The 140,547-nt window shown below is 50.1% G+C and overlaps 3 protein-coding genes across 12 annotated transcripts in view; all 3 read left to right on the top strand.

Moving 5' to 3' along the window:
• The first annotated feature begins 16,561 nt into the window (after window positions 1-16,561).
• On the top strand, window positions 16,562-49,684 carry IFNLR1 (interferon lambda receptor 1). Of its 5 annotated transcripts, XM_005544437.4 has the most exons (7): window positions 16,562-16,652; window positions 22,867-22,990; window positions 34,197-34,381; window positions 42,175-42,317; window positions 44,221-44,380; window positions 44,672-44,802; window positions 45,967-49,684. In XM_005544437.4, exons 1-7 carry the CDS (start codon window positions 16,595-16,597, stop codon window positions 46,741-46,743), a joined length of 1,578 nt encoding a protein of 525 aa, XP_005544494.2. In that variant the 5' UTR covers window positions 16,562-16,594; the 3' UTR covers window positions 46,744-49,684. The 5 variants fall into 5 exon arrangements, with proteins under 5 accessions (XP_005544494.2, XP_005544497.1, XP_073872958.1 ...); XM_005544440.5 differs by lacking the exon at window positions 44,672-44,802; XM_074016857.1 differs by lacking the exon at window positions 34,197-34,381.
• A 10,477-nt stretch (window positions 49,685-60,161) lies between these two features.
• On the top strand, window positions 60,162-81,121 carry IL22RA1 (interleukin 22 receptor subunit alpha 1). 5 transcript variants are annotated; one of them, XM_065527711.2, is made up of 8 exons: window positions 60,162-60,243; window positions 64,669-64,801; window positions 66,050-66,228; window positions 67,029-67,205; window positions 68,973-69,154; window positions 72,697-72,835; window positions 77,510-77,631; window positions 79,170-81,121. In XM_065527711.2, exons 1-8 carry the CDS (start codon window positions 60,201-60,203, stop codon window positions 80,100-80,102), a joined length of 1,908 nt encoding a protein of 635 aa, XP_065383783.1. In that variant the 5' UTR covers window positions 60,162-60,200; the 3' UTR covers window positions 80,103-81,121. The 5 variants fall into 5 exon arrangements, with proteins under 5 accessions (XP_065383783.1, XP_065383784.1, XP_005544498.1 ...); XM_065527712.2 differs by having other exon boundaries at window positions 68,973-69,148; XM_005544441.5 differs by lacking the exon at window positions 67,029-67,205.
• Window positions 81,122-89,030: 7,909 nt separating this feature from the next.
• The window catches only part of MYOM3 (myomesin 3), a 59,201-nt gene continuing 7,684 nt past the window's right edge, over window positions 89,031-140,547 (top strand). Inside the window, exons 1-32 of one of the 2 annotated variants that reach the window (XM_045378082.3) lie at window positions 89,031-89,134; window positions 92,597-92,775; window positions 93,168-93,248; window positions 94,010-94,169; window positions 95,162-95,319; window positions 101,704-101,799; window positions 103,490-103,578; window positions 106,017-106,061; window positions 106,515-106,652; window positions 108,384-108,545; window positions 109,168-109,309; window positions 110,801-111,000; window positions 111,672-111,725; window positions 112,181-112,308; window positions 114,977-115,160; window positions 117,431-117,602; window positions 120,923-121,044; window positions 121,448-121,635; window positions 122,174-122,300; window positions 123,432-123,610; window positions 127,574-127,688; window positions 128,378-128,534; window positions 129,583-129,692; window positions 131,843-131,887; window positions 132,624-132,760; window positions 135,466-135,610; window positions 135,776-135,835; window positions 136,531-136,598; window positions 137,591-137,701; window positions 139,432-139,519; window positions 140,062-140,100; window positions 140,357-140,465. In XM_045378082.3, the coding sequence (XP_045234017.2) occupies window positions 92,615-92,775; window positions 93,168-93,248; window positions 94,010-94,169; window positions 95,162-95,319; window positions 101,704-101,799; window positions 103,490-103,578; window positions 106,017-106,061; window positions 106,515-106,652; window positions 108,384-108,545; window positions 109,168-109,309; window positions 110,801-111,000; window positions 111,672-111,725; window positions 112,181-112,308; window positions 114,977-115,160; window positions 117,431-117,602; window positions 120,923-121,044; window positions 121,448-121,635; window positions 122,174-122,300; window positions 123,432-123,610; window positions 127,574-127,688; window positions 128,378-128,534; window positions 129,583-129,692; window positions 131,843-131,887; window positions 132,624-132,760; window positions 135,466-135,610; window positions 135,776-135,835; window positions 136,531-136,598; window positions 137,591-137,701; window positions 139,432-139,519; window positions 140,062-140,100; window positions 140,357-140,465 (3,770 nt within the window). In that variant the 5' untranslated portion in view covers window positions 89,031-89,134; window positions 92,597-92,614. The remainder of the gene's footprint in view (window positions 89,135-92,596; window positions 92,776-93,167; window positions 93,249-94,009; window positions 94,170-95,161; window positions 95,320-101,703; window positions 101,800-103,489; window positions 103,579-106,016; window positions 106,062-106,514; window positions 106,653-108,383; window positions 108,546-109,167; window positions 109,310-110,800; window positions 111,001-111,671; window positions 111,726-112,180; window positions 112,309-114,976; window positions 115,161-117,430; window positions 117,603-120,922; window positions 121,045-121,447; window positions 121,636-122,173; window positions 122,301-123,431; window positions 123,611-127,573; window positions 127,689-128,377; window positions 128,535-129,582; window positions 129,693-131,842; window positions 131,888-132,623; window positions 132,761-135,465; window positions 135,611-135,775; window positions 135,836-136,530; window positions 136,599-137,590; window positions 137,702-139,431; window positions 139,520-140,061; window positions 140,101-140,356; window positions 140,466-140,547) is intronic. The other variant, XM_045378084.3, reaches the window with a different exon arrangement.

The raw sequence follows: 140,547 nt of genomic DNA on the forward strand, positions 1-140,547 counted from the left end.
TTCTAATTACTCTACAGCTAATGTGTATTGCTTTTATGTAAAGGAAAAAGAGAGGCATTTTTATCACCATAAATAAGATCGACTATCCACCTCAGCTGACTCATGCGATGTCCCCAGGCCAACACGTGGGCTGAACCCAGGCCGCCTTCCATGGAAAACCACCAGGTGTGCCACTGTGGTTTGGGGCACCGGCGCACCGAGCAGCGGCCTGCTTTGCATTTTCTTTTTCTTGTTTGTTCACAGCGACAGCTGATGACCCACTGGTGGCATTCTGTATAACAAACACATGCCAAAGATTGCAGATTTCGTATGCAGGAGGGAGGGAGGGAGGCAGAGGCACACTGGATTTTATCAAGCGATAAGTCTTGGCATCTTCCTTATATAAAACTCAGGCTGGGAGTGGACAGTGATAAGGGTTGGGGACAGATATTCTGTAGGCTGTGGGTGCCACACCAAGAGGAAGAATGAAGGGAGGGGTACATGGAAGGAGAAGGTGGCTGAGGCAGGAGGGCACGGGGAAGAAAGGGAGGTGGTTCAGAGGCTGCTCCCCCACCTGATGGGTCCTTTCCAGGGCCTTCCCAGGAGTTCACCTGATGCTGAGCTGCTGGGGGGTGTGTGCAGCAGGGGTGTGTGGGAGGTGGGATGTATGCCCTGGGGCTGGTGGGGGAATCAGGAAAGAGATTCTGTTTGGCCAAGAAAGGGATATTGAGGCTGTAGAGGGCTGGGGAATCATGTTCAACGGTGAGCATGGGGAAAGATGGATCCAAGATGGACCCTTTAAAAAAGACACGTGCTTTTAGGGAGCCTGTGGTTTCATGGGTCTCCACGAGCATCCAGAAATCTGTCCTCTGACAGCACCCTGGCTGCCCATCCCCTATCGCAGGGTAGGTAGAACTGTCTATCTCCTACGATCCACAGCAGCCATCCCCCAGCCGAGTCCCATCTCAGCCTCCTGAGGCTCAGTCCCCGTCTTCCACTCTCGAGGCCCAGCCCCCATCTCAGCCTCCCAAGGCCCAGCACAGTCTCAGCCTCCAGAAGCTCAGCACAGTCTCCCTTCATCTCGGTCAAGCCCTGACAGGGCCGAGAGACAGAAGATGCCCAGTGAGCACCCAGTAAACACCTGAGTCTGAAGATGAGTGCGATCTGAGTGGTGAGTGACTCACCTGTGCCTGAGGCTCAGGAGACCCACCTCCCAGGTTCCCCTTTAGCTCGATGTGATCTGAGCTTGGGAGCATCGTGGAACAGGTCCCTGCCTTTTGTTCCATCTGCACAGCAGAGTTAGTCCTGCTCGGCTCCCTGCTTTTTGTTCCATCTGCACAGCAGGGTTAGTCCTGCTCGGCTCCATCTCTGAAGAGGAAGAGTCGGAAAAAGGGATTTTACAGAGTTGAAGGGGAAGAGAGAGGACGCAGGACACCGATTCCAAGCAGGCACGTCCTGCATGTGCCACGTGCCTGCTGGCTTTGGGGCACTTGGCGGCCACTGAGGGACTGGACAAGAAGGAAAGGTTGGCCAGGGCCTGGGTTGCCAGATTCAGCGGCTTGGCTGGAGCCTATAAGCAGGAGAAGGCCAGGAACAGGATCTGAGAAGAGAGGACCAGACCCAGGAAGAAAGCTGAGACACTGCTGTCTGGGAGGAGCCAAGAGCTTGGTTTACTGTACCAGGAGGAAAAGCCGAGGCCTCTGCCAGGGCAATCATCAGAGGACACTGCTCCAGGGAAAACTGCCTCCCACTTCCTGGACCTCTGTGGGCAATAGAGAAGTACATGTCAGCAGTGCCTCCTGCTGGACAGTCCCAACATTACACTATTTGTCCAATGTCAGAAACAGAACGTAAGACGGATGTATCTGGAATGTTCAAGCTGGAGTAACACCATGCAACAAGAACTATTACTGCTGCTGCTGCCGCTTTTACTGATGAAGAGGTGACTGTGTCCCAGGCACTATGCTAAATAATTTTATTGGATGATCTCATTCAATGTTCACAATAGCCCTATGAGATAGGAACTACTATTAATTCAATTTTTCAGATGAAGAAACTGAGAAACAGTTTTTTTCTGAGGTTTCAAGTTAGCTGGTAGCTAGATTAGCTATCCAGCCCGGGTGTCTCTAGCACAAAAGCGCATGGTTTTAACCGCATTCCTGGGTCTCTCGCCCAGTGCAGGATGATGGAGAGTTTTCATTTTTGTATCATCTCCACCTGGTTGGTAGAGGCTGCCTAGAGCTCTGGGTTGAGAGGATTCCTGAGTGCTGTGATGAATTCGTGGCGTCTGCCGGCGGCACTGGAAGGATGTGGCTGCATGTGTGTGTTATGTTTTCATCTCCGATCTAGTCCAATCTATTGTATACTGTGATCCTTATAGGACCCTGAGAAAAGGAATCAAGGCTAAATCTTTTTTTTGAGACAGGGTCTTGCCCTGTTGCCCAGGGTGGAGTGCAGTGGTATGATCACAGCTCACTGCAGCCTCAACCTCCCAGGCCCAAGTGATTCTCCTACCTCAGCTTCCCAAGTAGCTGGGAACACAGATGTGTGCCACCACACCTCACTAACATTTTTTAAAATTGTTTGTAGAGATGGGGTCTCCCTATGTTGCCCAGGCTGGTCTCAAACTCCTGGGTGATCCTCCCACTTCGGTCTCCTAAAGTGTTAGGATTACAGACGTGAGCCACTGAGCCCAGCCTAAGGCTCAGTTTTCTGACCTCTGTCTTTGCTCAATCACTTGGTGACTTAAAAGGCATCTCAAATGTATCATGTCCAAATATGGAATTCTTGATATGCACCTCCAAACCATCCCTCCACCATCTTCCCCACTAGGTAAAAGGCATCTCTAGTCTTTGTTGGCTCAAGACAAAAAGCCTTAGTATCACCCTTGATCCCCTTTTTCTCTCACCCCCGACATCAAATCTTTCAATACATCTCACTGGTTCTCCCCTTGAAATATATCCAGAATCCAGCCACGACTCACCACCTTCACAGCTGCCATCACCATTGTCTTCCCTGGACTAACGTAGTAACCAGTCTTGTTCCATGTGCCCTTACCCCCGTATTAGTCCGTTTTCATGCTGCTAATAAAGACCAGAGACTAGGTAATTTACAAAGAAAAAGAAGTTTAGTGGACTCACAGTTCTGCGTGGCTGGGGAGGCCTCACAATCATGGCAGAAGGCAAAAGGCATCAGATCTTATAAGACTTATTCACCACCATGAGAACAGTATGGGGGAAACTGCTCCCATGATTCAACTATCTCCCACCAGGTCCCTCCTACAACACGTGGAAATTATGGGAGCTTCAATTCAAGATGAGATTTGGGTGGCCACACAGCCAAACACATCACCCCCTACACCCTAGTCTCAACTCAGCAGACATCCTTAGGACTTCTCAAGACACTTTGCTTTTTCAAAGCACTTTCAAAGCATAAGTTACACACACAAGCGCACGTGCATGCACACACACACACACACACACACACACACACACAGAGTAAAGCGAGGCAGGAAATTGTCACTCCCATTTGACACATGAGAAAAACTGAGGCTTGGAATGGTGATGGAAAGACATCAAAGACACAACGGGGAAGCTGCCCCAGCTCTTACTGTGACGCCATACACTGCCATTTCCCTTCTGGACATGACCCTCTGTCTCCCACAGCCTCCTATGGGTACCTCCGAGAGTCTCCCAAGAGGCTGCAGGACGTCAGGTAAGGAGAATGTCAAGGAAGCCAGGAGAGTTGGGCTTCTCTCTGCCTTGGAGGACCCCAGGCTAAGGAAAAAAAACCGTTCTCTCTTAAGAGGTCTAATGCGCGGTCTCACGGTCTGGACCACTTTCCTTTGGTATGTGGTGCCCCCTGGTGCTCACTCTTAGGAAATGCAGCTGGTTATCTAAGCTGTAGGGGAGAGGGGGTGCCTTTCGTGGTGGAGGTGGTGCCTGGGGGCTCTTCTGACCACCCTCTCAGAGGAGCTCCCTCCCAGCACAGCTGTTTCATCCCTTAGAGACCAGAGTGTGCGTCCAGGTTGATGAGGGCCACAGTGCTCGTTTAAAAATTCACCTATCTACGTCTTCTCGTGGGAACCCAAATTGGTACAGCCTTTTTGAAAACAATCATTTAAAATAATAATAATAATAAAATAAAATAGCTGGGCATGGTGGCTTATGCCTGCAATCCCAGCATTTTGGAAGGCTGAGGTGGGTGGATCGCTTGAGCTCAGGAGTTCGAGATCAGCCTGGGAAACATGGTGAAACCCTATCTCTACAAAAAATACAAAAAATTGGCCAGTGGCAGTGCACACCTGTGGTCCCAGCTACTCAGGAGGCTGAGGTGGGAGGGCTTCTTGAGCCTGGGAGGTCGAGACTGCAGTAAGCTAAGACTGCGTCACTGTACTGCAGCCCAGATGACAGAGTGAGATCATATCTTTTTAAAAAAATCAACTTGGGAGGCCAAGGTGGGAGGATCGCTTGACACCTGGAGTTTAAGACTAGTCTGGACAACATTGCAAGACCCCATCTCTTGAAAAATTAAAATACTTAGCCGGGCGTGGAGGTGCACGCCTGCAGTCCCAGCTACTTGGGAGGCTGAGGCAGAAGGATCACCTGAGCTCAATTCAAGGCTTCAGGCAGCCGTGATGGTGCTGCTGCACTCAGCCTGGGTGACAGAGCAAGACCCTATCTCTAAAACAAATTTTTTTAGTTAAAACTTTAAAAAATATTTTAAATGACATACTCATGATATAATGTGAACTACTAAACATATACATAAAATACTATCTATGTACTGAACTCACAAATGGTAGCAATGAGTTTTTCTGTGGAGTGAGATTATATTTTATTTTTATTCATTATAATTTTCTATACTTTCCCAATTTTCGGCATTGAGCACATTTCACTTTTCTAAAGTATAGTTTTGTGAAGGAAAAATGAATAATAAATCCCTTTCCATCTGGTTTCCTGTCCCTGTCATCTGCTGTATGCTGCTCAGAACATCTCTGGAGCGCTATTCGTTAAGTGAGCAACAGGAGAGTTAAAGATCTGCCCACCAGTGGGAACACGTGTGCATTGCAGTGGGGGAGCTTCTGAACGCTTTGCTTTACTCAGGGATTTCAGAGTTCCAGCAGGGGGAGGAGGAAGAAGAACAGACTCTTAGAGGAGGAAGAAACTTTGACCTCAAAAATAAAGAAAAAGAGGACCACAAGGAAGCTCATGACCAAGATTCTTAGGCAGATGGAGACAGGGCTGGGTCTAGCGTTGGTCACACAGCAGATGGAGACAAGGCTGGGTCTACAGGAGGAAGAAACTTTGACCTCAAAAATAAAGAAACAGAGGACCAAAAGGAAGCTCATGACAAAGATTCATAGGCAGATGGAGACAGGGTTGGGTCTAGTGTTGGTCACACAGCAGATGGAGACAAGGTTGGGTCTACAGTTGATCACACAGCGGATAGTCAGGTTGCCTGACCCCAATTCCTGAGTTCTTCCCCTACACCAGTAACCTGGAACTTCTAGAAAAAGCCCATGAATACACAAATGAACACAACAGTGAGGAACCTCTCTTGGCAAAACATTATAAGTTGGCTGAGATCTAAGATTGACAAGAATGTTAGGAAAAGGATATTCTCATATATCCTACTGGTGGGAAGTTGGTTCAGCCACCATGGAGAGCAACTTGCAGTATCTGTTAAATTTTAAAATGCACACACCAAGCCAGGAGCAGTGGCTCAGGCCTGTAATCCCAGCACTTTGGGAGGCCGAGGCGGGTGGATCACCTGAGGTCAAGAGTTTGAGACCAGCCTGGCCAACATGGTGAAACCCCATCTCTACTAAAAATATAAAAATTAGCTGGGTGTGGTAGCGCACATGCCTGTAGTTCTAGCTACTCGGGAGGCTGAGGCAGGAGAATCACTTGAACCTAGGAAGCGGAGGTTGCAGTGAGCCGAAATTGCACCACTGTACTCCATCCTGGGTGATAGAGCAAGACTCTGTCTCAAATAAATAAATAAATAAATAAAATTAATTAATAAAACAAAATGCACACACCCTATGGCCCAGCAGACTCACATTTCCTTATTATCCATCTCGGAAAAACAAATGCTCAAGTGCACATGGGGCCAATTACAAAGGTAATCATTGGGGTGTTTTATGGCGAAAAGCTGAAAATAGTCTAAACATCCACACATCCATTGAGAAACAGTTTATAAAATAAGGCACATATGAACCGTGGAAGGTACCTTGAGCAGTGAAGCAAGCGGTATCCACGTACTCTTGTGGGAAGGTCTCCAGGAAGTTCTGTTGAATAAAATACTGGAAGCAGGCAGCAGAATAACCGAGTATGACACAATTCATATAAAAACCACCCACAGGGCCGGGGCGAGGTGGCTCACACCTGTAATCCCAGCACTTTGGGAGGCCAAGGCAGGTGGATCACGAGGTGAGGAGTTTGAGACAAGCCTGGCCAAGATGGTGAAACCCTGTCTCTACTAAAAATGCAAAAATTAGCTGGGTGTGATGGTGGGCACCTGTAATCCCAGCTACTCAAGAGGCCGAGGCAGGAGAATCGCTTGAACCTGGGAGGCGGAGGTTGCAGTGAGCTGAGATCATGCCGCTGCACTCCAGCCTGGGTGACAGGGTGAGACTCAGTATCAAACAAACAAACAAAACAAAAAAACACACACACACACAGGGATGCACAGTATCATGTATTTTCTATGGGCCCATAGAAAAATATTTGAAAATATTGCTCCCAAATTGATAATAATAATGGTTACTTTTGAGAGGGAGGGGAGAAAGGATAGGGGAATGATGAGTCAGTGTTATTTTAATGTGTTGAAAGGAAAATGTATTCATCTATTGCCTGTGTAATTCAAAATGTATTATTAGAAAGAGAGATAAGAAGAAAAATAAACTTTTTTTTTTTTTTGAGACTGGGTCTCACACTCTAGCCCAGGCTAGAGAGCAGTGATGCAATCCTAGCTCACTGCAGCCTCGACCTCCCTGGCTCAACAGATCCTCCCACCTCAGCCTCTCAAGTAGCTGGGACAACAGCTGCATGCCACCACGCCTGGCTAATTTTTAATTTTTTTGTAGAGACAGGGGGTCTCACCTTGTTGCCCAGGCTGGCTTCAAATTCACGGGCTTAAGCAATCCTTCTGCCTTGGCTTCCCAAAGTACTAGGATTACAGGCATGAGCCAGAAATAATTTTCCAAAGGGAGGAGAACCACAGGAGGATATAGCGCAAGTAGTAAGCCCACAACGTCCAGCGGGTAGGACCAGAGGCCCCACCGCGGTGTAGAAGAGCCCCATTTGTGAGCTAGGGCTGGGCTCTGAGCCATCGAGCTGCCGGGCAGCAGGTTCGCGCACGCGTTCCCAGAAAAGTCTGGGCGCGCACCGTGTCTGCCGCTGCAAGTCCTGCAGCCTGGGAACAGCTGTCAAGCGCCAGCGGCCTTCCCAGGCCTGGAAGCGGCAGATAAAGGTGGCGCTGGAAAGAGCCTGGCTGTTCTTACAGGAAAGGGAGAGGGGGTTCTTGAATAAGAATGGCCCTCCCCGGAGCTTGCAGTGAGCTGAGATCCGGCCACTGCACTCCAGCCTGGGCGACAGAGCGAGACTCCGTCTCAAAAAAAAAAAAAAAAAAAAAGAATGGCCCTCCCCTCCTCTCCCACTCCTGCACCTTTGCTCCCTCGGATCCTTTGAGCAGGGCCACACTTGGAGTCCTCCATGCCAGGGCCTGGAGGGAATGTCCAACCCCCACCATGCCTCACTGCCTGCTGAGACAGAAAAGGCTGGTCCAAGATCGGGGCTGAGCCAAGATCTGAAATCACAGGCTCTTTCCCAGGCTGCCACATGGCCTTGGGTTCAAATCCCAGTTCTGCCACCCTCAAACTGTGCGCCCCTAGAAACCACCCCCCAACTGAGATATAATTCACATACTATAAAATCCACCTTTAAAAATGCACAGTTTTTAATATATTCAAAACGCCATGCAACCATTTCTACTCTCTCATCTGAGAATGTTTTCATCACCTGGAAAATAAACCCTACCCACTAGCAGCCATTCCCCATTTTCTCCCCTTCCCCAGCCCCAGGCAGCCACTGATATACAACTGACCATTGAACATGGCTCTGAACTGTGAGGGTCCATTTATATATGAATTTTCTTCTGCTTCCTCCACCCCTGAGACAGCAAGACTAAACCCTCCTCCTCCGCCACCTACTCATTAAGAAGAAAATGAGGATGAAGACTTTGATGATGAGCCACTTCCACTCAATGAATAGTAAATGTATTTTCTCTTTCTTATGGTTTCCTTAATAACATTTTCATTTCTCTAGTTTACTAGAGTACAGTATATAATATATATAGTAGTACAGTATATATATATATGACATACAAAATATATGTCGTTCATGTAATCAATAAGGCTTCCGATCAACAGTAGGCTATTAGTAGTTAAGTTTTGAGGGAGTCAAAGCTTACACTCAAATTTTCAAACTGTTCTTTTCACTTCTTTACCTATTTGAATTTCCTTCGACAATTGTTGGAATTAAGTTTACTGCAGAGCAAAATGTTGGCTGCCTGCTCTCTGTCTCTCTCTCTCTCTCTCTCTGTATCTCTCTCTCTCTCTTTCACACGCACACACCCCCTCCATTTAAAATGGGTCTAAGCCCAAATTGACCGGGCGCAGTGGCTCACGCCTGTAATCTCAGCACTTAGGGATGCTGAGGTGGGTGGATCACCTGAGGTCAGGAGTTCAAGACCAGCCTGGCCAAAAGGGTGAAACCCCGTCTCTACTAAAAATACAAAAAAATTAGCCAGGCATGGTGGCGCACAGCTATAATCCCAGCTACTTGGGAGGCTGAGACATGAGAATTGCTTGAACCCAGGAGGTGGATGTTGCAATCAGCTGAGATTGCGCCACCGCACTCCAGGCTGGGCAACAGAGCAAGACTCTGTCTCAATAAATAAATAAATAAATAAATAAATAAATAAATAAATAATAAAAATAGGGGTCTAAGCCCAAACTAAATAGAAAGGTAAAATATATCCACCACCCCACATCATGGTATGTTAGAGCTAGAATCAAATACTACAGTGTTTCTGACTAGCTGCACCATCATCACCCTCATCACCTGGAAACCGGTTAAAATGCAAATCCTTAAGCTGTACCTCAGAAAAAAAAATGGAACCAAGGACTCTGGAGATGAACCCCAGCAACCTGTGTCTTAACAAGCCCTCCAGCTGTGGCTCACGCCTGCAATCGCACCACTTTGGGAGGCCCAAACATGTGGATCACTTGAACCCAGGAGTTCAAGACCAGCCTGGGCAACACAGCAAAACCGAGTCTCTACAAAAAATAAACAAAATTAGCTGGGTGTGGTTGTATGTGCCTGTAGTCCCAGCTCTTCAGGAGGCTGAGGCAGGAGGATCGTTTGAGCCCCGGAGATTGAGGCTGCCATGAGCCATGATCACGCCACCGCACTCCAGCCAGAGGATTCTAATGCACATAAAAGTTCCCAAATTACAGATGAGAAAACTGAGGCCCAGAGAAAGGATGTAACTTTCTCAAGACCACAAAGTGATAAAGAAAGGAAGCTTTGGAATTGTGTGGTCCTGGATGTGAGTTCCAGCTTCCCCATTTCCACCTGTGTGACCTCAGGCATGACCCTTAACCTCCCTTTACTTTAGTATCCTTACCTGTGAAATGGGAACAGTGTATACCTCCCTCCAAGCAAGGCCACTTCGCCGCATTAAAGCCAGTGTGAGGGCTGGAACTGAGGTCTCCTGGTTCCCAGGCTGGTGCTCTGACACCAGGAAACTGGCTGTCATCTGTGCACCATCTACAAGAAGAATCTTGAGACTTAACATCTGAAAGGCTGGCATGGGGAGAAGGGATTTGTTTTCTTCTGTGAGACCCCAAAAGGAAGAATTAGATGACTGGGGTAAATTACAAGGAGGCAGGTCAAAGTAAGGACGATGTTCCTAACTAGAACTGTTCAAAAATTGTCAGCCCCAAAAGATAGGGGAATCTCGTCCCCCACCCGATGAGTCCAAGCAGCAGCATCCAGCTGGTCTCTCCAGGATGCTGAAGAGTGTAGACTTTCAGGGTAGGAAGTTGGTGTGGATGATCTCTAAGGACTCCTCCTCTGCAACCCGGCAGTGGGTGTATGCTCTTTGTCTCTGCAGCATCCATTCCTTTGGAGAACCAATCTTCCTCCATTCCCTGTAGTTGCAGGAGCTGTCAATCAGAGTACTCCCTTTCCCCTCTCCCCCAGGGTGGGCATTCTACCCAGAGAGGCCAATGACAGTAGCCCATTCTTCTGACCACACCAGTTGGCTCAGGGAATGTCATGTGACCCAAGCCAGGCCAATCGGAATCTGTTTCCGCTAGTGCCATCCCAGAGCCACATCCGTCCTTGAACTTCTCAATCTGGGGACCTTGCAGAATTCCTTTTGCCCTTATGTCAGTTTGGAGTTTGTGTTCTTGCAGTTGGTAAAGTCTTAAATTCCACTCCCACGTACAAATGGGTCTCCTTGTTCTTGTACTGGACTCTGCCTCCTTCCAGCATTAAATCAAAACAACAGCAAGAAGAATAATAGTCAAAACAACAATGGTTTAAAATCTTTAGAAATCAAAGATTTCTTCAAAATCTTTGGATTGAAATCTTGCAAAAAATGCCAAAAGAGATTTCAGTCCTGAGAGTCAAAAATTTGGAAATCCATTTTCTCCACCTCTCTTTTTATACATCTCATATTCACGCTCACATTCAGCTCTTAGAGCAGCTGGTCCCTGCACTTGCTCCTTTTCTCTCCACGTGTCCCCCAAAACTGTCTGTTAAAACCCAGCCCCAGGCCGGGCGCGGTGGCTCAAGCCTGTAATCCCAGCACTTTGGGAGGCCGAGGCGGGTGGATCACGAGGTCAGGAGATCGAGACTATCCTGGCTAACATGGTGAAACCCCGTCTCTACTAAAAATACAGAAAACTAGCCGGGCGTGGTGGCGGGCACCTGTAGCCTCAGCTACTTGGGAGGCTGAGGCGGGAGAATGGCGTGAACCCGGGAGGCGGAGCTTGCAGTGAGCCGAGATCACGCCACTGCACTCCAGCCTGGGAGACACAGCGAGACTCCGTCTCAAAAAAAATAAATAAATAAATAAAAATAAATAAATAAAAAAAAAATAAAACCCAGCCCCAGTTGGCTCTTACATTTTGCCTCCTCTCCTGCCTTTTCCCATGTCCATTAACCCAATCCTATGGAATACTTTGCCAGCCCGCGCATAATTATCTTAGTAGACAGGAGAGGGAGAAGCTGTGAACTCTCTCTCTCTCTCTCTCACACCCACACACACACACGGTAATGTGGTTTTGTTTAGCCTGTTGCATATTATTATTATTATTTTATTTTATTTTATTATTTTTGAGACAGAGTTTTGCTGTCATTGCCCAGGCTGGAGGCCAGTGGCACAATCTCGGCTCACTGCAACCTCCACTTCCCAGGTTCAAGCGATTCTCCTGCCTCAGCCTCCCAAGTAGCTGGGATTACAGGCACGTGCCACCACGCCCGGCTAATTTTTGTATTTTTAGTAAAGATAGAGTTTCACCACATTGGCCAGTCTGGTCTCAAACTTTTGACCTTAGGAGATCCACCCACCTCGGCCTCCCAAATTGTTGGAATGACAGGCGTGAGCCACTACGCCCTGCCACATTATTTTTTAAACATTATTCTTGGAGACAACAGAAGACTGTAAAATCCCAGCTATGGAGGGGAGTATGACAGCAGAGTCATACTTTCAAAAGAGACACTGAGGTCTTCTAACTATGAGTCATATGCCAAGTTCAAGTCAGTAAACACTTAGTGAGTGGCTAAGGTGTGGCAGATAAGAACCAGGAGTGGGACTGAGTTGTGTAGGGCATATGAAATTGTGTTTGACTGAGCCCCGTTCAGCAAAGGTTTGCTTACTCACATTTCATTGAGCATCTACTATGTGCCAGGCCCTGAGCGAGTCATTAGAGATGTATCCAAGAAGTAAGATATTCAGCGCACAAAAATGATGATATTGTGATTAATTTGTATCAGAGACTGCTATGGTTTGAATGTGGCCTTCAAAATTCATGTGCTGGAAACTCAATCCCCAGTGCAACAGTGTTGGGAAGTAGGGCCTGGTGGGAAGTGTTTAGGTCATGAGGGCTCTGCCATCGTGAATGGATTAATGCGTCCACAAGAAGGGCTTGTGAGAATGGGTTCTCTCTCTCTCTCTCTTTCTCCTCTTCTGCCATGTGAGGACATGGTGTTCCTCCCCTTCAGGCGATGAAACATTCAGGGTGCTGTCATGGAAGCAGAGAGACTGGGTCGTAACCTGAAGGCATCCTGAGCTTGAACTTCCCAGCCTCCAGAGCTGTGAGAAATAAATTTCTGTTCTTTGTAAATAACTCACTCTGCAGTATTTTGTTACAGCAGCACAAAATAGAATAAGTCAGAGACATACATGGAGATTGGGTACAAATCAAAGACAGTGGTTAAGAAAGGCTCCCTGAGGAAGTGGCACGTGAGCTGAGACTGGAAGCGAGAATAGGGGCCTGCTGGAAGACTAGCGGCAGATAAGCCTGGGAAGGAAATTCCTGCCACGGGGACCAGTGTTTGAAAAGGCCAGGGGGCAAGAGAAAGAAGGGAACTGGAAGTCTCTGTGGCGGAACACAGAGAACTGGTGGGGAACTTCAAAAGGTGGATGGAGGCTGCATTGTGAAAACATTTAACAGCTGCGTAAGAGATTTTGAGCCTCAAGCCGAGGACCAGAGACTTTTAACATGAGCCCCACAGGCCCTTAGGGGTTGTGATATGGTTTGTTCTAAACATAGAAAAGCTCAGTTGTGGTGCGACAGATGTTGGGTCCTCCAACAGTGAAGGAAATCGGCTTCTTCCACCCAGTGGTGTGCTGGAGTTGGCTCGTACAGGCTCAGGAGCCAGTTGTGCACATTTCTTCCTTTGTGTTTTTTTGTTTTTGTTTTTGTGTTTGTGTTTGTTTTGAGATAGAGTCTCTCTCTGTCGCCCAGACTGGAGCACAGTGGCACGATCTCGACTCACTACAAGCTCTACCTCCTGGGCTCACACCATTCTCCTGCCTCAGCCTCCCGAGTAGCTGGGACTACGGGCGCCCGCCACCACGCCCGGCTAATTTTTTTGTATTTTTAGTAGAAACGGGGTTTCACCATGTTAGCTAGGTTGGTCTCGATCTCCCGACCTCGTGATCTGCCCGCCTCAGCCTCCTAAAGTGCTGGGATTACAGGCGTGAGCCACCGCGCCTGGCCACATTTCTTCTTATCTCCGTGTTCAGTGACCTCACATTTGCTAGCTGCAAGTCAGCCACAGTGGGGATATTCACACCACGAAGGTTGGCAAACACAAGAAAGCAGGACTTTTACCCCATCCCCTAAACCCCCAACCAGTTGTGAAACATTTATCAGCACCACTGCTTCGTACCTAATATTCCAACTCAAAGAGGAAGCTGGCTCTCCAGCGCGCCCGCTGTTTCACTCAGGAGCGTTGAGAGGTTAGCGCCATGACCTTTGCAAATCAGGAAGTGATTAAGACTGGGGAGGTTTGCTCTTGTTTGCCCTTAAGAAAGCAAGAGCCTGGGTAGCAGAAGTTTTAAAACCACAAGCTTTGAGGACAGACAGACTGAGTTCCAGATCGCAGCCCTGTCACTATAATTAGCTGTGTGACCTAAGCAAGGAATATAACCTCTCCCAGTTTCATCTGTTAAAAGGGGATATTAATAATAATATCCACATAGGGTTGTTGTGAAGATTAAATACTATATGTAAACTGCAGTGCCACTATATAACAAAGACTCAATAAAGATTCATGCAACCGGATGTTTGGGATAAAGAGATATCAATAGAGATATACTCATTTTATTCCAGAATGGATGAATTGTCAGTATTCAGAGATACCTGAAAGAAATTGAAGCAATATATTGAGGACCTAAGTAGAGGCAAGGTCATGGCAACTGGCTGAGATTTTCTGATCAGCATCTATAGATGACATATTTTTTTAAGGTTTTGAAAGATCCAACTTGGCCAAGCGCGTAGTCACAAAATGTCTCTTGAAGGATCAAGGCATCTGAACACACAATTTCCTAACTCGAAACTATGGGCGGTGGGGGAGGTGGGGGAAGAGGAACGAGAGAACAAACATGTGACAAACAAATTGTCAAAAAAGAGCAGGTGCCAGTTTCAGACGCATGGCACAGGAGCCCATGGGTGGAGCAGCTGGCAAATGAAGATATTTCTGCCTCCGCTGCTGAACCGCTCCAAGTGCAGTGGGATTCTGGGTCTGAAAGAGTTGCAGTCGCTGGGTGGAGATGAAAGTCAACATTTCAGGGCCGGGTGCGGTGGTTCATGCCTATAATCCCAGCACTTTGGAAGGCCGAGGTGGGCAGATCACTTGAGGCCAGGAGTTCGAGATTAGCCTGGCCAACATGGCGAAATCCCGTCTCTACTAAAAATACAAAAATTGGCTGGGCGTGGTGGCTCACACGCATGAGAATCACTTGAACCAATAGGTAGAGGTTGCAGTGAGCCATGATCACGCTACTGCGCTCCAGCCTGGGTGACAGAGTCTCTGTCAAAAAGAAAAAAAAAAAAGCAAGAAAGTAAGAAAGTAAAAAAAAAAAAGCAGGAGAGAGAGAGAAAGAGAAGGAAGGAAAGAAGGGAGGGAGGGAGGGAGGGAGGGAAGGAGGGACGGAAGAATGAAGGAGAAAAGAAAGTCAACAGTCAACATTTCAGAGACCCCAAGATACCGACACTGACCGTGCCTGCTGCTCTTCCATCCTCCTCCACCCTGCACCTTTGAGGTGGGATCGCGTCTTCTGTAAGCAGGGCTTTGTTAAGAGGTCCTAATTAAGGCCAGGCCCAGTGGCTCATGCCTGTAATCCCAGCACTTTGGTAGGCCGAGGCCAGCAAATCACCTGAAGTCAGGAGTTCAAAACCAGCCTGCCCAACATGGTGAAGCCCCGTCTCTACAAAAATACAAAAATTAGCTGGGCATGATGGCAGGTGCCTGTAATCCCAGCTACTTGGGAGGCTGAAGTGGGAAAATAGCTTGAACCTGGGAGGCAGGGTTGCAGTGAGCGGAGATCACACCATTGCATTCCAGCCTGGGTGACAGAGCTTCCATCTCAAAAAAAAAAAAAAAAAAAGTGGTCCTGATTAAGCAGAAGCCTTAGATTCTAGTCCCAGAAGCATCCTGATATTTCCAAAAGAAATTTTCCCCGTGGTCAAACTCAGAGAAACTTTTGGATCCACCAAGCTCTGTGAAAATCATTTTCTCTTCCAAAAATGATGGGATCAAAGCTGATCCCAGTTTCAAATAATTATCAAAAAATTGGAAACGAAATATGATCAGAAAAGAAGAAAGTTGAAAAAATCCTCATCACCCAAAGACAACAACCATTAATATTTTGGTGGTTACTATTCCAAATCCGTTTCTACGCATACAGATAGACAGACACACGCACACACATAGTTGTTTTGTTTTGTTTTGTTTTTTTGAGACTGAGTTTCACTCTGTGGCCCAGGCTGGAGTGCAGTGGGGCGATCTAGGCTCACTGCAACCTCAGCCTCCTGGGTTCAAGCGATTCTCCTGCCTCAGCCTCCCTGATAGCTGGGATTACAGGCATGCGCCACCACGCCCGGCTGATTTTTTGTATTTTTAGTAGAGATGAGGTTTCACCATGTTGGCCAGGCTGCTCTCAAACTCCTGATCTCAGGCGATCCACCCGCTTCAACCTCCCAAAGTGCTGGGATTACAGGCGTGAGTCACCGCGCCCGGCTACACACACACTTTTGTAATGGGCATATATTTTAGCACTCGCTTTTCTTTTTCTCAGTGTGTTGCAAACACCTCGGTGTCGATACACACCATTCGGCAACGTCCTCCTAAAGGGCCGCAGAATATTGCGCGTCGTGGCGTGTGCCTTACGGGGAAGCTACTAGCTACTGTCCAGTTGAACACCACAGGCTTCGGGGTCAGAAGACAGCTTTCCCCAGAACAAGCACCTGAAGCTCTGGGGCCTGCCGCTCTCCGGGAGAGAAGTACGTGGAGGACGGCAGCACGCACCCCCAGGGATCCCAGGGGGCATTCAAGGTAATCGCGTGTGTAACGCTAAACGCGCTCGGAAACGTGCTCGGATCCCACCAATGGCATCTGAGGCCGCTGTAGCCAAACCGGCCTTGAACTCTCCCTAGTCCTGCCCAAATGGCATATCCTGGAGCACTGGATTGACCGTGGGTTATTGATCATCAGCCGGTTTCCTCCCCTCCCCTGCCCTTCCCACGTGCACGGATTTACTGATATTTTTTCCCCGGAAATTGAGTAAAACAAAACTAAGCGCAGATGAAGCGGAGGTACGGGCGGGTTTCGAGCGCGGGGGCCGGCGCGCTCCCTCCCCACGGCGGGGCTGTCCCCGGGGACCCGCCCAGTGAATCCCGGGCGGCAGGGACGGGCCCGCGGCTCTGCGGGCCATTGGCTGCCGACTGCGTCACCTGCCCGCGGTGGGGTAGAAGGAGGAAGGCGGGAGGCGGGGACCTGGGCCCGGGCGGGGACGCCGCGGCGGGGAGGCCATGGCGGGGCCCGAGCGCTGGGGCCCCCTGCTCCTGTGCCTACTGCAGGCCGCTCCAGGTAAGGGCGCGGGGCCGCGGGAGGGCGGGGGAAGAGGGCTCCCCGGGCCGGGCCGCGCCCACCCTCGGACCCGGAGCTCCTGGGACAGGCAAGGGGTCCGCAGCCACCCGAGCCAGGTGAGAATCTGCCCTGCCTACGCGCCCCCAGTTAGCTTCTTCCCAGGACGGAACAGAACCGGGTCTTTGAAATTCCTCTCCCGCAGGAAACTAATCCAGTTTCCTAATGCTTCCAGCTTCAGGAGAACAGGAAAAAAGACAGCGACAGTTTTATACTGCATCTTCTTTTTTAATAAAGTGCTTTTTAATGTTTCCTAAAGAAAGCACTGATCCCTGTGTGAAAACCACACTCGACCCTAAAGTGTAGGCAGTAGGGAAGGTGGGACCGATTGATGTCCCTTCCCATTCCTGCCAGGCCTCCGGTGGGACAGAGCTCTGGTTTCGCCTGTGCCCTGCTTCCTAACAAGACACCTTTTTTCCCCCACCTCTACTGTTAAGTAAGGTGTCGGTACAAAATTCCTTGCCGTAGGACCCAACCACCAAACCTCACCGCCCACCACTCCAACCAAAGCAGGGAGGAGAAGGTCCAGAAATTGCCCCCAGATATTTTCCTAGTCTTGGACTCACAGTTTGAAGAGCTGGTAAGGTCCCTGGGCGTAATCCAATCATCATAAAAGTCAATATTTATTGAGCAACTTCTTTGTGCCAGGCGCCACATTATTCTAGAAGCCTCACAGTCCAGCCATCCTAGGAGGTAGATATTATTGTCACTTTTCCGATGGGGAAACTGAGGCTCTGAGCAATTCAGGGAATTGCTTAAGAAGGACGGCAGAGGTGAGGCACACAGAAGACAGAAGATGGGCTGAAGCAAGCCTGGCTAGGTCTGGCCTCTGGGGTAGGCACCTGGGATAGGCTGTCCATCCACTTGGTCACCAGGCCAGCCAGGGATGCCCCAGGCCACAGTGCCCACAGCAGCGTTCTCTGTGGCTGATGAGGAGCAGTGTACCTGTGTGTGGAGGGAGGGTGGGGTCTTCTGTTCCCCTTTCACTGTCAAGCCCAGACCTTCTTGTACTTTCATCTGATGAATATTTAATATACACAACACTGACTGTGGTGCGATGATTTAGGAGTAAGTACAGCCAGATGTACGTTCAAATACTGGCTCCTGTGTAGCCTCAGGCAAGTTAGTTAGCATCTGTCTCTAAGTCTAGTGCCCTTTCCATGGAAGCAGAATGAATGACACCACCCCATAGGGTGGTCTGTCCCAAGGATCACTGAGGTTTTGCGTGTAAAGAGCCAAACTAGTGCCTGGCATCCTTTGAAGGCTTCACAGAGGAAAGTTACTCTAGCTGCTGTTTTTCTCCTGTGACCTAGCTCGAATATGGGGACTGTCCTGCCGATAGGATACCTGGCAAACAGCCTGGTCTCCTGTTGGTCACCTGTTAGGAAGTCCAGAAGCTGGGAGTAGTAATAGCACTAGCCTCGTAGTGATACAGTCCCAGCTAGAGGACACAGGATAAGGTAGAAGCAGGCACCCACTTTTGGGTCTAAAAGGTCATGGGTAGGCATCCCAGGCTGGGGAGAGCCATCCGTAGAACTGGGTCCTCCCTCCCTGATGCCGTTCTACAACCTGTATGGATTTCCATCATGGCCCATGGGACATTTCAGGGCCCTGAATTCTCCATGGGACCATGAACTCCTATAGGGCAGGAATGAAGCTGTGTTCTTTGAAATCCCTGGCATACCGTGGTCAACAGATCTTGTTTGACTAGTAGTCAACAAATGGAATAGTTGGAATCATAAAGCTGAATAGACCCCATGAGAACCTGGAGGACAAAGTACGGTCAAGAGCTCGGACTTTGGAGTTGACTAGGCCTGAATCTGATTCTACAACTTAATAGCTGAGAGGGCCTTGGTTTTCCCACCTGTAATGATTATAATTATTATAATGAATACCTGCCTCCTGGGGATGTGGTGAGGATTAAAAGAGAAAGTGCAGGTAAACTGTTTAGCACAGAACCTGGCTCATAGAACACAGCACACATTAGCTGCTATTATTATTATTATTTTATTTATTTATATATTTTGAGATAGAGTCTCACTTTGTCACCCAGGCTGGAGTGCAGTGGCGCAATCTCGGCTCCCAGCAACCTCTACCTCTCGGGTTCAAGCAGTTCTCATGTCTCAGCCTCCCAAGTAGCTGAGATGACAGGCATGCACCACCATGCTCAACTAATTTTTGTATTTTTAGAAGAGACGTGGTTTCACCATGTTGGCCGGGCTGGTCTCAAACTCCTGACCTCAGGTGGTCTGCCTACTTCTGCCTCCCAAAGTGCTGGGATTACAGGCGTGAGTCACCATGCCCAGCCTTAGCTGCTATTATTATCATCATCATTATCATCATCATCATCATCTCCTTGTAGATATGTCAAGGAAGATTCCCTGGAGGAAGGGACATTTGAATCAAATATTTCAAAGACTAGATGGTGAATACCAGGCAAAGACAACTGGGTTTAAAAACATCCAGAAGAATGCAGTGGTTTGGCAACATAGAGAAGAAAGATTACCTGGTGAGCCTGTAGGGTAGCTGTTGGGGAGAGAGCAGCAAGATGGCCTGGCCAGGCCAAGCCACGTCAGGCAGGGCCTCACACACCTCAATAAGGAGTGTGGACTTTATTCTGAGGCCAAGGAAAGGGCATGAAACTGGGGAGTGGTGTAATCAGATGCGTATTTCAGAAGATGAGGATTAACAGAGAAGGAAAATGTGCCATGGAGGGGAATAGAAGTCAGTTAAAGGTGGTCAGGGAAAGTGTCCTCGAGACAGTGACATCAAAGGAGTGTGAAAACAGCAAAGGAGTGAGCCAGGTGGATATCCAGGGGTAGAACTGTTAAGGCAGAGAGAACAGCATGAGGGAACAGCATGTGCAAAGGCCTGGAGTTGGGAGTGTGGCTGGGGTGCTCCAGGAAAGGCAAAAAGTCCTGTGTGGATGGAGATATGGGAGCAAGGGAGGGGTGGTGGGTCAGATTGGGTAGGGCCTTGGTGGTGATTGTAAAGACTTTGGAGTTTAGACCAGGCGCAGTGGCTCAGGTCTGTAATCCTAGCACTTTGGGAGGCCAAGGTGGGCGGATCACCTGAGGTCAGGAGTTCGAGACGAGCCTGGCCAACGTGGTGAAATCCAGTCTCTACTAAAAATACAAAAATTAGCCAGGTGTGGTGGCACATGCCTATAATCCCAGCTACTCTGGAGGCTGAGGCAGGAGAATCACTTGAACCCGGGAGGTGGAGGTTGCAGTGAGCTGAGATTGTGCCACTGCACTCCAGCCTGGGTGGCAGAGTGAGACTCTGTCTTGAAATAAAACAAAAATAATAAAGACTTTGGAGTTTACCTGGAGTGAGATGGAAGCCTTTAGAGGGCTGAAGCAGAAGAGGAACATGATCTGATGTTCATTTTTAATCCTTCCTGCTATGTAGAGAATGGACTGAAGGCAAGATGTTTTATATATTTGTCTGTTTTTTAGAGGCAGAGTTTTGCTCTGTTGGCCAGACTGAAGCGCAGTGGCGCAATCACGGCAGCCTTGAACTCCTGGGCTCAGGCAAAACTCCCACCTCAGCCTCCTGACTCTCACCATTGTACCCTGCTAATTTTTTTAAAAAATTTATTTTGTAGAGATGGGGTCTCACTATGTTGGCCAGGCAAGTCTTAAATTCCTGGTCTCAAATGATTCTCCTGCCTCTATCTCCCAAAGTGCTGGGATTACAGGTATCAGCCACCATGCCCGACCTGTTTGTTTTTTAAAAAAGGGGAAAAAGCCTTTTAATAGTATGAGATGTTTTCTGGTGTTTCTACCATAAAGCTCTTTTGTAAATCAAAATGAGAACGTAATTATAGATAGGGCAGTGATCTTAGACTACGGTGCAGACTTTTCATCTTACATTTGGGCTCATGAATTTTAGTATAACTGATTATGACAGTGTTTCTTACACAGTTATGATCTAGAGCAGAACTGAAAACAAAATAACACATACCCTACGTCAATATGTTCTTCTAGTAATATCTGGGCTTGGATGAACCTGCAGAAGTAGGTAAAGCTGTCAGATATTTTCTTAAACCAACAGAAAAAAATGTATATGACAGATGTTGTATTTATTTATTTATTTAAGCCAGAGTCTCGCTCTGTCATCAGGCTGGAGTGTAGTGGTGCGATCCCTGCTCACTGCAACCTCCACCTGCCAGGTTCAAGCGATTCTCCTGCCTCAGCCTCCTGAGTAGCTGGGATTACAGGCATGCACCAACACGCCTGGCTAATTTTTGTATTTTTAGTAAAGACAGGGTTTCACCATGTTGGTCAGGCTGGTCTCGAACTCCTGACCTCGGGGTCTGCCCACCTCAGCCTCCCAAAGTGCTGGGATTACAGGCGTGAGCCACCACGCCCGGCCTGTATTTATTTTTTTTACTACTATGGAGTCCAATGTGAAATTCTCATAACTAGGCAAATACATTGTTAACATGTAAGCACATCTAGGTATAAATATGCACATAGTCCATTAATTACATCAGGGGAATTAAAAACATACTTTTAAGTTAAAATGAATTTTCAGGGAAAAAAACTGTATTCACAAATCTGAAATGTGAGTACAAAAATGAAATTGTGAAATAAATAATACAGGTGTCATCTAAACTTCCATAGTAACATGCCTGCAAATGTGGATTTAGTGATCTTCTACCCTGGGACAAGGGCTTTTGAGAGCCTCCAGCTAAATTAGGGTTCCAGTAGCAGACTGGCTGGCAAGCCTGCCCTAATGAACAATGCTGGCGAGCTGGGCGTGGGTACTCACAGTGTGCCCTTCATGGAATACTTTTTTTTTTTTTTTTTTTTTTTTTTGAGACGGAGTCTTGCTCTGTTGCCCAGGCTGGAGTGCAGTGGCATGGCATGATCTCAGCTCACTGCAACCTCGGCCTCCTGGGTTCAAGCAATTCTTGTGCCTCCGCCTCCCAAGCAACTGAGATTACAGCCCTGTGCCATCACGTTCTGCTAATTTTTGCATTTTTAGTAGAGATGAGGTTTCACCACATTGGCCAAGACTGGTCTTGAACTCCTGACCTCAGGTGTTCTGCCTGCCTCGACCTCCCAAAGTGCTGGGATTACAGGTGTGAGCCGCTGCGCCAGGCCCATGAAATAGTTCTTACCTGGCGGACAGCCTAATGGCCTAGCTGTCTAACCCATGGCTGGGGGTCCTTCACACTTGTTTATACTGGCAGACGTCCCTGTGACTCTTGTCTGATCCATGTCCAAGTTTATGCCTGTCTGACCATTGCTCTGGCACTGGGAGCCAGCCTGTGTTCCCGGCAACCCAGGGAAAACCAGGCCTGGGCTGGGCCCGGGTTCCTGAGACAGAAGGTGCAAATTCAGTACACCACCTCAATGGGAAACAAGTTCAAAGGCTTATTACTTACAGATCCTGAGCAGGGAGGGCGCAATGAGTAGGGGGGGTCATCCTCCATGCTGGGCTACATGAAGCAGTAATGAAGAGTCAGGCAGAAAGAAAGTGAGAGCTTGTGGCAATGGGAAGTATATTATATAAGGGACTAGAGTGTGGGTCAGGTTAAGTTTGAGGGCAAATATTTGAATGGTCCCTTTAAAGGAATGGGTGGGAAATGGGGAGCCCAGTTTGCCGGGAGGGAGAGATGCCTCTAAGTTCTTATCTCTGGCCACTGGCTTGGGCCATCTGAACGTGGCATCTACTTCTAATGCCCAGGCAGCAACCTTTGCTGTGTCATCTGCCTTACACAAGGTTGGAAGCAGGGAGACCGGTCAGGAAGCCTTTGGTGCAATCCATGTTATTTACTCAGCAGATATTTATTGTGCACCTACTATGTGCTGGGGCCATGGCAGGCAGGCTCTGGAGATGTGGCTGAGAACAGGACAGAGCCCCTGGTCCCTGATAGCCTCAAGGCTGCTCCCTCCTGGAGGCCATTAGGTTCCTGTTCCGTGGTATTCTGCTGGAACCCACGGGTCCCAGAGCGTACAGGAGCCTCCCCTCCTGGTGCAGGGTCTTCTCTCATGGCCCAAGGGCTGCAGTACAGCCAGTCAGTGGCTCCTGGTTCCTCAAACTCAGTGAGCATCTGCCTGCCCTTTGTGCTGCCCCTCAGCTTGGGATGGCCTGAGTCAAGACCAGCCAGGAGCTACAGGCTTCATGACCCCTTTCTTTCCCCCAGGGAGGCCCCGTCTGGCCCCTCCTCAGAATGTGACGCTGCTCTCCCGGAACTTCAGCGTGTACCTGACGTGGCTCCCAGGGCTTGGCAACCCCCAGGATGTGACCTATTTTGTGGCCTATCAGAGGTAGAGAGGACTCTCTCGGCTGGTGGATGGGAAGACTGAGGGGGCGGGTGGGGGCTGGAGGGGCTTCCCTGGGACAGCTGCACCCAGTGTAGGCAGCATTGGCTAGCTCTCTGGGCCCCACGGGAGATGGCATGTGGCCGGCATTTGGAGAGAGGCTTTTGATAAAGGTCTGGTGGTGGGGAAGATGTTGAACGAAGAGCAGCATACACGTGACCAGTCTGCCGGGGCGGGGGTAAGTCTTGGAGGAAAGTTGGTGTAGGGCATGGATGGAGCTGTGGGGGCCAGAGGATGAAATTCTCAAGTGGCTGGATGAGGTGCTTGGAGCTGTCCCAGCTGATCAGTGAGGCAACTAGATACACGGCAGAGGAGCTGTTACCTGGGCAATTAGGCATCCCTGAATGATCACACTTTTTTTCTCTCTTTTTTTTTTTTTTGAGACAGAGTCTTGCTCTGTCACCCAGGCTGTAGTGCAGTGGCTTGATCTCGGCTCACTGCAACCTCCGCCTCCTGGGTTCAAGTGATTCTCCTGCCTCAGCCTCCAGAGTAGCTGGGATTACAGACATGCGCCACCACACCTGGCTAATTTTTGTAATTTTAGTAGAGACGAGGTTTCACCATGTTGGCCAGGCTCGTCTCGAACTCCTGAGCTCAGGCGATCCACCTGCCTCAGCCTCCCGAAGTGCTGGGATTACAGGTGTGAGCCACCGCGCCTGGCTGAATGGTCACACTTTTCCCGATGGGATCATTCTCAATTTGGAAGCCCAGGTGGCCACGGCGAATCCAGAGAAATCTGACAATGGAAGCAGATCCACCATCTTCGAACATAGATGGGAATCGTTCGAAGTTCTTTAGCAGGACAGCGAGATGATAGAAGCAGAAGCTCGGGAGGACTCTCCTGGAGTTGGTGAGGAGGGGAAAGCAGGAAGGGGAGGAGAACACCGTGTCCTCAGGACCCATCCTGTGCCAGGCCAAGGGCTAAGGGCCCTAGGTGAATATTTCACTTCCTTCTCCCAATGTGACCAGGCAGGCTCTGTGTTTTCCTCATTCTAGAGGTGAGAGGATTGAGCTCAGAGGGTGCTGTGTCTTGTCTGAGGAAGGACGTCATGGAGCCAGAAGGGGAACTCAGGTCTGACTCCAACACTTGTGCCCTTCCTGTTTCATCACGTTGTCCCTCCATGTGTGGAATCCACATGTGAGTGATGGGGGCCTGGCTTGGGCAGGGACAGACTGCAAGAGAGCTTTCAAAAGCTAGAGCACTATCAGGTGGCAGAAAACAGCTGATATTTACTGTGTGGCTGGCACTGTGTCACACATGTAATGAATTTAATCTCACAACAGCTCTGTGAGGACAAGTTCAGTACGTCGCTTTACAGAGGAGGAGACTGAAGCGCCAAGGGTGTATTTTGCTCAAAGTCACACAGCTGGGTGTAGTATGGCTGGAATAAATTTATTAAGGAGTTGAAAGTCTATCCTCTAGGACCAAGCATGGTGGCTTACGCTTGTAATCCCAGCACTTTGGGAGGCCAAGGTGGGTGGGCAGATTGCTTGAGTCTAAGAGTTCGAGACCAGCCTGGGTAATATGGCGAAACCCTGTCTCTACAGAAAAAATGTAAAAAATTAGTGAGGTGTAGTGGTGTGTGCCTGTGTTCCCAGCTACTTGGGAGACTGAGGTGGGAAGGATCACTTGAGCCCAGGAGATGGAGGTTGCAGTGAGCTGAGATCACACCACTGCACTCCAACCTGGGCAACAGAGCACGATCCTAAAAAGAAAGAAAATCTATCCTCTGGACTTCTATGATATTTTTCATCTCTTTCATACTTTTTAAACAACTGTGAGGGTTGTAAAATAGTGATATTCTAATTATATAATTTTTTTCATTTGTTAGTTGGAATTATTTTATAAAGAGATGTATTCTCTCATCTGGTATTTGATATCAATCATACTATTCAAATAGGCAAGAGAAGATAAATGCTTGGTTTTTTTCCTTTATCAATTTTCAAGATAATGAATTGGTTCCTTATCATCTCCCAAAGGTGATCGCTAGTTTATTATTATTGTTATGAACTCAAGCATTTAAATATATTTGGTGGTTTCGGTCTATTGCGACGTACTGTGGTCACTGAAGCTTGAAGTGCCCCATCTTTGCCCAGTGGGAGTCTCATCAAGCTTGCTCCTCATCAAGCAAGTCCTTTTAACTTGACCCTAGCGGTCAAGTTAAATCTTTCCAGATTTAACAAATATCTTCCCAGGTGTCTGTTATGACAAGATGTTCCAGGTCCCTCTGGTACAACTCCTGACCTAAAACCTGCAGTCGGCCATTTCTCCATTTAGTAAGAAATGGTTATGAAGACTGTAATCTGCATGCTAGCTATGCTGATCACCACTTAGCTATTGCCGTTGGTCTTTTCAGCGAACAGGGTGATGTGTGCATACCACATAGACACAAACATAGACATACTTTTTTTTTTTTTTTTTTGAGATAGAGCTTCACTGTCGCCTAGGCTAGAGTGCAATGGCATGATCTCGGCTCACTGCAACCTCCGCCTCCTGGGTTTAAGAGATTATCCTGCCTCAGCCTACTAAGTAGTTGGGATTACAGGCGCCCAGCACCACGCTCGGCTAATTTTTGTATTTTTAGTAGAGACGGGGTTTAACCATGTTGGCCAGGCTCATCTCGAACTCCTGACCTCAAGTGATCTGCCCTCCTCGGCCTCCCAAAATGCTGGGATTACAGGCATGAGCCATCGCACCCGGCCTACATGTACATAATTTTTAAGATAAAATGCCTAATGAGTTTATAATGGTGTTTCCCATCTGAATTTAGTTCCTTAGGATTTTTTCCTGACTTCTATGTTACATCTGTATTTTCTTTCTTTCACATTGAGAATCCTGTTTCTCAAGGACAGGGGAGATGATAGGACTAGAATGACCTATAATTACTCATTTTCTTTATCCCAAAACATATATACTTGCCTCTTAATAGTTTCTTGCTCTTTTTGCCCAAAGGGTTTGTGATGGTTAATATTACGTGTCAACTCAATTGGATTGAAGGATGCCTAGATGGCTGTTAAAGTTTTGTTTCTGGGTGTGTCTGTGAGGGTGTTGCCGGAGGAGACTGACATTTGAGTCAGTGGACTGGGAATGGAAGACCCACCCTCGCTCAGTGTGGGCACAACCCAACTGGCTGCCAGGCTGGCTGGAAAGCAGGTGGAAGGTGGTGGGATAGCTTCGCTTGCTGGGTCTTTCAATTTCCTTCCTTCTCCCATGTGGGGTGCTTCCTTCTGCTCCTCCTGCCCTTGACCATCACACTCCAGGTTCTTTGGCCTTTAGACTCTTGGACGTAAGTTAGTGGTTTGCTGGGGGTTCTTGGGCGTTTGGTCACAGACTGAAGGCTGCACTGTCGGCTTTCCTGGTTTTGAGGGTTTCAGATTCGGACTGAGTCACTATGGCTTCTTTCTTTCCCACCTTGCTGATGGCCTATCGTGGGACTTCGCCTTGTGATCGGGTGAGCCAATTCTCCTTAATAAACTCCCTTTCATATACACATATAACCTATTAGTTCTGTTCCTCTGGAGAACCCTGACTAATAAAGGGTTGTTGCTTCTTCTTTAAAATCTAGTAATTTTATTTGACTGTGTGTTGGTATTGCTTATTCATTCCGAGTTGATATTTTTAGGTACTCAATATTCTCGCTTAATACATAGTTCCAAGTCATTTTTATTTTAGGAAAATTTTCTTAAATTATAGTTTTAGTATTTGTTCTATTCTCTTCTTTTATTTTCGTCTTTAGGGACTCATATCATTTGTATGTTAAATCTTGTTTTTCTGTGTTCAGTATTTGTCTTTTGGGCACAGTGACTCACACCTGTAACTCCAAGACTTCGTGAGGCATAGGTAGGAGGATCGCTTGAGCCCAGGAGTTGGAGACCAGCCTGGGCAACATGGTGAGACCCCGTCTCAAATTAAAGAAAAAGGAGAGAATATTTGTCTTTTTCTTTCACATGCCTTTTATCTGTCTATCTATCTACTATTCTGCTCTCTAAATGAAATAGGTTTCACTCTTGATTTTTTAAAAAAGTGTGTGCTTTCATGTGTGAGATTATTCAACATCTCATTTGTAACCTTCCTCTTGGTTACGTTTATTTTTTCCTGAAACTCTAGTCTGCCTTTAGCTGACATGTTTGTAACTAAGAATACACATTTCTTATTATAGCCTGCCTTGCTGAATTAATTCCAATTTTCTTTTAAAACCAACATTATTGAGTTAAAATGTATATAGAATAAAATGTTCCCATTTTAGAGTATACAATTTGATGAGTTTTGACAAAAGTATGCACCCACATACCCAACCACCACAATCAAGATGTAAGACATCTCTATCACCCCAGAAAGTTCCCTCATCCACTTTGCATTCAGGCCTCCTCTAGATCTAGGTAACCTGCTTTCTGCTTTCTGCCACTGTGGATTAAACATGTTCCAGAATTTCATATAAATGGATGCGTATAGTATGTACCCTTTTGTGTCTGGCTCCTTTCCCTCAGCATAATGTTTCTGAAATTCACCCATATTGCTACATGTATTCGTAGTTAATTCCTTTTTATTGCTGAGTAGTAATGCTATTGTATGACTACGTATGACATTTGTTAATCCATTTTCCCGTCAGTGGATATTTGGATTGCTTCCAGTTCTGGGCAGGTATTCATTTGCTAGGGCTGCTATATGCTTGCCCTCTAGAATCCCAAAATATGTGTCCTTCTCATATGCAAAATACATTCACCCAATTCCAACAGCCCCAAAACTGTTTTTTATTTTTGTTTTTTTTGTTTGTTTGTTTGTTTTTGAGACAGAGTTTTGCTCTTGTTGCCCAAGCTGGAGTGCAATGGTGTGATCTCGGCTCACTGCAACCTCCGCCTCCCTGGTTCAAGAGATTCTCCTCCCTTAGCTTCCTGAGTAGCTGGGATTACAGGCGTGCACCACCACACCCGGCTAATTTTTTATATTTTTAGTAGAAATGGGGTTTCACCGTGTTAGCCAGGCTGGTCTCGAACTCCTGACCTCAGGTGATCCACCTGCCTTGGCCTCCCAAAGTGCTGGTATTACAGGCGTGAGCCAACGAAGCTGGCTAGCCCCAAGACTCTTGACCCATTTCAGCATCTACTCGAAGTCCAAAGTCTCATCTAAATCAGATATGGGTGTGACTGGAGGTGTTACTCATCCTGAGGCCAAATTTCTCTCCACCTATGGACCTGTGAAACCAGACAAGTTATGTGCTTTGAAAGTAAAGTGATGGGACAGGCATGGGGTAGACTTCCCCATTCCAAAAGAGAAAAATAGGAAAGAAGGAAAGAGTGACAGGTCCCAAGCAAGTCTAAAACCTTGCAGGGCAAATTCCATTAGATTTTAAGTTTCAAGAACAGCCCTCTTTGGCTCAGTGCTCTGCCCTCTGAGCCCACTGGGGTGGCAGCCCCATCCCGTTTGCCCTGGGTGGTAACCCTACCCTCGAGTCACTGGCTAGCAGCAGCCTAGCCTGCTGAAACTACGGAGGGGACAGTGTTGCCTCCAGGTCTTTGGTGGTAGTGACAACCCTGCTGATCTCTGAATCATCTTCCAGGTAATTTTTCCCTATTCTTGAAGGATATTGTGTGTTCACAGCCAAATAGCTCCAGTTCTTGTCCCTTCCTGTAGAATCCTAGAAGTCCAACAGCCTTCCTTCATTCTGTCCCATCTCCGTCCCCTTTAGTGAAAGCTGGCAGTGCCTCTGCTGGTATAATCCCACCAGGATTTCTAATTTCTGCTTAAATGGCTGATTAAGTCTATGAGTTGCACCTCTGATCTCTGTCAAAAGGTTGTTCTAGCCACAACCTTAGTGTCCTCCCCAGAACATGCTTTCTCTCTCTCTTTTTTTTTTTTTTTGCAATGTGGATAGGCTGAAAATTTTCCAAAGCTTCAAGTTCTAGTTCCTTTTTGCTTACCAATTCCTTTCATATATCTCTTCTCTCACATTTTACTATAAGCAGTAAGAATAAACCAGGTTGTACCTTCAGCATTTTGTTTAGAAACCTCTTCAGCTAAGCATCCAAGTTTATGTCTTTTAAATTCTCTTTTTGCTGTTTATTTTATATTATAATTTTTGAGATGGCTAGCCAATGATCTTTTAACTTCTAATTTCCGCAAAACACTAGAAGACAATTCAAGCAGTTCTTTTCCACTTTATAACAAGGATCACCTTTCCTCCAGTTTCCAATAACACATTCCTCTTTTCCACCTGAGACCTCACCAGAATCACCTTTAATGTCTATATTCCTACCGATAGTCTTTTTAAGGCAATATAGGCTTTCTCTAACACGCACTTCAAACTTCTTCTAGATTCTACCCATTATGCAATTCCAAAGCCACTTCCACATTTTTAGGTATTTGTTACATCAACACCTCATTTCTGGTGCCCATATCTGCATTGGTTTGCTAGGGTTGCCATAACAAAGTACTGCGGTCTGGGTAAACAACAGATTTTTATATTCTCAAAATTCTGGAGTTTGGAAGTCCAAGGTCAAGGCATTGTTAGGTTTAGTTTCTCCTGAAGCCTCTCTCCTTGGCTAGCAGATGGCTGCCTTTTTGCTGTGTCCTCACATGGCTTTTTCTCTGTGTGTGTTCACTCTGGTGTCTCTTCCTCTTCCTATAAGGACACCAGTCCTACTGGATTAGGGACCCAGCCTTACTACTTCATTTAACCATAATTACCTCTTTAAAGATCTTATCTCAAAATACAGTACCATTGGAGATGAGGGCTTCAACATATGAATTTTGGGGGAATTCAATTCGTCCATAATAGGGCTATCATGAATTAAGCTGCTGTGAACATTCATGTACAAGTCTGTGTGTGGATATGTTTTCATTTCTTTTAGATAAAGATCTAGGAGGATCAACCTGGGCAACAAAGTGAGACCTCATCTTTACAAAAAATTTTCAAAATTAGCCAGGCATGGTGGTGTACACGTGTAGCCCTGGCATCTCAGGAGGCTGAGGTGGGTGGATCCTTTGAGCCCAGGAGTTTTAGGCTGCAGTGAGCTATGATTGTGCCACTGCACCCCAGCCTGGTGACAGAGTGAGACTCTGTCTCTAAAGAAAGAGAGAGAGAGGAGGAAAGAAGAAAGAGAGGGAGGGAGGGAGAAGGAAAATGGATCTAGGAGTAGGATTTAGGAGATTAGGTAATGAATGTGTACTATTACAGGGATCTGTCGAGCTGTTTCCAAAGTGACTGTACCATCGTTCATTGCCACCAACAATACATGAGAGTTCTAGTTACTCCATGTGCTTGTTAACACTTAGTATTATCAGTCTTTTTCATTTTACCCATTCTAGTGAGTATGTAGTAGTACTTTATTATGGCTTTAATTTATAACTCCCTAATGATGAATGATGTTGAACATCTTTTCATGTGCTTATTGGCCATTTATATATGTTTTGTGAAGTGACTATTCAAATATTTTGTCCACTTTTTATTAGGTCACTTGTTTTCTTATTATTGAGTTATCTATTAATATAAATCCTTTATCGGTATATGTATTGTGATTTTTTTCCCCCAGTGACTGGCCTTTTCATTTTCTTTAGGCTTTTTTGGTGGTTTTTTTTTTTTCTTTTTGGAAGAGAAAAATATTTCAATTTGATAAAATCCAGTTTATCAGGTGATATAGACAGAATTATACCCTACCCCACAAATTCATATGTTGAAGCCCTAACCTCTAAGTGACTATTTGGAGATGAGTCTTTAAGGAGGTAATTAAAGTAAAATGAGATCATAAGGGTGGGCCCTAATCTAATAGGACTGGTGTCTTTATAAGAAGAGGAAGACACCAGGAGTGCACATACACAGAAGAACGGCCATGTGAGAACAGAGCAAGGAGATGGCCATGTGAGAACAGAGCCAGAAGACAGCCATCTGCAAGCCAAGGAGAGGGGCCTCAGTGGAAACCAAACCTGCTGATGCCTTGATCTTGGACTTCCAGCCTCCAGATTTCTGTTGCTGAAGGCACCCTGCCTCTGGTGTTTTACCATGGCAGCCCTCGCAGGCTAATATATTAGATTTTTTTCCTTCAACAGTTAACGCTTTTGGTGGCCTAAGGAATATTCACCTGACCCAGGGTAAAGAAGATTTTTCTTCTATGCTTTCTTCTGGAAGTTTTATAATTTCAGCTTTTATATATGTTTTTAACTTTCCTTCTTCTTGCCTTCTGTTTCTTTTAAGACATCATCTATTGTGTTAATTTGTACTTGTATTCTTTCTGATTTATTCTTCACTTCTGAAATGAGTGTTGCTTTTGTGAAACATATATAATTCTTTTCTGTGTCTGAGTTTTCCTAATTAGGTTTTACATTGTTCTTTCATGTCCTGTATCACTTTTTACTGTCTTTTAGCCCATTTTGAAGTGTCAGGGTTCCAGTTTTGATCTGTTCATGGATATGTTTTTGTGACATGTTTCTTCTGGCTTCTTATCATTTATTGCTTAGCTTATTAATTTCTATTCTTTCTTATTTTCTATTATAAGTATTTAAAACTATAGGTTTTCCTCTAAGTATTACTTAGCTGTATTATATGTTTTTATTTGTATTATTTGGTGATCATTCACTTTCAGCTATTTATTAATTTCCATTATAATTCTTTCTTTCTTCTATGAGTTGTTTTAAAAAATATTTTTAAGGCCAAGTGTGGTGACTCACATCTGTAATCCCAGCACTTAGGGAGGGTGAGGTGGGAGGATTGCTTGAGGTCAGAAGTTTGAGACTAGCCTCACTTCGTTTGAGACAACAAAGTGAGACCCCATCTCTACAGAACATTTTTAAATATTAGCTGGGCCAGGCGTGGTGACTCATCCCAGCACCGGTAATACCAGCACTTTGGGAGGCCGAGGCAGATGGATCACCTGAGGTCAGGAGTTCAAGACCTGCCTAGGCAACATGGTAAAACCCCATCTCTACTAAAACACAAAAATTAGCCAGGTGTGGTGATAGCTGCCTATAATCCCAGCTACTTGGGAGACTGAGGCAGGAGAATTCCTTGAACCCAGGAGGAGGAGTTTGCAGTGAGCCGAGATTGCACCACTGCACTCCAGCCTGGGTGACATAGTGAGACTCTGTCTCAAAAAAGAAAAGAAAAGAAAATTAGCCGGGTGTAATGGCATGTACCTGTGGTCCCATTGACTCAGAGGCTGAGGCAGGAGGATCACCTGAGCCCAGGAGTAGAGGCTGCAGTGAGCTATGTTTGTGCCACTGCACTCCAGCCTGTGTAACAGAGGAAGACCCTGTCTCAAAATATATATATTTTTTTAAATTTCCAAACTTCCCTTAGTTCTCTTTTTGTTATTAACTTTTAACTGTATTCTTTGCAGTCAGAGGAAATGCTTTATGAGATACCTATCCTTTAAAATTTCTTAAGAATTGCTTTGTGTTAATATTTTGTTAATAGTTCACATGTGGTTCAACCAATTTGTTTGTTAGTTCTGTATATGTTCATTAGATGAACTCGATAACTGTGTTGTTCTTTATTTATTTATGTATTTATTTTTCTTTGTCTATTCATCAGTTACTGGGTGAGAGGTATTAAAATTTCTTGTTGTAAGTGTGGCTGTTCACTTTCTACCTGTCGTTTGTCTATGTGTGCTTTATAGAGGGTGAAGCTGTTTAGTAGGCACACATAAGCTAGAATTTTTCTGTCTTCCTGGTGAATGGAATCGTTTATCATTATCTAATGATTCTTTTCATCTTTAGCATTGCTTTGGACTTCGAAGTCTGTATTCTCTCTGCTGTTAACACAACTACACTGGTTCCTTTGGTGTGAATATTTGCATAGTATAACATTTTCCATGAAGAAACAAAACAGAGGAATTGGTTCTTTCTCAAAATCTGTTCTTCATGCCAGCCCCCATCTCAGCCTTCTCCATTCACCCTCGGTCACTCTCCAAACCCAGGAGCAGTCCTTGATTCTCCTTTTCCTCACAGTCTACATCCAATCCATTAGCAAGTTCTATTAGTTCTATTATCACCTCCAAAATAGATCCTGAATCCAGCCCTTTGTCACTGTCTCAACTGTCATCCTGTCTCACACTCCTGCTGTGGCCTCCTTGCTGGTTGACCAGAGTGATCTTGTAAAAACATGTTAGGCCAGGCACGGTGGTTCATGCCTGTAATCCTAACACTTTGGGAGGCCAAGGCGGGTGGGTCACCTGAGGTCAGGAGTTGGAGACCAGCCTAGTCAACATGGCGAAACCCTGTCTCTACTAAAAATACAAAATTAGCCAGGTGTGGTGACGCTGGCCTGTAATCCCAGCTACTCGGGAGGTTGAGGCAGGAGAATCACTTGAACCCAGGAGATGGAAGTTGCAGTCAGCCAAGATCATGCCACTGCACGCAAGCCTGGGCAGCAAAGCAAGACTGCATCTCAAAAACTAAAAGATAAAATAAAATAAAAATAAAATGTTAGGCTCCCTGGGTGTCTGGCTTAGTCCATTTGTACTGCTTTAACAAAATACCTTAGAATGGGGTAATTCTAATAATTACTATTAATAAATAATAGCAATTTACTTCTCACAGTTCTAGAGGCTGGGAAGTTCAGGATCAAGGTGGCACCTGACTCCGTTCTGGTCAGGGCTGCTCTCTGCTTCCAAGACGGTGCCTTCTCACTGCATCTTCACATGGTGGAAGGGCAAACGCTGTGTCCTCACGTGACAAAAGAGATAGAAGGGCCAGGCAGCTCTCTGAAGCCTCCAGGTTGGAGTCATGAACTTGCATGTTCCCCTCTGACATCCACAGAGTACCCATCATGGTCTTTGGCATGCAGTAGGTGGCCCATAAACACCTGAATGAACAAACATATAGTAATGGCCGCTAGTACTGGGAATAGCAGCCACCGCAACAGCCCTGTGAGGGAGGCATTACAGATGAGGAAACTGAGGCTTAGGAGCAGGGACCTGCCCATGGTCCCAAAGCTAGGGAGAGACAGGGCTGGGATTCCCACTCCCATCCATCTGGCTCCAGAACCTGAGCTCTTGACCAGGCTGTTCTTATCCTGTCTCAGCCGGTGGTTGCCTGTCTGGACGGATGGACCTAAAGTCAGTCCAGCCAAACGGAGGAACGCGTAATCACCTGTTCTCTAAGTTCCCTGACCCTGAGAGGCTGAATCCATGGCCCAAGCTCTCCTGTCTCCTCCCCCAGCTCTCCCACCCCCAGACGGTGGCGCAAAGTGGAAGAGTGTGCAGGAACCAAGGAGCTGCTGTGTTCTATGATGTGCCTAAAGAAACAGGACCTGTACAACAAGTTCAAGGGGCGCGTGCAGACGGTTTCTCCCAGCTCCAAGTCCCCCTGGGTGGAGTCCGAATATGTAGATTACCTTTTTGAAGGTAGGTCTCTGGGTAAGGGACTGAGTGGGAGACTCTCCATCCCATCCAGGAGCTGTGCTCAGTGGTACTGTTCTGACCATCTGTCTCCCACTTCCCCAAAGCAGAGGGCAGCTCCCTGGGGCCAGCCCCTTTGAGATGGGGCATGGGACCAGCAACCGCCCGGGGCCATGTCTGGTAGCCTGTCAGGGAGTTAGGGGAGCTCCAGCGTGCACCCTCTGTTAACAATGTTCATTATCTTCAGTTGAGCACCATTTCGGTCATGGACTACACAAGGCACTTTATATGCTTATTCCTATTTTTTATGTTCAACCTCTCTCCTTAAAAACAATGTTTAAAACAAATTCTGGGCCGGGCGTGGTGGTCCATGCCTGTAATCCCAGCACTTTGGGAGGCTGAGGCAGGTGGATCACCTGAGGTCAGGAGTTTGAGACCACCCTGGCCAACATGGCAAAACCCCATCTCTACTAAATATATAAAAATTAGCCGGACTTGGTGGTGGGTGCCTGTAATCCCAGCTACTCTGGAGGCTGGGGCAGGAGAATTGCTTGAACCCAGGAGGCGGAAGTTGCAGTGAGTCAAGATCACGCCACTGCACTCCAGCTTGGGCGACGGAGCATCTCAAAAGAAAAAAATAAACAAACAAACAAAAAAAAAAATTCTGTTTGCAAAAGTATTTTTTATACACTGCAGAAAGTGGGGGGTTGGGGGGCGGTAAAGATGATGGGAAAAAAAGGTCTCATGCTTACAGGCAGAAATCACCAATTGACATTGGGTGAGGAGAGCACCCTTTTTTTTCAGTCTATTTTTAATCTTCACAGCAAACTTGTGAGGTTCATTTCCATCAACCCAAGACTCACAGACGCTAAGAAACTTGACACCGCTAGTAACCGGTGGACATAGATATGAACTGGAGCTTTCTGACCTTGGGCAGGGCCGGGTAACAAGCGGAGGATAAATGCCCTGACAGTGTCCTCAGAGAGCTGAGAGCTGTAACTTGCTGCCCAGGCTTCTTACAATGTTCAAGGACAAAATAAGGCTTCAAGAGAGAAGAGGGACGGACTGACTACAGGGCAGCAGGAAAATATGGTAGAGAAGGAAGAAGAGATGATTCATGTGGAAAGAAGCTGACTCGGTGGATGGATAAAAGGAGGGAAGGATAGATGGATAAGAAGAAAGGGAGGATGGAGAGGATGGAGGAGGAAGCGATGGAAAAATGGGAAGGAAGGAGGTTGGATGGAAGGATGGATGCCTATTAGGAAGAAAATATGGGTGGATGGAGAGATGGAGGATAGGAAGTATGTTAGTCAAGGTTCTCCAGAGAAACCGAACCAATAGGATATATATAGATGCAATAAGAGGAGGCCAGCCATGGTGGCTCACACCTGTAATCAGAGCACTTTGGGAGGCTGAGGCGGATGGATCCTTTGAGGTCAGGAGTTCAAGACCAGCCTGGCCAACATGGTGAAACCCCGTCTCTACTAAAAATACAAAAATTACCCAGGTGTGGTGGCACACACCTGTAGTCCCAGCTACTCAGGAGGCTGAGGCAGGAGAATCACTTGAACCTGGGAGGCAGAGGTTGCAGTGAGCTGAGATCATGCCACTGTACTCCAGCCTGGGTGACAGAGCGAGACTCCGTCTCAAAAAAAAAAAAAAAAAAAAAAAATTTATAATAAGAGGAGATTTATTATGGGAATTGGCTCATGCAATTACAGACACAAAAACATCCCCCAATATGCGGTCATGTGCTGGACAACCAAGAAAGCTTGTGGTGTGATTCCATCTGAGTCTGAAGACCCAAGACCAGGGGAGCACTGGTGTAACCCCTAGTCCAAGGCCACAGGCCTGACAATCAGAGGGGCCACTGGTATAAGTCCCAGAGTCCAAAAGCCTGAGGACAGGAAGCTCCGATGTCCAAGGACAGGAGAAGCTGATGTGCTAGCTCAGGAAGAGAGCGCGTGAATGTGCCATTCCTCCTCTGTTTTTTGTTCTCTTTGGGCCATCAGGGGATTGGATGATGCCCGCCCACACTGGTGAGGAGAGATCTTCACCAAATCTACTGATTAAAATGCTAATCTCTTCTGGAAAAATCCTCACAGATGGGCCCAGAAATAATGTTTTACTATCTACCTGGATATCCCTTAGTGCAGTTAAATTGACACATAAAATTAACCATCACAGGCCAAGCACTGTGGCTCACACCTGTAATCCCATCACTTTGGGAGGCCAAGGTGGGAAGATCCCTTGAGGATGAGGTAGGCAGATCCCTTGAGCCCAGGAGCTCAAGACCAGCCTAGGTAACATAGGGAGACCTCATCTCTACAAAATAAATAAATAAACATTTAAATTCGCTGGGTATGGTGGTGTGCACCTGTGGTCCCAGATATTTGGGAGGCCAAGGTGGGAGGATGACTTGAGCCCAGGAGGTCAGGGCTGCAGTGAGCCATGATTGTTCCATTGCACTTCAGTCTGGGTGACAGAGCAACACCATGTCTTAAAGAAAGAAAAAATTTAACCATCACAGAAGGCAGAAGAAAAGGCAGATGGGTGGATGAGATGGGTGGGTAGATAGTATAGAAGAAAAGCGGGACATCCAAGCAGGGAAGGAAGGGCTGGGGCGAAGGAGAAGTGAGGAAGGAAGGAAGGAGAGACAAGAAGGAAGGATGTGTAGAAAGGTAGAAAAGAAAAGATGAATGGATGGATGAGAATGGATGAGTAGGTTAGAAGGCTGACTGGTGAGATAAAAGGTGGGAAGTATAAATGAATAATAAGAAAAGAGGCATAGGAAGGAAAAAATATTGGTTAGAAAGGATGATTGAGAAGAAAGGAAGGGTGGTTGGGAAGGATGGATGGATGGATGGATGGATGGATGGATGGATGGATGAGAAGGAAAGGAAGGATAACAAGGCAGATGGGAAGGCTGTCTGGCTAGAAGAATGATAGACAAACCACAGTAATCACTGGAAGGGTAGGAATAAGACATTAGAAGAATAAAGGGAAAGACGCAAAGACATTTAAAATGTTTTCATTAGTTTTCATGTCCTCCCTGAATTTCTCCTGATTCTACAGCCCCACATCCCAAGCCAGGGTGACCCTTCCTGCCTTTACACTGCCTCCACAGTTTTCCTGCTCTTATCTGTGGCCCTGATCACTTTCTTTTGGTAGTTTGCATATTTCATTTACCCCAAGCTTTCAGCTCCTGGAGGTCAGGATACAAGGAGGCCTCGTCTCCCCATTCCCCTCAGCTCCCTTCCCAAAGCTTGATACCTAGTCAGTATCCAATGGATGTTTCCTAAACATGTAAGTAATGGCATCATGAAGAAGCCACGTGTTTACCTTGACCACAAACACAGGGCAAAGGTGACTAGTGTGGTCAGAGATCCCTGCTGGCTGGTTATCAGGGAAGGCTACATGGAAGAAATGGCATTTTAGTTAGAACTTGAAAGGTGGTGTATTTAGTTTTCTCTGGCTGACATATTCCTTGTCACATTGCCCTCTCCATCTTCAAGCCATTGGGCAAGGCTAGAGGGCCCTCAACAGACTGTCAGTAGGAATGTGGAAGTTAAAGAATCAGAGTGCAGAAAGAAACAAGCTGCATTTTAGAGAAAAGCTAAATCCCCTCCAAGAATACCTCAATCATCATGAACAGCCTGTTAGTAGACACACTGACACTCAAGGCACTGCTTCACAAGGTAAGGAATGCGTTATTGAAAACTCGAGAGGGAAGAGCCTTGTTCCATACTGGCAGAAAGCTTAGCAGAATTGTGTCCTGCAGTCTTGTGGGAAGCAGATCTTGTAAATGATGAATTTGAATGCTTATCGGAGGAGGTTTCCAAATAAAATGTGGAAGGCACGTCCTGGTTTCTTCCTGCCACTTATAGTAACATGCAAGAGGAAAGAGAGAAAATGAAGGAAGAACTTAAACAGAAAGGAACCAGGACTTGATGATTTGGGAAGTTCTCAACCTATGCAAAAAACAATAAAATTAAGAGATTGTGGCTGGGCGCAGTGGCTCATGCCTATAATCAGTCCGAGGTGAGCAGATCACCTGAGGTCAGGAGTTTGAGACCAGCCTAGCCAATGTGGGGAAACCCCATCTCTACTAAAAATACAAAAATTAGCTGGGTGTGGTGGTGGGCACCTGTAATCCCAGCTACTCAGGAGGCTGAGGTGGGAGGATCACTTGAACCCAAGAGGTGGAGGTTGCAGTGAGCCAAGATCAGGCCACTGTACTCCAGCCTGGGTGACAGAGCAAGACTCCATCTCAAAAAAAAGAAAAAAAAGAAAAGAAAAAAGAAAGAGATTGCTCTGAAAAGTGTGACATAGAGAAACAGACAAGTACATTATTGTACCAAACTTCAGGAAGATAAAAGATCAAAGTACTGAGTCACTCAAAAGGCTTTTTGAGGAGATTAAGATTATAACTCACAGTCCCCTTCAATCAAACCAGGGGACTTCTAGGAAGCTGAAGAGCATTGTCCCTCAGCCATCTCAGCTGGAGCCAAAAGTAGAGAAGGGCTTATCTGAAAAAAAGATTTATGCACCTGGCTTTTATCTAATAATGCAGTGGATTCCCCCGTGACATCCATAGGACATCCATAAAGTTCCTGAGAACTTTACATCCACAGAAACACTGTTATCTTGGGCTAAATGGAACACAGAGCATATGAAATCAAAGAAGGCTGTTGGACTCTCCAGTTTCTACTGGTGAGATGCAGACTGGTAAAACTACTTAGCTGCAAACACCTGCTACCTTTAGTGAAAAGGAAGGATGACTCAGATGGTGAAACCAGAAGCTCAAAGGGCAGTGCTAAGAGCGAAAGAGAATTCTTCCCAAGCCTTGAAACCTAGTGGAGTTTTCTTGGCTGGATTTTCAAACTGTGTTGGACCATGACCCCATTGTCCCTTCCATTTCCCCATACTTAACCAGATTGTCTGCAACTGTTATCCTGTGCCTGTCCCACGTTTTATGTTGGGAACAGGTAACTTTAGTCTTTCTGGCCCACAGATGAAGAGAAACTGTGTCCCGGGAGTTGTACTGACTGGACTATGCCCAGAGTCTATTTGACTCTGATTTAGATACTGTTGATTTGGGAATTTGAGTTGATGCTGTAATGAGATGAGACATTGGGGGACATTGGGATGGAGTGAATGGATTTTGCATTTGAAAGAGATGTGGGCCAGGTATAGTGGCTCATGCCTGTAATCCCAGCACTTTGGGAGGCTGAGGCGGGCAGATCAGCTGAGGTTGGGAGTTCAAAACCAGCCTGACCAACATGGAGAAACCCCATCGCTACTAAAAATACAAAATTATCTGGGCGTGGTGTCACATGCCTATAATCCCAGCTACTCGGGAGGCTGAGGCAGGAGAATTGCTTGAACCCGGGAGGTGGAAGTTGCGGTGAGCTGAGTTCACGCCATTGCACTCCAGTCTGGGCAACAAGAGTGAAACTCCATCTCAAAAAACAAAAAGAAAAGAAAAGAAAGAAAGAGATGTGGGTTTTAGGTGGGGGACAGAGGGAAGACCATGGTAGGTAGAATGATCCTCTAAAGGTGCTCTGCCCTAATCCCCAGAAGCTGAGAATATGTTAGATGTCAGTATTGCACGGCAGTAAGAATCTTTTTTTTTTTTTTTTTTTTTTGAGACAGAATCTTGCTCTGTCGCCCAGACTGGAGTGCAGCGGTGCCATCTCAGCTCACTGCAAGCTCCGCCTCCCGGGTTCACGCCATTCTCCTGCCTCAGCCTCCCGAGTAGCTGGGACTACAGGTGCCCGCCACCACACCCGGCTAATTGTTTTGTATTTTTAGTAGAGATGGGCTTTCACCATGTTAGCCAGGATGGTCTCGATCTCCTGACCTTGTGATCTATCCACCTCAGCCTCCCAAAGTGCTGGGATTACAGGCGTGAGCCACCACGCCCGGCCAGCTGTAGGAATCTTAATTAAGGTTATAGACTGCTATGGTTTGAATGTCCCCTCTAAAACTTCTGTTGACATTTAATCATCATTGTGATTGCATTAAGAAGTGGCCCTGTTAAAAGGTGATTTAGTCCTTAATAACTCTGCCCCCATGAATAGATTAATGTCAGTCTTTCGGGAGTGTGTTTATCAAGAATGGATTGTTAAAAAGTGAGTTCTGGCCAGGGGCAGTGGCTTATGCCACTCAGCACTTTGGGGGGCCAAGGCTGGTGGGTCACTTGAAGTCAGTTGTTTGAGACCAGCCTGGCCAACATGGTGAAACTCTGTCTCTACTAAAAAATACAAAAACGTATCCAGGGCCGGGCGCGGTGGCTCAAGCCTGTAATCCCAGCACTTTGGGAGGCCGAGACGGGCAGATCACGAGGTCAGGAGATCGAGACCATCCTGGTGAACACGGTGAAACCCCGTCTCTACTAAAAAAATACAAAAAACTAGCCGGGCGAGGTGGCGGGTGCCTGTAGTCCCAGCTACTCGGGAGGCTGAGGCAGGAGAATGGCGTAAACCCGGGAGGCGGAGCTTGCAGTGAGCTGAGATCCGGCCACTGCGCTCCAGCCTGGGCAACAGAGCGAGACTCCGTCTCAAAAAAAAAAAAAAACGTATCCGGGAGTGGTGGCAGGCGCCTGTAATCCCAGCTGCTGCTCAGGAGGCTGAGGCAGGAGGATTGCATGAATCCAGGAGGCAGAGGTTGCAGTGAGCTGAGATCACCCCATTGTACTCCAGTAGTCTGGATGACAGAGCAAGACTCTGTCTCAAAAAAAAAAAAAAAGAAGAAGAAGAAGAAGAAGAAGAAAAGAAAAAAAAAGAAAAGTGAGTTCTGCCCTCTCTTGCTGGCTCACTCTCACCCTCTCTTGCCTTTCCACCTTCCACCATGGGATAACACAGCACAAAGGCCCTTGCCAGATGCCAGTGCCATGCTCTTTGACTTCCAAGTCTCCAGAAACACGAGCCAAATACATTTCTGTTCATTATAAATTACCCAGCCTGTGATATTCTGAAATAACAACACAGAATGGACTGAGACATAGATCTTCAAATAGGGAGGTTATCCTGGATAATCCAGATGGGCCCAATCTAATCCCATGAGCCTTTAAAACTTTCTCCAGCTGGAGGCAGAAGAGAAGCGGCAGAAGGGGAAGTCAGAGAGATCTGAAGCATAAACAGGATTCCACGGTGCCGTTTCTGGTTTGACGATGAAGTGGTAACGTGATGAAAAATGTGGGTGCCTTCCAGAGCGAGAGGCTCCCACTAACAACCGGCCAGGAAACAGGGACCACAGCCCTACAGCCACAAAGAACTAAGTTTTGCTGACAACCCAAGGGGCCTTGGAAGTGTCTTCACCCCAATGGTTCCAGATGTGAGACCCAGAGCAGAGGAACCAGCTGAGCCCACCTGGACTTCTGACCTAGATAACTGTGAGATAATAAGTTTGTATCATTTTTAAGCCAATATGTGTGTGGTAATTTGTTATGGCAGCGATAGGAAATGAATCCAGATGGGCAGGATCTGCCAGGCCAGTGACATGTGGAGGGCACCCAGGCGGACGGGATGGCATGAGAGAAGGCAGGTCAGCAGTGAGCTTGCCTGGGTCACCTCTCATCTCTAATCCTGTTTTCCCCTCTATGAAATGAGAATAGTGGTATCTCCCTCCCAGGGTCACTGCAAGGCTGAAATAACAGATTACGAGGTTCTGGGTGTGCAAGAAGTGTTTGAAACATGCTAGTTGCTTTTCCATTTCCAAGACAGCTCTCTGGTCTTGTGGGATGGAGGCAGTGCGGCCCCTCGGGATTACTGACAGGTCCTGCTCTGTTTCTGCAGTGGAGCCGGCCCCACCTGTCCTGGTGCTCACCCAGACGGAGGAGATCCTAAGTGCCAATGCCACATACCAGCTGCCCCCCTGCATGCCTCCACTGGATCTGAAGTATGAGGTGGCATTCTGGAAGGAGGGGGCCGGAAACAAGGTAGGAAACTCCTTTCCTGCCCCCAGGCTAGGCCCACTCCTCCACCCCTTCTTACTCAGGTTCTTCTCACCCTCCCAGCCTGCTCCTGCACACCTCCTCCAGGAAGCCTTCCCTGAACACCCCTGGCTTCTGGCAGTCAGCCCTAATAAAATCTGGTCAAAGTATGATGACCTACAAGAGGCCTGCTTGCCAAGTCAACAGATTCAGTACAGAAAAACTGAAAAATACAGATAAGCTCTAAGAAGCAAACCAAAAGTACCCGGAGATGACCACACATCACTCTGGTGTATATCCAATTTCAGATTTGTTTTCTGTGTATGCATGTGTGTACAGCTGCATTTATTTATGGCAAGGGCTGGCAAACTTTCCTGAAGAAAGCCAGATAGTGGATATGTTTGGCTTCGTGGGCCTTATGTTCGCTTAGGACTCCTCAACACTGCAGTTGCAGCACAAAAGGAGCTACAGCCTGTATGTAAATGAATGGGCATCGCTAGGTTCCAGTAAGACTGTTTACAGGCTAGGTGTGGTGGCTTAGGCCTGTAATCTCAGTACTTTGGGAGGCCCAGGTGGGAGGATTACCTTAGCCTAGGAGTTCAAGACCAGCCTGGGGAACATGGTGAAACACTGTCTCTACAAAAAAAAAAAAAAAAAAAAGCTGGGTATGGTGACGCATGCTTGTGGTCCCAGCTACTCGGGATGCTGAGGCAGGAGGATCGCTTGAGCTAAGGAAGCGAGGCTACAGTGAGCCGTAATCGCGCCACTACACTTCAGTCTGGGCAACAGAGTGAGACCTTGTCTCAAAAAAACAAAAAAATAAAACTTTTTACATAAACAAGTGGCCAGCCAGACTTGGTCCCTGGACCCCTGTTCTTGATTGCTCTTGCTTCCACTAAAGCAACATTTACACTCCCGATCTTTTGCATACTCCGGGTTCCAGGGATTATAGATCTGAATCCAGTGTGGTTTCTGCCTTGAAGAACCTCACAAATATTCCAGACCAGCACTGCCCAATAGAAAGAAATATAATGCAAGCCACATGTGCAGTTTTAAGAGTTCCATGTTAGGTAAAAAGAGACAGGTACATTGAATTTTAATAACAGATTTTACTTCATCCAATTGAATGGTATCATTTCAGTGAGCAATTCTGATAAAAGTGATTGAGATCTTTTACATTCTTTTTCTCTACTTCTTTAAAATCTGATGTGTGTTTTGTACTTGGAACACCTGTCAGTGTGGACCAGATGCATTTCACATACTCAGTAGTCACACGTGGCCTGTGCCTTCCATACCAGACAGACATCTGCAGAGGTTTCCTCCACTGCTGATAGACTGGGAGACCCCAAGATGGAAAGCCTGAAGAATCTGCTCCTCAAAGTAGGGACCTTAATGGGGGTGCACACCAGGGCGCCCCAAAGTGGCAGGCTGCTTTTGAACCGTGGCTATCCCTACCCAGAGACTCAGATGAAAAGAACTCAGGCAGTGTTGGGAAGTGCTTCCTCAATGCTTACACTTTAATGCAGGAAAAGAATAGAAGGTTCAGGCAAGGAGGGAGGATCACTTGAGGCTGGGAGTTCGAGACCAGCCTGGGCAACAGCAAGACTTTGTCTGTACAAAAAATAATTTTAAAAAATTACCCAGGTATGGTGGTTGTGAATCTGCAGTCCCTAGCTACTTGGAGAGCTGAGGTAGGAGGATTGCTTGAGCCCAGGAGTTTGAGGCCACAGTGAGCTGTGATCACACCACTGCAGTTTGGCCCGGGTGACAGAGCCAGACCCTATCCCCTACAGGAAAAAAAAAAAAAAAAAAAACACACCCTACCATGTCTGCCAACCCCACTCTGTCCTGGTTGTGTGAAACCAGTCCCCACAGCAGCTCTGCCACTCTCTGCTTCTTTTCCAAACAGACCCTATTTCCAGTCACTCCCCATGGCCAGCCAGTCCGGATCACCCTCCAGCCAGCTGCCAGCGAACGCCACTGCCTCAGTGCCAGAACTATCTACACCTTCAGTGTCCCGAAATACAGCGAGTTCTCTAAGCCCACGTGCTTCTTGCTGGAGGTTCCAGGTGGGTACCAAGTGGTGCAGAAGGGGGAACTTTCCCTCTGGGCCTTGGGAGCTTTGTGACACAGTGGTTAAGAGCATGGACCTAGAGACAGACTCGCCGGGATTAAAACCACACTCATTGTGTGTCTTTGGGCAGCTTACATAATGCCCCAAACCTTGGTTTGCACAGTCTGCAGGATAGGTTTATTCTTGTGAGGATTAAATAGGGTAATGTATGTGAAGCACTCAGCACAGGTGCAGTTGTAGACAAGAGCCATTGTTGTTTCTCTCATTGTTATTTTTCCTTCCTTAGAAGCCAGCTGGGCTTTCCTGGTGCTGCCATCACTTCTGATACTGCTGTTAGTAACTGCTGCAGGGGGTGTGATCTGGAAGAGCCTCATGGGGAACCCCTGGTTTCAGCGGGCAAAGATGCCACGGGCCCTGGTATAGCAAATCTGGGGGTGTGCGGCAGGTGGGGAGGGGTTGAGAGTAAGGGAGTGGGGCTGGAGCTACGAGTTGTTCAGATAGAATATCAAGATGGTCCAGACTCCTGGACCAAAACATCTATCTTTGTGTCTGAATTTCCACCATTAGTAATGCATTCACTTAGTCCTGAATAAAATGGCAAATAGGCCGGGGAGGGAGGAGTGCCTTAAGTTCCTGTGAGATAAATAACTTCACCTCTGCTAAGGATGTGTCAGCTGCTGGGAGCAGAGCCCCTGGCCTTGGACCTCAGGAGAGATACCCAGAAGGGGAGGAGGAGAGGAGCCACCAAAGGGGATATCTTAAAAGAGTCCCAATTTTTAGTTCACACTTTAACCCAGGATGAGCTGTGCCCTGGCTGACCTTGGAGTTTCTTCCCTGGTCTGCTGGGTCTCTCCCTTAGAATCTAGGGGACAGCTTGGGCAGGGGAAGCCCAGGAGGTGATATGGGTTGGCCCCATTCAGATGAGGGCTGGCAGGGGCAGCTTGGGCATAGGCAAGGCTCTGATGGGCATGGGGGCTTTGAGGATGGGTTCTGAGTGTCCCTGCATCATGGCAGGGTGGCAAAGGGAGCATTTCCAAATTTCCTGGCTCCAGGATCTGTAGGAGAATCCCACTAACTGTCAGAGTGACAACCTCGGGTAGACATGTCTGTGCGCTGCCCCGTGCCCTCAGCCTTCCTGTTAAGAGCACACCAGCTGGACTTGCAACTCCCAGTGCCTGCACCCAGTGGGCTTTCTCTGGCCTCTGGAGCCCACACTGCCCCTGCATGTGGCAGCCTGCAAGTGTCAGAGCCACCAGCAATTCCATTCCTCAACCATGACTGTGGGTAAAGAGCCCAGGAGCATCCCCCTCCTGGGATCGCTCCGAGGTGCGTGTGCCCCAGTGGCTCCCTGAGTTCCCAGCAGGATTAAGTGCCAGTAGCCTTAGTGGTCAGTTGCTTGATAACACCCCACTTCCTGGCTGCTCCCCTAGTCCCATCTGGTGTGTCCTGGGATCACCTCCCAAAGAAACTGCTTACACTTGAAGCCTTGTCTCAGGTCTGTTTCTAGGGGAATTCAGATGAAGATAATTGTGCTTCGGGAAAGCCTAAATTTTCTGCTCTTCTCTCCCCTACCCAAATCAGGACTTTTCTGGACACACATACCCTGTGGCAACCTTTCAGCCCAGCAGACCAGAGTCCCTGAACGACTTACTCCTCTGTCCCCAAAAGGAACTGACCAGAGGGGTCAGGCCGACGCCTAGAGTCAGGGCCCCAGCCACTCAACAGGCAGGATGGAAGAAGGACCTTGCAGAGGACGAGGACGAGGAGGAGGAGGAGGAGGAGGACACAGAAGATGGCGTCAGCTTCCAGCCCTACATTGAGCCACCTTCTTTCCTGGGGCAAGAGCACCAGGTTCCAGGGCACTCGGAGGTTGGTGGGGTGGACTCAGGGAGGCCCAGGGCTCCTCTGCTCCCGGGCGAAGGCTCCTCTGCTTGGGATTCTTCAGACAGAAGCTGGGCCAGCACTGTGGACTCCTCCTGGGACAGGGCTGGATCCTCTGGCTATTTGGCTGAGAAGGGGCCAGGCCAAGGGCCGGGTGGGGACGGGCACCAAGAACCTCTCCCACCACCTGAATTCTCCACGGACTCGGGTTTCCTGGAAGAGCTCCCAAAAGATGACCTCTCCTCCTGGGCCACCTGGGGCACCTTACCACCAGAGTCAAATCTGGTCCCTGGGGGGCCCCCAGTTTCTCTTCGGACACTGACCTTCTGCTGGGAAAGCAGCCCTGAGGAGGAAGAGGAGGAAGAGGAGGCGAGGGAATCAGAAACTGAGGACAGCGATGCGGGCAGCTGGGGGGCTGAAAGCACCCAGAGGACCGAGGAGAGGGGCCGGACACGGGGGTATTACATGGCCAGGTGAGCTGTCCCATGGCTTCCCACCGAATCTGATGCTGCTGCCTTTGCGAGGACTACTGGGCTTCCCAAGAAACTCGAAAGCCTCCGTACCTTTCCTAGGTGGCGAAGGGGCATTGCACTTCCGGGAACCCCGCCTAGCAGCTGTTTGCCCGTTGGGCTGAGCAATAAGATGCCGCTCCCTCCTGTGACCCACCCGCTTTAGGCTGAGCTACAAGAGGAGTGGACACAGGGTGGCTGAGGTCGTAGGTTTGTGGGGTGTCATCACCCCCATTGTCCCTGGGGTGACAGGCCAGGGGGAAACATTATCCCTGGACAACATAAAACAGGTGAGCTCAGGTCACTGCGGACATCAAGGGTGGACACCACCAAGGGGCCCTCTGGAACTTGAGACCACTGGAGGCACACCTGCTATACCTCATGCCTTTCCCAGCAGCCACTGAGCTCCCCCATCCCAGGGCTCAGCCTCCTGATTCACGGGTCCTCTAGGTGAGGCCCAGATAAAACTCCAGTTGGCTGAGGGTTTTGGATGGGAAGGGAAGGGTGGCTGTCCTCAAATCCTGGTCTTTGGAGTCATGGCACTGTATAGTTTTAGTGTCAGACAGACCGGGGTTCAAATCCCACCTCTGCTGGTCACTGGTTTCGTGATCTTCTCTGCCTCACTTCCTCATCTGCAGCTTCGCCTGGGTGTGGTGAGGGTTCTAGGGGATCTCAGACGTGTGCAGCATGGAGCCCGCTGTGTTCTTGGTGCTCTCTACATGGTGGCTGGTAGAATTCTCCATCTATCCAGGCTCCAGGAGACCCCTGGGCATCTCCCACCTGTGGCCCCTAAACCCAGAGTGACTGAGAGCACTTACCATTCAGCTTGTCTCATCCCCAGTCTACCTCCTTCCTTCTACCCTCACTGCCTCCCAGTCAGGTGAGTGAGCTCTCAGAAACCAGAGTCCCACCCAAGGGGACCCTGGTCTCTCCGCCTTCACCCAGCAATGGGAACCCTGCTTCCCAGGGGAGGAACCAAGTGCTCCATCTTCTAGGGACCCAGTTTGTTGGAGTAGGACAGTAACGTGACAGGAATCGGACTTCTGGGCCCGTGATCCCTGTTTGGACAGCACGTTAGGCCCTTGGTTGACTACTGTGTTCCAGAGAAGTCCCATTCTCCCTTCTGGTTATAAGAAACCAGTGCCTTCTAGATTCAGGTGACCATCCTTACCTGGGGCTGCTCATGTATCCTCAGCTAACCTACACCCAGCAGAATATAGATGAGCACAGCTGAGTTTTCACCCGGAGGACCAAAGTGTTTTGTGGTGGAGGATCTGAACAACCTTGGCTCTGTGGCCATTCAACCTGCCAGGACTAACGTTTCTGGATTTGTGAAGAAGGGATCTTCAAAGCCATTGAACCCAGAGAGCTGTGTTGTTTTAAAGCCACCACAAGGGTACAGCATTAAATGACAGAACTGGAAAAGCTTCTTAGGGCATCTCATCCAGGGCTTCTCAAACCATGTCCCCCAAAGGCCTTGGATCGCATTGCAGGGAGTGCCATGGGGCTATGGGAGCCTCCCATTTTCACCAGAGCAGCCTCACTGTGTCCTGATTTACATACTGTGGCTTTCCACGTAAGGTTTTGTTTAGAGAGCTTCCACTACTCAAGAAAAAGTTAGCAAACCACTCCTTTTGTTGCAAAGGAGCTGATGTCCAGGGTGGTAAAGGCACTTGCCCCAGGTCACCCAGCAGTGCTGCTCTGAAGACTTATTGTGCACATCCCCAAGGGTTAGAGCTTCGATCTCTGCACAGCCGGGCCAACCTCTGACCCCTTGTCCATGTCAGTAAAAGATGAAGGTCACAGCCAGGATTTCTAAGGGTCAGGAGGCCTTCACCACTGCTGGGGCACACACACACACACATGTATACACACACACATACAACACACACCTGTGTCTCCCCAGGGATTTTCCCTGCAGTGAGGCTTGTCCACAAGATTGAGCTCAGAAGAGGAAGAACAAACAAACCACAGAGCTGGGGAGGGCTGTGGCTCGGGGCCAGCTCCCAGGGAAATTCCCAGACCTGGACCAATGTTCTCTCTGGAACCAGCCGAGCTGCTTCGTGGAGGTAATTTCAAAAAAGTAAAAGCTATCATCAGCATCATCTTAGGCTTGTATGAAATAACCACTCCGTTTCTATTCTTAAACCTTACTATTTTTGTTTTGTTTTTTTGAGTCGGAGTTTTGTTCTTGTTGCCTCGGCTGGAGTGCAGTGGTGCGATCTCGGCTCACTGCATCCTCCGCCTCCCGGGTTCAAGTGATTCTCCTGCCTCAGCCTCCCAAGTAGCTGGGATTACAGGTGCCCACCACCACACCTGGCTAATTTTTTTGTATTTTTAGTAGAGACGGGGTTTCATCATGCTGGCCAGGCTGGTCTCAAACTCCTGACCTCAGGTGAACCGCCTGCTTTGGCCTCCCAAAGTGCTGGGATTACAGGCATGAGCCACCGCGCCCAGCCAAACCTTACTATTTTTTTTTAAGAATTTTTCCAGAGTTTAATTTCTGACATAGCTTGAGTTTTCTAGTAACTCTAAACTCCATCTCCTTTATCGTCATTAAGTCATTGACAAAAAGCCAGGAGAAGCTTAGGAAAGTGCATGATAATCAGTATGATAATTTGCCTTGTGTGGTCAGCACTTAACTGTTTACAAAGCCCTTTCACATGCACAGCGGGTGGGAACTGTGTGGTGTGGGCTGGGCCTGCACTGGAAGCACATCCCGTGAAAAGTGTTCGTGCCTTAGGTGAAGCAACATGTATCATTTTAGAGTACTAACAGTATATGTTGTTCTTACATATTGGTATTTATTTCTATTTTTGCTATGTTTATGTCATATTTAAATGATATCCAACTGCTTGTTGGTATACCCTAAACTGTTTAAATAAAGAGCTCTATTTTTAAGGAAAAAACGTACAATTGAATGGAAAAGTGTATGCTCTTATCCTTTTGTGAGACAGGATCTCACTCTGTCGCGTATGCATGCACCACCAGGCCTGATTGATTTTTTTGTTTTTGTAGAGATGGAATCTCCCTGTGTTGCCCAGGCTGGTCTCAAACTCCTGGGCTCAAGCAATCCTTCCCTCCTTGGCCTCCCAAAGTGTTGGTTGGGATTACTGGTGTGAGTGACTGTGCCTGGCCTATTCTCTTACTTTTCAAAGGCTCCTCACCTCTCCTCTGGGAAACCTAGCTGTTAAGACTACAAGGGCCGGCCAAGCAGGGTGGCTCATACCTGTAATGCCAGCACTTTGGGAGGCCGAGGCAGGCGGATCACAAGGTCAGGAGATCATGACTGTCCTGGTTAACACGGTGAAACCCCATCTCTACTAAAAATGCAAACAATTAGCCGAGCCTGGTGGTCGGCGCCTGTAGTCCCAGCTACTCAGGAGGCTGAGGCAGGAGAATGGCTTGAACCCGGGAGGCGGAGCTTGCAGTGAGCCAAGATCACACCACTGCACTCCAGCCTGGGTGACAGAGCGAGACTCCATCTCAAAAAAAAAAAACAAAAAAACAAAAAACACTACAAGGTCTTGAGTTGGGTCCCCAGAAGCAAACCCAGAGAAAAGGTAGAAAGGTAGAAAGCAGTGCAGTGATCCAGGTAACGCCAGGAGGGGAGTGTGGAGGCAAGATGGGGTGGTGGGGGAGGAGGGCGGCCAGGCAAAGTGTGTCATCAACAGGTCCCTGCTGTGGGCAGCTGAACCTCAATGCCCCTGGAAAGCTCTGGAAGTCAATGTGGGATGCACTTCAGATTTGGTCCTCCTGCCGGGGCAGGAGCCAGGGAATCTAGCTACTCCCTCCCATCAGTCCAGTGTGGAGGCCGTTCCCTGAGGCAGAGTTGCAGGTACTTGCATTTGGAATCCACCAAGCTGAGTGCACAAGAGAGGGGAGTGCCATGGGGCTGAGGGCAGGGTCCCCAGCCAGTATCCCTTGTTGCAGTGAGGCTGGAGCTGACGGCTCACCCAACTGCAACTATGGTCCATGAAAGGATATGGAACAGCACCTGTGTGACTAACCTTGCACTCCCAAACTCATTCCAGCGGCTCTCCATTAGCGAGGGTCTCCCAGTTTCCAGCGACTCTCATAAGACCACCTGGTGACTGTCTAGCACTGTGCCCACAGTTGTCACCACTTATTGGTGCCAGGGTATGTGCTAGACCCAAGCCTAGCTGATCCTACAAGTCCGTCTCCCTGGAATTCAATAGTCTCCCTGGCTGGCTGGGCCTGGAGCAGGTACCTTCCAACCTGCCACGGCTGCATTTCCCAGTCTAAGGAACAGTCTGCAGACAAGACAAGAAAGCAGCCACTACCATGTGGGCTGCCAAGACAAGAAACAGTAACCCCTGCTTCTGGTCCCTTCCCCAGGTGCAGCTGCACCCCCAGCCTCGGCTTCATCCCACCTTTAAAAATCTTTTTTTCGAGACAGGGTCTCTCTCTCTTACCCAGGTTAGAGTACATGATCTCAGCATCTCAGCTCACTGCAACCTCCACCCACCAGGTTCAAGTGATTCTTGTGCCTCAGCCACCCAAGAAGCTGGGATTACCTGTGTGCGCCACCACGTTCTGCCAATTTTGGGTGTTTTGTTTTGTTGTGTTGTGTTTTTTTGTTGTTGTTTTTTGTTTTGTTTTGTTTGAGATGGAGTCTCACTCTGTTGGCTCACTGCAACCTCCTCCTCCCAGGTTCAAGCAATTCTCCTGCCTCAGCCTCCCAAGTAGCTGGGATTACAGGCGCTCGCCACCATGCCCAGCTAATTTTTGTATTTTTAGTAGAGACGGAGTTTTGCCATGTTGGTGTATGTATATATATATATGTATTTTTTTTTTTTAGTAGAGACAGGGTTTTGCCATGTTGCCCAGGCTGGTCCTGAACTCCTGGTCTCAAGTGATCTGCCTACCTCGGCCTCTGAAAGTGCTAGGATTACAGGAGTGAGCCACTGTGCCCAGCTAGTTTTTGTATTTTTAGTAGAGACGGGGTTTCGCCATGTTGGCCAGGCTGGTCACTCCCCTCCCAAAGTGCTGGGATTACAAACATGCGCCACCACGCCTGGCCCCCCGCATCCTATGTACAAGTCCATGAAAGAAACCAGAATATGTTACCCCCAAATATGCCTCTTTGACACGGTATTTTTGAATATTTTTTAGCTAAGGTAGTTAAGAAGCAGCAAACAGTGGAAGAGCTCCCCTCTTTCCACCTAAAGCCAGGTTATAAAATTCTTTACTGGAGACAACTTTTACAAACCTTATGCCATCAGTTTACTCCCATTCACTTACCTTCTCAGAGGTTCCAGGAGCCTAAATCTACTTTCGTTTGTCTTGCCACTTCTCTAAAATGTATTGTGTTTTTTTTTTCCCCCCCGGTTCCCCTTGTGGGATATGTTGAGGTTTCTCTTCAAATAATCTGATCCATCTTTTATTCTTTAATTCATAGTACCCCCACTCCACTTTCCTTTTTCTCCTTTTTTTCTTTTTTGCCTTTGTTCGATGCCCAGGCACACCACAGCACCAGGCGTTGTCAGTACCAGCTCACATTCCTTTCCTTATTTGGAAAGAAGACTAACTTTCTAGCTCATTACAGGCACCCCTTCCCCTTCCTCTCCACTTTCTTTTACGTGCCCACCTTATGTAAAAAAGTTCAAATGTTTAGCCAACCGGGATTCGTTTAGATTGTACAACCCGACCCCGACCAATGGGGAAAGAGTACAGGACTTGCGTCAGAAATAAAGGCTCTCGTGCCCTTTGTTCAGGTGTGCTCTCGTGGTGACTGGCCAAGGAGGCACCCCTCTGCGCAGAAGTAAAATTACTTTGCTAAGAATCCTTTGTTCGAGTGTTCAATTTCCTCGGGATTTTGAGCGTTATTCCCGGCGCTGTTTTGTCAGGATGAAATTTATTGTTCTTTACTGAAGATGCTCTCTAAGCCAGAGTCACAAGCCACTGCACCATCACCTTTGTTTGAGGTTACTCCCTCGTGATGTGTGCCGCACATATTACAGACTTGTTTTCCTCTTGTTAATCTGTCTTTTGTTACAGGGGGATCTGTCCCTACTATGAACACTTGAGGTTTTGAAATTATATTTCCTCTCCTGCCCCAGTATTTAAGCCAGGGCTTTCTATTACGTGTAACCAAATGTCCTTGCTAATTCACAAAGACAAGGAGACAGTGAATCCACCTCCCGGGTTCAAACGATTCTCCTGCCTCAGCCTCCCAAGTAGCTGGGATCACAGGCACCTGCCACCACGCCCGCTTTGGCCAGCTTCGGGTATCTGGTCCTTTCCAGGAAACAGGAAGGGACGTCCTCTCCAGGTGACCCGCCCTCCTCCTCCCCCTCCGCCTGCGCCTCCGCCTCCGCCTTCTTCTCCGCCTCCTCCTCCTCCTCCTCCTCTCTCCCCTCCACCCAGCACGGTCGCCACCCTTGAGCTTCTCCGGGCCTGTCTGCTGCCACCTCCTGGACATTAGTGGTATGTCAGGGCGCGGTCTTACCTGAACCGGGCTCAGGGAGCCTGGAGAGGGGAGGGCTGGGGTAATAGACGTCCTGAAAACTTCCTTTAGGAAAGGGGTTACTTTTCCTCTTGGCACCAGCACCTGGCACAGAGTGGAAGCTTGGGATTGAGTAGGTGAATGAAAGAATAAGAATAAGAGAGTGAATTGGCATATGAATTGGAGTCAGTAAGTGGACGGCTGTGGCTGACTTACGTATAAGGTTTCAGGAGCTCTCGCATGCGATGATACCATCCTGATCCCAAATTCCTGTTGCCCGTGGGTGCCCGTCCTCCCTCACCCAGCATCTGCTGTGAGAGGGCACTGGTGCTGCTCAGCGAGCATAGCGATGTTGGAGGGAGCACGTGGGAGACAGAACAGGACCTTAACACTTGGGCTGGAATTCATTATTCTGTAATTGATTGTTTCCCATGTTATTTAGGGTTTGATCAACGGCTGCTGAGCTCATTCCTGTGTGCCTAAAGCGGGGCTGAAGTAATGAGGGTTGGGGTTTTGTTTTTTTTTTCTAGAAAAACAGACTAGAAGTTATATCTAAATGCGTGAGTCAGCTCCACGAGTCAGTTCCTCAAGAGATACTGATTGACACCAGAACCGGTTCCAGCCCCGGGAGCCCCACCCTTGGCGTGTGACGCTACGTGACACGGAGGTGTGATGGCTTTATATAGGCTGAGTCTTTTTATTTCCCCCTAACTGCTTCTTTAAGTGGATGAAGAGGAGAAGGTCGCGAGGAGTGCCCTGCCCTGGTGGACAAAACCATCAGCATGTGGCGGGAGGCCCCTCTCTAGGAGAGTGGTGACTCCAGGGTGAGACATATCCCGCCCTATTCTGAGTCTGTTTCTCCAGGTGCTCAGCGGACCATCTGGGAAGCCAGAGTCCAGTAGGAGCCTGGAGCCTCCACACACCCATCTCTGAGCTCTAGGCCCCTTCTTCTAAGGGGCAACCTGCAGGATGCAATGCCGTTACTTTCTCCAGCCCTGGAATTGGGCCTCAGAAATGATAGCCAACTAAAACTTCTTTTTATTCCCCGAGATGGAGTCTTGCTCTGTCATCCAGGCTGGAGTGCAGTGGTGCAATCTTGGCTCTCTGCAACCTCCGCCTCCTGGTTCAAATGATTCTCCTGCTTCAGCTGCCTGAGTAGCTGGGATTACAGGTGCCTGCCACCACGCCCGGCTAATTTTTGTATTTTTAGTACGATGGGTTTTTGCCATGTTGGCCAGACTGGTCTCGAACTCCTGATCTCAGGTGATCCGCCCATCTTGGCCTCCCAAAGTGCTGGGATTACAGGCGTGAGCCACTACACCCAGCCTCAAACTTCTAAGGGAATGTTATCATTCCCCTCATGCCCACCTCCCTCCATCGCCACACCTGCACACCAGCAGTCTAGGTTTCTGCAAAAGTTTTTTTTCTTTTTTTCCTTCTTTCTTTCTTCCTTTTTTTTTTCTTTTTTTTTTTTTTTGGCACAGTCTCCCTCTGTCGCCAGGCTGGAGTACAGTGGCATGCAGTCTTGGCTCACTGCAACCTCCATCTCCCGGGTTCAAGTGATTCTCCTGCCTCGGTCTCCGAAGTAGCTGGGACTACAGGTGTGTGCCACCACGCCCAGCTAATTTTTGCATTATTAGTAGAGACGGGTTTTCACCATGTTGGCTAGGATAGTCTCCATCTCTTGACCTTGTAATCCTCCCACCTCTGCCTCCCAAAGTGCTGAGATTACAGGCATGAACCACTGTGCCTGGCCTGCAAAGATTTTTAAGGGACCGACCTGGTCCTTGGGTTCCTCATTTTGTAACAGAGGATGCTTGCTGCATGAGACCTCCTTCTCAGAAACTGTCCAGAGACAGCAACCCAGCAGCACTGAGGAGTAGAGACTTACTTCCATTTCTAGATGAGGAAGCTGAGGGCAAGAGGCTAAGGGACCCTCACACAGCAGGGAAGTGGCAGAGCTAGAATTCAGACCGGGTCTATCTACTCAAAGCCCATGTTCCATTCACTTCCCTTGGCTCCCATGGGGGCCTATGAAAGTGCTCCCCCATCCTGGCTGGAGATGCATGATATTCTTAATGTTTGTATGAAGAAGCATGGCCTTGTACATGCCTTATAGGCACGTAATAAGCTTCTGGAACTTCAAACTCCCAAGAGAGCTGAAATTATAAGTAGAGTCAGGAAATTCTACAATGACTTTATGTTTGTGTGAATGACATTAGTCATGAAGGGAATTCTGCAATGTCAGGGGAGGTTTCCATCCCCAAAGTGACATCGAAGCAGAGGCCGTGCAAGCTGCAGAGGCCCTTAGGAGCGTTCTAGACCAAGCCTCCTTTACAGACAGGGAAACTGAGGCCTCAAGAGGGGACAAGAGCTATTCATAGTCACCTGAAGTCAGGTGCAAGGTTGGGACCAGACCCAGGCTCTGGACCTGGGCCATGTAGTCAGGGTCCCTGATTGACACAGCCCAGGCATTGGAGTCAGATGGGCTCTCAGGCTTCATTCTTTGCTCCTGCTCTTCAGGAATGATCAGGAACCCCTCTAGGACCTGCCCCTGCAGAATCAACCACGGAGACAGCACCCCACACTCCCCGAAGACTTCCCGGAAACAGCCCACTGCCTTTTGATGTTGTTGCTTCTGGAATTCTTGGGTGTTGAGAGAAGGGACAGGAGCAGGTCACATTCCTGAGTATTTCATTGTAAAATGTGGTTTTTCTATAGCTTGGGGATGTTCCCTACAGTCTTAAAGCCCTGGCCAGCTTTCTCCAGCACACTCATTCACTCAGCAAATCTTACAGAGTACCTGCTCTGTGCCAGCTCCTACTAGACACTGAGACACTCGGGAGAGCGAGCTCCAGGCATTGTCCCTGTAGTCAGTACCGTGGGGAATGGGAAAGCACGACGCAATACATGCTAGGAGATGGGAACAGAGAGCTGGTGTTCCCAACCCAACCAAGGGGGCAGCTCACACAGGGAAAGCTTCCTGGTGGAGGTGAATTGGAGAATAGGTCTGAAGAATGAATTGGAGTGAGACAGGAAAGTGGAGGTAGAAAGGGATTCTCGGAGACAAGACAGTGCATGGGTGCACTGGAGAAATTTGTCAGACAGAAAACAAGTGCTTTCCTGGAGGTCTGAGAATCAGCAAGGCAAACCTGCTGCTCTGAAGGCCAACGCTGTAAGTCGATGTTGGATACCTGCTCTACATTCAGCCACGTGGAGGGTACAGAGGAATACCAGGGAGCTCTTTGCAATCAAAATGCTTGACAAGCACCGTCCAATCGTAGAGCCCAGAGAACAATGTTATCTGGGGAGCCTTTACCACTGGAGGCAGCTTCGTTGTGAACACGTCCAGCAGCCAAGACCTTTCTACCTCTCAAGGCAGCCACACCATCACAGTGAGAGCGATTTCCTTAAACTGAAAAAATGGCCTCCCTCATATGTCTCCTCCAACCACCCTAGTTTTCCTTTCAGAGATAGTTACACAAAAGGGTCTAGAGCCTTCTCCATGCAGTAGCCCCTCAGATATTTGAAGACAGTGCTCATATCTTACCTCCATTCCAACCCGATCTCTCCTGTTCATTCTTCTATCTGTTTGTTTGTTTAAAGGCAGAGTCTTGCTCTGTCACCCAGGCTGGAGTGCAGTGGCTCAATCTCGGCTCACTGCAACCTCTGCCTTCCAGGTTCAAGCAATTCTCCTGCCTCAGCCTCCCGAGTAACTGAGATTATAGGCACTCGCCACCACACCCAGCTTTGTGTGTGTGTGTGTGTGTGTGTGTGTGTGTGTGTGTGTGTGTGTGTGTTTTTAGTAGAGACAGGGTTTTGCCATTTTGCCCAGGCTGGTCTCGAACTCCTGACCTCAGGCAATACGCCCACCTCTGCCTCCCAAAGTGCTAGGATTACAGGCATGAGCCACCGAGCCCGGCCTGTTTGTTTCTGAGACGGAGCCTCACTCATTCTGTCCCCCAGGCTGGAGTGCAATGGCGCAGTCTTGGCTTACTGCAACCTCCGCCTCCCGGGTTCATGCGATTCTCCTGCCTCAGTCTCCCAAGAAGATGGGACTACAGGCATGCACCATCATGCCTGGCTAATTTTTGTATTTTTAGTAGAGACAAGGTTTCATCATGTTGACCAGGCTGGTCTCGAAGTCTCGAACTCTTGGCCTCAAGTGATCAGCCCGTCTCAGCCTCTCAAAGTGTTGGAATTACAGGCATGAGCCACAGCGCCTGGCCTCCTTTCCATTCCTGAACATGTAACACAGCTGAAGTATCATAGCAGAAAATGCCAAAATGCGGGCCAGACCACACGTTCTGGAAGGACTTTGTTTTTTCATTCGTTTGTTTTTTGAGACAAGGTGTCACTCTGTTTGCCCAGGCTGAGTGCTGTGGTGCAGTCATGGCTCACCGCAGCCTTGGCCCCCTGGGCTCAAGCAATTCTCCTGCCTCAGGCTCCCAAGTAGCTGGGACTACAGGCATGTGCCACCATACCTGGCTAATTTTTTATTATTTATAGAGACAGTTCAGGCTGCTCCCCACACCTCACTATGTTGCCCAGGCTGGCTTTAAACTCCTGGACTCAAGCGATATTCCCTCCTTGGCCTCCCAAAGTGCCAGGATTATAGGCATGAGCCATGGTATCTGGCCTCTGGAAGGACTTTCAAAGTGAGATGTTATGGGCTGGAGTTATCAAGAAGGGCCATACTGCAGAAGAAGAGAACTGTCTTGGTGAGATTCGAGGAAAAGGGAATCGGCTCAGGGAGCGGAAGTGGCATTCCAGGAGGTGGGTAGAGCCCCGACAAAGGCTTGTCTTTAATGCCTATTTGTTATGTTTAGTAACCTTGCTTTCCCTTAATATAAATTAGTGTATTTCCTTTTTTTTTTTTTTGAGACGGAGTCTTTGCTCTGTCACCCAGGCTGGAGTGCAGTGGCGCGAACTCGGCTCACTACAAGCTCCGCCTCCTGGGTTTACGCCATTCTCCTGCCTCAGCCTCCCGAGTAGCTGGGACTACAGGCGTCCGCCACCTCGCCCGGCTAGTTTTTTGTACTTTTAGTAGAGACGGGGTTTCACCGTGTTAGCCAGGATGGTCTCGATCTCCTGACCTTGTGATCCGCTCATCTCGGCCTCCCAAAGTGCTGGGATTACAGGCGTGAGCCACCGCGCCCGGCAAATTAGTGTATTTCCTATATCAACTTTAGGAAATGCAGATAAGCGAAGGGAAGAAAAGAAAAATCACCTACAATTCCACTACTACCCAGAGATAACGCCCCTAGTGTTTTCACCTATATCCATGAAGACACGCAGTTTGCTCTGCGTGCGCAGGTGTGTGTTTTAGCCAGGGTGGTACTGTATATAGTTTATGTTATGCCTATTTTCACTTGAAAAAATATGATGAATCTTTACCAGGTCAAGAAACATTTTTCTCCAGCATTATTTTGGAAGCTGCATTTGTCTTGCTTGGGGTGGACATACCTTTATTCTTTTAATCAAATTTCTGTTGTCAGACACGAAGGTTGTTTTCATTTTTTTCTCCTTTTTTTTTTTTTTTTTTTTTGAGATGGAGTCTCGCTCTGTTGCCCAGGCTGGAGTGCAATAGTACAATCTTGGCTCACTGCAATCCCCGCCTCCTGGGCTCAAGCGATTCTCCTGCCTCAGCCTCCCGAGCAGCTGGGATTACAGGTGCCCGCCACCATGCCCGTCTAATTTTTGTATTTTTAGTAGAGACAGGGTTTCGCCATGTTGCCCAGGCTAGTCTCGAACTCCTAATCTCAGGTGATCCACCCACCTTGGGCTCCCAAAGTGCTGGGATTACAGGCGTGAGCCACCAAGCCCCGCCTATTTTTTTCTTAAACGGTTAGAAATGAAGTCTGGGTGTTCCCACTTTCCTAAGCAATCCAGGTTAATTCCTACGTAATTCCCGTTAATTCCTATATAACCACAGACCCTCGAAACCACAGGATGCCCATTTCCTCCATTAAGTTCCTTCCTCCAGTGCTTCTGGCCCCAAGGAACCGCTTTCGTGTTTCACAGACCTGTCAGGGCTGCCGCTTGTCCTCCCAGTCAGTCACTGGGTCCAAAGCCTGCTCTTCTCCCTAAGGGTCCCTTGTAACCTGTTTCTCTGGCTGTAGCCTCCCCACACACAAGAATGATGAGAGAGCATACCGAATCTTCATTGTTCCGAACCAAAGACCCATTCATGAAGTTCGGCCCCATCGCTAGCACAGCAGAAAGAATCACTGAAGTTTGAGTTCCATTTTTTTTCTAACCCTTTGCAGATCTTAGACCCAAAGGCTCAAGGTAAGAGTGGCTGGGCTTCCTCGCCCCCAGCGGCCTCTCTAGGGCAGAGCTGTTCCCAAGCCCACCACAAGAGTCGGGACCTGCCTTGATATAGAGGATCAAGGAGAAGCATCAAGTGTTCTCCATCTCCTCCTGTCAGAAAAGCAAAGGAGTCACAGCTTTTCCTTTGCTGCCAGAAACATTCTGGGACTTTTTTTTTTTTCCCCTCTCTTGTCCAGTTATTTTCATTAGGGTAAATCCCCTAGGAATAGAATTATTAAAGCAAAAGATAGGCGTGTGGTGTAGGCTTTTGATCCACAGCGCCAAATTGCTTTTTGATAAGGCTGCATATCGTGGATTATTCTTGCCTTTTCTGCCCCTCAGCTCCTCGATAAACCACTTGGGATGAATCAGCCACCAGACCAGATAAACAAGCCAGCCTGTTACTGTTGCTGTTTTCTGCCAGTCGGAGGGGAACTCCCTTAGATCCCTCCCAGAACCTGGAATTCCAGAGCACACGGGGCCAGGGCACCTTTGTACCCCTGCTCCTCACCGGCTCGGGTCCCACCCACCCCTTCTCCCCGCCCCATGCCCGGGTGGAGCCAGCTGCCAGGGCGCCAAGGCTCCCAGCCCTCCCTCTGTGCACCGCAGAGTAGAGGCCAGCGGAGGGCTCTGTGCCGGCCCCGATGAGGACGCTGCTGACCATCCTGGCTGTGGGATCCCTGGCCGGTGAGTGCCCATCCACCCTGCGGTCAGATCTCCCCCATCCTAGGGGCCAATGATCGAAGTCATCTCCCCAGCACCCTCCCCAGCTCCAGCATAGCCAGTTTCAGTTTCTCCCCTGCTAGGGCTGAGCAGGGTGCCGGATGTCCATGGAGAAGCAAATGTCCAGCTTAGGTTGCTGGGGGCAGGAGAGGGTGCCTCAGACCCTGGGTTCTTCCAGGGACCCAAAGGACCCTCAGGTCTCGGGGAATATAGCCAGCTGTCTGAACTGGGGGTGCTGGATCGCTGCACCTCAGTGAATGGATAATTGTCTTGGAGGAGGCAGACATCCTTCGGTCCCTCAAATAGTGCTGGCATGGGTTGTGCCATCCCTTCCTCTGCCTCTCACCTGGCACTGGCCTGACAGGGGAGGTGGAGGAAGGACAGGGGAAACGAAGCTTGAGTTCTGCCAGTTGCCTCCCTCCATGCCCCTTGCAGGGCCTCTTTGGTCCCTTTTGTTATCATAGATCTGAAAGAGCATTTTCTCCTAGAGTGGGCAGGTCCGCTACATTAATAGGTCTTAAGACACAGGACCCACTTGGAAACAGGGCTTAAGGGCATAGTGTTCAAAGCCAATAAAGTCGGGGGGAGCTCATTATGCAGAACATCACATGAGACCCTAGACTCTGTCTCTGCTCTCCTGATGCATTGCATGAAATTCAGAGAACTTCCTTAGGAAGTCAAAGCATAGTCTTGATTGAGGATGGTGAGCAGGCATGTCCTCAGCCAGGCCCTCTTTGCTCAAGTGCAGGACGAGGCCCACGAAGGGGCAGAGCTTCCCACCCCCTCTGCCGCTGTCCCACCCCGGCTGCCTGTGTCCCCAGGGCTTCCAGCTCTGTGGTGCCGCTCCAGTCTGCTTCCCAGCATCAGGCTGGGCGTTCCAGGAAGATGTAAGCCCCCAAGACACGTTCCTTTAGACCCCCAGCCATACTGGTTGGAAATGCTAGAGGCTCCCAGCCCTTTGAGATGGAGGACCCAAAGGGAACAGCCCTTAGGAGACTGTCAAGGATCAGTTCCCTCGCGCTGCACACCCCGGGCCCTCACTCCCCCAATCTCAGGCTGACTCCAGAGCATGTGGAATTGTTTCTTGTTTGTGTATTTTTCCTTAGCTTCCCAGCTGGTTGACAGAACATTGTTTTTCCACATGAATGTGAAAAAACAAATTGCCTTTTATAAATCCGCCAGGCTGCCAGGCTCCACACAACACATGTCTCCCCAGATTTCACAATATAGACTTTCACCCGGGAAGTGCCGAAGCAACACAGGCTGAGGAATGGATGATGGATTTGAGAAGGAAAAGGAGCAAGGAGGGCGGGAGAAGAGGGGGAGATCTTGTTAGTCCCTGACACCCCTAAAAGAGAGGGGTGGGCCGAGATTCACTTACCCGTCTTCAGGAAGCTAACTGCAGTTCCCTCCTGAAAAGTGGTGCCAACCTCCACGTAGCCCAGGGTCCGTGCCTTGGCAACATGCCCCCACCTCAGCCACCAGCCTCCTCGCAACCCATATGGGCCCTCTATTTCCCACCTAGCACACTGACCTCAAGCAGCAACCATTCCCACCGCAGACTCTACCCCAAGCCCTGATGGAGCCCGGCCTCTCAAATCCCACCCTCACCCTCCTGCCCTGACCCACCACCCGACCAGAAGTCACTGTTCAGGTCTGACCTTGACTGGACTCCTTTCCTCAACTTTAGACTCAGCCCTGAATCCAGGACCCCTTCCTCCAGAACTGACCCCAATTCCACCCAGCTTCACATCCAAACAAGATGTCAGCTACATCCTGAGGCTCCATGGCACAGCCGTCAGCTTGGGTAGAGGCAGTAGACCTCCCTGCGCCATCCCTAAGGCCCCATTCTGGGGACTCCAGGAAGCCTGAAGACATTTTATAGCCGCTGGGCCAAAACCCAGATTCAGAGAGGAGGGCAGCCTTCGAGGTTAGCCAGAGGATGTGCAGCGGGGTGGGGCCGTCCTTCCCTGACCCCACCGGTCCTTGCCAAGCCTGAGGACCCCTCTTGTGTGTAGAGTTGGAGTAGGGGCATCAATAACTGTCTGCTCCCTCGCACCTTGGGCCCGCTGGCAGTCATGGTTGTCTCTGTGGAAGGAGAGGCACAAACATATCCAAGACACACACCCAGGCCGCAAGGCCTTGACCCAGCTGGGGCTGCTCAGCATTTTCCCACCTGTTTAGTTCCCACGCCAGCCAGCCAGGGCCTCCGAGCTCGGAGCCAGCTGCCAGCTTGGGCCCCCATTTTCCCACAGGCTCTTGCTCTCCACAGCCCAAACCTGCTGGGCTGAGGGAAGGGTTTTATAAGTTAAGGACTCTTGGTTTACAGTGCAGATTGCTTCAGAGGCTGCAGCCCCTCCCCAGCCCCTTCCTTGAGGCTCAGGCCCTCATTGCCCTTCCCTTACCATAAGCGGAAGTGGGCTGGACAAAGACCTAGCCTGGAAGAGAGGGCTGTGGGCTCTTCAATGGCCAGCTTCTCTCCTCCTCTCTCCTCTCCTCCTCCCTAAATTCATCCTTTTATCAGGTGCTCAGGTCCCTAAAGCCCCTCACCCTCATATAAAAGGGTGAACAAGACAGCCCCCCTCCCTACAGAGCGAATGCCTTCCCTTCCCAGGTCTCCTCCCTTTGGACTCAACACAGGTACCTAGGGGCCTATTAGACACTAAACACATTCACAGATGCCACCCTACTCTATCTGTCCCACAACCAGTCTAGCACTGGGATGAAAATTGTAGGCTCTTCACATCCTAACTGTGATGCTGGGCAACAGCTCTCTCTGAGCCTCAGTTTTCCTCATTCATCAAATGGGGATAGTGATAGGGGCACATTGTCATGAGGATTTAATGAAGGAAGGGACTTGCCTGAAAGAGGCCATGCACTTCACAAATGCCAGCGGTTGCTGTTGTCATTGTTGTTTGTCTTTAGGTAAATCAAACTATTTCCATTTTAGAGATGAGGCAATTGAAGTTCTGGTTGCTTAAACAGCTTTCCCAAGGTCACCCTGCCCATGTGTGGGCTCAGTCAAGAGTCCTGCCCCCTACAAATTTCGTGCAAGATGTCTTTGCTTTCGAGAAGCCAGCCTGGTGTGAGGGCAGGGATTGGCTCAGCCAGCAGAGAGACTGGAATTCACAAGTGCCTCCTCCACCATTGCTTCAAATGATCGACTTGGGGCAAATTGCTTCTTACACATTTTAGTTACATATCTCTAAAATAAGGGCGAGGACACCAACTTCAGGTTGTGTTAAAAAGTGAGTGAGAGACAATACCAAGCATCAGTGGGGACGTGGAGAAATTGAACCCCTCGAACAATGCTAGTGGGAATATACGATGATGCAGCCATAACATCCTGGACAATATTTCAGACCCTATCACTACAAAAAATGTAAAAATGAATTAGCCAGATGTGGTGGTGCACAGCTGTAGTCCCAGCTACTCAGGAGGCTGAGGTGTGAGGAGTCCAGGAAGTCGAGGCTGCAGTGAGCCATGATCGCGCCACTGCACTCCCACTTGGGGGACAGAGCAAGACCCTGTCTCAAAGACAAAAGAAAGATGGTGTGGCCACTTTAGAAAATAGTTTGACAGTTCTTCAAAAGGTTAAAGATAGAGCTACCATATAACCTACCAAATTCCAGTCTTAGATATATATCCAAGACAACTGAAAACATGTGTCCACTTAAAAAAACGAACATGGTGTTCACAGCAGTGTTATTCATGGTAGCCAAAAAGTAGAAACAACCCAAATATCCTGATGTGTGGATAAACAAAATGTAGTATATCACATGATGGAATATTATTCAGCCCTGAAAAGGAAGTACTAATCCATGCTACCATAAGTGTGAAACTTGAAAACATTATGCTAAGTGAAAGAAGCCAGCCAAGGCTCTATTTATATAAAAAGTCTAGAGTAGGCACATTCACAGACACAGGAAGTAGATTCGTGGTTGTCAGGGGTTAGGGGAGGAGAAGAATGGGAAGCGACTGCTAATGGGTGGAGTGACTGCTAATGGGCATGCAGTGTCTTTTTGGGGTGCTGAAAATGTTCTGGAATTAGATAGTAGTGATGATTGCACAACATTGTGAAAATACTAAGAAACCATTGAACTGAACACTGTAAGGTGAGGACATTTATGGAATGTGAATCACAGCTCAGGGCAAAGCAAAATGGCTGAGAGTGGATGATTGGTTAGAACAGTGTGGGAAGCATCCCCTCTCGCTGGCCCATTTGCAGAAGACTGGGGGCCGGGGTCTCCCTGCCCTCACACCGGGCTGACATCTTGAAAGCGAAGGCACTTTGCCTGAAATTTATATGGGACAGGACTGATTGAGCCCACACATGGGCAGGGTGACCCTGGGAAAGCCCCTGCTCACCCTCCTCCCTCCCTCCTGCAGCTCACGCCCCTGAGGACCCCTCAGATCTGCTCCAGCACGTGAAATTCCAGTCCAACAACTTTGAAAACATCCTGACGTGGGACAGCGGGCCGGAGGGCACCCCAGACACGGTCTACAGCATCGAGTATAAGACGTAGGCTTCTCTCCTGACTCCCCCTCCTTTGACTGTGCTCCGAAGCCAGCCCCTCTCCAAGGAATTCCCCTCCTCGCCATGTGTTCCCATCCCTCCCAGATAAAGCTTTGCTCCTTCATGTTTCTTTTGGGGAGGGAGAATAATATAACGGTAAAAAGTACAGGTGATAGGATCAGGCTGTCTGGGCTTAAATGCCAGCTCTTGCCTGTATAACCTTGGGCAGTCAGGTGACCTTGCGAAGCCTCAGTTTCTCCACCCACAAAGTGAGGACAATGATAGCACCTTCATCACAGAGTTGTTGGGTGGGTTAAAGAAGATAAAGCCATTAGCACTTGTGCCTGAAAAATTATAAGCTACCAATAATTGTTTTATTATTATTATTATGAGACCAGGTAGGCTAAAGATGCACCCAGCCCCTCTAGCCCACATGCTTGTTTGTACTCCTCTGCCTCCCATGCAGGTGAGGAGGGGTGGCCTGGGCTCAGGAGTCCTCAAACATGGCTTCCACTCCTGGTCATGCCACATTGCCCTGTAGCAAGTCACTTCCCCCTCTCTGAGCCTCATTTCTCTAATCTGTAAAATGAGGATAACAGGGTCCACATCAAAGGATTATGGTGATGATGAGCCCAGAATGTGGACTCAGACTGGCTGGGTTCAAATCCTGGTTCCCCACATGCACTCTTCAAACACATGGGCAATTTACTTCTTTGAGCCTCATCCTCTTTATTTGAAAAATAAAGAGAATAGACTGGGCACCGTGGCTCACACTTATAATCTCAGCACTTTGGGAGGCTGAGGCAGGTGGATCACTTGAGGTCAGGAGTTCGAGACCAGCCTGACCAACAGGGTGGCCATACTGTCTCTACTAAAATACAAAAATTACCTGGGCATGGTGGTGCACTCCTGTAATCCCAGCTACTCGGGAGGCTGAGGCAGGAGAATCACTTGAACCCCGGAGGTAGAAGTTGCAGTGAGCCAAGATTGCACCACTGCACTCCAGCCTGAGTGACAGAGCGAGGCCGTGTCTCAAGAAAAAAAAAAAAAAAAGAAGGGAAGAAAGAAAGAAAAAGAAGAATGCATATGCCTCAGAGAATCATTGTGAGAACAAAATGAGATCATTCGCATAAAGGGCCTGGGCCACTGAACGTGCTAAGTAAATATTAGATCTCCTTGGCATTATTAATAAGCCACAGGCCTAGCGCTGGCCTTTTCATCACTATTGTGACTTGGCCCCTTCCTGGCCCGCAGGTACGGAGAGAGGGACTGGGTGGCAAAGAAGGGCTGTCAGCGGATCACCCGAAAGTCCTGCAACCTGACGGTGGAGACGGGCAACCACACGGAGCTCTACTATGCCAGGGTCACCGCTGTCAGCGCGGGAGGCCGGTCAGCCACCAAGATGACTGACAGGTTCAACTCTTTGCAGCACAGTGAGTTGGAGCCCCTGTGGGTTTCAGGGGAGGGGAGAGGAAAGCGCAGGTGTTTGCGGGGGTGGGATGGCCTCTTCCCCTCTGGAGTGGGTGGAGGGCCCAGAAGGGGCCTCTGCAAGGGGAGGGGGGCAGCTGGGGATGTGGCTTTTAGGGAAGGCCCCCACTCCGCCAATTGCAGTGTGTCCCTAGCAGGTTTGTTCATTTTTCTCCACCTCCACCCCAACCTCCCTAGTTCAGACCACACTTATCTTGCCCCTCGACTGAGGTCAAGGCCACCTAACTTGTTTCCCCAACTCCCCTCTTTACCACCTCCTCCAGCCCATTCTCCACAGAGCATTTAGAGAGATCTCCTCAACACATAAATCCCACCTTCTCTTCTCAGCTTAAAACCGTCTGGTAGCTTCTCATGACTCTAAAAATAAGATCCAACTATTTGCCATGGCCCGTGAGGCCCTGCCTATCCTGGTCCTCATCTTGAACTTGTCTTCCCAATGCATCAAGCAGCCAAGCTTCTGACAGTCCCTGCCTCGGGGTCCTTGCTGCTCCCACTGTCTGGGGGCACTTCTGGGCTCTTTACATGACTGGTTCTTTTATAGTCCTCATGGCTCAGCTTCAACATCACCTCCTAAGTCAGCGTCCCCACCTCCAGCCCTGATGACCTGATTTCAGTAGGCCACCACCTGTGATTCTCTATTGCAATACAGGGTTTATCGTCTTCATCGCTCAGATCACACGCTGTAATTACTGTGTTTGCTCACACATGTTATCATCTGCCTCCCTCTCTAAAATGTGAACTCTAGAACTGCCTGTGTGGGCAGCAGAATCCACTGCATTCCCAGCCCTCAGCATAGTGCCTGGCACACAGAAGATGCTCAACAGCCAGACGCGGTGGCTTACACTTGTAATCCCAGCACTTTGGGAGGCTGAGGCAAGAGGATCACTTGAGCCTAGGAGTTCAAGACCAGCCTGGGGAACACGTGAGACCCCATCTCTACAAAAAATTTAAAAATTAGCCAGATGTGGTGGCACACACTTGTAGTCCCAGCTACTCAGGAGGTTGAAGTGGGAGGGTAGCTTGAACGAGGGAGGTCAAGACTGCAGTGAGCTGGGATTGCCCCACTGCACTCCAGCTTAGGTGACACAGTGAGATCCTGTCTCAAAAAAAAAAAAAAAAAGAAAAAGAAAAGATATTCAGTAAATGAATGAATGAGTGGATAGCAGTTGCTGATATGGTTTGGCTATGTCCCCACCCAAATCTCATCTTGAATTGTAGTTCCCATAATCCTGTCTTGTGGGAAGGACGCAGTAGGAGGTAACTGAATCATGGAAACAGTTCCCCCCATGGTATTCTCGTAATAGTCAGTAAGTTCTCATGAGATCTGATGGTTTTATAAGGGGCTTCCCCCTTTGCTCGGTTCTCATTTTCCTTCCTGCCACCATGTGAGGAAGAACATGTTTGCCTCTCGTTCTGTAAGTTTCCTGATTGTAAGTTTCCTGAGGCCTCCCCAGCCATGTGGAACAGTGAGTCAGTTAAACCTCTTTCCTTTATAAATTACCCAGTCTGAGGTGTGTCTTTATTAGTAGTGTGAGAATGGACTAATACAGTTGCCAAACTCCCCATACAAGGTAAGCATGTGATGATGTTCACCAACTGACTTTATAGTCACACATAGCTTTTTAAGAAAATAAAAAAATAAAATTAAGTAAAATATTGTTTTTTCAACCTGGCTTGTTCAATGAATTCACATTCATTGTAGAAAATTTGTGAAATATAGAAATATACAAAGAAAAATAAAAGTCACCCAAAATAATCTTAACATTCTAACATAACTGCAGTTACTAGCAGCTGTATCTACTTTGCAATCTGGCAAAGATTCTTTTTCCCCATATATTAGTATCATGAACATTTGCCCATATCATTAAACATATTGCACAACATGATATTTCACAGTGCAAAATGATCCATTCTAGAGAGGTACTCTAATTTACTTACATATTTTGCTTTTTGAGGACCTACAGCTCAGTTTTTCAATTTTATTGGCAGCACTGAAGTAAACATTGTTCTGACTCAGATATTTGCAACCTTGGAGGCCAATGGATCACTGAGGTATTTTTACAAATTAGATTCAGGGTAAGTGAGGTCCATGAATCCCTGAAGTTGGATGCAAGATTTTTGTATGTGTACATTTTGGAGGGGAGAAGACCCACAGCATTCATCACATTCTCAAAGGAGTCTGTAAACCAGCAAAGGTAATTTGGTTATTTGGAAAATTCCATCTTGAGAGAGACAGAAGTCTTCAGCCTGACCTTTGAGGCTGCATCAATAGTATTAGGCCCCAAACATTTTTTAGGATGTGTAGTTGATGTCATTGACATCCCAAAACTGTCATACTCAATAGATGAGGGAAGAAGGGTGTTCCAGGCTGACTTAAGGTGGGGATGCAGGGGGCTGGGATGTGTGGGGGCAAGCCAAAGGCATGACCAAGCTAGGGGACTGGTGCCCCTCACCCTGGGTTCTTCTCATCCACCTTTGGTCATCCCTTTGCCAGCCTGAAACCCAAACACCAGGGCTTGCAGAAACTTTTCTCTTTTCACTGTTTGTTTAGCCGATGCTTCCAGAAGCATAGCTGGCATTGGAGTGGAAGGAGAGAGGGAACAGTCATTTTCCACTGTCCAGGGTAGCCTCAGACACTACCCACCAATTCTGACTTTTTCTTTTCTCTTTTCTCTCTCCCTATCCCCAGCTGCCCTCAAGCCACCTGATGTGACCTGTATCCCCAAAGTGAGATCGATTCAGATGATTGTTCATCCTACCCCCACGCCCATCCGTGCAGGGGACGGCCACCGGCTAACCCTGGAAGACATCTTCCATGACCTGTTCTACCACTTAGAGCTCCAGGTCAACCGCACCTACCAAATGGTAAATGTATGTTGCACCCTGTTCTTTCTCTGCCTAGGAAGCCTCTTCCCTCTCAATTAGATCTGAGTTGCTTTAAGAAAAAAAGGGGACATGTTATGTAAATTAGCGTTTCCCAAAACATGCCCCTTGAGAAGAGGCTCCTTGAAGCCTGGAAAACATCACAAATGACAACCTGTCTCTTGTAGAGTCACACACACAATAGCATGCTAAAAACTCTGACAAGTCCTGCAGAGCCAACACTCCACTATCAGTTTGTTTAATACAACTTCTCCCAAATTTATTTCACCAGAGAAGCTGCTTTTTTTGCATAATATTTACGTGGTTTTTTGTTTAACACCTTCTCACATCCTAGGGAACAACCTCTATTCATATCTTCGGATGTTCACATTAGAAAATGCTAGAATCAATTTCTACTGCTGCAGTAGTTCTCCACTATTTGCAGGAACTATGTACAGGCAATGTGAAAGGATGAGTAATAATAAGAGGTGGAAGGCAAGGGCATAAATTCTCAAATAATATATGAATTATTTCTTTTCATATTCGGAAAATATTTGGTACCCCCTACCCTCAGCATGTGCCACCAAACCACAATTCAGTTAAATGAATATTTATTTCCTACTTTGTGGTTTCTGCATGCAAGGAGCTTATAATCTAGGGGGTGAAGTGGGAGTTAAAACAAGAATTCAAATAGCTATAGGTAGAGAAAAATATGGGTATTGGAAGGTGGGGTAGAATGTCAGTGCAGCAGGATTTGGAAGGCTTCCAGAAAACTTTTGGGAAGCCAAAAATGACATAATATGCATATATTACCTGACATGCCACAGAAACTGGTACTGGCTTCCAGAAAGCCTAATATGTATAATATGCATATTATGTCATTAATATTCATATATGATCTGGCATGCCACAGAAATTGGTATTGGATTTCTGGACGTCAGTACCAGCCTGGCCAACATGGTGAAACCCCATCTCTACTAAAAATACAAAAATTAGCCAGGTATGGTGGCAGGTGCCTATCCCCAGCTACTCAGGAAACTGAGGCAGGAGAATCATTTGAACCTGGGAGGCAGAGGTTGCAGTGAGCTGAGATTGCACCACTGCACTCCAACCTGGGTGACAGAGTGAAACTCTGTCTCAAATAAAATAAAATAAAATAAAATAAAATAAAATAAAATAAAATAAAATAATTGTCTGCTAATTCAACATTTTTGTCATCAGGGTCAGTCACTATTGTCTTTTCTCTTGAATATGGGTCACATATTCTTTCTTTGTATGTCTAACAATTTTGAAATGTATCCTGGACATTATGTTGAAATTACTGTAAATTCTGTTATATTCCTCCAAAGAGTATTGGTTTTTTTTTTCATCTGGTTTTAGCAGGCAACTAATTTGGCTGAACTCCAAACTCTGAAATCTCTTTTTTTTTTTTTTTTCTTAACTTTACCTGGACTGCTTGGAGTCTACCCCATTCATGCCTACTTTAGGGGTCAGTCAGGGATTTGAGCAGAGTTTATACACAGAGTTTGGGCCTCTTCTACGTTCTCTCCTGTCTGTGGTTTCTCCTCTCATTTTCCAGCTGCTGTGATTATTCCAAGCCCTGCCTTTTGGGTATTTAAGACAGTGAGAATACAGGGTTTCTATCTAGGTTTAGCCATCCCACAAAGTGTAGACTGGGGTCTGCCTTCAGGCTAAAAGACAGTAAAAATTGGATATGTACCCATTACCAGTTCTCCTTTCTCCAATATGTGCCTGCTTTTATTTTCTTTCTAATGCCTTTAAGTAGTTGTTTTTCATTTTGCTCAGAATTTATACCTGTTATTTTGGGGATGTTTGGTCCAATAGAAACTATAAATTACTTGGATTAGAATGAAGAAAGATCAAATATGGAAATGGAAGAGATAACAGGGTGGGAAGTCAGAAGATTATTATAATGGTATAGGTTGGAAATGAGGGCCTGAACCAGGATGGAGGTCGTCAAAAACTTGGGGAAGGAGGAATCAGGGCCTTTGTAACTCTCCTGGAGTTGTGTCTCATGATATGCAATGTGTCCAGTTTCAACCACATGAGTTCTACAAAACAATAAGTTAAAAAATTTATTTATGTACTTCTTCACTCACTGTCACCACCACCCCCAGAAACACACACAAAAGAAAACAATAATTTACCCTCAACCTTGGCCTCCATGTGCCTGAAAAAGAGAAGGCAGAGCTGAAATACAAAGAGCCAAAGAAGAAAATTCTCAGTTTTTGAACTCCCGAGATCACAGGTTCTGGCCCTTTAAAGGAAGATGTCTGGATCCTTTAAGGGCAAGTGGATACCCAAGATATGAGAGGGCATTTGTCCAAAATGGCTTCAAGGTTTAGGCCCTGGAGATTAGAAGAAGAGTGATGCTATTACCAAAATTAGAGAATCAAAAACAGATTTGGGTTTGGGGTTTGGGATGGGGCCGGCCCCAGAGAGAGGAGGGCAGCGTGTTTGGACGTGTTGACTTAGAGATGCTCACATGGTACATCCAGCAGGGAGCTGGCAGGGCCCATAGAAACGCTACAGCTCTTCCTGAGATAAGTTTGGGAGTTATCCACACATCGGTGCTCACAGCAGCCATGGGTTCAGATAAGATCACTAAGTGGCTGCAGAGTACGTGAGAGAGAAGGAAATGGTTGAAGAGCAAATCTTGCAGAACAACACTGAGGGGCTAAAACCAGTGAAAGACCAATCAGAAAGGTAGGAGGAGAGCCAGGCAGGATGACATGTGGTAGCCATGGGAGAGGAGTTCAGGGTCAAAAAGGCGAGAGATACACAGAAGAACGAGAATCAAAACACAGGTCCAGCAGAAGAACTAGCAGATGCGAAGAAACAAGGGCTTTCTTATGCAAGGTAGGTGTTTACCTGAGTGGCGGGTATCCAGCATTGATGAGCCTGCAGAGCCAGGTGGGCTGCAGAGACAAATGAGTCTGGACTGGAAGCCAGGGACCAGGACTCTGTTCTGTAAACATGGGTGAGGCCATCAAAGGCTTTTGAACAGAAGAGCATTATAATGAGATTATCTTTTAGAAAGATCCCCTTAACACCAGGATGAATATGGAAGTGAACAGGGGCAAACCCAGAGATGGGTGACCATGAAAAAGGCTACTGCTAGAGTCCAGGCTGAAGGCTTGAGGCCCAATTAAGGCAGAAGCAATGAGGAAAGAAAGAAAGGAATGGGTGTTTAAAGGGTTTTTGACGTTTAACAAAGAAAAGGTGAAGGACAAGAAGAATTGGAAGAAGGAGGGATGGTGGGAGGGTGGGAGGGTGGTAGAGGTCATAATGGCAGCCACTAGTGTGTATAACGACTGCCTATGGGCCAGACACTGTTGCAAGTGAAAGACACATGTGCTTGGACACTGATTGGATTTGGGGATAAAGCAGAAGGGAGGGGAATGGAAACAGAGACTGAAGACAGACCCATCAGCACCAAACCAGAATCCAGGAGGAGGAGCGAGTGAGCTTCCTTGGGCTCCATGTGGAGATTGGTGTGTAACACGAATCACGTTCTCTGTCCAATTCAGCACCTTGGAGGGGAGCAGAGAGAATATGAGTTCTTCGGACTGACCCCTGACACAGAGTTCCTTGGCACCATCATGATTTGTGTTCCCACCTGGTCCAAGAAGAGTGCCCCCTACATGTGCCGAGTGAGGACACTGCCAGGTGAGTTCAGCTGAAACCAGAGTGGGGTGGGGCTCCTGGATTCAAGTCTTGACTCTCCTCTTTCCTCCCTGTAACCAAGGTGAGACTTGGCAACACTCTAAAAAACCATGGAAGGGTTATCAGTGTGTTATTGAAGTCAATCTTTGTTGATCCATAAAAGAGTTGGCTGATGAGTTATCAAAGCAAATGTTTGATTCTCACCCTCCAGCCTATGTCTGGATTTCCCCTCTCTGACAGGCTTGTATGTACCTTGGCAAAGCAAACTCACCTTAATATTAACCCAGGTGAGATATACTGGAGGGAAAATCTGCAGGGGGGAAGCAGAGAAGATAAAAAGATCTCTCAATATCTTCCAAAGTCAAATAACAATAATGGTATCATGATAACTGCCTTTTCTGCAGTGCTCACCAGGGACCAGGCACAACCAAGGGCAAGCCTCATGAACAGTCTATGACATAGGTATTATTTTCATCCTCATTTTACAGACGAAGAACCTGAGGTTCAGAGTCGTTAGGTCATTTGCCCATGGCCGGGCGCAGTGGCTCACACCTGTAAACCAAACACTTTGGGAGGCCAAGGCAGGAGGATCACTTGAGCCCAGAAATTTAAGACCAGCCTGGGCAACATAGCAAAACCCAGTCTCCACAAAAAAAAAATCGAAAACTTAGCTATGCAATGGTGGCATGCCTCTGTGGTCCCAGCTACACAGGAGGTTGAGGCAGAAGGATCACTTGAGCCCAGGAGGTTGAAGCTGCAAAGAGCTATGTTTGCACCACTGCACTCCAGCCTGGATGACAGAGCGAGACCCTGTCTCAAAAAAAAAAAAAAGTGACTTGCCCAGGGCCACACAGGTGCTGAGGGATGGAATGAGGCCTAATTCTAGAGGCCATGCTCTTACCACAGAGCTACTATAGATACGGTTGAGTTTTTTGTAGGTTTTTTTTGTGTTTTGTTTTTGAAACAGAGTCTCTCTCTGTCGCTCAGGCTGGAGTGCAATGGCACAGTCTCGCCTCACTGCAACCTCTGCCTCCCGATTTCAAGCAATTCTCCCACCTCAACCTCCCAAGTAGCTGGGATTACAGGTGTGTGCCACCACTCCTGGATAATTTTTTTTTTTTTTTTTTTTTTGGTATTTTTAGTAGAGACGGGGTTTCACCCTGTTGCTTAGGCTGGTCTTGATCTCCTGGCCTCAAGTGATCCACCCACCTTAGCCTCCCAAAGTGCTGGGATTACAGGCAGCAGCCATCACGCCTGGCCTAGATATAGTTTTGAATCATCTGCTCAGTGAGATGGTCCTTTCCTCTAGCACATTGAAATTTGATGCTCATCACAAGCATCATGATGTTTTTATTAGTGTTTCTTTTCATAGACAGATGGAAATGTATTACTCAGAGCTGTAGGTTTAGAGGATGAAGGTGATGGCAGTGGATGAGGTAGATTTGGTAAAACAGTCTCCACTTTATCCTCACGTTCAGATTCATGATGTCAGTAAGTGATTTCAGTTCCAACCATGCCAACATTCAGAATAGAGTTGAGTTTGCAAGCTGGACATTGCGTGTGGCACAGTGGAAAGAGAAGTACCGCATGAGGAATGAGAAGGCACAGCCTTAGTCAGATGTCAGCCAACCATGTGCCTGGGGGAGTCACTCAGCCTCTGGGAGCCTGATCCCTCATCTGACAAATAAGGATGCTGATGCCTGGGCTGAGGCGATAATCCAAGGCCAGGCAGCTGCCAGAGCTGGGCCCTAGGAAATGAAGCTCTGGTCCTCAGGTTTGTTTGGAAACTCATCAGTTTTCCAAAGAGCCCACAAGAGACTGATTTCTCCACCCGAATCCCAGTGCACCAATTGGCAGGGGAGCTGTGTCTGATGGAACAGCCAACACTGGCCACTTGCGTGGGGCATGCCCTTCCTGGGGCAACAGCTGCCAGCGAGCTCAGAATAGAACTTGGCGAGAGGAGAACTAGAAAAAGGAAACTCACGTTCTGGGGCTAAGCTGGGACCATTTGTATGATTCGTGAACCCCTTCCCTGGACTGTCCTAGACAAATCTCACCTGCTCCTGGCCCACCAGTTTTTTGACAATGTGAAGACCACGCCACCCTTATCCACAACAGCCTTCTGTTGCCTTGTCCTTACATGGTCTTGCTCATAATGGGATACCATTTTGTTTTTCCTAAGACTGTAGCTACTTTTATATAAATCACACTTCTTGGTGGCTACTTCTTGCTAACATATAGAAGGCACCTTATTCTTAAAAATATATTTAAAACAATTCCTGCATTTATTAGATTCTACTATATTGCCAAGCAAATAGTTGTGCCAAATGCTTTACATATATTATTTAATCTTCGTTATCACATGTAACGTATATTATTTAATCTTTAGAACAATCCTGCAAGTTGGGTAGCATCATCCTCATTTTACAGAGGAGGAACTCTGGCTCAGAGAGGTTAAGCAACTTGCCCATGACCACACAGCTGCTCGGGTAACCTGGTTGATTCATCTGCTTCTGAAGGCTGGGCTGTACCCACCACTTTGCAATTTTGTTTACAGTGGGCCCCCTGTACTGCACACTTCTTCCTCCTACTTCCATTTCAGAGTGATGCATCCTGCCCTTGACCGTGTATCCTGACGTCTGCGTTACCCCCAGAATCCCTTTTACCTACCTCTCTGTAGATAAACAGGGAGTGTCACAGAGCATTGTCCCAGCATCTTGATGATGGAAAAGGCTCTAACGGCCATCTCACCTCATATCCTAATCTTACAGATGAGGAAACGGAGGCTTCCTTGCAGAGTGGCAGGGAGGATGAGTTTTAGAGTTACACATGTAATTCCACTGAGTAGCTCTGTGACCTTGGTCAGGTCACTTAACCTCTCTGGGACTCAACTTTGTTATCCGTAGGAAGGGAGCATCCCTATCCCTCTGTGTTGTGTTTTGATGATGTAGTGAGATAACATAGGTAGAGCACCCAGCTCTACACGGTCATATAGATCATGGCCCGTAGTAGGAGTTCAACCACCGCTGGCTACTGTTGTTATTAAAGGGTAAACCAGAGAGGGTCGTGCAGCAGGAAGGATGCTCAGCATATCTGTGGCAAAGCCAGGCCTCCAACACTCTGTATTCCTTACTCTCAGGCTGGTGGTGTTTTTATTTTTCCATCCAGCCTCCCTATGGGTGAAATGGCAATGTATCAAATACATACAGTGTGAAATGGAAATATGTCAAGCCAGAGACCATTCCATGTCCCTATCCTGTCCTGGAATGTTATGGACATTTGGGTCGTGTCTTTTTCCTGGAGTAGGGATGGGGGTAACATGTGATAGGAGACAGGGTCTCACTGAAGTGGGAAGCTGACCCAGAGAGGCCCAAGCTCGTAGGCTAGGGGAGGATCGAGGAGTGGGCTAGAAGTAGAGGCTCCAGCAGTTCCCGGGGTTCACAATGATCACCGAGATCACTGGAGCTATTGATTAACTCTCCAAGCTGAGGCCTCACAGGGGCCAGGACGAGAGGAAGGGTGATTAGCAGGCCCCTGGACTGCAGGGGTCTTGACTCTCCGAGTCACCTTCCCTCTGTTGCAAACTGTCAGTTTTACCAAAAATTCCAACAACCTCTTCCTCCCTAAGCCCTTCACAAGTCCCATTTGGACTGGTGACAGGAAGTGTGTCCTGCCTGGAACCGGCTGCACCCAGCCCAAGGATGCTGGAACACAGGGAGAGGCTCAGGTACTAGAGCCCTAGTCATCCCTCTCCCCTCCATTTTCGACAGGACAGTGCCTTCCCAGGCTCCCTTCTTGACCAAGATCTTCCCTGATGTCCAGCCCCTTACCTTGGTAGGGAGGTGGAGAGGACAGGCCTCCCTGTTTTCACTTCTCCCCTCCTTCTGCCTCTACCGTACGAGGGAGGCAGGACTGCCCTTAGACTCAAGCAAGAGGGGCCCTTCCCTGTACCCAGCACTTTAGAAGGCCTTCTCTGGTCCTGCCCTGGCCATTCCTTTCCTTGCAAGATGAAGACTCCATACAACAAAGGGGACAGGTCCATCTGGATCCTGTGACCGCCTTTCTAGATCACATTGTGAGTACCTGGGACCCTGAGACGCTCTGTACATATGGCCTGGAGCCTGTGATCTGTCTAGGCAGTCCTCCTTTGGGGGTCCTTCCTCATGAGGGCAAACACTGCTGACACGTAGTGCAGACCCTTGGCCCAAAGGATGACCAACAGGTGGCTATTTGTGGAGGTCATGGATGAGCTCGACCATGAGGGCGGGGGCATCTATACACATGTGCGTGAGGGGCCTGGCAGTGTGGGATGGAGCTGGGCTGGGCTGGGCTGGGCTGGGTGCCTGCAGTGTTCCTCCCCACTGCGGCACAGTACCTAGAGAAGTCCAAGAACTCTGAATTAAAATATGGCATCCCAGGTGGTTGTGAAAAGTCTTTTTGTCAATGTGGAAACATAGAACATTTTATTTAACAGTGTGAAAATATAATTTGTAAATTCTGACTATTTAGATGTACAGTATATGGACTTCCATTTGTGATCTTGCATTCTGAGGGTAAGAGAGGCTTCGCCAGCCCAGTGAGAGAGGATTTGCAGCATCCACGTGTGGGGCCGCACCCAACCGGGCCCTGGCAGAGCCCAGCCTCACGCTTCCTTCTCTGGCCTCTTTGGTTTCCCAGACCGGACGTGGACCTACTCCTTCTCCGGAGCCTTCCTGTTCTCCATGGGCTTCCTTGTCGCAGTGCTCTGCTACCTGAGCTACAGATATGTCACCAAGCCGCCTGCACCTCCCAACTCTCTGGTGAGCCATTCCCCTGGGGCAGGAGGGAGAGGTCCAGGGGAGGGCCTGGGCTCGGAGGTCCCCAGTTCTCCCCAAAATGCAGGCATCCACAAAGTGGGAGATGGGCCTGCTCTCTCCCTTCATGGAGCTCACAGTCCCTCCTAAAGTCAACAGATGTGTGGCCCAGTGGGTCTCAGGATGCATCAAAGAGGGGCAGGTGATCAGGAATAGTGGACACGGAATAAAAAACCCACATGGCTTGGAAGTGTCTAGCACCAGGAGGGTAGTGTGGGACCTGAGTGAGCAGCAAGGCAACGAGGGAGGAATGGTGGGTACCAGGAGAGCCGTGGCACTCATGCCCTGTCTAAATGGGCAGCCAGGCACCACCAAGTGGGAATGCAGGCCCAGCACTGCCTGATCTTCATGTTTTTCAAGAGAAGCCAGAGTTTCAGATTATGTTGTGAAATCTCCTGATTTTCAAATATTCTGTTTTTTAAACAGATTTTTTTTTTTTTTTTTTTTTTGAGATGGAGTCTCACTCTGTCACCCAGGCTGGAGTGCAGTGGCATGATCTCGTCTCACCACAGCCTCTGCCTCCCGAGTTCAAGTGATTCTCCTGCCTCAGCCTCCCAAGTAGCTGGGATTACAGGCACGCGCCACCACACCCGGCTAATTTTTGTATTTTTAGTAGAGACAGGGTTTCACCATGTTGGTCAGGTTGATCTCGAACTCCTGACTTCAGGTGATCAGCCCGCCTCAGCCTCCCAAAGTGCTGGGATTACAGGCGTGAGCCACTGCGCCCAGCCATTTTAAACAGAAAAATTTTAAATGGCAAAACTAATTGTTAAGTGGAAAGCCCTTTGTTACAGCTCTTTTAGAATTTGTCTAGCAAGTGAAGACCAGAACCCCCTCCCCCTAAAAAATAAAATAAAATAGAAAGCCCTACACCAGTCACACAAATCACATCAGCAGCCCCCACCTGATGCCCGTGCCGCCTCTGCTAGAGCAGCAAGGCCCACTGCAGAAGCCATGAGCTGAGCCACCTGGGGCACCCAGAGCCTGCTCTTGCCCATCGGAGGGACAGAGGAGCTCTGAGGGAGTTTTGCTGCGTGTGCAAGTCCAGATGAAGCATTTTCTGTAAAGCTCCCCCAGTCTCTTCTGGTTCCTTCCTTTCACACCCTGACCCTGTATTAGGCCCTCAGGGACCCGTGGGCCAAGCAACAAGGCGGGGCCAACACCTCCAGAGCATGCCCCAAGGCAACCCCAATTCCTGGTCATCTACTCCCTGGATTATCTGCCTCCTGGAGAAACCAGAGCCTAGATCTCTCTCCCTGAGATAACCGAGACTTCAGAACCAAAGAGCTGAGAGATCCCGTCCCTTCAGGGAGGCACTTGCACCTAGAGGAGTCTCTGGGAAGCAGATGGGGCTATGGGACAGATGCATCTTGAAAAAGCCCCCAGATGCCTCCCTATGGAGGACCTCACCCACCCACATCACCAGCAGGGAGCTTGGGACATACCCTAACCACGGGGGGGTGACTGTTGTCGTCCCTGCACAGAACGTCCAGCGAGTCCTGACTTTCCAGCCGCTGCGCTTCATCCAGGAGCACGTCCTGATCCCTGCCTTTGACCTCAGCGGCCCCAGCAGTCTGGCCCAGCCTGTCCAGTACTCCCAGATCAGGGTGTCTGGACCCAGGGAGCCCGCAGGACCTCCACAGCGGCACAGCCTGTCCGAGATCACCTACTTAGGGCAGCCGGACATCTCCATCCTCCAGCCCGCCAACGTGCCACCTCCCCAGATCCTCTCCCCACTGTCCTATGCCCCAAACGCTGCCCCTGAGGTCGGGCCCCCATCCTATGCACCTCAGGTGACCCCCGAAGCTCAACTCCCATTCTACACCCCACAGGCCGTCTCTAAGGTCCAGCCTCCCTCCTATGCCCCTCAGGCAACTCCAGACAGCTGGCCTCCCTCCTATGGGGTATGCGTGGAAGGTTCTGGCAAAGACTCCCCCACTGTGACACTTTCTAGTCCTAAACACCTTAGGCCTAAAGGTCAGCTTCAGAAAGAGCCGCCCGCTGGAAGCTGCATGTCAGGTGGCCTTTCTCTGCAGGAGGTGACCTCCTTGGCTATGGAGGAATCCCAAGAAGCAAAATCATTGCACCAGCCTCTGGGAGTTTGCACAGACAGAACATCTGACCTGAATGTGCTAGACAGTGGGGAGGAAGGGACACCACAGTACCTAAAGGGCCAGCTCCCCCTCCTCTCCTCAGTCCAGATCGAGGGCCACCCCATGTCCCTGCCTTTGCATCCTCCTTCCCGCCCATGCTCGCCCTCGGACCAGGGTCCAAGTCCCTGGGGCCTGCTGGAGTCTCTTGTGTGTCCCAAGGATGAAGCCAAGAGCCTAGCCCCTGAGACCTCAGACCTGGAGCAGCCCACAGAGCTGGATTCTCTTTTCAGAGGCCTGGCCCTGACCGTACAGTGGGAGTCCTGAGGCGAATGGGAAAGGCTTGGGGCTTCCTCCCTGTCCCTACCCAGTGTCACATCCTTGGCTGTCAATCCCATGCCTGCCCACGCCACACACTCTGCGGTCCAGCCTCAGACGGGTGCCCTTGAGAGAAGCAGAGGGAGTGGCATGCAGGGCCCCTGCCATGGGTGCGCTCCCCACCGGAGCAAAGCAGCATGATAAGGACCGCTGCAGAGGAGCTCTGGGGAGCAGCCTGTGTAGACAAGCGCGTGCTCGCTGAGACCTGCAAGGCAGAAATGACAGTGCAAGGAGGAAATGCAGGGAAACCCCTGAGATCCAGAGCCCCGCCTCCTAACACCCTGGATTCAAAGTGCTCGGGGAATTTGCCTCTCCTTGCCCCATTCCTGGCCAGTTTCACAATCTAGCTCAACAGAGTATGAGGCCCCTGCCTCTGCTGTCATTGCTCAAAGGTGAGAAGAGAGCCTGGAAAAGAACATCCTGTGGGAGGCTGGGCAGAACCAGAACAACCTGCACTTCTGCCAAGGCCAGGGCCAGCAGGACGGCAAGACTCTAGGGAGGGGTGTGGCCTGGAGCTCGTTCCCAGCCAGGGCAACTGCCTGACGTTGTGTGATTTCAGCTTCATCCCTCTGCTAGAATGAAGTGAAATGCAGGTCCACCAGGGAGGGAGACACGCAAGCCTTTTCTGCAGGCAGGAGTTTCAGACCCTATCCTGAGAATGGAGTTTGAAAGGAAGGTGAGGGCTGTGGCCCCTGGACGGGTACAGTAACACACTGTACTGATGTCACAACTTTGCGAACTCTGCCTTGGGTTCAGCCCATCTGGGCTCAAATTCCAGCCTCACCACTGACAAGCTGTGTGACTTCAGACAAATGAATCAGTGCCCAGAACCTCGGTTTCCTCATTTGTAACATGGGGATCATAACACCTACCTCACGGGGTTGTGGTGAAGATGAAATTAAGTCATGTCTTTAAAGCGCTTAATAATGCCTGATACACGGGCAGTGCCCAATAAACGGTGGCTATTTCCTGTTGTGATTTTTTTTAGAAAACTACATCACACAAGGAGTGACCCCTCCCCCAATTCGGATTGGCTTCAGACACACCTGGCATTTTCTCATGGGCTTAAATGACCTGGATTTCCTCAGGACGGGGTCTGGGGTGGGAAAGAGGAGGGACTGCAGGGCCTTCTAGAGACAGAGTTCAGAGACAAATGATGTGAAACCTTCTCCCTGAGATCGTAGGCAGAATCCACTGGGGGTGACAGGGGTGATCTCAGATGGCCTCTGTCCATCCGGCCTCCCTGACGCCCCACAGAGGCACTGTTGTACAGACTGCTGTCATACCCTCTGTATCACTGCATCTCAGACGACCCCTACCATGAGGAAGCCAAGGCCCAGAGGGAGAGGGGAACCACCCGAGATCCCACTATTGAGGCTGTGACAGAGTTGGAGCGCAAACCGAGGGCTTTTTGTCCTCATCGAGAGAGGAAGCTTTCCACGCCTGTTTGGATTCTTGGAGGATGAGACTAGTGGAGACTAAGGAGGGGAGGCCTCCTAATGGGGTCCCCAGAGACAAGTGCTCCTGGTCACCTTGCTCCCAAGTCTTTTTTTTTCTTTCTTTCTTTTTCCTTTTGGAGAAAGGGTCTCACCCTGTGGCTGGAGTGCAGTGGCATGAACACGATTCACTGCAGCCTCGACCTCCTGGACTCAAGTGATCCTCCTACTTCAGCCTCCCGAGTAGCTGGGATTACAGGTGCCTGTCACCATGCCCAGATAATTTTTGGTATTTTTTGTAGAGACAGGGTTTCGCTGTGTTGCCCAGGTTGGTCTTGAACTCATGGGCTCAAGTGATCCTCCTGCCTCAACCTCCCGAGTAGTTGGAATTACAGGTGTGAGCCACCACACCCGGCCTCCAAAGCCTTTTCTGAACATTTCTGAGAAAGAGGATGTAACATCAGTCGCCTCAGAGGGACCCTTCCCAGAGTGGACAGTGTCCTTCTCTTCCCAGCTACATCTCTTCTCTTCCCCACCCCTCCCCTTTCCTGGGACACAGTGACAGGTGGTGGTGTTCTTATCTGACGGTAATTAATGTTTAACCTCTCCTCGGTGTCACTGGTTTAGACCCAACACCTCCGTGCAGAGGGATGGGTCTCCCTGGACAGCACCCCCAGCCCATTCAGCCCTCCACGGCAGCCAAGTCAGCCGGATGACGGCTCCCCTCTCCCCACCCACTGCAAACAAGTCTACTTCCTGTTGCTTGGGTCACACTTGGCCAAAGGTTAACTGTCTTCACCTTGTTTATTAGTGAAAAACAACCTAACAGGTGGACTATTCTCACCAAGTAAATGAGACCCGGGAGCTACAGAAGTTTTTTATTAAGACCAGGCGCGGTGGCTCACACCTGTAATCCCAGCACTTTGGGAGGCCGAGGGGGGTGGATCACCTGAGGTCACGAGTTCCAGACCAGTCTGGCCAACATGATGAGATCCCCTCTCTACTAAAAGTACAAAATTAGCTGGGCATGGTGGCGGGCGCCTGTAATCCCAGCTACTTGGGAGGCTGAGGCAGGAGGATCACTTGAACCTGGGAGGCAGGGGTTGCAGTGAGCCAAAATCCAGCCATTGAACTCCAGCCTGGGCAACAGAGCGAGACTCCGTCTCAAAAAAGAAGTTTTTTATTAAGGGCCATAAATATATCTTCCAACTCACAGGACCACGAAGCTCTCTGCCCTCCTCCGGGTGGCAAACATTTCAGAAATGATTCTGGGAGGGTGGAGTCTGAGTGTCTGAAGAGAGGGGTGGATGGCTCCGAGTCTGTGACTCACCCGTCCTCAGGTTGGCCCTGTCTCGACTGAGGGGCAGGGACCAGGCTGCATGACCCTTGAGGTCCCCTGGCTCCTGGGCAGCCCAGGCCTGCAGATGGAGCTGGAACCAGCCAGAAGTTTCCAGAAGAGCATCCGCGTACCCGAGAGCTGGCTGGGGACCTCATCGTTCCTGAGAGTCCTGGGTCCAATTCCATTTCCAGGAATCTCCACAGCCCCACCCTGCCCAGCGAGGGAGGTAATTCTCCAAGTTGTCACTTGCCTACGAAGTATGGCAGAGTCAAGCCCAGGAATAAACGACTAGTAATATAATAGTAGCAGTAGTCAACGGCATAAGAAAGAGAGGAAGTCAACCGTGTTGCTTGGCAGTTTATGTACTTGATCACTCATCCTCCTGGTACCCTTGGCTCCATCATAGGTTGTATTATTGATATTTTACAAAGGAGGAAAATGTGGCTCACAGAGATTACTTGCCCCGGTTCATGAAAATACCCTGGGAAGCTTACTAAAAATACAGCTTCCCCAACCCCACCCCAGACCTGCTAAACTCATAGTTTCTAGGAATCTGGTTGTTTGCTTTTGAAGCAGAGCCTCACTTTTTTACCCAGGCTGGATTGCAGTGGCATGATCACAACTCACTGCAGCCTCCACTTCCCCTGGCTCAGGTGATCCTCCCACCTCAGCCTCCCAAGTGGCTGGGACTACAAACACACACCACCATGCCTGGCTAACTTTTGTATTTTTTGTAGAGACGGGGTTTCACCCTGTTGACCAGGCTGGCCTCGAACTCCTGGGCTCAAGTGATCCTCTGCCTTGGCCTCCCAAAGTGCTGGGGGGAATCTGTATTTTTCATAAACTTCTTTGGTGATTCCTCTCAAGCAAGTTGAGGGACCAGTGCCGTTACACCATCACTTTCTCTCTCCAAAGCCTTAAATCAACTCCCTAGAGGGACCCCCATTACACCCACTGTTGCAACAGAGTTGAGGGTGGGGGTACTGCATGGCTGTGATGCCTGCAAACCTCTGACCTCCCGAGCTCCCGACTCTAGGAACATACAGGGCTTGCCTGAGTCTCCACCCAGAAAACTGGGCCAGCGGGACTGGAGCTCCTTCAGATTCCCAGACAGCCAGAGCCTCTGTGTCCCTCTCAAGTCTGAGTGTCAACCTGGACAGGGAGGCTGTGGCCTGATGTCACCAATGCTTGCCCCCTGTTGCTGTCCCCACCTGCATTCCAGACCATGGGACAGAAACAATAAGCTGAGGCAGGTATAGCCAGAGAGATGGAGGCAGCCCCCACCTCCCCTGCTGGTGCTGACGCTGACGGAACAACTCTGACCCCAGAGCCTGCTGCTCAGCCCCTTTGGCTACTGGAGCTCATTTTCCCTTCCCACTCTAAGGAAGAAGGGGACAAGCCAAAGATAAGCTTTGGCCAGTCCATATGAGAAGAACAGCAGTTGGAATTAACTGGAATGCAAGAACGACAGAGGGAGCGACGGGAGACTGAAGCAGGTACATTGTCAACACAGGCGGGGAGAAACTCACAGGTTTGGTTGCTGTCAGAGAAACAGCATGGAGGTTCAGAGCAGTCAGCTTGTTCTTAACGGGCATAAGTCCAGGGAAGGGAATAAAAGAGAAAAGGAGAGGGGAGAAAGAAGAAAGACGAGCCAGGTACTATAGTAGGTATTTTACACATTTAACCTCACCTGAGTCTCCCAAGAGTTCTGCAAGATAGGCAATTGCTATAGTCTGAATGTTAGAGTCCCCCCCAAAATTTGTATGTTGAAACTTCATGTAATAGTAGCTAGAGGTGGGACCTTTGAGAGACCATGAAGACTATGCCCTCAATAATGGGATCAAGAGGCCAGCATGGTGATTCACACCAGTAATCCCAGCACTTTGGGAGGCCAAGGTGGGAGGATCCCTTGAGGCCAGGAGTTTGAGACCAGCCTGGGCAATATAGTGAGACCCTGACGCTACAAAAAAATGCAAAAATTAGCCTGGTGTGGTGGTGCGTGCCTGTAGTCCCAGCACTCAAGAGGCTGAGGTAGGAGGATCACTTAAGCCCAAGAGGTTGAGGCTGCAGCGAGCCATGATCACACCACTGCACTCCAGCCTGGGCAACAGATCAAGATCCTGTCTTGGAAAACAAAACAAAACAAAACAAAGGAATGGGATTAATACCCTTATAAAAGAGGTTGAGGAGAGTGCCCTAGCCCCTTCCACCACACAAGGACTCCACAAGAGGCGCCATCTGTGAGGCAGAGAGCGAGTCCTCACCAGACACTGAATCTGCTAGCACCTTGATCTTGAACTTATTGGTCTCCAGAACCGTATGAAATAAACTTTTATTATTTATAAATGACCCTGTCTAATGTATTTTGTTGTGGCAGTCCAAACAAACTAAGACAGTAACCATTCACTGATTCATTTTTCTTTTTCCTTTTTTTTTTTTTTTTGAGACAGAGTCTTGCTCTGTCGCCCAGGCTGGAGTACAGTGGCGCGATCTCAGCTCACTGCAAGCTCCGCCTCCCAGGTTCACGCCATTCTCCTGCCTCAGCCTCCTGAGTAGCTGGGACTACAGGTGCCCGCCACCATGCCCGGCTAATATTTTGTATTTTTAGTAGAGACAGGGTTTCACCGTGTTAGCCAGGATGGTCTCGATCTCCTGACCTCATGATCCGCCTGCCTCAGCCTCCCAAAGTGCTGGGATTACAGGCATGAACCACCGCGCCCAGCCCACTGATACATTTTAAAACATGTGTGAATTGAGAGCCCAGTTGTATGCCAAGCACTGTCCTCGGGAGTAGGGATACGGTCAGGCAGGCAAGTTCCCTGCTGTCTTGGAACGTGTCCTCCACTTACAGAGAAAGAAACTGAGGCCCAGAAAGAAGGCCAAGGTCCCCCTGTTAGTGAGTTAGAGGTACCAGAGTTTGGGATTTAAACCAAGGCTTGTATAACATCAAGTCATCTAATCTCTCTGCTCAGCCGCATGACCTTAGGGTTGACCATGTTTACAGAGGTCCCAGTGATGACTTCAGTGCTTCACCGGGGTAACGTCAACAAAGAGATACATGGGAACCAGTCCCCAGTAGTCAAAGGCATAAGAAAGAGAAGAAGTCAACCGTGTTGCTTGGCAGTTTATGGCATCACAGCCATGCAGTGCACCCACCCTCAACTCTGTTACAACAGCGGGTATAATGGGGGTCCCTCTAGGGAGCTGATTTGAGGCTACGGAGAGACAAGGTGATGGTATAACAGCACTGGTCCCGTTAGTCCCCAGTACTGGAGCTGATCTGAGGCCATGGAGAGACAAAGTGATAGTGTAATGGCACTGGTCCCATTAGTACCCCACAGAAGCATGGGCTAGGAGAAAGCCATCAGCATTCCTAGAGCTTTCATTTAGCAAACGTCTGTCGGGGGCCAGACACTGTGCTGAAGGTTTCATGGTTCTTGGTTGAACATTTTCTTTTCTTTTTCCTTTTTCTTTTTCTTTTCTTTTCTTTTTTTTTTTTTTTTTTTTTTTTTTTTTTGAGACAAAGTTTCACTCTTGTCACCCAGGCTGGAGTGCAATGACCCCACCTCAGCTCACTGCAACGTCCGCCTCCAGGAGTGCAATGACCCCACCTCAGCTCACTGCAACGTCCGCCTCCAGGGTTCAAGCGATTCTCCTGCCTCAGCCTCCCAAGTAGCTGGGATTACAGGCGCCCACCACCACACCTGGCTAATTGTTGTATTTTTAGTGGAGATGGCTAACACCATGTTGGCCAGGCTGGTCATGAACTCCTGACCTCAGGTGATCTGCCTGCCTTGACCTCCCAAAGTGATGGGATTACAGGTGTGAGTCCGGCTAATTTTTTGTATTTTTAGTAGCGACGGGGTTTCACCATGTTAGCCAGGATGGTCTCGATTTCCTGACCTCATGATCCGCCCGCCTCGGCCTCCCAAAGTGCTGGAATTACAGGCGTGAGCCACCGCACCCGGCCCACTGATGCACCATGCCCAGACTAATTGAACATTTTCAATCAGACAGCAAAGTGGAAATGCTTGTCTTCAACTGTACAGATAATCAGACCACACTGGCTGAGTGCCTTCCCCAAGGTCATCCAGCTAGTAAGTGGTGGGACTGAATTGAAAGCCTAAGCCGGTTGGACTCCAAGATACACCCTGCCTCTCCAATGCACCTTCATTCATCTCTCCAGACTGCCTTGGGAGGATGGGCTAGAGGACCTGTTTAAATGGCTGTCTCCTGCTTAATTGGAAGCTCAAATCCCTCTTCGCTCTTGGTACAGATTCACTCACACTCACCCCTCACAGCAAATGTATGAAGATGAGTCTTGGAAAGCCTTTGTTCGACTGGGTCAATAGAAGATGGGAGAGAAAGGTTCTCCCCCAAAAGATGCTGTAAGAAAGAGCCACAGCAGAGCTTAGAAAGGGGTTTTCAAATAGGGCAGGGGATTCAGATTTTGCCTGAAGAGCTCACTGGTGCTCTCTCTCTCTCTGTCTCTCCAGTGAGGAGTCCCCGAGGCACTAGCAAGAGTGACAGGTGTAGTGTTGGTGGCCACCTGAGGTCCCAGGAAGGGGTGAGGGAGGGAAGCTCTGCTCTCTGGCTGGGGGCCGATAGAGCCTTCCCCTCACTGGCTCATCCTCTGAGACCCGACCCAGGTACACCTTCCTGATCACCTCCTGTCATAAGTGCCTGACTTCCCCTGTAGGTTAGGGCCTGGCACAGGGTAGGTGCCAATGATCGTGAGGGGGAAAGAATCGAGATTGAGGGAATGGCAGGGCCAAGGGTGGGAAGAGGTGTGGTGCCGAACACCTGTTAACCTCAGTAGGGAAGGCACCAGGTTTGAGAGGCCAAATAAAGGATCCATAGCCAGCAAACGAAACATGGGGGTTTCAGGAGGCAGAGGTTGCAGTGAGTTGAGATCATGCCACTGCAGCCTGGACAACAAAATGAGACTCTGACTTGAAAGAAACAGAGAAAGAGAAGAGAAGAGAAGAGAAGGAAAGGCAGGAGGGAAGGGAAGGAAGGAAAAGAAGGAAGGAAAAGAAACGTGGGGGTTTATTAGGGACTTGCCTACAGGGGAGAGTCCAGTGGTGGTGAACTGGACAGGAGAACCACCTTACATACAGAAATGGTCCGGGGCGGCAGGCTGGACAACATACCAGTGGCAGCCGACTTGCAAAACCTCAGCCCCTTGCAAACAGCATGCAGTTTATAGAGCATTTTCACTTAACACCCTCGCCTAATGACCTCCACCTGGCAATCTTCATGTAACCCAAAACTCAGGGCCTCAATCGCCTGTATGGCCAGTGTTCCATTGGAAGGGATGGGACAGGGGCTCCGATGTTCCTCGTAGGTAAGAAACAGGTTGGCCACTCCCAGATTCCTTAGCTTGGAATGCACATTCAGGTCTTCCACACAGGGTCATTTTTGGGGTGCTCTTCAGTTATCCCTATCGGGTGCGTTTACCCTGTATGAGGGCCCTGCAGTGGCCACTCTGGCAGCCTGAGCAGTTTGGACCGTGAAGCAGTAGGTGGCTCCCCAGCTCCTCCTGCCTGCCCCGCCACACACACATGACTGTGGTCAGGGCGGGGGCTGTGTAGTAACTGCTGGACTGGTGGAGGGACCAGGAGCCACACATTGCTGTTTTAGCCAGTGACAACTTCTGAGCACAAAACATTCACTCTTAGGTCATATTCCTTCCACCGTCTTCGTGAAGTCCCGGTGCCCCGTGTCACTGTCTCCATTTTTCAGAAAGCAGTCGGTTCCGGGAAGCTGAGCGCCTTCCCCAGGGCACCCGGTCAGCTGGGGCAGAATTCAGATCAGAACTTCCGACAGCTGGGATCTGCCCTCCATAAGCGACCAGGCCTGAGCCGTTCCCTCCTTTCCACTTTAACAGGGGCTGGGGCTGGGCAGAAAGGACCCAGCTGAGAGGAGGCGCAGTGCGGGGGACGCGGGGGACAGCTCCACCTGTCGCTGCTGCCCAGCAGGCTGGAGACACGGAACGGCCCCTCCCCTTGGCCCCCCGTACCCCATGCCATAGTTCTCATCCATTGTCATCGCACTGTCTCGGCGCTGCTATATTTAAGACGGTGCAGGCTCCGGGATCGCATTCTTCTCCCGGTGCCCGCTGAGCCGAGGGCAAGAAGAGAACAAGGACCCTCTCGGCCTCTGGAATCTTCTCCCCAGAGACTCCTAAGTGGGCACACTGCTCTGTGAGTCACCCCCGGAAATCAGGGCTGGGGAGGGATGCCTCCTGAGAGTCAGCCACTGGGGAGTGATTTCTGTGGGTGTGTGTGCGTGTGCGCGCGGTTGTGTGTTGTGAAAGGAGCCTGGGAAATGTGTGCTGAGGCAGCACCCAAGTGAAAATGGGAGGGGATTCCAGAAACCCCTGCCGCATCCCACTGTTCTGTGTGGCCCTGGGTCTTCTGAGAGCTGAGCGCTCTGTGATGTGAAAGTTGCAAAAAAAAAAAAAAAAAAAAAAAGGGTGGGGGCTGCCCTGGGAACTGGAGTCTTTCCTGCGATGGAGCAGCGATCAGCGATCAGCGGGAGCCGGCTAAGCTGGCAAGCTCCACGAACTCAGAGCGGAGCTGGCTGAGCCGGGCTTGGCCAGCCCCACAGGCAGGGAAAGAGAGCGAGCCCTCAGATCCCAAATCTTAGAGCTGGAAGGGATTTCATCCAGGGCCTGGCAGGAAACCGAGGCCCAGACGGGAAAGGAGTTGCCTCAGCTCATGACTGGCAAGGGCAGGAATCGGCCTCGCGGAAGCTGGTGGAGCCCCTGGCTAAGAACGCGTCCCGGCCTGTGCCGCCCGCTGAGCGCAGGATGTGTCTCTGCTCCCAGCCACCCCACCCCGCCTCCAACGCAGCTCCCCTGCCGGCAGTTCTCGGAGGGGTCTTGGCTCAACTGCTATGTATTTCTCTTTCCCTCCTGAAGAAGGGGAGAGGCCTCCTCTGCAGATGGAGGCTTGGGAGCAAAGCAGAGGGGAATTGGGAAGGCCACGCAAGTGGGACCTCTGACCCAGATTTCTGCACCCCAAGAGAAGGAAAAGGGGGCAGTTTCCCCTTCACGCAGGCACACACAGTGTTCTCGGAAGAGGCACCCTGGTCCTTTGGGAAAGGGCAGGGAGGCCGCAAACTTGTCCCTGCTTAATCCCACGCATCAGTCAGTGCTTTAAAAAGAATTGGTGGCTCATCCGCTAAAGCCAGGGGTCTGGTTGCTGGAGGCCCCGAGGTCAGGGACACGCGCCAGGCCCCTGCCCGCTGTGCTAATCGGGAACAGAGCATCCAGGGGAAGGGAGCCAGTGGCTGGTGCCAGGGGAAGGGAGCCAGTGGCTGGTGCCAGGGAATGTTAACTCTCAGCCACTGGAGCCAGGGCCATCGTGTCCCAGGAAAGCTGGGGCAGAGTAGGGGGTCCTGGCTCCACCTAGGGTGGTACCCAGCAGCTGTCCTCCTGGGCCATGAGGAAGAAAGAGCAGAATGAGCAGAGCTAGTCACTTCTTTGTGTGCAGGGAGAACTTCTTCCATCAGGAGGGGGTGATATGAAGCCAAAGAGGGTGACTGTCCCATTATGTCATTTGAGATGATTAACAGGAGCCCAGGGAGCTTTAGGGGCAGCCCTTGGTCCCAGCTAATGCTGCAGCCATCCATTCTCTTTTCCTGATGCCCACAACTGCAGACACCCAAAAGGAGCAAACTTCTAGGAAGTAGAAGGGGTAAAAGCCCACTAAGACTGACCCTCCGCAGCCCCAGCCCCCGACACCCCCACCACATGCCCCTTCCAGGCCAAGGGCTCTCCAGTAAAGCCAGTGGGTTCACCTTCCATGTCATGGACTTAGAGAAATGCTCACCTGGGTGCTGTGTTCACGTCCAGGCAGAAGACAGCCTATACATGCACACACACAAACACACACACGCACACACACACAAACGCGCACACACACACACACAAACGCGCACACACACACACACAAACGCACACACACACACTCTGCCACCTCCAGCAGGCCCCCCTAGAGAGGCAGGGGCCGCACAGAGACGACCCCACAGAAGCTGACAGGAGCGGGCCAAGGCAGGCGGTCGTCCCTCTTCTGTTTCCATCCCCACGTCTGGGCAGGAACCCTCCCATGCCAGAAGTCTGCAGACCAGGAGTCCCACCTGGAGGAGGTGTGAAAGCCATTCCAGGGATTCCAGCTTCAGCATCAGAGGGGCCCTCAGAGACCCAGCAGTGACAGAAGCCTGGATCTGAGAAACAACTTAGTGCAAAAATCCACAGCCAGAAAGCGCACGGGCCTCCCACACCCCTTACTTGCCTCTCCATATCCATGGATCAGCTTCCTGAGCCTCCCCCGGGTCAATGTGATCCAGCCCCACTGGGCGCCATGAGGGGCCTAGACCTGAGCCTCAGGAACGCAAAGGAGATGTGTACATTGCAATCCCCTTATGAAGAGAAAGGCCCTGTGGCCCACCGTGTCCCCAGCCTCGGCCATGGCCTCGCCTTGAGTGGACATATGACATAGAGGTCAGAAGGGCTAGGGGTTGGGCTAAAGATTGGCTGCCAGTCATGGCCCTATCACCATGCTGGGTGACCTTGGGCAAGTACTGCCCCTGTTCATCAGTAAAATGGGATAATAATGGTGCTGTCCTCATTTGGGTTATTGCAGGGACTGGGGATAATGCATTTGAAAACTAACATGGGCCTGGCACATAGTAAGTTCTCACTATCGTTACTTTTAATTCACTTACAATCTTGTTGAACAGTCAAGATGCACAGATACAAAATAATTACATAGAGAAGGCATTGTCTGAATCAATGCTAAATTGTGGAGTGCTAGAAAATAAGTACGAAATAAATTAGAAGAGGGAAAATTCTAGGTGGCCTGTAGTTTTTCAGAACGGCTTCTTAGAAAAATAATGCTAATGTCTAACACTTATGTTGTACTTACTAAGCCCCAAGCACTCATCTAACCTTCACAACTACCCTGGGAGGTTGGTAGACCCATTTTACAGATGAGGAAACCAAGTCATGAGTCTTTCCCAAGGTTACACACTTGTAAGCTGGGATGAGGAGCTGGGATCACACCCTGTGGGCTGGATTCAGAGTCTTTGTGCTAACTAGCATGCCCTCAGTTGGGGTTTGAAGCATGACTAGAGTTAAGCAGGCCAGGAGGAGGGGGAAGGGTGTGCAGGGAGAGGAAACCAGCGCAGGCAAAGGCTCAGAGGTAGGACTGAGCGTGGCCAGTGCAGGAAGAATTGGGACACCTGCCCATCCTGAGTCAAAGACAGAGCCGTGGACATCACAGTTTCAATCACTCATTGTCTGGGGAGCTGAGGCCCAGAGAAGGGAAAACCTTGCCCCAGATCATACAGCGAGACAAGGGCTGGGCTGCAGCTGGAAGCAGCTAGAAGCCAGGGCCCCACTCCCTAACGTGGGGCTCTGCTCACTCAGCTGGGGAGCACGTGTGGTAGAGGAGAAGCCAGGCTCAGAGCCTAAAGCCTGCCTCTGCCACCTTGGGCAGGTCCCTCTCCCTCTCAGACCTCAGTTTCCCTGTCTGCCCACTATAGAGAGGACACCCCCACCCACCCCCCATCCTGCCAGCCTCCTAGAGATGTTGGGAAGACTGCATGGGAGGGGACAGGCAGGCACCTGGTGGAATGACCGTGGACCTTGGCCTTGACAGGTTGTTGCTCTCGTAGCCATGACTCTGCCGCACAGCTTGGGAGGTGCGGGGGACCCCCGGCCCCCCCAGACCATGGAGGTCCACAGGCTGGAGCACCGACAGGAAGAGGAGCGGAAGGAGGAGCGGCAGCACAGCCTGCGCATGGGCTCCTCCGTGCGGAGGCACACCTTCCGCAGCAGGTGGGAGCCACGGGGTCCCTGCCCAGCCACTGCCCTGCCTCCGGTCTGAGGAGGGAGGCCCAGCCTAGCCCTCTGGAGGCTCCAACCTGATGGGGGGAGGGACATCCCTGCTTTCTGAGCCCCCTATCTGAGGAAGGAGACACAATTGGCTCTCTGGAGACCCCCATGTGATGGAAGAGGCACAGCCCTGTCCTCTGGAAACCCTGTTTGAGGAGGGAAGCACATTCAGTGTTGGGGGGGATGCAGCCTTGCTTTCTGAGACTGGTATGAGGAGGGAGGCACAGCCCTGCCTTTTGGTGCCCTGAGGCTGAGGTGGGCAAATGCAGCCCTAATCTCAGGGAGCCCCCAGCCAATCCCTCAGGAGCCATTCACTCCCCTCCTTCTGAGAGCAGCGAGGAAGAGCATGAGTTCAGCGCCGCAGACTACGCCCTGGCAGCAGCCCTGGCTCTGACGGCCTCCTCTGAGCTGTCTTGGTAAGTCAGAGTTGCTTTCCAGGGAGCCCTGGCTGAGAAGGGGCCATCCTGTCCAGTCCCCGGCCTCCCTGCTGGCCTCTCACCCTGAGTATAAAGAACCTGCCCAAAATCCCACATCTAGAATAAGGGTCTAGACAGGATTTTAAGCCCAGTGCTGCCTGCCCACAAAGCCCACACACCACCTTCTGGAAGGGTGCACGTGTCATAGCTGGGGACATCCCCAAGGGAAAGGGTGGGGGCCCACCTCACCGACAGGCTTCCAGGCTTCACGTGGTAGGGAGGGAGCTAGGAATAGGACAGAAGGAGCAAGTAAACCAGGCCCCAGTTTCCCACAAGGCCAGAGACTGAGGAAGCCTCTGAGTGTGCCGGCTTAGAGAAGCAGCGTCCGGCTTGGGGCAGGCCCCTGGGCTAGGAGGGTTGGGTCATGGTCCTGGCTGACCTGAAACAGGTTGCTGAGCCTCAGTCCCTGCCCTATAAAATAGGGACACTAAGGCCTGGCCACTTGAGTATTGTGAAAACAAGATGAACAAAGGTTTGCAAAAGAGCCTTGAAAACGATGAAAACAGTCAATTGTTTATTAAGCACCGACTGTAAGCAGGGCCCTTCCAGGCATTTTTGGAGGCAAGGGAAGATGCAAAGTCATACATGTCCTCCCAAAGTTTAAAGCATCCTGGCACTGCTGGGCATGGGGAATGGAACTGGCCAGGATGCCCCTGGTGCCCCCATCCCTGCCTGAGCCCCAGTGGCCTCTGTCACGGCAGGGAAGCCCAGCTGAGACGCCAGACGTCTGCCGTGGAGCTGGAGGAGCGAGGGCAGAAGCGGGTGGGCTTCGGCAATGACTGGGAGAGGACCGAGATCGCCTTCCTGCGGACCCACCGGCTGCTGCGCCAGAGGCGGAACTGGAAGATGCTGAGGCAACGGGTAAGGGTGTGGGCTGTGGAGCCCCCAGGGCCTGGGACCTGCAACGCACCACTTGCTGCCATCCTCACCCCCTTCCCAAGAGTCAGGACGTCCTAGGCAGAGTCCAGGCTTTGGGTTTGCATCTGATGCCTGTACACTCACGCAGTGTGAGCCTGGGCAAGTGCAACCCTGTTCCTGAGCCTCAGTGCTCTCATCTGTAAAACAGAGCTGGGTACAGTGGCTCATGCCTGTAATCCCAGCACTTTGGGAGGCCAAGGTGGGTGGATCACCTGAGGTCAGAAGTTCGAGACTAGCCTGGCCAACATGGTGAAACCCTGTCTCTACTAAAAATATGAAAATTAGCCGGGCCTGTAATCCCAGCTACTTGGGAGACTGAGGCAGGAGAATCGCTTGAACCCGAGAGGCAGAGGTTGCAGTGAGCCAAGATCACACCGCTGCACTCCAGCCTGGGCTACAGAGTGAGACTCCATCTCAAAATTAAAAAAATAAATAAAGTAAAATAGACATCATTGTAACAATTATCAGTGCTGAGGTGGGATTTAAATGAGACTGGGTTTGGAAAGTGACTTTCCCGCTGCCTAGAACACAGAAGGCCCTCAGGAAATGCTAGCCCTGATGAGTATCAGGATTTGAGCCACTCTCCACATCTCTTCCCCAGCTCCCACTTACACAGGCTCTCTCGGTGTCGTGTCTTTCACCCCCACACCCCCACAGCGGGCAGGGGATTTTGCTATCATCCCCATTTTACAGATAAGGACACTGAGGACCTGCCTATGGTACCACAGCTAGTTAATACCTTGACCCCAGGCCAGCTGGCTCCGAAGCCCATGCCCTGCCCACAGTGCCACCCTGCTCTGCTAGTGCAGGGGACCAGGAACTCCAGCCCATGTGGGTCTAACTACAGAGTCTGGGTGTCAGTGGGGAGGTAATGGCGAAGATGGCAGAGAGGTGGTCCCTGGCTCACAGCGTCATACACCTCCTTCCGCCTCCAGACAGAGGAGAAGGTCCAGGAGGCCAAGGAGCTGAGAGAGCTGTGCTCTGGCCGCGGGCCCTGGTTCTGGATCCCTCTTCGCTCCCATGCTGTCTGGGAGCACACCACGGTCCTGCTGACCTGCACTGTCCAGGCCTCGCCACCACCCCAGGTCACCTGGTAAGCCGCTGGGGCAGGAGGGGGTTCTGGGCCTCTGGGGTCACGAGTGAGTTCCTCACATCCAATACTTCTGCCAGGACTTCTTGTTGTGGACCCGTGAACCCTGAGCTCTGTCCACCCACCAAATAGAGCAGCTGCTGAGGAACCAGACCTGGGTTGTTTTTTAGAGGCGGGGTCTCGCTCAGGCTGGAGTGCAGTGGAGTGATCATAGCTCACTGCAGTGTTGACTCCTGGGCTCAAGAGATCCTCCCACCTCAGCCTCCCAAGTAGCTGGGACCACAAGCACAAGCCACCACGCCCAGCTTAGGCCTGGGTTATTCTTAGCTGCCCCCCAGCCAGCCTGGGGCTGGAAGACTGGGCCCCTGGGGAGCCAGCCCTCATAAAAATATAATTCTGGTCTCATGAGAAGGCAGGTGCTGCAAGCTGGGTGTCTCCAGGGTTGAGGATGATGGTGAGAGGCGGGACAGGGGCCAAGGGGCAGGGAGAAGATGGGGAGGGCAGGGCCTACAGAGAAGGAGCACAGGCCTCAGGGGCAGGGGGGAGCTTTGTGTTCCCACCCTCGCTTTCTCTCTCTCTACTCAGTGTGAGGTCTCAGCCATGCCTCTTAAACTCCCTGGTCCTGCCTCCATTTCCTATTTTGAAGAATGGATTGAAGGCCTCCTGTCCAGCTTGTGTGTGATGAGAATTTAATACAATAGCATGGAAACCTCAGAACTTGAAAAGTGCTGGGAAAACAGGAAATGCCATTCCTGGGAGGGTAGAACGCCAGAGGCTAGGCCTCACTTGGGGAGGGGCAGAGCAGGGGCAGGGGTCTCCTGCACAGGCACAGATCGGGGTGGGCATGGCCGCGGCCCACGTCTCAGTCTCACCACAGAAGAAGACACGTCATTCACATGGCTTAGCTACTCTTTCCTGAGTGCCCCCTGTATCTAAGGCCCATTGCCCAGTACCCTGGGGGATGAGGAAGTGGTTTCAACAAATATTTACTGAGAGTGTCATCTGTCCCAGGACCTGACTGAGGCACTGGGGCACAGAAATAACCAAACAAGCCCAGGCCCACTTCCAGCACTTTGGGAAGCCAAGGAGGGAGGATCACTTGAACCTAGGAGTTTGAGAACATCCTGGGCAGCTGGGAGACCCCATCTCTACAAAAAATTTAAAAATTAGCTGGGCGTGTGGCCTGCACTTGTAGTCCCAGCTACTTGGGAAGCTGAGGTCAAGGCTGCCGTGTACCATGATTGCACCACTGCACTCCATCCTGGATGACAGAGTAAGATCCTGTCTCACAGAAAAAAATAAAAAAGCAGCCAGGCATGGTGGCTCACACCTGTACTCCCGGCACTTTGGGAGTCCGAGGCAGGTGGATCACCTGAAGTCAGGAATTCGAGACCATCCTTGCCAACATGGTGAAACCCTGTCTCTACTAAAAATACAAAAATTAGCTGAGCGTGGTGGCGGGTGCCTGTAATCCCAACTACTTGGGAGGCTGAGACAGGAGAATCACTTGAACCCGGGAGGCAGAGGATGCAGTGAGCTGAGATTGCACCACTGCACTCCAGCCTGGCGACAGAACGAGACTCTGTCTCAAAAAAGAAAAGAAAGGAAATAACCAGACACAATCTCACCTTCAAGGAACTAACTCTTAGCCCAGAAAAGAAACATCAACATGCAAAGAAGTATATTCGTGGGTGATATTTGAGATCAAAGAGTCTGGGTGAAAAGGAAGAAGGGGCTACCTCAGCCCATAGAATCCAGGAAGGCTTCTCAGAAGAGGCTGTATATCAGCCAGATCTTGACAGGGAACAGCCGATGGTCTAGCAGGAGAGAGAATAGAGGCACAAATAATGGAAAACACAAAGGAAAACAGCAGCCTCTTATACGTGAATCCACATTACAATGACCCAGAACTTCACTCTCATTTGAGCATCAGTGCCATTCATGAGATAGGAACTATTACACCCATTTCACAGGTAAGGATATCAAGGCTCAGAGAGGTAGTGTGACTTATCTAAGGTCACACAGCCAATGTGAGCTAGGATTCAAATTCAGGTCTCCTGCCTCTAAGCCCATAACTCTTTCAACTGGCCTAGAGAGTAGGAGAGTGATTATTACTGCTATGGGATAATTAAGGAATCAGAGAGACCAGGGGGTTGAGGAGGCATTATTTAATTATTTAGTTAATCCAACCCAGTCGGATTAACATACAAAGGACTGAGCCCCGAACAAAGAGTCCGGTGACCTTTTAAACATTTTGTGGGTTGGGGGCAGGGGAGATCTGTGCAGGGGGAAGCATATTACAGAAGCGAGAAACAAAGACAGGTATTCAATTAAGACATGCATTACATCATTTCTTACTTTTCAAGGAAAAACGTGTTTTACGACTTGAGTGTATCTGTCTAGTGGCCTTGCAGCTGCACAGCTAGAGAAACAGGGTCTTCACAATGCCTGGGAAAGGAGGAGATAAGGCTCACTAGCCACAGAAAAACACGCAGTTAATTTTTAAAGGATTCCAGCTCTTTCTCTTCCTCAGGGGGAATTGGGTTTTCTTACATACAGCTGAGTTTTTGCTTACACATTCTTTAAGTTTTCTTTTAATTCCTGTTCCATTACAAGTGTTACTTTCCTTAAAGCACATATAATGCTTCAGAAGTCAGAGAAATAGAAATCACTCAGGCCAGGAGCCATCAAGAAAGGCATCTTGAGGGAGCTGGCCTCAGGGCTGGTCATTGCCAGCTGGAATTTATTCCAAAAAGTATGCCAAGTACCCTGCTGGGCTCTGGGATGCTGTGGGGACCGGGTGGTCCCTGCAGGCAAGTTACTGGTTCCACTAGGAGGACTGCTCCCAGCGTTGGCCGGGCCAAGTGGAGGTTAGCATCTCAGCTGTCCTGGCCCCACAGCCAAGCTCTGCTCAGCCCTGGCACTGAGGCCCACATCGAAGGCATTTGGAAACCTCTTGGGATTTGTTTCTACCCCTGCCAACGAGGTTGCCACAACAGGGAGCTGAGCATTCCTGACAACTGGCAGAAGCCAAGCTCAGGTCCACCTCCAGCCCAGGCAACTCAGGTGGCCCCTGGTACTCCTGGCTTGATGGATCTGGTTTTCCATCATCAGTCACATCAGGCAGGGCCACATGTTGCCCCAGGACTGACCTCCAGAGGTTCTGTCCAGCCTCAGGGCTGGAGGAATATTCCAGCTCACCTGGCATATTAGACAAGTCTATTCATTCAATGATTATCATTATTATTATTATTTAGAGATAAGGTCTCACTCTGTTGCCAGGCTGGAGTGCAGTGGTTCAATCACAGCTCACTGCACCTCAACTTCCTGGGCTCAAGCGATGCTCCCACCCCAGCCTCCCAAGTAGCTGGGACCACAGGCATGTGCCACCACACCTGGCTAACTTTTTAATTTTTTGTAGAGACAGAGTCTCACTATGTTGCCCAGGCTGGTCTCGAACTCCTGGTCTCAAGTATTCCTCCCATCTCAGTCTCCCAAAGCTCTGGGAATACAGGCATGAGCCACTATGCCTGGTCTTATTTTCTTTTTTTAAAGCTTTTTTTTTTTTTTTTTTTAAGATGGAGTCTCATTCTGTTGCTCAGCCTGGAGTGCAGTGGCACCATCTCAGCTCACTGCAGCCTCCACCTCCCGGGTTCAAGCGATTCTCCTGCCTCAGCCTCCCAAGTAGCTGGGATGACAGGCACCTGCCGCCATGCCCAGCTAAATTTTTTGTGTGTATTTTTAGTAGAGATGGGATTTCACCATTTTGGCCAGGCTAGTCTGGAACTCCTGACTTCAAGTGATCCCCCCCACCTCAGCCTCCCTAAAGCAGTCTTAAAAAGTAAAATCGAACACCAAAATATGTGAGGCCAAAAAAAAGATGTAGATAAATAACAGAAATCTCACTCCTTTTGAGGTCCTTGCAGAGCCAGACCCTGGGCAGGCCCCTCACTTCCCCTGTCCCAGTCAAGCTTGTTTTGTCACTGGCTGCCACTTCAGGTGGTCCTCTGCTTGTACCTTCAAGGGCCTGATGGCACAGGCAGAGACTGAGGCCCAGAGAGAGGGAGGGGTAAGCGTTGAGGTCTCCGGCTGTCTCGGCCATGCCAGAGCTGCAGCAGCTGCTTTTTCCAGGAAAAGAAAAGCTGGCCAGGCTGAGGTGTCTGGAATCTTCCTGACAGGTGCGTGGTAGGGGGCCTAACCCTGGCCCCCAGGCCTGGAGAGCTGGGGAGATTGAGCACCCAGATTAGACATCACCCTCTCTGCGGGAGGTTTAGCCGGGGTCCTTTCAGGAGGGCGCCAGACTGGGGGCTGCATGGTGGGGCATGGGTGTGGCTGTGTTTGGTTGCCCTGGAGACAAACAGGGCATGAATGAGGCCAGGTCCAGGGAAGGAAGTGGACTGAGGCCGGGGTGCCCTCTCTCTGGGAGGCCTCCTCTTCAACCTCAACCACCCACCCAGGGCAGAGAGAAGAATTCATCCTGTGAGACTCCATTCCATGGCCTCAGGGACACAGAGGCCCAGAGAGGGGTACGGAGTTGCCCAAGGTCACACAGCAAGCTGTGTCAAAACCCAGGTCTCCTAAATGTCACTCATCCTCACTCCTCAGCTCCTACTGCTTAGGCCTCCAGGACCCCAGGCCACCCCAATGTCCTGTCCACACAGCAGGGGGAACAAGACCCAAGTTCACAGAAAATAAGGGCAACATCCAGGGCAGGGTGATCCGCTTTACTACCCTTGGGAATCAGCAGAGGACATTAAGAAAAACAATTTTTTTTTTTGGGACAGGGTCTTGCTCTATCACCCAGGCTGGAGTGCAGTGGTGCAATCGTGGTTCACTGCAACCTCTAACTCCTGGCCTCAAGCAGTCCTCCTGCCTCAGCCTCCTGAGTAGCTAGGACAACAGGCACACCCCACCACAACCAGCTAATTATTTTAAAGAATATTTTGTAAAGATGAGGTCTTGCTATATTGCCCAGGGTGGTCTTGAACTCCTGGCCTCAAGCAATCATCCAGCCTTGGCCTCCCAAAGTGTTGGGATTACAGGCATGAGCTACCGCATCTGGCCTCACCAGAGGATTTTCAAAATACGGATCTGAGGGTCTCACCCCCAGAAATTCTGATTTCATTGATTTGAGATGCAGCCTGGACCTGGAGTTTTGTTTTGTTTTTAATGGCTTACATAAGCTAGAAGCTTGTTTTCTTCCATCTAAATGCCTGGATGCAGATTCCCCAGGGACTGAGCTCCAGATCACTCCTGGAGGGTCAACCCTGAGCTTCAGGGTGTGAGACAGCCACCAGCACCTCCCTGTTCCTGCCAAGGACAAAGGGAACGATGACGTGAAAGGGGGCAAAGGGTGTCATCGGGGCAGCCACATGACTCTTGTCCCCGCTTGCTGTTGACAATACTAAGTCATACGACCACACCTAGCAGAAAGAGAGGCAAGGAGCTATGTCATATATTGGGTGACCCATGAGTAAATTCTATTTCCCCCTGAGAATGGATATTGGACAACAATTAGCAGTTTCTGATGCAAATTCCCACAGCCTTATGTTCAAAAACTGGGCATGGAGATTTTTGAAAGCTCCTCCAGCTATTGTAATGAGAACCAAAAAGAACAGCCATCCTCAGGGGTTGGGAAGAGAGGCAGGGGTCTGGGGTTCCTTCCCTGGCAAGCCCCTTCAGAGGGAAGGGAAAAGCTGGGGCCTGGTCCTAGGGTACCCCTGGGGATGGCTGGGTAGGGGGAGGGGCAGCTGCCCCTAATTACAGGCTCCTTCTTCTCTGCCCCCAGAAGGGAAACAAACCCTTAAGGACCTGTGGTATGTGGGCACAGGGGAAAGCCTTTATATGCTCATCCCATTTAATTATCACAGCAGCCCTGTGAGGGCCAGTGCGTTCATACCCCCATTTCACAGGTCAGGACAACTGAGGCTCAGAGTGGCGTAAGTGCTGCTCCGATCGCACCAGCAAGTAAGCAACACAAAACTGCAACTGAAGGCCAGGCATGGTGGTTCACGCCTATAATCCCAGCACTTTGGGAGGCTGAGGCGGGTGGATCACCTGAGGTCAGGAGTTCGAGACCAGCCTGGCCAACATGGGGAAACCCGTCTCTACTAAAAATACTAAAATTAACTGGGTGTGGTGGGGGCACCTGTAATCCCAGCTACTCGGGAGGCTGAGGCAGGGAGAATTGCTTGAATCTGGGAGGCGGAGGTTGCAGTGAGCTAAGATCGCACCACTGCCCTCCAGCCTGGGCGACAGAGCAAGACTCCATCTCAAAAAACAAAACAAAACGAAACAAAAACCTGCAGCTGGAATCCCCGTCCGAGAGACTCCAGACCCCTCCCACTTGGAACACACTGCCTGCCACAGACCGCTGTGTCTCCACAGGTACAAAAATGACACAAGGATTGATCCCCGCCTCTTTCCTGCCGGAAAATACCGAATCACCAACAACTACGGGCTGCTGTCCCTGGAGATTAGGAGGTGAGACTGGGGACCTGGAGAGACCCATGACCCCGGGCCCTGCCACCGCCGAGGCCAGAGCAGGATCCCAAACCCTTCCTCAGAGCCGCGGCCCAGGTTCACCTTCTTCAGAAGTCTCTAGGGTGCTGGTGAAAATACCGATTCCTGGGACAGGACAGACCCTCCCCTTACCCCCAGAGACTCAGACTAAGCAGGTCTGGAACGGAGCCCAGGAATTGATATTTAACACACACCCACTATGTGATTTCGATGCCTCGAGATACACAGTGAGAAATTTGGACTCAGAGGCTGGCCGCGTGGACTGGACGCTGAACTAGGCATGCTGGGAAGGCTCCTTGTGGGGGAAAGAAAATACCATAATACACGCACATATGCACCTGTGCACACACATATGCACACATGCACATACACAGTGCACACACACGTGCACACATGCACGTACACAGTGCTCACACATGTGCTTGTATACACAGACGTACACATGTGAGGGGAAGCAATTACATGGGAGAGAGTTCGGCCTTTCAGCAGATGGTGAGTCCTAAGCATGGTTTTGAGAGAAGAGGCAGGGCGCATGCGGGGAGGCCACATAGGAATATAAGGCGTGGTGGCTTATTAAATGAGATGATATGTGTCACTCATCATTCATATCAGCTGCCACACGCTGAGTTCCTCCCAGGTGCCAAGCCCTGTGCTAGGTGCTTTTCACATACGATCCATAATCCCTGCCACCATGCTTGAGGGAGCACCCCGTGTCACAGGCGACAAAAGAGGCCCAGAAAATTAAGGGTCTTGTACAGCTGCTATGCGGCAGGGCCTGGTGTGAGCCATTTCTCTCTATCTGGGCTGTTTCCCAAACACCAAACCCTCCAGTTCAACCGACCCAGACCTCAGAGACACAAAGATAAGCAGAACAGTCATCTTACCCTCCAGAAGTGGGGAGACATAATTATCTGACCATAAAAGGGAAGCACCCCATGGACTGCAGAGTCGGGGAAGGTGTGCAGGCCCAGGAGACCTCCAGGGACAGGCAGAAGCAAGAGGGATTCCTGCGCTGAGTGACCGGCGCAAAAAGGAGGCATCAAGGGGCCTCTGCTTGCTAATGGGGCCAGAGGTGCCACATCCTACCACCTCCCCTCTGTCACCAGGGTGCCCCTAGGATGGAGCTGGCCCAGGCTTCCACTGGGAACATGACAGGGTTGGCCTGGTTGGTGGTGAGACCCATATCTGAGACTGGGAACACCTGGGTGTCTGGCCTAGTTCTACCCAGATTGCAGTCTGCCTTGACCAAGTTTGTCTGCTGCTCTCTGAGAAGGAAGGAGCCTCCCGCTCCAGGATTCTTGTTTGAAGCTGAGTTGAATTCCATTTGCTCTGTGACTCTGGGAAAGTCACTTAACCTCTCTGATCCTCCAGAGTCAGCAATAACTGCAATGTGGCATATCATATTTTCAAAGCACTTTATCCTGAGATGGTTTAGGTGGTGTCATGTCCCCAGTTTTTCAGAGGACACCGAAGCATGGAAAGGTGCAGTGGCCAACCTAAAAACACAGCTTTTCAGAGATTGTGACCAAAGTCTCTTCCTGGCACCATGAGGCTTTCCTTAGTTCCAGCCTTTCCCACCCACATATGGGGACTTGTGTTTCCCCTGGAGCCCAGCAGTCTTGGGAGGAACTTCTCCTTCTCTCCTTTTCAGATGCACCATTGAGGACTCAGCCACTTACACTGTGCGAGTGAAGAATGCCTACGGCCAGGCCTCCTCCTTCGCCAAAGTCCTCGTCCGCAGTAAGTCCTCCCATCCCCAACAGGCAGTCCGGGCCACAGCAAACCCTAGCTGAGCAGACAAGGACATGGGTCTGCGTGAGACCTGAGGAAAGGCCGCTGGCACAAGGCTGTTCAGCCTGGCATTGGGTGACCAGGGCAGCCCTGGAGACTCCCGCTTCCCTGGAGGCCTTCGTAGCGGGTGATAGTCTCCTCCATCAGCCTGGCATGGGCTGATGGTGGAAGGCGAGTGAGGCAGGATCACCTGTCCCTGTGGGTTGGTGTCAAGAGCAACTGGGAGAGGGGAAGGGAACTGACCTCTCCTGAGTCTTCACTGTGTGCCAGACACCCTTGATGGTACCTGACTTCATCCTGAGCCAGATAGTGGCAGGGCTGGGACTTGAACTCAGCTCTCTCTGCAGAGTCATCACTGGCATGGTGGGCACCTTTGTGTGAACTGAGTGGATGAATTAGCAAAAGAGGCCCCTTTTCTGCAGGCAGGTGCAGCTCCCACTCCAGGGCACATGGCTTGGCAAATGGAAAACAGACTGAATTTTAGCCCCCACGTTGCTCTCTCAGGGGATGTCTTTGCGCAGAGCACAACCTACACAGCTGTTCAAGGCGAACCCACCTGCCCGCCATGCCAAAGAGCATGCTTGGCCCACCGGATTGCGCTTAGGTCGGGATCCATCTCAGGGCCTCTGGGAGGGTGGTCTGGCCCTGCCAACCCTACTGAGGGGTCCTCGGGGCAAAGGCCAAACCCTAGCAACTCCCCACCTGACCCTCACTGCCCCATGTGGGTTCTGGTGCACATTTTCCAGTTGGGCTTGGGCCCCTCCTGGAGGTCACCCCCTGGGCATCTGAAATCACAGCATAAAGCAGGGAGACACTCAGGAGTCAGCCAGACCCAAGTTCACATCATGGCTCTGCCGTCAGCTGGCCGTGTAAACCTGGGAAGCCACCTCACTTCTCTGAGCCTCTATTTCTTCATCTGTGAAAGGAAGAATCCTACAATCCTACCACCTCTCTCAGATGCCCGTGTTGATTAAATGAGGTGATAAGCCTTGGCATGTGGTACCCACTCCCATGACCAGGGCAGGGCACTGCCCACGGGGGTCACACATTTGGGCCCAGAAGAATGCCGTGCCCTGAGTTCCAGGACCCCCGGGAGAGAGAAGCCCACAGATGCACACACATGCACACTCACACACACTCACACACATGCACTCATACACGCGCACTCATACACACGCTCCTAAGGCAGCTGTCTTGGGCGGTAGACAGGTGGATCCCAGCCCACCCTCCCTGCCTCTCATCAGACCTTGTTAAACTGTCCTGCACAGCCCTCTCCACCCACTGTCCTGTTCCCTAAATAGCTCTTCGGAGGCAGATCCTGCTGCCAGGCCAAGCTCTTGTGCAGAAATTTGAGCTGTCCCCACAGGCCGTGCCCAGAGTCAAGCCCAAGGTCAGGGACTGGGGCTCTGCCTCCCTCTGCCCACCCATCCTTCCCACCACTCCTTCCAGATCCCTGTCCCTCTCTCCATCAAGGCTGGCAGCTCCAGGGTCCACCAGGCTTGCTCTTGGCCCCAGACTCCAGCCAACCCCCTGCTCCTCCTACTCTACTCACCGCCACTACCACCCTCTTCTCTGCTCTCATCTCCATAGCAACTTGGGTGATTTTAGTGGCCTGGGGGGCAGCAGCCCTGAGTTCCAATCCTAACTCTTCCACTGACCTGTGTGATCTCGGGCAGCCTCCTGCCCTTCTCTGGACCTTGCTCAGGAAGGGCCTTTCCAGGGACCAGTGTCATGTCATAGCTTCAGGCTGCTGGGGTGTTGTCTGAACAGCTGTGCCTCAGTTTTCTCATCTGTTTGACGGGATAATAATAGTACCCACTGACAGGGCTGTTGTGAAGATTAAATGAGTCAATGTGTTTAATTGGCTTGTTTAATCCTCACAGCATGGGGCAAGCACTGTGTGAGTGAGAGCTGCTGTTACTATTCTCTGGTGGTCTGTGGCAACATTACCTTGGATTTCACCCTTCAGCCCCTGGACTCTCTCAGTGCTGCCCCTGCCCCACCACTCTCCCTGATCCCACCAGAAATGCCCACGTCTCTGCGTCTCTGACTGGGCTTGACCGCTGTGAAGACAATGCGTGATCCTGGGGGCAAGTTTGGGGAGACAAAGGAAACCAGTATGTGTTGAGAACCTGCCATGTGTCAGGCTATGGCTGGGGGCTTGGTTCATGTGAACCCGCTCATTCCTTGCCCCAGGTAGGAATTACTGTCCCATTTTACTGCTGAAGAAACTGAGGCACAGAGAGGTGAAAGAACTTTCCCAAAGCCACAAGGGGGAGCCACCAACAGACCAGGACTCGAACTCATATCGAAAGCCTATGTCCCCAAAATAGCATAGGAATGTGGGGTCTGAACCTTCTCCAACTCCATTTGCCTTTGGTTTTCAGCTTACCTGGGGAAGGATGCCGGCTTCGATTCAGAGATCTTCAAAAGTAAGTCGGCTGGGGGAGCATGGGACCTGGGATTCTTTGTTCAGTCTTTGCTCCCCAAAGCCACTATGGTACCTGTTTAGAATATAGCCATCCGCTGCCCATAAAAGGATGTCCACCGGGGTTTGTCTATGAGCTGGTAACACTTGCACCTGACTTCTAAGGGCCGCAGGGTACCCCAGAGCTGTCCCCGGCTGCTGAACTGTCCTCTGACTAAAACTGGGTTTGAAAGGCAAAGCCAGAAAAACCAGTAGACTTGGCCTTCAGATGTTTGCTCTTTGGCTTCTCTGGCCCCTACCTAGATAAGTCTCTTCCCATCCTACCCCAAGGCCAGGTCCCCTTCTCCCAGTCAAGACCCAGAAGAGAGGGGATGCCCCAGAAAAGTCCTCACTCCTAAGTCCCAGGCCGGGCTGGCTGCCTCAAAAACTTCTGCCCCAAATTTCATTCCCACCCCAGGATCGATGTTTGGCCCCAGCGTGGAATTCACCTCGGTGCTGAAGCCAGTCTTTGCTCGTGAGAAGGAAACCTTCTCCTTGTCATGCTTGTTTTCGGAAGATGTGTTAGATGCTGAGAGCATCCAGTGGTTCCGAGATGGTGAGGACCCCCAGTCCTGGCCCCCAGCCTCCAGAGCTAGCACCTCCAAAGCTCAACTCAGAGCCAGAGAGGACCCCTAGCGGAGAGACTCTCTCCAACCAGTACCAACTGAGCTGAAGAGGCAGAGGAGAGCAGGAGTACAGCCAGGTGTGGTCAGACCATGCCACCCCACAAATGGCCACCAAGCATCTGTGGGGTGCCAGGCCCTGGGCTGGGACTGGGGCAGAGGGTAGGGGCAGATGTGCATGAGTCCAGGGGCTGTGTCCACCTGGGAGGAGGGAGGAAGGAGGAAGCCATCAGCACAATTGTAGCCACCAGCACTGACCAAGCACCTGCTCAGCCATTTGCATGCATCGTTACCTCCCTAAGAGTGAGTGAGGGAGGCCAGGCGTGGTGGCTCACACCTGTAATCCTAGTACTCTGGGAGGCTGAGGCGGGTGGATCACCTGAAGTCAAGAGTTCAGGCCTGGCTAACATGGTGAAACGCCGTCTCTACTAAAAATACAAAAAAATTAGCCAGGTGCAGTGGTGGGTGCCTGTAATCCTAGCTACTCGGGAGGCTGAGGCAGGAGAATCGCTTGAACCTGGGAGGCGGAGGTTGCAGTGAGCCAAGATGGCATCACTGCATTCCAGCCTGGGGGACAAGAGCGAAACTCTGTCTCAAAAAAAAAAAAAAAAAAAAAAAAAAAAAAAAAAAAGTGAGTGAGGGCTCTTAAAGCAATGGGAACAGAGCCCCAAGGTCAGGAGGCAGGAGGGCACCACAAGCGCTCGGGGCAGGCTGCGACAGTTGCATCGGGCTTTTCAGAGTCAGGGTTGTGGTGCAGATAAACAGTTGCTGACCCGTGGGCTGGGAGGCCTCTGGGGACGTCTCAGGCAAGGCCTGGAGAAGCCTGGTCAGGGCCAAGGCAGGAAGATGTGGACCTCCTACCCCATCCATGACCAGGCCTATAGCCTAAGGACCCAGAGTAGAGTGCCCCTCTGGCACCCCCAGCTCTGAGCCCAGGGAGGCTGTACCTGCTGGGGCAGTAGGGAGTAGGGAAGCCATCAGGATCCCTGACAGCTGCAATAACAAGGCTGAGATGTTTTCCCAAACTTGTAGATCTTCTGGAATGGAGGTGCTGACTGGAGGGCAGAGTCTTCCCATGGGGTAAAGAGAAGAGCTGGCCCCACAGTGTGGCCTCAGGGCAGGGCCCGCCCCTGAGCCCTGGACTCCGCTTCTGAGTCCCCATCCACCTCCTAAGCTCCCATCCCATGAACGCTCACTCCCCTCCCTGACCCCTAACCCCTCAACAAGTCCTCCACCCGCCTCACCGAGGCCCCAGCTCTCTCAATGAGACCCAGGCCCTTTACTGAGCTCCCACCCCCTGCAAACAGGCCCTCCTTCTTTGAGTCCCCTGACCCCATACAGGGACCCATCTCTCTTGCTCCTACTTCCTCAGAGAACCTACAACTCCTCACCTTGTCACTGGCTATGTCCCTAAACCCTCACTCCCTCATTGAGCCTCAGCCCCACACTGGCCCTTCCCTCCTCCCCAAGCCCTCTGCAAAGAAGAGTTCTCTGCTACCTTGGCGAAGCCCTGGAGGCCACCAGCTGCACCCAAGGCCTGAGCTGAGCCTCACCAGCCTCTCTGTCTGCCTAGCCAGGGTCTCCAGGCCCCCTGAGTTTCCACGGTTCCCAGGTGAGACCAGGAACCCCCACAAACTCAATGGCCCCCCACTTCCCTTCCACAGGGAGGCTACTGAGGTCCTCAAGACGTCGGAAGATCCTCTACGCAGACTGCCAGGCATCCCTGAAGGTGTCCTGCACCTACAAGGAGGATGAGGGGCTCTACACGGTCCAGGTGCCCTCACCCTTCGGACCCCGGGAACAGAGCACCTACGTGCTTGTGAGAGGTGAGGGCATGGGTGTGTGCGAGGTGGCAGCAGAAGCCCAGAGACCAGGGCTCTGCCCCTCGTTTGCTGTGGAACCTTAAGCAAGGGCCCTACTGTCTTGGGGCCTCAATTTCTCTGCCATAAAATCAGGGCTTTGGGTTGGGGTCTCCAAGACTCCACATGACATCCTGTGACTCTCCAAAGGAATGTGGCCTGAGAGTTAGCCCGGCTGGAGCCAAGGAGGCGGGGAGCTGAGTGTGGGGCTGGAGTGATTCTGGCCACTGCTTAGGTTCACATCCTGGCTTTGTCACTTCACCAGCTGGGTGACCTTGGGCAGGTCACTCACTCACCTCCGTGAGACTCAGTTTCCCCATCCAAAGAGGGGAAGGCTGCTCTGGGGCTGGAATTCATTATTCCACTTGTTCAGGTACTTGGTGTAAAATGGGCCCCCAAGAAGTGGTACTGTCACCCTTCCCTCAGATACTGCTATGGGGGTGGGGGGACTAATATTCAGGCCCCAGTCCTCAAGATCAAAACAGCCCCTGGAGGATGGATGAGAAGAGGATGCCGGATGGGAGTGGGAAGGGCCTGTCACCAAATGGCCACAGACTAGAAGGGCCTCCCTCTCACCCCCATGTTTCAGATGCTGAGGCCGAGAACCCCGGGGCCCCAGGCTCGCCGCTGAACGTCCGATGCCTGGATGTGAACAGAGACTGCCTCATCCTGACCTGGGCCCCACCCAGTGACACTCGGGGCAACGCCATCACTGCCTACTCCATCGAGCGGTGAGTCGGCCTCTTGAGTGGCAGAGGCCCTAGGGCTAGAATTCTGTCTGGCTGTGGGAGCCACAGCAAAGAGGAGGCCCCATGCCTGGCCTCAGAGAAACCCCACAGCCCCGCTCCTCAGAACAGGACAGGAGGCAGGCTGTGCTGTGTCATTTAGGGGCAATGGAGGGGCATCCGTGCCTCCAAGTCTCTGTCATGCTGACACCTGGAATTCTACACTGGAGTCGGCTACTGCCCTGTGGACCTTCTAGAGCTGACCTGGAGGGGCGAAACAGGGAGTGCTTGAACCCTGAGCACAGTGGATTCGTGGGCTATTTTCCTTCCTGAATGACAGAGAGAGATGGAATAGCACTGATCCCAAGGGAGGAGGCAAACAGGTAGACAGCCCAGAACCTCCGGCCTCCTTCCTGTGTGGCCGGCTCTGAAGGCCCAGCTTGAGGAAATAGCTAATGCTGCCACAGACGGGCTCATGACCATGCTAGGGGCACGCCTCATCTCTTTCCATCCTTACAATGACCCCGCTCTAAAGAGAAGGGGACTATCTAATGCCCCCTCCTATGGATAGGGAAACCAAGGTATGTGGGGAGATGACTTTGCTCAAAGACACATTTGTCATTAGTGGTGGAGACAAGACTTGGACCCACATGTTATGACTACCCCAACCAGCTGGTAACAATAAGGGTAATGTGCACTGTCACACTGCCTGGGACAATGGTACCAAGAGGGTCCAGAGAGCCCAGGCTTGGAGGGTCAACCTGGAATGCACGCCAACTTAGGGAGGGGACAAGCTCAGGTGGATCCTAACAGTGTGACCTTGGGCAGGTCTGGTCACTCTCTGAGCCACAGACCCTGCATGTGTACAGTGAAGGTGACCACACATGCCCCCAGGACTTCCAGGGAGATGAAACAAGGGCTGGGTGTGGAGGGCACAGCACAGCCGTGGGCTCACGATGATCCCCCATGAAAGGCACTGCTGCTGGTCAGCATCAGGGATGGTGAAAAGGTCTCCCGGGGACCCAAAGTTGGAACCAGCCTCTTCTATTGGAGAGAAGAACTTTAATTGGTAGAGATGAGCTCGGCAGGCTCCCCCAGTTAAAGAAAAGCCCTCAGGCCGGGCGCGGTGGCTCACGCCTGTAATCCCAGCACTTTGGGAGGCCTTGGCAGGTGGATCACGAGATGTCAGGAGTTCGAGACCAGTCTGACCAACATGGTGAATCCCTGTCTCTACAAAAATATGAAAATTAGCCAGGTGGTAGTGGCATGTGTCTGTTATCCCAGATACTCTGGAGGCTGAGGCATGATGATTACTTGAACCCGGGAGACGGAGGTTGTGGTGAGTGGGGATGGTGCCACTGCACTCCAGCCTGGCAACAAAACAAGACTCCGTCTAAAAAAAAAAAGAAAGAAAGAAAAGGAAAGTCCTCGTAGAGGCTCACTTTGGGAAGGTGTGCAGTGTGGGCAGGGGCTGAAAGGGGGGCCTGTCTCCAACAGGTGCCAGGGTGACTCTGGGGAATGGGTCCCCTGCCATGAGGCCCCCGGAGGAACTTGTCGGTGCCCGATCCAAGGCCTCGTTGAAGGTCAGAGCTATCGGTTCCGGGTGAGAGCCATCAGCAAGGCGGGCAGCAGCCTCCCCTCCAAGGCCTCAGAGTTGGTTGTCATGGGCGACCATGATGCAGCCCGGAGGAAGACAGGTGGGTACAGAGGTCCTAAGCGACTTTCTAGAACATCAGTCAGGGAACCCTCAGGACTACCTCACACAGGAGACAATCTGGCCCTCAGGAACCCCGAGTCTGATGGAGGAAGCACAGCCCAGGCCTCAGTAAACACTAGTCTGACGAAGGAGACAAAGGCCAGCCCTCGAGAACTTCTAGTCTGATGGAGGAGGCACAATCCAGTCCTTAGGAACCCCTAGCCTGAGAAGAAAGATACAGCTAGTCTAATGGGCGAAACCAAACCGTCCACGGGAGAGACCAGTCTGAGGGAGCACCCCACCCCAGCACCTGTCAGATGTCCTTCAGTTCGAGTGTGGGGACACGGCCCTCTCAGCCCTCGGGAGCCACGCTGACTTGGGTGTGCTAGAAGCTCCACCATGGCAGGGTGCCTGGCCCCAGGCGCCTCCTTCCTCCTCTCTGTCTCCACTTGTCCCAAGAGAAAGAGCGTCTACCAGGGCCTGAGAGTAGCAGGGCTCCACCTGGGACTCCTGAGAAAGCTGAGGTCACAGGGCACCTGTCTGAGGTTGCACAGCGAGGGCTGCAAGGCCAGGACCGGGACAGGGCAGGACACAGAGCCTGGTGTGGGGTAGGCCCTGGCCTAACTCCTCCTGTCCCACCCCCCACCCTCTCATGCTCCCTTCTCATCCTAGAGATCCCCTTTGGTCTGGGAAACAAGATCACCATCAGCACAGACGATTTTGAAGGTATGCGGGACCCTCCTATGTAGTTCTGGAATCTGTATAGTTCTGGAAACTCTGTATAGTTCTGGAAACTCTGTATAGTTCTGGAATCTGTATAGTTCTGGAAACTCTGGGAGGTGAGCTGGCAAGAAGGCAGAAACTGTCCCTGTGCAGGGTGTGGGGGATCAGGGCAGGTGGGGCCTAGTCGGAAGCAGCCAGAGTGCTGGGGTCACTGTGGCCCATCTGGCTGTGGCCCTCCTGGAGGAGGGAACACATTGGGAAAAGTCCTGGCCAGGGCAGGGGGAGACCTGGGTTCTGGCCCCAGCTCTGCCCAGCATTGCTGGGTGACCTGGAGCCAATTACTACCCCTCTCTTGGGGATGGGTGGAGATGTAGTTCCCTCCTCCATGGAATGAGGCACTGAGATTAGGGGGTCTCTGAAGGCCCACCCATCTCGGCCCCGGGTGACTCTGATTCCAGATACTGTGACCATCCCCTCACCGCCGACCAATGTCCACGCCAGCGAGATCCGAGAGGCCTACGTGGTTCTGGCCTGGGAGGAGCCGAGGCCCCGGGGCAGAGCGCCACTGACATACTCCCTGGAGAAGGTAGGGGACCCCGAGGCCCCAGCCCCAGGCCAGCCTGAGAAACAGCGTGCTGTGGGACCCGGGGCAGTGTCCCCTGGGGAGGCCGTCAGAGAATAAAAAAGGAGCCCCTGGCTGGAAGGGCCCAGGCATGGCCGCACGTAGAGGCATGGGGATGGATTGAATAGCCTTTGCGGCTACCTCTAGCCCTGGGAGGCCAGTCACTGCGGGTCGTTCCTGAGGCTGTTCATGGAAGTATACAAAATACAAGGCACAGACAACAATGACAATATGATCCACCACTTCCTGGGTACCTCCCTGCCCCCAAGTCGGCTGGCATCAGACCACACACTGGGCCAAGCACTTCTTGGTGGGACTATGTTGGGATGGAAACGAGGCTGGTACCCTCCAGCCAGGGACAGGAACCAGCAGCACTTGCAGAGCCTACGGAGTGATTAGCACTAGGACGTGGCTCTCACTGGGGATTGAGTGGGGGAAGGGGAGGCCCCGGCGAGGATGCAGCAGGTCTTGTAGAGTGGACTTCACAGTGGAGGGGAGGCAGGATGGTGGAGTAGAAGACAGCATGGGTGTTAAAATCTGTTCAAATCCTGCCTTCTGCTGTGTGATCCTGAGTGAGTGTCCTAACTTCTCTGAGCCTCAGTTTCCTCCAGCATAGAATAGAGAACCTGCCCTGTGAAGATGAAATAAAACACAGCCCGCAGCCAGAGCCTGCAGTCCCCGGGATCTGTCAGTGCTTCCCAAGGAGGTATTCTTGACTATCTCCCTGAAGTCAGAGACTAAGTTTATCTTCTCACTACTTTCTGTGCCCAGCACAATGCCTGGCACAAACCAGGTGGACAGAGAAGGTTTAGGGAATAAATGCATTTAAAATTTTCAGGGAGGAATCTCTGGCTCTGGTTATCCAAACGGGCCTCTCTTTTCACACTCATGGGTAATCCTTTTTCTCTGACGTAGGAAAGCTATAGATAATTGGGGACTGGTTTTGCGAGGTGGTAGGGTATCATGGTGGAGATGTTGGCGTCAGACTGCTTGGGTTCAAATCCTATCTCTGCTACTTACCAGCTGTGTGACTTTGGGCAAGTTACTTAGTTTCTCTATACACCTGTTTCTTCTTCCATAAAATGATAATAATCATACACAGCTTGTAGGGTTAATGTGAGGATCAAATTAATTAGCGCGCATAAAGACTTAGAATAGAGCCTGGCACACAGTAGGAGCTCAGCAGTCTTCATGGTTTCTTATGGTGATTTCTTGTCCTGCCTGGTCTAGGCCACTGACAGCCAGACGGGCTTGGGAGGGGGAAGACCACAGAGGATGGAATCAGTGGGTCCTCTGATGCTTCTAGGTCTTAACTCTCTTGCCCAGACTCAGCAGAAACGGTCTCTGGATGCCTCTCTCATTTGTATCACCCTGGGCTCTTCACCCTCCATCTGCCCAGAGACTCAGAGTTTCTGGCTGCTTTCTGGGTCCCTGACACTGTGGAGAGTAAACAGGTTTGCAGCTACCCACACCTGAGCGAAGTGAAATGCCATATCCACCAGTTATTAGATGCAGGACTTTTGGCCAAGTTACCGAAACTCTCTGAACCTGACTTCCCTCAGCGGCAGAGAAATTAACACCTTCCTGCAGGGTTATTGTGAGAACTCATTCTTTCATTCATTCATTTGCCCCAGAAACATAGATGGAGCACCTGCCATGTGCCAGTGCTGTTCTCGGTCCTGGGGACACAGCAGGCGGGGGAGGGAGTGCCGATGATAAACGGGGTAAATCAGTAGAATATTACGCACAGTAGTGAGTGGTAGGCGCTAAGGAGAAAGACGTCGAGCAGGGAGGGGAACTTGAAGTGTGGGGAGAGGAGATACTGACGTTTTTAGATGGAGTGGCTGGGAGGGCCTCCCCACTCCCCAGGAAGGTGGGTTTTGAATAAAGGCCTACAGGAAGCCAGTCAAGAGATTTCTGGGGGAAGAACATTCCAGGCTGAGAGACCAGCAAGAGCGAAGGCCCGGACGGAGGTGGGACTTGGGCCCTTAGGGAACAGCAGAGAGGCACAGAGACTAAGAGCAAAGGGAACGGTGGCCAGACAGACCGAGGGGTCAGGCCATGGGGAAGCTTTTGCTCTGAGGGAGATGCAGGGCTTGGCAGAAGGGAACAGAGAACAAGACGGAAGGGGGTTATAGGTAGAAACGGAGGGGAGACCAGCCAAGAGGCTATTCAGATCATTCAGGCGCGAGGTACTGACAGCCTGCATCAAGGTTATGGTGGGGAGCGTGAGGGCGATAAAGCATGGCTGGGTTCTGGGTAAATTTTGAAGAGTGAGTTAACTGGGTTTGTTGATGGAGCACATTTAGGGCATGAGACAAAGAGAGGAAGAGCCAAGGGTGGCTCCAGGGATTTCACCTGGGGGACTGGCAGGATGGGGGCCACCAACACAATGCAGGTGTGGGAAGCTCTGGAGCTGCATCATGGACAGGCTGGACGTGAGGTCTCGGTAGGTATCCAGGTGGAGAGGCAGAGAGGCAGATGGGGCAGAGCTCCGTGCTCAGGGGCAGCCTGGGCTGAATATAGAGGACCATGAAAGCACATGGGCTGGGGACAGAGATCATTGGAGGCGACCAGTACAGAGCCGGTCTGGGCAACCGCTTAGCCAATGTGAGTTCCTCTGTTTCTTCAGTCAGTCATAGGTAGTGGCACCTGGGAGGCCATCAGCACGGAAAGCCCTGTGAAATCTCCGAGATTCGCCGTTCTGGACCTGGAGAAAAAGAAGTCATATGTCTTCAGAGTGCGAGCAATGAACCAGTATGGCCTGAGCGATCCCTCAGAGCCCAGTGAGCCCATCGCCTTGCCGGGCCAGCCAGGTACCCTCATGATGCAGGGGGTCGGGGAGGAGGCAGGCCAGGCCAGGCTCAAGACCTGAAGCTGCAAGGACAAAGCCCTGCCCACTTCCCTGTCCCTGCTCCCTTCTACCCATCATGAAGCTGAAAGGCAATTTGACCTCAGGCCTGGGGAGTTTTAAGACATCAGAAATTACATTTCTCTGGGCAGGAGGCTCATGGAGGGAGACAGCCTTCTGCTTTTTTCCAGATCAGCAATGAATGGGTTACAGAGTGCAGCTGGGTCCCGCACAGCAGCTGTGTAAGCGAGTGGTCCCTCCATTCTACAGGTCTCTGGCCTGCCCCTAGACCCTGCAGCTCACTGCCAAGCAGCCCCTGGCACCCTGCCTGGTGGAAGTTGAGCTGTCCCACCTGAGCCCTGGCTTACCAGGCAGGACACTGCTCATCTGCAGCATAACGGGGGACCTGGGAGAGTCATTTCCAAGCTGCATACCTTGCTGTCCTCAACTGGCAAACCCATTGTGGTTTTTTTGGGTTTGTTTTTGTTTTTTTGGTTTTTTTTGAGACGGAGTCTTGCTCTGTCGCCCAGGCTGGAGTGCAGTGGCGCGATCTCCACTCACTGCAAGCTCCGCCTCCCAGGTTCACGCCATTCTCCTGCCTCAGCCTCCCGAGTAGCTGGGACTACAGGCGCCTGCCACTGCACCCAGCTAATTTTTGTATTTTTAGTAGAGATGGGGTTTCACCGTGTTAGCCAGGATGGTCTCGATCTCCTGACCTTGTGATCCACCCGTCTCGGCCTCCCAAAGTGCTGGGATTACAGGCGTGAGCCACCGCGCCTGGCCCAAACCCATTGTTTTAAAGGGCCTCATTACTGCTCCTACCTCTGGCTCCTTCCTGAGTCTCCCAATTGCAACTCCATCCTGACCCCAGCTTCCCAGGGCTCCCACCTCTGAGACCTCTGGATTCTGAGGTTCTTTACCCTTTCATCAGATTAGAAGGTTCCCTGTAGCTGCCATCACAACCAGCCCTTTAAGGAACCTTTCTACAGTGCCACCTTTGCAAGAAAAGCCTGGTTTGCTGAAGGTCCCATTTAGAGAAGATTTCAAAGTTCTAGATTTGTTCTGCTTCAATAACTTAGAAGGGGAAAAGTACACACACGCACATGCACACGCACACGCACACACAGCACATATGAACAAGTTGGTGAGCAAGTGGTGTTTCTCTTTAATTCTGGTGAACATTTGGTTTTGATTTGGGGCCTGGCCAGTGAGCAGTTTGTCATCAGATGTGGGCAGTCTCTGGACCATAAACCAGACTTAAATTATACCAGGCAAGGCTCTGGTATAATTCAGAAAGGAAGGGAGGGCAGGGCTAGAGGTGAAACCTTCAAAGAGGTGAGGGGTGAAGACCTGGGATAGGCAGGACCCTTAGGAATAAGAATAAGAAGAGAGGAGAAAAAATGGAGCAGGTCAAGGAACAGAAGCTTGGAGGAGTCCAATATTTGGGGGCCAAAAGAAAATAGAGAACCACCAAAGGATGTGTAAGGAATTTAGAAATAAAAAGAGAACTAGGAAGATCATGCACCTGCCATCCATCAGTCCATCTATCCATCTATTCATCCAACTATCCATTTATTCATCCATGAATCCACCTGTCTACTCATCCATCCATTCATCCATCCATCTATCCATCCATCCATCCATCAATCTATCCATCCATCCATCATCCATCCATCCATCTATCCATCCATCCATCTATTCATCCACATATCCACCTGTCCATCCATCCAACCATTCATCCATCCATCCATCCATCCATCCATCCATCCAACCAACCAACCATCTATCCATCCATTCATTCAACCAACTATCCATCTATCCATTAAACAAGTTACAGCAGCCCCTACCTCAAGGAGCTTAGTTTCAGGGAGCCACGAAAATCGGTAGAGAAGTTTCAAGGAAAGAAAACTGAGATTCAAGATAAGGACTGAGGAAAGCTATCAGATTTGGTGACTTTTGAGTGAGAAAGAGTGTGTATGTAAGGATGAATGAGTGAGTATGCTTTTGTGCTTTAGTGAGGAAGCAGAGATGCTCGGAGGTAAGGGGAGAGAGGACTTTTAGGATACACTTCTGGGTCTATGGAAGAGTTCCCAAAGTCCCCAGCAGGTCAGGAATTCATGCACCTTGATTGCTGTGGGAGGTCCTTCTGGCCTCTCCCCATGCTCCTCCCCTTCCCCAGCCTGTCAGAGCCATGTAACTCAACCTTCTCATTCAGCCCATGTTTCTATTTTTTAGCTACCCTCCCTCCTCCAGCTCAAGTTCAAGCTTTCCGAGACACGCAGACCTCTGTCACCCTGACATGGGATCCCGTGAAAGACCCAGAGCTCCTGGGTTATTACATCTACTCCCGGGAGGTGGGGTCATCTGAGTGGCAAACAGTTAACAACAAACCCATCCAAGGCACCAGGTACGTCTGCCCACCTGTATCAGTCTGTTCTCACACTGCTATAAAGACATACCTGAGACTGGGTGATTTCTTTTATAGAGAGGTTTAATCAGCTCACAGTTCTGCGAGCTATACGGGCCTCTGCTTCTGAGGAGGCCTCAGGAAACTTATGATTGTGGAGGAAGGTGAGGAGGAAGGAAGCATGTCTTACATGGCGGGAGCACGAGAGGGAGAAAGAGCAAAGCGGGAAGTGCTAACACTTCCAAACAACCAGATCTCGTGAGAACTTGCTCCCTGTCTTGAGAACAGCAAAGGGGAAATCTGCCCCAAAAATCCAATCTCCTCCCACGAGGTCCCTCCCCCAACACTGGGGATTACAATTCAACATGAGATTTGGGTGGAGGCACAGAGTCAAACCAGATCACCCCCCTTCCTGCACCAGGCATCCTTGAAGGGAGGCCATAATAATAATGAAGCCCAGCGTTTCACAGTATTTACCCTGCGTCAGGTACTGTTCTAGCATTTTTCCTATGTGAGGTCATCTAGTTCTACCTGCAAGCCTATACGTGTAGGACTATTATTTTTATTATTTTACAGATGAAGAAACTGAGGCTTGGAGAGGTTACATAAGGTTACATAACTTGCCAAAGCCCCTGTAGCTTAGTAAGTGGCAGGACTGGGACTTGAACCCAGATGGTCTTTTTCAACAAACCTCATTGAGAATGTGCTATTTGCAGGACTCCATGGATAGAGATGACCATGCCTTGGTCTCATCCCTCCAGGAGCTTACAGCCAGAGAGAGGTGGGGAGGGCAGAGCAGTGGAGAGCTTTGGAGCCAGGGAGGCCTGCGTTCAGGCTCCACACCACCCCTCACCCTTTCTGTATTAGTCAGGGTTCTCTAGAGGGACAGACTAACAGGATACATGTACATATGAAAGGGAGTTTATTAAGGAGTATTGACTCACACAATCACAAGGTAAAGTCCTACAACTGGCTGGCTGTCTGCAAGCTGAGGAGCAAGGAAGCGTGTTGGAGTCCTAAAACCTCAAAAGTAGGGAGGCCAATAGTGCAGCCTTCAGTTTGTGGCCGAAGGTCTGAGAGCTCCCAGCAAACCACTGGTGTAAGTCCGAGTCCAAAAGCTGAAGAAATTGGAGTCCAATTTTCAAGGGCAGGAAACATCCAACGTGGAAGAAAGATGAAGGCTAAAGATCATCCAGTCTCCTCCTCCATACTCTTCCACTGCTTTATCCTAGTCACACTGGCAGCTGATTAGATGGTACCCACCCAGATTGAGGGTGGGTCTGCCTCTCCCAGTCCACTGACTCAAATGGTAATCTTCTTTGGCAACACCCTCACCGACACACCCAGGAACATTACTTTGCATCCTTCAGCCAATCAAGTTGACACTCAACCATCACCCTCCCTAAGCATCAGTTCCTTCCTCTGTAAACCAGGAGGGTGGGGCCACATTCATGGCCTCTTGACATTCCAACTCACACTCCACTCTGAGGTTCACTCCTCATCCCCTGGCCCTGAAAGACCCTCATCCTAGCAGGCACAGTGAGTCCTGGGGCTTCTGGGCTAGTAACTTCTCTTGATATAGGAGCTCTGTCGGGGAGAGGGCTTAGGTGATAATACCTCTCCCTTTCCTTTCCATCAGACAACTTGCCAAGCCCTTGAGCACACCTGACTGGGCTGCCTGCACCCTGGGCCATGAGCCAAGGTCATCTGACCGAGAAAAAGGAACAGCCCCAGTGCCCCATTGGTCTTTGGTGCCTCACAGTTAGCTGTGAGGGGTCCCTCATAATTTGTTACTAGAAACAGATAAAATTCCCAAGTTGGAGAATAATCAGGTTTTTGACAAATTAGCTCAGAGTCAAGCTTATCCCTAGAATAAGACCTCTCCTCCAACTTGCATTCAGCTGTGCTTCCCTGAAGGGGAGGGCAGGGGTTGGAGGGCTGGCACGAATGGGGTGGCATGACCGAGGGACGTGGCATACAGAAGTGAAGATGGCATGCTGCTCTGGCATGTCCAGAGAACTTGTCCCATATGTGCATGTCATCTGTTACATGTGTCATGACTGGAAAGAGGCTAAACCCTGCTGCCCAGGAGTTGGAGCCTAGGGCAACAGCAGAAAAGGAGCTAAGTTGGGCTGTGGTGGCCCAGGTCACTGTGGAATCATCAGGCTCCACAGAGCCTGGCTCGCAAAAATGTCTGAATGAATGAATGAATGAATGAATGAATGAATGAATGAATGAATGGTGGGTGGGCAGGTGCTACACTGGTGCTCAGGAGACCTGGCTACCATCTGGGCTGAGCCCCTAATTGGCTGTGTACTCTCGGCCTCTGTGGTAGTGCTTCCCTACTCGTAACATGAAAAAACGGGATCGTTTCACCCCAAGGGCCGTTCCAACACCCAAGACTTTGTCCTCATCTCCAAAAAAGGGATAAGTAACGGCATCTTCCTCAGAGGGTGTTATGAGGAGCACCTGGTGGATAGACATAAAGTGAGTGCCAGACAAGGGCATGCTGCTATCAGGATTATTGTCATTGTCATCTGTTGTCAACGGGGTCTGGTCTGGGGAGTCATCCCAGCCTCCCCTGTTCAGGTGCTGCCTGACCATCACCCACTTCAGTGCTCCCTCTGTCCCATAAAGCCATGTTCCCCCTTTAGAGGCACTTGTCCCCAAGCAGAGAGCTTGCTGCTCTGCCAGCTGTCAACACTTGATGTGACTGAAGTCCTGGGGACTCCTCAGGGACCACTAGCTGAGAGGAGCTCCCTGCAAAACAAGATTTGCTCTAGGAGAATGTTGATAGGTAAAAAGAGAGAGAGGGCCACAATTTGGGTCTTATCAAGAAGGGACAGGATGAAAAGGACATTTTTCTCTAAGCCAGAGCATCCTTGCGTGTCTCTGGATGACAACTGTCTTTGAGGGCTCTGAAAGGACTCCGTGTTTTTGCATCACAGCATTAGTGCAGGCGTTAACAGCCACATGTTCTTTTTCAAGGACAAAGCCCAAAGTCTTGAAGATGTACCATGTGGCACTTGGTCCAGGGTTGGCTGCCTTTGCTTTAAATTAGGACCTTTCCTAGCGTGTTTGCATGTTAAGGGTGGATCTGGAAAAGCAAACATCCTTTAAAACCCTTAGGTCTACCCCCTCCACGGTGTCATCTCGGGCATTGCCATGGGATCAAGGGCAATATTTTTAGGAAGAATTGACCTGGAACTTTCAAATTCTACCACGCTGGTGACCACTTATTCCACAAAGTTGTTCTAGAAAGTTTGGGAATGTCTCCAGGCTGTTTGTACATCCGTGAAAGCTGCACGTTTCCCTCCCAGGTTTACAGTTCCCGGGCTGAGGACGGGCAAGGAGTATGAGTTTTGTGTCAGGTCAGTCAGCGAGGCTGGGGTAGGCGAGAGCTCAGCCGCCACCGAGCCCATCAGGGTCAAGCAGGCTCTGGGTGAGTCCAAGGGCAGGTCTAGCCTGCAAACCTCCCTGGGCTGGGCGGGGAACTGGGGCTCATAGACCACATCTTGGAGGGCCCAGTCCTGGTGGCTTGTGGCACACACGACCTCTGAGGGAAACTGGAGCTGGCCCTGGCTGCCCTTTCCTTTGGGAAGGAAGTAACCATGGCTTGAGGTCATGGGATGAGGCCTGAGCAGCTCTAGCGGGTGGGGAAGCCTTAAGGCCCAGAAACCTGAGGCTCCGATGCCCTCCTGAGGCACAGATACTGCTGGCTCAGGGAAAAACCCCTGGAGTAGGGCGGGCACCAACTGGGGGAGGCTCATTGGCTCCCTCAGGCCCCACTGTCCAATCCAGCCACCCTAGGGAGCAGCTGTCCTCACCTCCTTACCTCCCTGTAGCTACCCCATCTGCCCCATATGGCTTTGCCCTCCTGAACTGCGGGAAGAATGAAATGGTCATTGGATGGAAACCTCCCAAGCGTCGTGGAGGTGGCAAGATCCTGGGCTACTTCCTGGACCAGCATGACTCAGAAGAGCTGGACTGGCACGCGGTTAATCAGCAGCCCATCCCCACCCGGGTCTGCAAGGTAAGGCTGGAAGGTGGCCCCAGCCTGTGTCATGACTGGTTTAGCAGAGACCGGAGGGCAGTGCTTGAGTCTTGAAGTCTGACAGAATCTGACAGAGGTCTCAAGTTCCCCTGCCTCAGCCATCCAGATCATTTTCCAATGCAGACCCACCTTGAACAGAACTGTTTAGAGCCCCCAAGAATCCCAGCACTTTGGGAGGCTGAGGCGGGTGGATTGCTTGAGCTCAGGAGTTCGAGACCAGTCTGCAACATGTTCAAAACCCTGTCTCTACAAAAAATACAAAAATTAGCTGAGTGTGGTGGCACGCACCTGTAGTCCCGGCTACTCGAGAGGCTGACACGGGAGGACTGCATGAGCCCAGAAGGTCGAGGCTGCAGTGAGCCATGTTCATGCCACTGCACTCCAGCCTGGGTGACAAAGTGAGACCGTGTCTCAAAAAATAAACACAAAAGCAAAGCCCCCACAGACCTCCTGCTCTGAGTCGCTCCGCATCCCTCCCCCAGCCTCAGTCTCACAGTTTGCGTTTCTGCTCTTCAAGGTCAGTGACCTTCGTGAAGGCCACTTTTATGAGTTCCGTGCCCGGGCTGCCAACTGGGCAGGTGTTGGCGAGCTGTCGGCACCCAGCAGCCTGTTCGAGTGCAAAGAGTGGACAATGCCCCAGCCAGGTGAGAGGCCTGCAGGCCTGAAGTCCAGTGCCTGCCCTTCCCTCCTTCCCCAAACCTACCCAATGAGATGAAGGCCACAGCACTCCTCTGTGCATTCAGGCTTGCACTGTTTGTCCTGCACTCCAGGCCCCTGACCCTTCCACAAACCCACTCTGTAATTCCTGACACAAATGGAGTCCTAAGCCTGTCTTAAAGGACCCCTGATCTGGTCCATCAACTGGCCCAGCACAAACTATTTCCCAACTCGAGACCCTGCCTGCTTCTGGACATAGACCAATCTCCAGCCCCAAAGGTGCGCTGCTAGGGTGAGCAACTAGTCCTGGTTTGCCTGAGACTTTCAGTTTACTACTGAAAATCCCATGTCCCAGGAACCCTCTTAGTCTTGGACAAATGGACAGTTGGCCACCCTACCCACTGTTCCCATTAACCCTGTAAGCCTTCTCACCAATGAGCCCCTCACCTCTCACTGAGGAAGGAGAATCACACCTTTCCATCGTTTTGTTCAGCTCAGTTCTGTTTTCTACACAAAACCTCTACCTGAGTGGCCGATAACTAAAACATGATGCTTTTGACAGCAACAATTATAAACAACTAATATTTATCGGTTACCTACTAGGTACCAAACACTTTTCATAAATTATCTCACTAATGCTCACAAAAGCACTATATTACAAGAATTATTATTATCCCCATTTTACAGATGGGGGGATAGGAACAAAGAGGCTAACTATCTCGCCCAAAGTCCCCATATCTGGAAGAGGTTGAGTTTTGACATGAACCCCAGAGGTCTGACTCTAGAAGTTACACCCTTGGCCCCCACACTAAACACTGAAGCACTTTAGAATGATTAGTGCTGTCTGGGATGGGGATGGGGAAGGTCAGGGAAGCTACTAGGAGGAGGGGAGGCTGAGCACATTTTGAAAAGTGAACCCTGTTTCAGGCCCAGAGCCAAGCTTTGTCATGATGCCAAGGTTGGCCCGGGCTTGGCGACACCCAGAGCAGGCCCTTCCTGGCTTGACTGTCACTGATGGATTGACAAGCTTGTTGACTGACTGCTGGGCTTGCTGCCCACCTGGCTGGCTGCCTGGCTGCCCAACTCACACATCTCTGCCCATCTCTCATTTGTCACAGGCCCCCCGTACGATGTACGGGTGTCCGAGGTGCGGGCCACGTCCCTGGTGCTGCAGTGGGAGCCCCCATTGTATACGGGAGCTGGGCCTGTCACAGGCTATCACGTCAGTTTCCAGGAGGAAGGCTCTGAGCAGTGGAAGCCAGTCACCCCAGGCCCCATCTCTGGCACCCACCTGAGGGTAAGTTCTTATGCCTTCATCTTCTGACTGGCCCTGAGCCTTCCCTGCCACTAGAACATTAGCACCGGAATGACCTCCAGACATCGTTGCCCTCACTTAATGGCAGCAGAGGACCAGAGAGGAAGAGCGATTTGCCTAGGGTCACACAGCAAGTTGGAGGTGGGTCTGGCTGGCTGGTGCCCATATCCTGCTCCATGCTAGGCAGGCACCTCCGTAAAGACTCACTTGCTATCAGCCAGGTACATCACCATTTGCCCATGCATGCCCCCTGACCCCGGAATTCTGCTCCTGGGATTGAATTATAGAAAGGTAATTAGGCAAATGTGCAAAGATCTAAGGATAAAGATGCTTCTTATAGCCTTCTTTATAATGGCCCAAGCTAGAAACAACTGAAACATCTATTAGTAGGGGTGTTGCTTAAGTTCATCACAGTGTATCTTAAAAGTAGAATCCTGTGCCAGGCAGTATAAAGAATAAGGCAGTTAAAGGAACAAGGCGGTGTGAAGAATGGAGATGGGCAGGGCATGGTGGCTCATTCCTTTAATCTCAGCACTCTGAGGAGGCTGAGGTGGGAGGATTGCTGAAGCCCAGGAGTTCGAGACCAGCCTGGGAAACATGGAGAAACTTCATCTCTACAAAATAAAAAAAATTAGCCAGGTGTGGTGGTATACACCTGTAGTCGCAGCTACTCGGGAGTATCACCTGAAGTGGGAGGATCACCTGAGCCCAGAGAGGTCCAGGCTGCAGGCAGGGAGCTGTGATCGTACCACTGCACTCCAGCCTGAGGGACAGAGCAAGACCCTGTCTCAAAAAAAAAAGAATGAGGTGGACCTACATGCATGTATTAACACAAAAAGGTATCCATCCTATGTGGCTAAGAAAAACAAAGCAGAATACAGAGTAGGATATTTATATGTGAATAGCGTATAATATATATAACATGTTATATATAATATAGATAAACATGTATGCATGAGTGCAAAGAGTGGACAATGCCCCAGCCAGGTGAGACGCCTGCAGGCCTGACAGAGGTCTCAAGTTCCCCTGCCTCAGCCATCCAGATCAGTTTCCAGTGCAGACCCACCTTGAACAGAACTGTTTAGAGCCCCCGAGCATCCCAGCACTTTGGGAGGCTGAGGCTACATGTTCCTTAATTTAAATGAGAAACAAACTCTAGAGTCTTTGGCTGAATGAGAAGTCTAGCAGAATCACTGGTTTTGTTCTAGAGTGGCGGTTGCTTTCACTTCCACCCGTGCGGGAGGTGAGGAAATCACAGAGTCTTCTCCTGGCCTAACCAAGACAATTCACAAACACTTAGACATGTCAGGAAACAAAGATGTCGCTTGGAAGCATTATTAGCAGACACAAATTACTACCTTAGACAACCAATCAGAGTTAGACTTCCAGGTGACTGAAGGCCACTTTCACAGGCCATAGTGTCTACACCTAGGGCCAGCGTTGTCTCAGGGCCTCCTTTATTTGAGGAATATTTGTAAGAATGTGATGTGGATTAGGTTCCATTTTCTGCAGCCCTAGGGAAAGGTGAAGTATTTCTCCAGCCCGTTTTCCTGGGTGCTTTTCCCCAGCAGGCAGGAAGATATGCAGTTTTCAAGCCCATTCATCAACATTGTATTAGGGAGCAGCCGGAGGAAAGAAGGCTGGCTCAAGAAGCCTGTCACAATGGGAAAGAATAAGATACTAACAAATAGGATAGGTGCATGTCCTGTTTCTACCTGGATTATGTCCTTGGAAAAGTCTAAAAAGATTTTGCCCAGGCGCAGTGGGGGCTCATGGCTGTAATCCCAGCACTCTAGGAGACCGAGGCAGATCTCCTGAGGTCAGGAGTTTGAGACCAGCCTGGCCAACATAGTGAAACCTCGTTTCTACAACAAAAATACAAAAATCAGCCACATGTGATGGCGCATGCCTGTAGTCCCAGCTACGCAGAAGGCTAAGGCAGGAGAATCACTTGAACCTGGGAGGCGGAGGTTGCAGTGAGCCGAGATCATACCACTGCACTCCAGCCTGGGCCACAGAGCGAGATTCCATCTCAAAAAAAAAAAAAAAAAAAATTTTCTAAAAAGATTTTTACGTTGGCCGGGCATGGTGGCTCACACCTGTAATCCCAGCACTTTGGGAGGCTGAGACGGGCAGATCACGAGGTCAGGAGATCGAGACCATCCAGGGTAACACGGTGAAACCCCGTCTCTACTAAAAATACAAAAAATTAGCCGGGCGTGGTGGCGGGCGCCTGTAGTCCCAGCTACTTGGGAGGTGGAGGCAAGAGAATGGCATGAACCCGGGAGGCGGAGCTTGCAGTGAGCTGAGATCCGGCCACTGCATTCCCGCTGGGCAACAGGTGAGACTCTGTCTCAAAAAAAAAAAAAAAAAAAATTTTTACCAAATGGTTCATTCTGGTGATGTCTGGGGGAGGGCCTGCCAGGGGCGCTTTAGTCCTTCATGGCATGTTGTGCTCTGTCACTTAAAATGTTTCGCAACAAGTGTGTATTTCTTTTATAATTGGAAAAATTAAAATACCTTCATTTTACAAAAAATGAAATTAAAGCCACCTCAGACGGAATCAGGGAAGACAAGCCTCAGCCAGGGGACTCTGCTGAGACCTTGAGGTCTCCTGACCTCATATAGGTGAGGTCTTCACCTATATGAGTGGCTCGCCCCCTCCGCATGTACGTTGGCCCAGGCCAGGGCAGGACAGCCTTGGTGACCTGGCACCGGCTTCTGCATGTGGACTGTTGGCCACCATTCGGTCAGTCAGCCACTGGCTAAACATTTCTTCACACCTGCTTTGATGCCAGGCCTGGACCAATTCCTAGGCATGAGAAACTAAATAAGTCACAGTTGTTGGGTAGCAGGCAACAACAATACTGTGTGATAAATGTTGCAATTGAGGGGGTCTCAGGAATTCTGGACGCTCAAAAGAGAAGGTGAGAGGTGCTTCCTGGAATCCACGTGTCTGCCGAAACTGAGTGATGAAGCACAGGCTACAGTGGAGTGAGCCAGGAGGGAGGCGGGACGGCATCCCAGGCAGCGCACTCAGCAAAGGCAAAGGCAGGGAGGTGTGAAATGGTGTGATGGATGTGGGGACGCTGAGAGAGCTGTGGTGTGAAGGGGACAGATGGAAGGACAAGAGGACAACAGGCTAAGGCCAGGTTAGGAAGACTCTAGGTACTCAACCTCGAAATTTGAACTTGACCCTGAAGGCCACTAAAAGATGTACACATCATCAGATCGGCAGAGGGAAAGATAGACTTGGAGAGAAGGGTCCCAGGGCAGAAACGCCCTTTAGGAAACTGTTGGGCTGCCCCAGGTGAGGAGAAACAAAGCCTCAATCATGGCTGTGGATGGGACCTGGAGGAAAGTGGCCACATTTAAGAAACATTAGGGAGGCCGGGCGTGGTGGTGGCTCACACCTGTAATCACAGCACTTTCAGCGGCTGAGGCGGGTGGATTACCTGAGGTCAGGAGTTCGAGACTAGCCTGGCCAATATGGTGAAACCCCATCTCTACTAAAAATACAAAAATCTGCCAGGCATGGTGGCGAGTGCCTGTAATCCTAGCTACTCGGGAGGCTGAGGCGGGAGAATTGCTTGAACCAGATAAGCAGAGGTTGCAGTGGGCAGAGATTGTGCCACTGCACTCCAGCCTGGGCGACAACAGTAAAACTTTGTCTCAAAAAAAAAAAAAAAAAGAAAGAAAGAAACATTAGGGAAATAAAACAGATGGAACCTGGTGATTGGTGGAGACAGCCCAAGGAAAGGATGGCAAAGACAATCCCCAGGTGTTGAACGGCCGTCTTTGTCACATGGAAAGATGAGGGACACAAGAAGAGAGAGGGTTTTCTTGTTGAGAGTGGCTCCCCGAGTGGTTTCCTGCACACTGGGGCCTGGGTTGCAGGAAAAGTCACTGCTGTCCTCAGTGCTGGTTCTTGCCCTCTGCCCCCAGGTTTCTGACTTGCAGCCAGGAAAGAGTTACGTGTTCCAGGTACAGGCCATGAATTCGGCTGGTCTGGGGCAACCGTCCATGCCCACCGATCCTGTGCTCCTGGAGGACAAGCCAGGTAAGGGTGGCCGGAGAGGCCAGAGCTCTGCCGCTGGGCTACACCGTTGGGGACGGGTGGTGTTCAAGGGAAGTTGGGAGAAGCCTGATGCTGTGCTAAGCCCTCACATTTCTCTGGCCCTCCAGCAAGCCCCTGAGGGAGGGGTCATCATCCCACATTGACACTGATTTTATTATAGCTCAGAGAAGATCAACCAGGTCACGTGCTAGTATATGACAGAATCACCCACCTCTCCCAACTATAAAGCACGTTCTCTTTCCATTCTTTTAATTATTCATTCATTTAATAAATATTTGGTGATGCCCACGTTGCACTGTGAATACAGGAGTGAATGAGAGAGTAAGATCCCTGCTCTAATGTAGGAGTAGGGGGAGCAGAGAGCAGTAAACAAGTAAACTATTGCATGAGGAAAGCGATTTAAGATAGAGATAAGTGCTTTATTATAAAAGAAACAGGATGATAGGATGGGGCAAGGTTGCTTAGCTAGGGCAGTCAAGGAGGGCCTCTCTGAAGAGGTGACATTTGAGGTGAGAAGGAGCCAGATCATGCAATGCCTTGGCAGACACAGCAAGGAGTCAAATTTATTATTAAGAGCAACGGGCAGGCCCTGGAGGTTTAAGCAGGGGAGGGGTGTGACCTGGTTTATTATGTATAAACATCCACTGCCCTCTATTGGATCTCGCCCTCAGGTGCCCATGAGATCGAGGTTGGTGTGGATGAAGAGGGTTTTATCTATTTGGCTTTCGAAGCCCCTGAAGCCCCCGACTCCTCAGAGTTTCAGTGGTCCAAAGACTACAAGGGCCCACTGGACCCCCAGAGGGTCATGATCGAGGATACAGTTAACAAGTAAGTGAGGCGAGAGGAGAAACAACTGCTCAACGAGACCCAAATACTGTCAGAGGAGCTGGCAGATGCTCCCGGCTGAGACCACAGGGCAGGACTTATCAATGATGGCTGAAAGGTGCTGCTCAGTCTTTCTCTGAGGACACTGACTGCAACCTTAGTGAGAAGAGTGGAGAGTGCACTTACGGGACTGCAATGGCGCTATTTTTTCTTTTCTTTTCTTTTCTTTCTTTTTTTTGAGACAAGGTCTTGCTGTGTTGCCCAGGCTGTGCGATGGCATGATCTCAGCTCACTGCAGCCTTGACCTCCCAAGCTCAAGCGACCCTCCCACCTCAGTCTCCTGAGTAGCTTGACTACAGGCACATGTCACCACACCCAGCTAATTTTTGTATTTTTTTGTAGAGATGGGGTCTCACTCTGTTGTCTAGGCTTGTCTCTAATTCCTGAGCTCAATCAATGCTCCCCACTCAGCCTCCCAAAGTGCTGGGATTACAGTCGTGAGCCACTGCGCTCAGCCAATGGCACTGTTCTTTTGGAGATTCCTTTTCCGTAGGGAATTATATGTGCCCCTAACTCAGTACCTTCGAGGAGACCTTCAAAGAGGACTTGGTTTCTAGCCTGGGTGCCAGGGACTTGCTCTTACAAGTTCTCTGTACTCAGGTTCCTCATCTATAGCATGTAGAGTTGGACCAGATGACCACAAGGACCCCTGTCAGACGCCCCCATGTCTCACTCCTCCCCCAGCGGCTCATGGCCTCAGCTCTGTCCAGCAAGGCATAAAGCCTACGCCTCAAGCCGTGGAGGAGGTCAGGGTGGTGTGACCAGTGCAGACCCAGTGCCAGAGAGCCCAGATAATGGCACCATTGAAGGTGGGACCCTGAGGGGACCCTGAGGAGGTAGAAGGAGGCAGCTGCCTGTGCTTCCTGACTTGGCCAGGGTCTGCTTGTGGTACAGGCTCACCAGAGGCAACCTGGACTCCCTGGCTCCCAGGCCTCTAGTGCACAAGACTAAGGAGCTCCTCCCAGATCCTCTGCTCTCCTGTCTCTGCCAGGTCCAAGGTCATCCTGAAAGAACCTGGCCTCGAGGATTTGGGCACCTACTCAGTCATAGTCACTGACGCCGATGAAGACATCTCCGCAAGCCACACGCTGACCGAGGAAGGTAACGCACCTGCCCCGCTCCCTGCCACCTCCCCAGAGAGAGAGTCCCAAACACAAATGCGCACAGAGGTCAGCAAGAAGCAACCCAAATAAGTAAAGTGGCAATTTCCCCAGAGAAGTAGGCCCTCACCCACCCATTCTTTCCATCAACAGATATCTATTAAGGACCTGCCACAGGCCAGGTAGGCCCTGGATATTACATCAGTGAACTCGACAGACAAAAATCCCCGCCCAGTGAAATTTACATTTTTCTGGTCTCTCTTTTGCTGTCCCACTTCTTTATTTTTAAATTATTACTATTATTTCTTGAGACGGAGTCTCGCTCCGTCGCCCAGGCTGGAATGCAGTGGCATGATCTCGGCTCACTGCAACCTCTGTCTCCTGGGTTCAAGCAATTTTCCTGACTGAGCTCCCTGAGTAGCTGGGACTACAGGCGCCTGCCACCACGCCGGGCTAATTTTTTGTGTTTTTAGTAGAGATGGGGTTTCACTGTATTAGCCAGGATGGTCTCAATCTCCTGACCTTGTGATCTGCCCACCTCAGCCTCCCAAAGTGTTGGGATTACAGGCGTGAGCCACTGTGCCTAGCCTGTTTTCCCACTTTTGGTAAAAGCAAAGGTACTAGAATTATTTTTGTTTCCTTCTGTAGCCCCCAAAAACAACAGTGCAAGTGTGATGATAAATTGCAAACAGCAGTTGGTCTGAGAAATGGGGTGACAATAGGGAGTGTTGAGTACTGTGGGTAACCAGAGAGTGAATACCACGTCTAAAGGACCATCCATATTTGATAAATTAAACTGAACCAAAGCCTGTGCTCACAGCCAATGAGATGCTCTGCTCCCTCCGTAGCAACCAGGACAGCCTTTGCCCATTGTCTGTCCTGCTCGTGGCACGTGAGGCCTTTTGATTTTGTTAAGAAGCAGAAGCCAGAGAGACCCGGGTTCCAATTCCGGTTCCATAATTTGCTGGCTGATTTTGGACAAGTCATGCCACCTTCCTGGGCCTCAGTTTCCTCACCCATAAAGAGGGATTATAATCCCTGGCTGCCCCCACCTGAAACAATATTGTTATGCAGATACAATCAGATGATTCTATGCAAACTAAAGCCATCCATGAAAATGATGGTGTTTTTTGGTTTTGTTTGCCGTGTGCTTGCCATGAATCTAGACTCATTGTGTTAAGGATTCTGGGGCTTACTAGAGAAAATGAGGCGTGGGCTCTGCCCCGCCAGTTCATCCACACAGTCCGTATTGTCTGAGCACCTACTGTATACAAGACATTCACGTAGATTCAGAGCTCGCCTTAGCAGAAGAGGCAACACAAAGAAGCAGTCAGCAGGCCGGGCGCAGTGGCTCACACCTATAATCCCAGCACTTTGGGAAGCTGAGGCGGGCGGATCACCTGAAGTCAGGAGTTCAAGACCAGCCTGGCCAACATGGTGAAACCCTGTCTCTACTAAAAATACAAAAAATTAGCTGGGCATGGTGGCACACTCCTGTAATCCCAGCTACTTGGGAGGCTGAGGCAGGAGAATCGCTTAAACCCTGGAGGCAGAGGTTGCAGTGAGCCAAGATCACACCATCGCACTCCAGCCTGGGTAACAAGAGCAAAACTCTGTCTCAAAAAAAAGAAAAGACAAAGAAGAAGAAACAGTCAGCAAATAAGACAGCATTCTAGAACAATCTGAGACTTCTGGGCTGCAGTGCTCTGTGTGGTCCAGACCCAGGGACACTAAGATAGCATATGACAGAGGTGAGCAATGAGGCCCTGGCACCAGTGGTCCCAGAGTGACCAGAGGCAGACAGTAATACTCAGCCCACAGCATTGCAGAGGACTAATAAAGTATGCAGAACCAGGCACATGGTAGGTGCTCCTCTAGGGAAGTAAGACTTGATCTAGGCCTTGAAGGACAGGGAGAAGATGCAACTTCAGGGTGGTCAGCAGCAGCCTTGGCATCACCCTCAGTGCCCCAGGGCAAAGGCCTACAGTATTCATCATGGCCCCTATGGAGCCAAGGGACCCCAACTTGGGGGGAGGTGTCTCTTGGAACTTTGACCCAGCACAGGATCATTGGATGGCTCCTGTGGGCCTCCCACCCCCGGTCAGGATATTTCATTCTCTCTGGTTTCTTCCTTACTCCCCCCTATCCCAGAGCTGGAGAAGTTGAAGAAGCTGAGTCATGAAATCAGAAACCCAGGTAAGCAAGCAGTCCAAGCTGCAGCCTTGTGCAGTCCCCACTGGGCCCATTGGCATGTTCTGAGCAGAGCAGAGTCAGGCCAAGGACCAGGAAACAACCCCCAGAGGGTGGGGGAACCACAGAGCTAGAAGGTCAGACACCACTCAGGAAGCTCACGGAAGGAAAAGAGCAGCAGGAAAGGGGATGCGAGGAAGCGACATGTGGGCGTTGTCCTCTTCTATAATTACTATAATTGGCTCTTTAGTCATTAGGATTTGGGATCTTCTAAACCTCTGCTTCCCTCCGTTGGCTAGGGACAGTGTGTGCAGTCCCTAGAGCAGGGGAGGTCACAAACTTGGCTACACAAAAGAACCATGATGACGCCTTTCCTAATCCCAATACCTAGGCCATGCCCCAGACAAATCAGAATCTCTGAGGATGGAGCCCAGATGCTAGGGTTTTTGAAAGTCCTCAGGGATCCAATGCCCGGCCAGGTTGAGAACGGCAGCCCCAGAGCTCTTAGAAGAGGAAATGCTTCGCTGAGATTAAATAGATCCAGAGTGGGCATTCGGATTAAATAGATCCAGAGTGGGCATTCGGAAAACCCTCCTCTGAGCCCCACCCGGTAGAGTCTCCTTCAGGTTCTCTAAGCGTTTTGCAATGTCAGATGCCAAGGGTGTGCTCCAGGTGGGGCTGGAAGGGAGCGGGAAAGGGAGAAGGGGTCCAACCCACCCGCTTCCCATCCTGCGCCTCCCAGTGATCAAACTGATCTCCGGCTGGAACGTTGACATCCTGGAACGAGGAGAGCTGCGGCTTTGGCTGGAAGTAGAAAAGTTATCTCCAGTCGCTGAGCTGCATCTAATCTTCAACAACAAGGAGATCTTCAGCTCTCCGGTAATTGGGTGCTCACAATCCCTGAAGTGAGGCTCCCCTGCCGGGGAGGTGGCCTCACCGGGTCGTGATTCTGCATGGGCTGGTACTTCCCCCTAGTGGCCATTTCAGAAATGACGGTGTGCTTTTGCCGTTCAGTGATGGGGACGGGATGAGGACCTTTGGCTTTTAGTACCAGTGCTGGTGTTGGGGGTGGGGGTTGGCAGGGACACCACATGCTGGCCAATGCAAGGGACATTCCCACAAACAAAGAATTTCCATCCCCCCCACAACTTTTGATTACCCCACTATTCTTAAGATGAAAAACCTGCATTCATGCCTATAATTATCCAAGGCTAGACCCTAACTCTATTTTAGATACAAATACAAAGTATTTTTGTACATTTTTTTCTTTTTTTTAATCATTTTAGTTAGAGATGGGGGCTCACTGTGTTGACCAAGTTGATCTTGAACTCCTGGCCTCAAGTACTCCTGCCTCTGTCTCCCGAACAATTTTATTTTTTGTTTTCTGTTTTTATTTGTTTGTTTTTGAGACAGAACCTCACTTTGTTATCATGGCAAAAGTGCAGTGGCATGATCTCAGCTCACTGCAGCCTCAACCTCCCAGACTCAAGCGATCCTCCCACCTCAGCCTCCCGAGTAGTTGAGACCACAGTCACACACCACCATGCCCGGCTAATTTTAATATTTTTTTTGTAGACAGGGTTTTGCCTTGTTGCCTAGGCTGCAAACTCCTGAACTCAGGCGATCCTCCTACCCAGCCTCCCAAAGTGTGCAATTTTACTATACACTGAATGGAGAATTTTTATTCTGCTGGCTACTTTACCTACGCTCATTCATTTTCCTGCTTTTGTACAGAATAGCTTCTGTTTTTTTGTTTTTCTTCTTTTAAAGTCAAACCAATTCATTATAAATCAGTGCGGCATAATTGAGGTTATATCCAAGCACGTCTATATTGAAATATTTTTATTTTAAATGACTTATTTCTTCTTTATATTATGGTTAGAGTATGATGTTATTTTGTAAATCATATCTGTAGACAGGTTGTATTAGATTGAACCACATGATTTGTCGATATTCAACTGTTTACCTGCTGACATGGCAATTTCAACCTCATGAGACATTCAAATTCGTGACTCAATCTCATATTATTTGTGAATTTCATCTCCAGATGGCAAAGCAGCCATTAGAAAATACATGTTGTGGCTGGGTGGGGTGGCCCATGCCTGTAATCCCAGCACATTGGGAGACCGAGGCAGGTGGATCACCTGAGGTCAGGAGTTTGAGACCAGCCTGGCCAACATGATGAAACCCCATCTCTACTAAAAATACAAAAAATTAGCCGGGCATGGTGGTGCACACCTGTAATCCCAGCTACCAAGGAGACTGAAGCATGAGAATCGCTTGAATCCAGGAGGCAGAGGTTGCAGTGAGCCAAGATCGTGCCACTGCACTCCTGCCTGGGCAATAAAGTGAGACTCTATCTCAAAAAAAAAAAAAAAAAGAAAAGAAAAAAGAAAGAAAATATATGTTATATATATCAAAGGTCCAATGACAAAAAAAAAAAAAAGAAAGAAAGAAAATATGTATTATAGAAAGAAGGTACTAGTTCTGACAGGAGTCTCATGTCCACCCCCTGTGGGTTATATGACCTTGACAGGTCTCTTCACCTGTCTGTGCCTCTGTTTCTGCATCTGTGCAATGGGGCTGGTTGTCCCAGCATCAAAAGGTGCAAATCAGAAAACTGATTTGAAAGTTCTGCATAAAGATTGTGCAATGACCTTACCACATGGTATAGGAAGTGTTACAAAGTCTGGACTCATTAGTATTCAGTGGTGGGACAATCAGTTGTCCCTATAGAAAAATAAAACAAAATTAAATCACTCCTCCAAATCATACATACAAATAAAGCCAGAGGGAGAAAGAACCTAGATGAGGAAAATGAAATTTTAAAAACGGTTAGAATATGGTAAAATGTAAATGAGTGTTAATACTGGGTAGCAAGTACATGAGTACTTTTTTTCCCAATGTCCTTTACACATGCCGATGGGGTTTTTCCTATTTTAAAAGAAGTAGAAAATAAGTGGTCGGGCACAGTGGCTCACGCCTGTAATCCCGGTACTTTGGGAGGCCGAGACGGGCAGATCACGAGGTCAGGAGATCGAGACCATCCTGGCTAACACGGTGAAACCCTGTCTCTACTAAAATATACAAAAAACTAGCCGGGTGAGGTGGCGGGCACCTGTAGTCCCAGCTACTCGTGAGGCTGAGGCAGGAGAATGGCGTGAACCCGGGAGGCGGAGCTTGCAGTGAGCTAAGATCCGGCCACTGCACTCCAGCCCAGGCGACAGAGCAAGACTCCGTTTCAAAAAAAAAAAAAAGAAAAGAAAACAGGCAAAACCATGGCACAGCGGGGGTTGGGGGCTTATTATTAAATTGTAACTGATCGCGCCACTGCACCCCAGCCTGGGCAACAGAGTGAGACTGTCTCAAGAAAAACAAAACAACAACAAAAAAATTGTAACTTATTCAAGTATCCAGGGGACCGGGTGTGGGGGGAGCCGCAGAGGGTTACCCAACACCCCGCCCAAGTCTCTGAAGGCTGACAGCTCTGCGCTTACCACCCCCAAGCCCACTACACCCTGATGTGCGCCCCTCAACAAAGTTCCCAGAACAAGGAAAAGGACTCTGGAGTTTGTCCTTTTCAGAACCGCAAAATCAATTTTGACCGAGAGAAGGGCCTGGTGGAAGTGATCATCCAGAACTTGTCTGAGGAGGACAAAGGGTCGTACACCGCTCAACTCCAAGACGGAAAAGCCAAAAACCAGATTACCTTGACACTGGTGGATGACGGTCAGCCCCGCCCTGCCCCGCCCTGCACACCCGGCCTGCCTCGCAGCCCTGAGTCCTCGGCTCTGCAGTCTGCTGAGCACACCCCTCGCCTTCTGCTGCCCCATGTCCCCTCTCCAGACGCACACTCTTCTGGGCTCATGCTGGTTCCTCCCTCTGTGTTCACAGATTTTGACAAACTTCTGAGGCAGGCAGATGCTAAGAGAAGGGACTGGAAGAGAAAACAGGGTAAGAGCTGCTGGAGTGAAGTTCAAACTCCCTGGCCACTGGTTCGTGCTAGAGATGCTGGACTGGGGGTTAATGGGACCCCCAGCCCTGCTGGGACCCCGAGGGATGTCCACTGCCATTCAGTCCAGTTCTGTCCCAATGCCAGATCAAAATAGCTCTTGCCTGACCTGAGGGTGAGAGCTGAGCCCTCTCAAATTTTGCACCCTGAAGCCAGACACAGTGCCTCATGCCTGTAATCCCAGCACTTTGGGAGGCCAAGGTGGGCAGATCACTTGAGGTCAGGAGTTCAAGAGCAGGCTGGCCAACATGGTGAAATCCTATCTCTACAAAAAATACAAAAATTAGCCGGGCGTGGTGGCACATGCCTGTAATTCCAGCTACTCAGGAGGCTGAGCCATGAGAGTCCTTGAACCCGGGAGGCGGAGGTTGCAATGAGCTGAGATTGCACCACTGCACTCCGGCCTGCGCGACAGAGCGAGACTCTGTCTCAAAAAAAAAAAGAAAAGAAAAGAAAAGAAAGAAATTTGCACCCTGAGCACCACCCTTGCCTCACCCCAGTCCCAGCCCTGGCAGAGGCAGCATCTGAGAAGCCCATAGCCATTAACTGCCCCTCCCCCCATCACTGCCTGGACACAGGTGGCACCCTGGCTGAGCATGGCTCTCTGACGGTGGGCATATTTGTTTTGCACACACAGGTCCCTATTTTGAGCAGCCGTTGCAGTGGAAGGTCACAGAGGACTGCCAAGTGCAGCTGACGTGCAAGGCAAGTCCTGCCCTGCCCCCAGGCCCAGCGCGGGGAGACCTGTGGCTTATCCCCAAGCCCAGTTGTTGTCCCTGCCCACCTGGCCCCCTAAATTCCACACTCTGTACTTGGCGGATCGCACACACCCCCGAGGAGACTGCATGTAACCCAAAAAGCAAACCCACCTTCCCAGCGCCCATGGGGTGGGATTAGTGTGAGGTGGACCAGCCTCGCACGAGATCCTAGTGGCTCCAGTAGGGGTTCCGAGGGGTCAGGAGGTCTAGGAGCCTGCGAGCGTTTGTATGTTGAGGGCTCTCCCTGTGTTTATGATTATCCTGTGCTCAGAGACTCACAGTATGATTTCATCCGCCTCACAATCATCTGTGACATAGGCATTGCTATCCCCACTTTATAGATGAGAAAACAAATGGGGAAATAGCTCAAGGCCACACGGTAAGAGGGAGAGCCCAGTCTATCTGACTCCAAAGCCTAAGGTCCTTCTTAGCACCCTTCGGCCTGTTAAGATAACTGGGGAAGGGGAGGGTGGGTGCTCTCCCAGAAGCATATCCATTCAGTGAACTCAGAGCATCTATTACGTGCCACTCTGCAAGGTCCTGAACATACAAAGATGATGAAGTGGGCTCTGTGGGTCTTGGGAGCCCATGGTCAAGGCAGGACCACTGGAAAACAGCATCACTCATGCTTGACCTGAATGGGGCAGGAAATTGATGAATCGTGATGGGGGGTGACTATGGGGTGCTTCAAAAAAAAGGCTTCCTGGAGGAGATGACATTTAACTGAAGCATATGAACATTTACAAGGACAATAGAGTAGGGCAGGGATCAAAAGGCAGAGGGAAAACCATTAGCAAGAATTCAGAGTCCGGAAGCCAGCAGAGGAGTCATATGGTCTGTGAAAGGACTCGGCTGAGATGCCTGAAGGTGCGCACAGGTGTGTTTTGACTCAAGAAGAAACAAGCCTGACAGAGTCTCCTCATTCCCCACCTTCCCCAGGTGACAAACACGAAGAAAGAGACTCGCTTTCAGTGGTTCTTCCAGAGGGCAGAGCTGCCAGATGGTCAGTATGACCCAGAGACGGGAACGGGACTTCTCTGCATCGAAGAGGCAAGTGTGGCTCCAGCTTCAGGGCTCACTTTCTCCTTTGGCTGCAAGCCAGGGAGGGCCAAGAGCTCTGGGCTGGGAGTCAGAGGCAGGGCCGAGGCTAGGTTGAGGCAAGTGAAGCCCTGAGCACAAAATTTAAGGGGCACCAAAAAAACTCAGTAATCAAGATAAATAATATTGTATGCAATATTCTAAAAACTCAAAATTAATGCAAACAAAAACTATTAAAACCCCCAAACTTTCAATAGAGACAGAATCAGTATTACTGGTTTTTTTCTTTAGCTCCAGTACTGGCCCTGCCAATGACTGTGCAGGCATGGGCTAGCCCCTGTCCCTCTCTGACCTCAGCTTTCATCTGCAACCCGAGCGAGTTGGAAGGGATGCTCTCTCAACACCTCCTTCCTGCCCCAGCAGTCTAGGATTCGGGACAGGAAGGATGTCTCCAGGGGAGGCAGATCTGGGCAGAATAAAGCAGGCCTGGAGCTCAATTCTCCCCCCAAGTCCTCCCCTATGGCCTTTGGCGGACCGTGGCCTGGTTAAGAGAGAAACACAAGGCTTGCTCTTAAACGTCAACCTTTTTCTGCCCTGCTGCTGATGTCTGTGGCCTCACTGGGTGCCCAGGAGGACTGGGGCAAACAGAGGTTTGCTGACTAGGAAGAAAACAATGATTTCAAGGTCTTCTCCCAAATCCTGGCCAGGCTGATGCCAAGTCAGCCTTTGCCACCACTGTGCAAGTTCCTCAGACAGGCTGTGGCACCAAGTAGGTGCTTCATAGTTACGGAGTTTTAGTATAATCATCAGTCCCATTGGTGCAAAGTTTCTGGCCTCCTAAGAGTTACCTCCCTTGATCCCCACAGCAGCTGTAGCACACAGGCAGGGCAAGGATGATACCGTGATTTTACTGATGAGTAAACTGAGGCTCAGAGAGTTTCAGTGTAAAGACATAAGGCTAGAAGGTGGGGTCAGAAGCCACTCCAGCCACCCACTCTGGGTTTGGCTGAGACCTTGGAGCCTTCCTGGGATGGCGAGGACATAAGAGAGGATTTTTGGGGCTCAGCACCTCAATCCTCAGGTTAAGAGCTGCCTCTGTCTTGGATCCTGCCCCAACCCCACTGTGTGGAGATGGTCCTGCTGCGAAGTATTGAGAGGTGAGGGACTGAAGGAAGGTGCTGTGTAATGAGAGGTCACTTCTGATCTCTGGACCTTGCCTTGAAAGCACAACTCAGGTTCTTGCTTAGCTGAGTGTTTGTTCAGACTTAACTTGGGGCTGAAAAACATGGGCCAAGAGAACCCCCTTGTCCTGGGCAGGAGAAAACATGCTTCCTCTTGGGGAACTGCAGGTGGTGGGGGTCCCTCCATCCAGGAGCCCCCAGGGAGTGAAAGGTGGGCCAGGCCCAGACAAGCTCTGCAAAGTGAGGCTCACTGTGTGGTGCTCAGATCAGCCGCCTGTGAATGCAAATGAAGGTGTCTGGTTCTGCCCTCAACTCCCCCTACTCCATCCCTTCCCCAGGCCCAGACCAACCCCGAGCTAGGAATCCAAGGGCTCTGGAGCTGAAAGGAGCCTTAGGGCTCACCCAGCCCAGATAAGTAAACGGAGGCCCAGGGAGGAGAAGGGTCTTACCTGAGGTCACACAGAGAGTGAGGGGCAGGCCTGGAGCCCAGGCTTCCTGATGTGGTAGCCATCTCTCCTTCTGAAGCCCATGCTGACACCACACACTCATCCTTCTTTCCAGTTGTCCAAAAAGGACAAGGGAATTTACAGAGCGATGGTTTCTGACGATCGAGGGGAGGACGACACCATATTGGACCTCACGGGTGACGGTAGGAGCTGTCGACAGGTCAGGGGCTGTGGAGGGAGCACAGTGGAGCAGACTGTGATGTGATCTGTGCAGTAAGATTTATGGGATCCCCATGTCACTTGGAGAAATTGAGGCACAAAGAGAGTAAGTGACTAGCCCAAGATTCCACAGCTAGTCAGTGGCAGGAGCCAGGTCAGTGTGACTCTGATGCCCGTGTTCACCACAGTATACCACAGTGAGTCCAGGCTTGGAGACCCAAAGCCTGAGTTCACTCCTTCGTCCCACAGTGGGCCCAGGCTCCTTATCAGGCTGATTGGCTCAACCTGCAAAAAACTGTCAGGTTTGCATGTTTGTCCTCCATCCATAGTGCCCTTCTCCCCACCCCACCGCCGAGTGCCCTGAACCCCTTCCTATCCCCAAACTATGAGAGTCATCCTACAGAGCTGCCTGTCCCCCCGAGAGCAGCTCATGGGCTCCACCAGCCTTTTTCAAGGATGTCCCCACTCCTAGCACATCCCTAGGGGAGCCCTATGCCAGCTAACCCTTCTCTCTGTCTCCCTCCAGCCCTGGATGCCATCTTCACTGAGCTGGGAAGGATTGGTGGTAAGCAGCTTGCCTCTTTGCCCAGCCCTGCCCTGATGTCCAACAGCCTCCAAGCAGCCTAACACTGGCCTTGGCTATTGGGGGTGGGTTTAGTTTCCAACCTCAAACACTGAAGAGAAAATCCTGCCTCTTCACAGCACTGCATTTCCCCTACAGCACCTACCCACCCCCCAGGGCAGAGTCAGACAAGCTGGCCCCCAAATCTGATGCCTAAATGGCCTCAAGGAAGACTCATCCTTCTCCTCTGTCTCCCCAGCCCTCTCTGCAACTCCACTGAAAATCCAGGGGACCGAGGAAGGGATCCGGATCTTCAGCAAGGTCAAGTACTACGACGTGGAGTACATGAAAACCACCTGGTTCCACAAGTAGGTCCGCCTTGCCCCAGAGCCCCAGCCAGGCTGGAAAGGATTCAGCACCTGACCCACGGGGGCCTCCCTCCCTTCTCCC

Source organism: Macaca fascicularis, chromosome 1, assembly GCF_037993035.2.
Source record: "Macaca fascicularis isolate 582-1 chromosome 1, T2T-MFA8v1.1".
In the NCBI taxonomy this organism is placed as follows: Eukaryota; Metazoa; Chordata; class Mammalia; order Primates; family Cercopithecidae; genus Macaca; species Macaca fascicularis.

Bases quoted from the DNA above. Each gene is read 5' to 3' on its own strand.
- IFNLR1 (XM_005544437.4), top strand. From the start codon at position 16,595: ATGGCGGGGCCCGAGCGCTGGGGCCCCCTGCTCCTGTGCCTACTGCAG. The intron at 16,653-22,866 runs GTAAGGGCGCGG...TCTTTCCCCCAG, and splicing joins CCTACTGCAGGCCGCTCCAG to GGAGGCCCCGTCTGGCCCCT. The intron at 22,991-34,196 runs GTAGAGAGGACT...CTCCTCCCCCAG, and splicing joins TATTTTGTGGCCTATCAGAG to CTCTCCCACCCCCAGACGGT.
- IL22RA1 (XM_065527711.2), top strand. From the start codon at position 60,201: ATGAGGACGCTGCTGACCATCCTGGCTGTGGGATCCCTGGCCG. The intron at 67,206-68,972 runs GTGAGACCCCAT...CCCTATCCCCAG, and splicing joins AAGACCAGCCTGGGGAACAC to CTGCCCTCAAGCCACCTGAT. The intron at 72,836-77,509 runs GTGAGTTCAGCT...TTGGTTTCCCAG, and splicing joins CCGAGTGAGGACACTGCCAG to ACCGGACGTGGACCTACTCC.